This window comes from Oryzias latipes, chromosome 7 (assembly GCF_053564925.1).
Source record: "Oryzias latipes strain Hd-rR chromosome 7, Olatipes_Hd-rR_3.1".
NCBI classification, from domain to species: Eukaryota; Metazoa; Chordata; class Actinopteri; order Beloniformes; family Adrianichthyidae; genus Oryzias; species Oryzias latipes.
In genome coordinates this window covers 36,217,501-36,342,500 of record NC_136243.1, presented here as the reverse complement: position 1 = coordinate 36,342,500, position 125,000 = coordinate 36,217,501, and the positions used below count along the sequence as shown (strand labels likewise).

Here is a 125,000-nt window from a genome sequence, read left to right as displayed (position 1 = left end):
GAGAGAGGAACGGGCGGACTCTGGCAATGTTTTTAAGATGATAAAATCCTGTCTTAACGACATTTTTAATGTGTGGGATAAAATCTAGCTCAGAGTCAAAAAGTACGCCCAGGTTTCTCACACATTGAGAAGGTTTAAAATTATGAAGATGTGGTAAAATCATCTCTCTCTTGTCTTCAGGACCGATGATTAAAACTTCAGTTTTGTCCTGGTTGAGCTTTAAGAAATTTTCTGCCATCCACAGCTTTATATCTAAAATGCAGTTTAAAAGAGTGTTAACCGGTTCAAGGTCATCAGGAGACACGGCGATGTAAAGCTGTGTATCATGAGCATAGCTGTGAAAGTCAACGCCGTGTCTCCTGATGACCTCCCCAAGAGGCAACATATATAAATTAAAAAGTATTGGCCCTAAAATCGACCCCTGGGGAACCCCACAACTTATTTCGTGGATTCTTGAAGAGCACGTATCCATACTTACATAAAAGTGTCGATCTGTCAGGTAAGAGTAAAACCACTTAAGAACATTTCCAGAGAGGCCCACTAGACTCCTAAGTCTGTCTAATAAAATCTGGTGATCTACTGTATCAAAAGCAGCACTGAGATCCAGCAGCACCAGAACAGAAAGTTTCTGTGAGTCGTAGTTTAATCTAAGATCATTAACGATCTTTAAAAGAGCCGTCTCTGTACTGTGGCTTTTCCTAAAACCAGACTGATATTTTTCTAAAATTTTTTGGGCATTTAAAAACTCATGCAGTTGAGTAGCGACACTTTTTTCTATTATTTTACTTAAAAATGGTAAGTTGGATACGGGTCTATAGTTATCCAGATTTTTTGGATCTAATTGACTCTTCTTCAGAAGGGGCCTCACCACCGCCGTCTTACAGGCAGAGGGGAAGACCCCCGTCTGAAGAGAGCAGTTTATAATATTTAAAAGCTCTGACTCAAAGAATCCATAAAATGTTTTAAAAAGTGAAGTGGGAATGGGATCTAAAAGGCAGGTTGTAGTGTTTACTTGGAATAAAACTCGACCAAGCATCTCCGCATCAACCAGGACAAAACTCCCCAGTGTTTCTTCTGGTAAAATCAATGCTGGTGGTCTGTTAAGATCAGTGTTTTGCATAGATGACATGTTTGATCTTATAGCATTGATTTGACCCATGAAGTGGTCTGCAAAGTCCTCACATGCAGCATTAGATGATGGCATGGATGACTTGTTGAAATCTTTGTTTATTAAAATATCAATTGTTTTAAAAAGAAATTTGGGGTTGTTTTTATTTTCTGAAATGATTTTTGAAAAATAAGAGGTTCTGGCCCGTTTAACTGAGTTATTGTAGATTTTGAGTTGTTGTTTTAAAATGTCTTTATGAATTATTAAATTCGTCTTCCGGTATTTCCTCTCTGCTCTCCTGCAGTTCTGCTTCAGACCCTTAATGTCGTCAGGGATGCGTGGATGGATGGATGCATGGATGGATGGATGGATGGATGGATGGATGCGTGGATGGATGGATGGATGGATGGATGGATGGATGCGTGGATGGATGGATGCGTGGATGGATGGATGCATGGATGGATGGATGCGTGGATGGATGGATGCATGGATGGATGGATGGATAGATGGATGGATGGATGGATGCGTGGATGGATGGATGCGTGGATGGATGGATGCATGGATGATGGATGGATGGATGGATGGATGCGTGGATGGATGGATGCGTGGATGGATGGATGGATAGATGGATGGATGGATGGATGCGTGGATGGATGGATGCATGGATGATGGATGGATGGATGGATGGATGCGTGGATGGATGGATGCGTGGATGGATGGATGCATGGATGGATGGATGCGTGGATGGATGGATGCATGGATGGATGGATGGATGCATGGATGCATGGATGGATGGATGGATGGATGGATGCGTGGATGGATGGATGGATGCATGGATGGATGGATGCATGGATGGATGGATGCATGGATGGATGCATGGATGGATGGATGGATGGATGCGTGGATGCGTGGATGGATGGATGCATGGATGGATGGATGGATGGATGGATGCATGGATGGATGGATGCATGGATGGATGGATGGATGCATGGATGCATGGATGGATGGATGGATGGATGGATGGATGCGTGGATGGATGGATGCATGGATGATGGATGGATGGATGGATGGATGCGTGGATGGATGGATGCATGGATGATGGATGGATGGATGGATGGATGCGTGGATGGATGGATGCGTGGATGGATGGATGCATGGATGGATGGATGCGTGGATGGATGGATGCATGGATGGATGGATGGATGCATGGATGCATGGATGGATGGATGGATGGATGGATGCGTGGATGGATGGATGGATGCATGGATGGATGGATGCATGGATGGATGCATGGATGGATGGATGCATGGATGGATGCATGGATGGATGGATGGATGGATGCGTGGATGCGTGGATGGATGGATGCATGGATGGATGGATGGATGGATGGATGCATGGATGGATGGATGCATGGATGGATGCATGGATGGATGGATGCATGGATGGATGGATGCATGGATGGATGGATGCATGGATGGATGGATGCATGGATGGATGGATGCGTGGATGGATGGATGCATAGATGGATGTTTAACAGACAGGCTGAGTTCATTTTCATTGGGCCGCGCCCCCCTCCCAGCCATGCTAGGACCGTGCTCTTTAACCCAAATGAGGCCTGTTTACATTGTCACCTTAAAAAGCGAGGGGGGGGGGGTGATGAGCCTCTGTAAGTGATTTGATTGGTGGGGGCGTTGGAAGACTTGAAAGAGTTTCTGGTTTTACCTCATCTGACCCTTCCTGCTCCTGCATTTAGTAGAACGAAAGGACAGTGTGTGTGTGTGTGTGTGTCTGGGGGGGGGGGGGGGGGGGGGGGGGGGGGGGGGGGGGGCTGTCATTTCTGAGATTCTTTTTTTCGTGTTTGTCTTTAGTTTTTAGAGAAGCCTTCTCCGACTGTCCTCCAGCCTTTGAGGCTGTGGTGGAGCAATAATAAAGGTTCTGGACTCGGACCTTCATCGGGTCATCACACTCTTCCTCGTGCCGTGCGTCACGCTGTCACTGGTTCGACTCGCAGGTACAGAAACCACGTCGTTAGTCTGGCTGCCGCCTCGGATGCTGCACTTTTCTATCTAAAGAGAAAAAGCATGCCAGCGCATGCCGCCCCCGCCCCCCTCGCCCTCCACTGAGCTGCAGTGAGCGGTTGACTTCAGCTTCTGGGTTACAGCTGAGGCTTCTCCTCTCTGCTCCAATTATGTGTCTGTCCGTGGCGGCGGTTCCCGCTCCGCTGTGACACAAATACACGTCTGCTCAGTTTCTGAGAGAATCCTTCACAGCAGATGTTCTGAAGATGCTGAGCTTCATCCTGCAGCAAACATGAGGCTTCAAGGAAAAGGAGAAAAGCAGACAATGAAACTCACCGACCGTCCTGACGGAAGCCTTGTCCACAGACTGCAGGCCGGCGCTTCAAAGAGACCCTTGAAGACAGAGCGGTGGGCCGCTGGACCAGAAGCTCGTCTGCGTTTCCACCTGAAACGACCGATCCCAGCAGCTTCTATGTGAAACATTCACCTGGAGGAGAAGGGCTGCAATCGTATGGGGTCCAAACGGGTCAACCCCCTAAATGGCTGCACGTGACAACAATGTCCATAATTCTCCCACTTAGTGTATTAATTCCACATGCATGGATGCAGGTTTCTGAGTTTTGCAGGTTTTCTTCCCCATCATCAGTTCATTGAAACAAGCAGGAGCTGTGAGATCTGTGTCTCCGTCTGAATGTGGCGTCTAAATATCCATCTGTATCCTCCAGACGACAGAATCTGTCCTTCACTGTCAGAGCTGGAAAACACTTCTGTCAGGAACAGATCTGAACAGCAAAGTGCCTGCAGAATACTTCCACATGTGCAAATACACACAGAACCGAAATGTCACGTGACACAAAGCCATAGAACAATCCGACTGATGGGAATGGCTTCTCGTCACAGGAACAGCCAAGTCTCTGGGATCTGTGGTTGGTGGCATAACGGTGGGCCGACACCTGCACAGGTATCTGTGCAGTCAGGTGTTGGTGTCTGCACATAGATCAGACATCAGGACTTTAAAGAACCCCCCAGGCACTTTTTGTTTTCCTCCGACACTTCCTGTACACTGTACAATGACAAGAAAGCCTTATCTCATCTTATCTTATCTTATCTTATCTTATCTTATCTTATCTTATCTTATCTTATCTTATCTTATCTTATCTTATCTTATCTTATCTTATCTTATCTTATCTTATCTTATCTTATCTTATCTTATCTTATCTTATCTTATCTTGCTGCTGCTGGTTCTGCCCTCGCCTCTCTTCATTACTCCTTCACTTTCTGCATCCTCTCTGGCTCTGGCTCCACCATCAGGACCTTGAAGTCTCTTCATCTCTGGTTTGATGGTATCCCACCGTGTCTGACGCCATCGGCTCAGAGGATAACCGCTAAAGATTCATGAGCGTTTTTGTTTCTGCACATCCTTTTCCTGCAGCTCAGGGCACCAAAGTGCATCGGATTTAACAGATCTAGTGCTTTTAGCTCTGTAGATGACTTCTGCAAAAGCTTTGGGAGCATCATCAACTAGAGCTAGTCATTGCAGCTATGAACGGTGACCACGACAGAACCACAGGAGAAACCGGGGGGGTCTACTTCCCCCAAGAGTTCACTGGTCCTGAAGGGGCTGAGGCTGAAGGATGCAGGTCTCTGGAGAAATGAATTCCTGAAGATCACACAAACAGGATCAGCATCGGAGCTGAAAGAAGAGCAGCCGTCTGACAGGAAGCAGAGCAGAAAGCAAACTTCCCAGCGGTTTTCTCAGCATGAAGCTGCTGGAAGACGCCTCCGAAGGCGGAGACGCCACCAACACAAGTGGCTGTTTTGCCTCCGCCCTCCTGAGCTCCTCTCTTCAGTTGGTGGAAAAGAGGCAGACTGGTGAGTTATCAGCTGGCAGAGATGTGATTTCTTCCCCTTCCTTCATTCCTGCTCACCCACACACTCTGAACGCCCCCGCAGCCCAAACGCCGCCGTCAGAGTCGCCCTTTCTGCTGGAACTCCTTCAATTTATGACAACAAGGCTGTTCGAATCAAGACGGACATTTTCCTCCACATAAAACAGGACGCCCCAGTCTCATCCACACTGCACTGATGGGGGGGTCAGAACACCCCCTTTCTACAGAGAAGCATGGAGGAACTGGACGGGGACTCCTTTAGTTTGGAGGAACGGGGTTGAAAATCATGTGGGGGGGGGGGGGGTCTGCTGGATGAACAGCAAAGGAATGAAATCACACATGAAAACACACACCCAGCAACAAAATGAACACACAAATGTTGTTATAGGTCGGTTGTGTTGGATTTTTGGAACGTCAGAGGACATGAAGCATAAAAACTCTTTTTGGTTCCGAGGATGAAGCAGTGTTATTGTGCTGACGTCAGCTGAACTTCATGAGAGCCCCCAGCGCTGCATGCATCCACCAGACCGTTTTTGAAGCTGGACGCCACCATCAGGGTCCACCGCTGCAGCACAGCATCAGTGAAACGTTGAGAAATGGCTTCACGGTCTGCCAGGAGTTTTACGGATGCTGGTTTCTTTCTAAAGACATAAAGAGGAAGTCAGCACCCCCAACACTCTTCCTCCTTCATGTTTTTCATTGTGACGTTGATCTGATGTTCATCTGGAGCATTTTGTCTGCATGTGTTGTCTCTTGGAATCATGTCTGCCTGTTTGTTGAACCAACGTTTGCCAGGCGGGGAAGGATGGGGGCTGCTGGCGTTGAGGCTCGGTGACTCGGTTCCCGTCTTCGGCTCCTGGGGCCTTTAGGTTTAACGGTGGGGTTGGGGACAGGGGGGAGGTCTGGCTGGTTGTTCATTTGGATGATTGGTGCCTGAGTTGGTGTTGAATCAGTTGTTCTCCTCGGATGGTTTTGAACCCTCAACCAGCTGCTGGAGTTTTTATTTATTTATTTATTTGAATTAGGACAATGCATATTAAACAATGTTTCAGCAGCTGCTTTAACATAAATATGCCAGAGTTAGCACAGGAGCTAAATTTCATCTGTTGTCCTAGGACAGGATAAAAATATCAACACTTACATTTACAACACAATGAAATAGCACAATATTAGAGGTAAAAATATTTACAAAGGTTATTACAATAAAAAGCAAGTCTAAAAATTCCAAGACAGTCACAGAAAAACAACAATAACTAATGTTTGCAGGACTGGTTTGTTTTTAGCCATCGTTTAAGAGCTGTTTGGAAGGTAGGGTTTATTTTCATCTCCTTCATCCTCCGTCTCCTCCTTTGCTTCTTGGCGTTCTTAGTGTTGCACGCCGAGCTGTGGGAGGAGTTACGCTCCGTAACTTTAGGAAACAGTGATTGTTGAGACGGTTTCCACCTGAAGGACCTGGTGACCTGACTTGTTTGAGTCCGGATTTCATTTGGGTTCAGGCTTTCCTAGGAAGTGGTTCTCTTCTGGTTTCAGTTATCTTTTACTTCTCTTCTTTGGTTTTCTGGTTGCATTCAGTCTGTGTTTTGCAGTGCGCTGTCATTTGTGTTCTCATATTTAAACGTTTACAAGGATTCTGCAGAAACTAAAGGTTTTCCTCTAAAATACATTGATGAAAAAACATGAAATTATATTCATGGAGCTTTCTTTTTGAACATAAATTCACTTTAATCTCACGGAGGGTCAAAGCTAAAGGTGTTGGTGTAAAACCACACGGATGATATTTGATGGATGCAGCTGCAGGGACAGATGTTGGGTTTCCACACGTGGAGGTCACTTTACTTTCATTATGGTCCTGAGTGATTTGAATCTAACCTGAAAGGACATCCGTCAAAGCTGCAAACGGCTTCAGAGGTGAAATGAAATGAGTTTCCAGGGACGTCTTCTTTCGATCAGAAGTTGCAGAAAATCATGGATGACTGGCTCATTGTTTGTCATAATCCTGACGTTTCCGTCTTGAGCAGAGGAGTTCTCTGGTCATAATGTCCACGGGGTCCAATGGGAGGCGGCCTTTCATATACATCATATTCTAATGAACCTTCATGTAACCTACAGCTGAGTGACAAATGCTCATTTGCTGCTAAATAGACTGTCGGGTCTCATTCTGACTCTGGAGACTCTCAGATCCTGGTCTCATGCTCTGTTTGAGCAGCTGACGGGCCGCCATCACTGATGGGCGGTGCCACAGAGGGGGACCTGGTTGCAGGCCCAGGCATCATGAAGTAGTGAGCGACCTTGGGAGCATTTCGGGCAGGCAACTCAGGCAGGCTTTTACTTAGGCCACTCCCCTAGGGTGGGTCAGTTAATCAACTCACCTGTGCAGCATCCTATTTAAGTCCAGGTGTGTAAGTTGTTCATCCTTCTTTACTGCAGCACTGCGTTCTTTGCCCCACCCTCCTCCCCGGCTTCCACCTGTGAGCTCCGTTAGGGGTAGTTATTACCCAAAAGTTTATGGAAATTTGTCTCTTGGAATTGCACGGAGTTTTATGCCAAACTAAAGCAAAGTGAAGTGCAAGTAAAAGGAAAGTGAATGCTAACTTGAAGGAATGTGAATGTCAAAGAATGTGAAAGCAACAAAGTATGTGAAAGAAAACTAAAAGATGTGAAAAATAAATATTATTACTACTGCATGATTTGTCTGACTGAAATGATAAAGTCCCATTATCTATTTGTGTGAATTTTCCCTCCCACATTTGACCCCTCCCAGACTGGCAGAGGGGCATCGCCCTGCTTTAAGAACACGTTGGACACTATTGCGTGTTGCTGGAAACTCAGGCATGATTACATTCGTGAAATAGACGTTTCTGTGGAACTCCAACATACACCATCCTCAAATGTCGACAGCAGTCTGTCCAAAACTCACGGGTGTCCTTTTTACGGTGTGTTTTGGCGAGAACATGTTGAGGGTTTCGTGTCACTTGTGCCCTGATCATGATGAACTAATGACTGTGACCAAAATCAAAATAATGAGAATGAAAGGAAAAGACAGACACGATGATGGCGTTTCATGAATGCTGCATTGTGGGAGAAATTCCCCTGCAAAGAAAAGTGAAAGAGATTCATTGTTCATGCAACGTTTTCAATATTTATTGGATCAAAAGCAGGTGAGACAAAACTAAAGGATTAGACGATAGTTGAACAGCCTGTTTGCTTCAGAGATTCTCTCAATCTTGCATTTAATAGAATGTCGGATTTTAAATTCTTATTTTTGCCTCGGTTTAACCACACAGCTGTCCTGTGTGAGTTACAAAAGCCTCGTGTGCATAAAAGGTTTAATATTTTATTACAACAGAAGAGAATGTAGACTTTTAGAGATGCAGGCATATGATAAATGAATACATGGAGCTGAATGTATTTTCATTAAAGCAGTCAATTAAATAAGACCAGCCCCTCTGAGACCATGGCCAGTCAAAGTGGAGCCATGGTTAAAGCTGCAGCTGGACGTCCTTGAAGCCCTTCTAGCGTTTGGTCAAACCTGAGCATCAGGAAGCGATAAGGAGATGTGGAATATGCTGATAGGACGGAAACAAGCTTCCAAGGTTATTCCAGAGCTTTAAGTGAAAGAGAATGAAAAGAGGATGTTCTTCAGAAGAACCAAAGATTATCGCAGCCAATCCCCACGCAGGGACGCAAATACAATTCCTCATTATCAAAGAGCAGAGCAGAGGAAGCAGCAGACACTGTTGATGAGGGAACTTCATTTGCTCCATAGATGCTGTGACACAGATATGAACGTGTGATTTTCACAAAGAATTAATTACTACTTGTAGCTGACAAAGCTGTGCAAAGAGAAAGGATTGTTTTGGTTGGAGGGTGTGATGGCGTCTGAAGGACGTGGTTAGAATGAAAGCAACATCACATCTGCTCTGAAGGAAGACGTTCATGACGACCATCAAACAGTAGAAAACACCTGAGAACCTCTCACTGTCACCATGGCGACAGGTGAAGAACAGCTCATGAGCTGCTGCCGTCTGCCTGCAGACCATACGGGGCCTGGAGAGCGAGGACATGTGGAGAGCAAGGACACGTGCAGAACGAGACCTTAGCTTCACTCGAGGGTCTGACTCTGAGCTGCTGCTGGACGTCGTTTCCACACACTTGACATCAAATGTAAGATGCAAACATTTTGAGGCGTTCAGAGCTAAGAACTGTTGCACCTCAAAGTCCCAGTTGACTGTGAAGATGATGGGTTGAGTGTTGATGCCTTTGTAGACTTCAGTTTTACATGGTGGGAGTTCAGTGAAGGTCTCTGCTGCCTCGGGGATTTTCTTGGACTTCTCTTTTACCGATCCAATGAGGTTCATTGTGTCTATAAATTATACTGCGTACTTAAGTGATTTTTTATCAGACACTGGTTTGTTTGTTTTTTATAAAACGTACCGACATGTTTCGGTGGAACACCTTCCGCCTTCGTCAGGGTCGTCATCAGGTGGTTGCGTGTGACATCTTTAAAAACAGATGATTGTGACTGAGGCGGAGTCACCTGTCAAACTTTGACAAGTGACTCCGCCCCTTGATGTCCGTTTTTTGCTGGAGGATGATGCTCCAGGTGTGAGAGAGCAGGAAGGCCCCTCATCCCTGTTCATGGAGGTGTGGGCTGGCTTTCGTATCTCCACCGCCTCCAGGATCCATCTGCGGTGTCTGTTGTCTTCAGAGGACTTTGGCCTTTTCCCAGTCCATGATGTGGTTTTCTTGTCTGCAGTGGTTAGTGGTCTGTTATGGCTGATTTCATATTTTCTTGTACTGCCTGTTGTCGTCTGGCTCTTGTTAGTATTTTATTGTTTCCTTTTCGCATTCTTTTTGATGTTCTGTTTTTCTTGTGATGAAGGTGCGTCCTGTTTCTCTTTTACTCTTTTGCTCAGACTGCTGTGACCAAAACGTTCTCCGAGTCCTCCAGACTCCTGACCATCAGGACCTCGTCCAGCTCTGGTGGTCTGTGGAGTTTGATGAATGCTCTTCTTCTGTTTCTTCAGTTTTCTGTAGCATCCGCCCAGGACTGGAAATGAAAACAGTTGCTCTGTAAAAGCCTTGTATGACGTAACGTCTTTGGATTGTCCGGCTCTCGTTCAGTCCAGTTAAACCCCTTTTTCCAGGAGTCTGGGCTCTCGAAGCATCTGAGACGAACTCTCCATCTTTCTTCCACTCATTCGGGGTTTGGTGCTGATGATGTGGCTTGCTTCCATCCTGCTCCCTCCAGCAAGCGTGACTTGTTTGGTTAAGTCCAAAGACGAGGATATGCAAGCCAACCTGGCTGACTCACTGAGTAGAACAGTTTCCAAGCAGGGGTGGGTGTGAGGAGGTGGACCTGATTGTGTGCTTTGTGTTTAATCTCTGGCTGCTATTGAACATCAATGTATTCATATTCAGATATACGCATCCAACCTCTGGGGTGTTTTAAAGCTCTTTTCCCTCTATAGGTGGCTTGATCTGGAAGAAGGAGGCAATTATATCTGATTGGACACAGATAAGAGGCTTTGCTAAATGGGAATTTGCCAGGTCTGCTCCACACAGAGCTTCTTCTGCAGAGAACGTCAGATTAAAACAGCAGTGGGACTGTAGATACCAGCTCTGTTATATGGGAGACAATGACATGAGTGCCTTCAGCACGAGTGTGATGGCTTTGATGCAGCCACAACGCCACCCGTACGATGACCAGGCCTAGCAGGTCAGAAGCTCCACCCGTGCCTCCATCAGCCGCTAAACATAAAACAAAGTCACTTTTTAAAAGAACTTTTCATTTTTCCACCAGTCTCACAGCTCTAATCTTTACGTTTGTGCTTCTCTTTAAAGGATCCTCCAACTCCTCCACGTTTTTTTACAGTGACAATAAAATGAAGAAATGATTGAATGTGTGGCTGGAAAGCTGCAAATGAAAGGCGCCTGGGGAAACACAGCTCTGCTTGCATAAACACAAGGCTGGTTATGGGATCTGCAACAGAAAATGGATCTGAAGAGGAACCGCATGAATCCAGAACCCAAAGAGGATCTGGCAGCTCTTCCTGTTTCCCTCCACAGCTTCCAGGCTGACAGGTAAAGATTGTTGTTCTTTCACTGCGGCGATTCTGTTTAACTGGTATTCAGATTTCATGACCCCCCCCTATTGCTTTCTGTACTGTAAGGTTGCACTGTAACCCTTGTGCTATCCTATGACCCCCCCCCCCCCCCCCTTCCATTGAGGTGTTCTCCCTACCATGACAAAGGTGGATAAAGGTGGAAAGATTTCATGTAATCCATGGACACCAGTGAAGATCACAAACCATTGAAGAAAAAAGGTTCAGAGCTCTGTCTAGTGGGTCTAGATGACCCAACTCCCAATGTTAAAGTGACTAGGATAGAACAAGGGTAAAATCTAGAACTATTTCACTTTTATGGATGTTACAAAGTCTGGAAAAAAAAACAACTTCTACAACCGATCCACAAACAAGCTGAGAACCTTCTCCAGAACCGAGCAGGTCATCACAGACGGAAGAAAGCAGCTCCACAAAGCAGAACATTTTGGTTTTTTTAATTCAAATCGTTTTGTTTTGTGCATTTGTATTCATGAGTTATGGTTGCTGTGGTTTGTGTTGTTTCTGTTTGTTTAAAAGGAAAAAGATAACAATTTATAAAGATAAAAGTTGAATTTAAACAGCTGTTTTTTCTATTTTTACCATTTATTTTTACATAAAAACACATTTGTTGTTTTGTGCATAATTTTATATAGTTGTTGATAATTAACTAATTTAAGCAACAAATCAACCAGAAAAGCTTGGGAGCCGGAAGAACCGGTTCTCTAAGCCCCGCCCCCTCAAGTCAGAGGGCCTTTTTGCCTTTGAGGAGGCGGAGCAAACTGCTTAGACAAAAAGAATGGAAAGTCAGTGAAATGACCATGGAGGCATTTCCTGCAGAACAACAGTCTGAACTGAACATGTATGTTAATAACAACACACTAATATAATAATATATAAACACTACGTAGTGCAAAATAAAAACAAAAGCTACTACGATGTAGCAAAAAACAGCTCCATTAAAACAAGGGCAGTAAAATAACAAAGTCACAAAACGAATAAACTACAGCAACACTGTAATAAAGTGAAGTTAAATCCCAACAGAGGTCACACACGTGTTGTCCACATGGGGGGCTGAGCTGCGAATATGTGGCTCTCTGATGACTCTGTCCACGAAGCAGCGAGGGGGGGGGGGGGTGGCAGATGTGAGTAACAGCGATTGGGCAGTTTTTCCGCCATCTAGAACCAGGTTTATACTTTGCAAAAAATATTTGCTTCAAAAATAAAGTTGAATGAAGGACAAGAGGAGCTTGTTTGTGGGTGGAACAAAAGTAAGTGAATTACTTTAAGAAATAGGGAATGATCAGCTATTTCATTAAACTTTCATACCTTTTGATCATGCGTTTCCTTGAATTTTTAAATATTGTGTGCGTTGTAGTAACAACTGTTCTGAGTGCTGAGCTCAGCACAAAGCTGTCTGTGTTTATTGTCTGAGGTCTTTCTGGAACAGAGGCGTCTGGAGTTTGCGGTCCAGAGATGCGGACGCCACCGTCCTTGACTGGCGGGAAACATCTGCTGCTTGCACACAGACACAAACTCTCTAATGACGTATTTACATGTTGCTGTGTTGGATAATAAAAAAGTTGCCTGCTGAGAGAGCAGAGGACAGCGAAGCTTTTGACTTGGTGGTTTGAATCTCTCCCTTTGCAAAGGTTGGAACCTTTACACAGACTTGACTCTTGTCTGATTTCTTTCTTTTCCATCTGCACGTTAGATCTTTGGTGTCCTGAACCATCTGAGCCTATGAAGGCGCGTTGCTGAGCCGGCACCGACCTCGACTGCAGTGGCAAAGGGAAGTGATATCTATGCCGATGATGAGGATGTGTTAAATAAAAGTTCACCTCTAACTGCTTGTTTTTGTCCAGAAGATGAAGATGAAGTTTGTTTTAAAGAAGCCTGAGCAGTGAGACAGAACATTTAAGCTCCATGACTGGAACTACTTTTTTAGGTGTGTGGTAATCACTGTTGGTTTTCACTAATCCACACCCAGCAGCCAATCAGAATCAAGTATTCACCCGGACCCGCCTATTGTTGGGGTTTTCTGTGTGTTGATTAGTCTGGCAGGATGTGACTTCTCCTGGATGCCGTCTCCTCCTCTGGTCTCCTCTGGGAGTCGCAGCTGCCATCTATTTCTCATCAGCCCCCCCACCCCCCTTCTTGTGTTTAGTGTTTGAGCGTCTTTGAACCTTCCCTGATTTTGGTTCGGTTCATTCTGGTTATAAAAACCTTTGCTAATTCGAGGATCTGTGTCCATCACACGACCATGGAATCCCGTTTTTATCATTTTAACTGAAGGAAACAGAAAGATGAGCTTCAGCTTTCCATCACTGTGATCATAAACATGGACATTAGCAAAGCCAGAAGAAAGAAAACTGTGTAAGACAATGCTAAAGCAAATATTGAAAAAAGAATCCTGACAATGTCAGATCTGTCTTATTAACTCTGATGACTTGATTGTTTCCAGTAAACATCCAAACCATCAGACTGGTTTCAGTTAAAAAGGTGCCAAGTGTTTCCTTTGGTTAGTAAATGATCAGTTCAGACGGGTTTTGTGAGCAGTCTGGTGGATCATGTGTGAGCGTGTATTTATGTAGCAGCTGTCTCCTCACGTCTGACCGGTGTTGTAGTCCAACAGCAGAAAGGCCTGTAGATGCCCCAGGAGGGAGCAACAGAACCCCTCGTCTTTTAACCTCTCACTGGGCCGTAGCACAGAAAGTGAACCGCACAGACGGACGCTTGGCACCTGCGACCACCGACCCTGTTGAGCGTCACACCTGTTTACTCAACAACATTTGTGTTTTTGTCAGCCTGGGCTGTGCGCATGTGGATGTCTGTCCGTCCTTTTTTCTGTGCAGAGTCAGATACTTCCACTAAAAAAAGTAATTTCACACCAATTAAAAGCTGCAACAACCGAATATGCTGCGGATCTGCAGACCCGCTTGTAACGCCTGCAGCTCTGACAACATGATACAACGAGGTCAGCCATAAGCTGCACATGATCACAGTGACTGTTATCCTGCTGCTGCTGCTTCACAGAGGAAAGTTTGACAGCAGAAAGTCACACGGAGAAAACCCACAATCAATCTACACTGGGGGAGGGGCGGTGTCAGAACAAGAACGAGCCATTCAATACATCCATCCATCCATCCATCCATCCATCCACCATCCATCCCTCTGTCCGTCCATTCATCCATCCATCCATCCATCCATCCATCCATCCATCCATCCATCCATCCATCCATCCATCCATCCATCCATCCATCCATCCATCCATCCATCCATCCATAACCCACAACACAAATGTGTGCACAGAAATAATGGTTTATTGTTGTAATCCTTTGATGTTCTCCACCGTTGATGACAGGGAACCTGTGGGGGGCATCCTCTTATGTTCTTGTGCCAAAGGGATGGCTTCTCTTATCAGCCGTAGTGGGAGATCTTTTTCAGTGGGAATCATATCATTAATGGTTTTCTCATTTGAATAATTTTGCAATAAGAAGAAAATGATTTTTTGTGTCCCTGGCTGGTCCCATTTGTGAATCTGAAAACTGCCCGAGTATTTAATTGGCTCGGATCTGGTTGTGGCTGCCGCACTTCAAACAGACAGCAAAAACTGTTTGAATATTGGTAGATTTTGCATGAGACGGTGTCATGGCTTGCTAAGCGAGACAGACCCAGACACAGGAACACGGAAGGAAACCACAGGTGGGTTATGAGGTAAGTAATAAAGTTCATTTTTTTCTGGTGAGGCCTGGAGTTGTGGCAAAGTGGGAGGCGGGATAATGGCTCGTAGCGAGACTGGAGGTTAATCAGTGGCTCGTGGTGTGACTGGATGGATCCGTGAGGAACTGCTTTTCAGGAAGGCTGGAGACTCAGGTGACCACTCGTGGTAATGATGTCCTGAGAACGAGGCATAGAACGGAGTTAACGGTGTCAACCAAGCTTAGCCAGTATAGCTTAGTCAGTTTGTTAGTTCATTTTAGTATTTTCCTATTGAACTCTTTGTATACGTGATCCTTTTGAGTTCATGTTTTACTTCGAAGCCCATCGAGACGACTGTTGTTGCGATTTTGGGCTATACAAATAAAATTGAATTGAATTGAATTGAACCTCTGGGAGTTACCGCGCCAGCAACTTGCGACCACAGCTCCGAACAGCGGCAAAGACAGTAGAGTAAGTAAGTAAGTCGCTCAAGAATGCAGGTCACGTCACACCAATCTGTGCACAGCCTGGATTAATTACAAGAAAACCTATGACTCAATGCCACACATGGATCACTGAATGCTTGGAGCTGTACAACATCAACAGGGCTCTAAGAGCCTTCATAGGAAACTCAATGAGTTTAGGGAAAGCACCCAAGCAATGGGAACATCAGGAAGAAGGAACATGAGAAACTAGAGAAATACCAGGGACTCAGAGAAGAACTGGAGAAAGTCAAAGTCAAAAAGTCAAAGTCAACTTTATTGTCAATTCTTCACATGTGCATCACATACAATGAATCGAAAATCCGTTTCTTCCTCTCTCGTGTCTGTTCAGGGGAAGAAAAATAAAATCAAAGTATACGTTTAAAATAAAATAAATAAGTAAAAAGAAAGAAAAAGATACAATTTACAATATACAACATAGGCAATTTGCTATAATTTTCCTGGTGTGTGAAACTGTTTCTGAGTCTAGTGGTCCGCGAGCGGAGGCTCCTGTACCCCCTCCCTGAGGGCAGAAGGCTGAACAGGTTGTGTGCAGGGTGGTGTGCATCCTTGATTATGGTTAGTGTTTTGCGGGTGAGGCGAGTGATGTATAAGTCCTGCAGGGAGAGGAGTGGTGTTCCAATGATTCTCCTGGCTGTGTTGACTATGCGCTGCAGGGCTTTCCTGTTGCTGTGTGTACAGCTGCCCCCCCACACAGTGATGCAGCTGGAGAGGATGCTCTCGATGGTTCCTCTGTAGAATGTGGTCATGATGGCTGGTGGCTGGTGGATATATATATATATATATATATATATATATATATATATATATATATATATATATATATATATATATCAACCAGGTATTAGCACAGGGAGGGTGGGGGGGACCCTTGCCTTGGTCTGGACCATGGTGTTCACTGTAAATAGTAGATGTTTTTCTCTTGTCATCAATTGAAGCGAACAATTGTTGGTAATTATCTAAAGACAGAATAAAGACCTCAGAAAATCGACTGTCTCTGTGTGATCTGATGTTCTGACAGAACAAGCAGCCAAGAAGAAACTGACGGAGGAAATCTGTGAGGATTTTCTTCCAATACATGAAAACAGTCAGAAATGAGTCAGCTTTAGTCGCATTAGTGGATTTAGTCAGTCATATGGTGTCAAACTGAGGGTAAATATAGAAACTGCTGAAGAAATGATGTCTCTTTTACTTCACTTTCAAATTCCTTTCCAGTTTTCCTTGAACTTACATAAACTAGGAGGGCTTTGTTTGGGTCTGTGCTCAACAAACCGTCATCTTACGTCCCGCCTACAGTGCAGAGCAGCCGGGAATGCTCCATCGGGGTCGGTGAGAGGCTTTCCAATGACATTTGTCAGCCACGATTTGTCACGAAGCAGACTGTCCTCTTGGCATGCTGTCCTCTAAATGCTGGGAAGTTTGTCTTAAATGTGTAAAGGTCTTCCCACGGTCACATGTCCAAACCAGACACTTAAAAGGACTAAAGAATAATAAAGTTGTAGCTTGTTGATGCAAAGACGAGTCCTAATCAAAGGTTTTCAAGGCTTTGGGGATTCTTCTCTGGACTTTTCTCTTTAAACACAGAATGTTTGTTTAAACAGCAAGAAAAGCTGATGAGAGAACAAAGCGTTCTGAAATCAACAGATGTTAATTTCATAATTGATTCAAAGCTACAAACAACACATTTGAGTATAACCAAAGGTATTTACGATGAAGAACTCTGTGGGATTCTTTATCCTTTTGTGCTGGTTTGTTTGTTGCTGGTGCAACCTGCATGTCATATTTCTGTAACTAAATCACAATGATTTGAACCTAGTTATTGTGAATAACATGCCAACATCAGACGTGACGTGAGTGCAGAGGTTAAGGACACAGATCCATGTAGCATCCAGACTGACGGAGTGAAGCCAGAAGGTCTTCATCTTCTCTGTTGGCCCAGAAAAATCTCAACCTCTTTTGTGAGGCTTTGGTTCAAGCAGTGAGAAATTAATGCTTCGCGTTGACCAGGCTTAGGTGGTGGGCGTTTATTTCTGATAATGCACACTTGGAAGGCTATTAACCTTATGTAACAAAGCAGATGTTCAATGATGACACCCAGAAAAGTAACTTTCTTCATGGCGTCAATCTTAATACCGTCTATTTCAAGTGAAATATTCGGGTTTGTGCATCTATTGTTAAATGTCATGAAGGATGTTTTTTTCTGCAGTAAGTGATTATTTATTTATATCCAACTATTGTTTTATTCATTTATGTTCAGGTTGAACAGCTTTGCTCCTAGGACAGACCCTAGTGGCACTCCACACGTTACATAGCAGAGATTTGATTGATTCTGTTAACCAGAACTGTTAACCATTCAAGAGCTTTTGCTCTGAGGCCATACTTATTGAGTTTGTTGAGTAAAACATTGTGGTTCATTGTGTGCAATGCTTTTTGGAAGGCCAGTGAAGATGCTGATGCAGTGTTTTTATTGTGGATGGTGGTGGATGCTGCACTCTCTTTCAACTCAGGCTGTTGAGTCACTAAAACCCACAAACGTCTGTCTTGATGTGATTCCTGCTCAACTTTAAAGGTAAGGTTTTCATATTGTCAGGCCTGGACTTTTGGCTTTTCTTGACACTTCCTGAACTTTCTGGAGTCGTTCCATCTGCTTTAACTCTTGTTCTATCTTAGATGACCCCCCCCCATACTTTGACGTGTTCTCCCTACCATGACAAAGGTGGATAAAGGTGGAAAGATTTCATGTAATCCATGGACACCAGTGAAGATCACAAATCATTGAAGAAAAAAGGTTCAGAGCTCTGTCTAGTGGGTCTAGATGACCCCACTGTCTAGTGGGTCTAGATGACCCAACTCCCAATGTTAAAGTGCCTAGGATAGACCAAGGGTTACAACATGCTGTGGATAAACGTCTTCCTAAAAAAAGTCACCCTCTGGTTTGTCTTATTTCAGACTTTTCCCATTTGACTTTTTTTTCTAAGCTATTAGAAAATGTTCTTTAATCAGTTACAGTCTTTTAAGATTTGTTTTTTTTTGAGAAGTTGGTTTTTAGATGTCGGCATGAGTCTGCTAAAGGTTCAGAATAACATTGGCGTGTCCGTTGATGTCAAACAGCCTGTTGTTTTGGTGATGCTGCCTTTAAAACTGTACTGGGTACAAAATGGGTGCATTGCTTTTGGTGACCCCCCCACACTTGATTCTGCTGCTGTTGCCAGAAATCTTGGAGTTATCTTTGATAGTTGTCTGAAATTCAACAAACAGTTTCTGTCCCTTTGGGCTGTAAGCTGACACAAGTGGACTTCTGTAACATCTGAAAGAGAATATGACAAAGGAAGAAAAGAATGATTAAGTGAATGATTGAATGAACGAATGAACAAATAAATGAATAAATAAATGAATGAATGAATGAATGAGAGAATAAATGATTGAATGCATGGCCTTTATTGTGATTACAATAGTATAAGTACAAGATTACTCACAATAAAATATCCATTCCATCAAGTCCATAGTCAGAGGCAGTGGGCCACACGTTCTCTGTTTCTGGAGGCCTGAATGCGATAAGTCATTTTTTCCCAGACATTCAATTAAAGAAGCTTTGGCTGAACAAAAGCAAACGTCACTTCCAACACAATGTGTGCAATAATAGAAGAGACCTCAGCCTTCATCCCCACTTCCAGCAGTTTACAGAGCTGAATGACCGAAGTACAGAAACACTTCACACTGAGTCCAGACTGTGTTGGAACGACAGGGGCAACAACATGGTAGGCAGTTGAGGAGATATTCCGGTTGTTCTCTTTTGTTTGATCATCTGCTGGAACGACCAGAAGGAGAGTGTTTTTGACGTAAAGCTGCTTTTCAAATCAAATCAATCTTTATTTGTATGGCACTTTACTTACAGTGTAAAACTAGAAACAGACTGTTACCCCCCCCAAAAGCTCAAAAACCCTTTTAAACCCACCCTTCCTGTTAACCTGGGAAAGTGCTGATTGAAGCTCACGCTAACTATCTGAGCCAATTAGAAGTGAGTCTGAAGTGACGCTGAACCGCCACCCAAATGTTCCATAGGACTGGAATTGGAGGGCTTTACAAATCAGTGCCCCCCGCCCTACTAAAGCCTTCGTTCTGCTGCTGCAGCCGGAGATCCGACTTCCAGCCCTGAAGTGTTGGGACGAGGAGGAATCTTTTCAAAAATAAAATGTACTTAAATACTGGAGTACTGTCAAAGGGAATGTGAGTGAAATCCACAGTCAATAACTGGGACTCTTATTCTTCTAATCTTCATCTCTTCAACTCTTCATCTCTGCTTTCTTGTCACTACCGTGTCTTTTCTGTATTCTAGTCCTTGAACTCTTCCATTCACCCACACAGTCTCAGTTGACGGCTTTTCCTCGCCGTTTCCTTATCCTGTCAGATCCCATTTCAACTCTACCTCAGTTTAATCTTCCTGGACCGGCTTTGAGGAGCCGTTTAGCAAACCACTGTTCTGCATTTCAGCAGCTGAAGCTAAATGAAAAGTGAGGCCTGAGGTGCAGCCTTGAGAAATGCTCCCCAATCTCTCCTCTTGAATAAAATAGAACATTCTGGAGAAGATTGGATCTGTTTCTCTGTCTGTTACATATTGGATGGTCAGTAGGCAGCCAAGGAAAAAGGCAGAAGTCAGAGGATGAAGGACGGACGAGCGTGAGCGAGACGTTAACCTTCAAATATTTGGAATGGGACATTTTCAATGATCAACCTCTGAACTGTTGCATGGATTTGGTGTTTTTGTCATTTTAATTGACCAAAAACGTAGTTTACTGCTGCACTAATGGAGGTAAATGACTATGCTTTGGTATCTAAAGGGTTCAGGAGAATCCCTTGCCAGTCACCAGGAAGAAAACCCAAATTCATTTCCTGTTCCTGTTCTGATTGCTGATTTCTGCTGAGATGAAGGCTTCATCAGGGCCGGCAGCCGACACTGACCGCGGGAACAGATTGAGAAATTCCCGGGCCCTTGAGCAAAGATTTACCCCCACTACATGCTCCAAAACTCACCGACATTTGCTCACACCGCGGAAAAGCATTCTGGGTAAAGTAACCCCCCCCCCATTAAAATGTTATCATGGAGAATTTGGACAGGGAAATTATTATGGGATGGCCACTTGATCTACAGCTTGGTGGCCATTTTGCGGCAAAACATGAGATTTGGCGATTCTCCCACATTATGGGTGAAGGAAAGTTTTTTCACACACATGCCGGCAGCTCGAGTACAGCCACCAGAGAGTTTGACCTTTTACCAAAACGACGTGACGTACGATATGACTCTATTAGGAATGGAGGCGTGGGAAACAAAAATTGCAGACTTTTTCCTTGTAACCCTTGTGCTATCTTAGACACTTTACCATTGGGAGTAGGGTCATCTAGACCCACTAGACAGTGCTCTGAACCTTTTTTCTTCAATGATTTGTGATCTTCACTGGTGTCCATGGATTACATGAAATCTTTCCCCCTTTGTCGTGAACATGGACACCCTTCTCATCTCTGGCTGGTTATGACATCACTAACAGTCTGTTTTACAGTTGCTCCACTGAAAACGCCTCCGTCACTCATTCTGCCTGAAATCAGGGAAGTAAAAACTAACAGTCGCCAAGCTGAGAGCGTCTACAGGAAAAGCAGTCTCACCATCCACAAAGAAAAGCATGAAGCCCGTCATGTTTGAAATACATTCCTACAACATCATCAGTTCCAACAAAGGCCACTCCAAAACCCTGTTCTTCTGTTCGTCCTCCCCCCGACTCCACAGCCCCTCACTCAACAGTCACATGCAATGTCCTCATCTTTGACTTCAACCAGGAATTTGACATGTCCTCTGTTCTATCGATCCTCCTCCCTCCATCCCTAATCACCTTCCCAACTCTTCACCCCTCTTGACTGTATCATAGAACTGGACGACAGAATCTGCTGGATTTACGTTAATCGCATAAACGGTTGAAGGTTAACGGCAGTCGAAAAGATGGGAACATTGAAGTTAAGTCTGGTGTTAAAGGGTCATAGCAGAAGACCATTATCGCTGAGTCGGCTAAAGAGTGTGGCCTCAGTCCAGAGTCACCCTGTTGAGTTACATCGGCTTCACGGAGGCCTCTGGCCGTGCCTTAAAAGGCTGAAGCTGGCAGAGTCTTCCTCTGAAATGCTTTGATTTGTTGAGGAGGTCTTTCTGGTTCAGGGATGACATGGTAAGCCTTTCTTTCTCCTAATGAGGGAGCCTCACACATTGTTCTCCTGTGAATGTTGCTGTCAGGCTGTTTGACCTGTGCAGCATCATGTTTAGGTGCACGGCGAGTCGAATTGAACAAATTTAATCCCAGCTTTGGCCTCTCATGAAGGATGTGATGGAATGTAAAAATGAGCCGGAGCCCTGCAGGAGACATGAATGCTTTTGTTTCATTCCAGCTGAAATGAGAGAGATTGAATGTATTAAGTTGGAGATGTTGAGGCCTGGACCCCCAGGATGCAGGTTTTCCAGAAGGTTTTGGATCCTATGATGGGGAGAATGAAGACCAATGGACTGTCACAAATGTCACCTCTCATCACAGCAGCATGAGACGAAGGACATATTCTTGGTTTGGCAGAGTTTCATTCAAGCTGGTCATTGGACGTCCCGCCTGCAGGTGGTCACCTCCTCAAGAGGAGCAGAGGAGACGGAGCACAAGCAGGAGTGGCAGCTCAGCATCCTATGGTGTCTGTCAGAGCGACGCTGCTTCATGAGCAAAGGACTAAAACCAGGAAATGGTGTCAAGCGTTTGCATCAAAAGCGACTATGTAGTCCTGAAGTTGAGATGTTTGGGACCCTTCAACTGTTTGTGATTCAGTTCTCAGAGGATCCGTTTTCTGGAGGTCAGAACAGGGCCCAATCCAGGCAGCGCTTGCAGCTCTCCACATGCGACAGTCCACCTGGCAGCCTGAGCCCCCTCGCCCTCCCCTCTCCTTCTCACACACGCGTGTGACAGGAGACAGGAGCAGCTGAAGGGACAACAGTTCACAAACTCTGTCATAGAACAGACAATAGGAAACCAATAGTGGAGCAGATTTTTTTCCAAGCACTGAGCCGCTGTGACCGCAGCCCCCCTTTTACGCCCCGGGCAATTGCCAGTATTACCTGTGCCGGAAAAACCGCTACTACTGCGCGACCCCCCTGGCATCGCATCGCGTGCCCCACTATTTGAGAAGCACTGGGTCAGGGTCAGGGGTCAGGTGAATATTTAAATAGAGCCTTTTTTAAGCTGTGGGGTCAGATCAAATCAGATCAACCTTTATTTATATAGCACTTTCCAACACATGTCACTCAAAGTGCTTTGCATAGAACATAATCAAATTTAAAAACAAAATGACAAGACAAACATCAAATAAATTCCTAAAATTCAACTAAAAGCTAAATTAAAAAGGTAGGTCTTAAGCCTTCCTTTAAAATCATGAACAGTCTCTGTGCCTGAGGCATGCTGGGAGTTTGTTCCACAGGTGAGGTCCGTCAAAACTGCATCTTTTAGTTCTAACTTTTGGGATAACCAACAGGCCGGTATCAGAGGACCTCAGGGTCCGCGAGGGCTCATACTTTAAAATCATATCAGATAAATATAAAGGCCCAAGACCATAAAAACATTTATAAAGCAATAAAAGAACTTTAAAATCAATTTTGAATTGCACAGGGAGCCAATGCAGCCATTTTAAAATCATCTGTTCCCACCCCCTGGTCCTCGTCAGAACGCATGCTGCTGAATTTTGCAGTAGAGAAAACTTGCACTGAGAAGTTTTGTAATTCTTTATTTTAGATAAAACAATCTCTCTCTTGTCTTCGGAACCGATCCTAAAACCTCTGTTTTGTCCCCAGTGTAACCCTTGTGCTATCTCAGATGACCCCCCCTTCCATTGACGTGTTCTCCCTCCCATGACAAAGGTGGATAAAGGTGGAAAGATTTCATGTCATCCATGGACACCAGTGAAGATCATTGAAGAAAAAAGGTTCAGAGCACTGTCTAGTGGGTCTAGATTGTAGCATTGCCACACAAATATAGGATTGTCTTTTGACTGTTGCCTCCAAATTAGCCACCAATATTGATGGTCCAGTATTTCATTGTTATGTTTCCAGGAAAGCACATTATAATAGTTGGATTTGTATGTGTTTGGTTTAGACTACGTTTACATTGTAAATAATGTAGTTGTGGACTACAAATATGGCGACCAAGAGACTTCCTGCCAGTGACTTCAGGTTACTCAGGTGTCTGTCTGATTACAGCTAATGACAGCACAAAGAGGGGGAGGGGGAGCGAAGCGAGGAGGGGGGGAGAAACAAACTTTCTGTGTGACGCATCACTGCCGGTGGAGGAATGGATTAAAAAACAACGGATGTTTCTCTGGATACAAGTTGATGGATATACCAGAACTTTCTGCCACTCTTCAAAAGGTCTTTGTTTTTCTTGGAAAGTGTTAGGATATCCAATCAACTAATCTGGTTAGAAGCCGTTGTCCATCTCCCAGACGGAGCGTCACAGACCCTACAAAATGTTTGAGACTGCTTTGTCCTGAGAGACTGAAGACGCCAAACAAACTTTAAAGAACTGTGTATAAATAATTGAAAGACTGGGTGTATTTGGGGGGGGGTTGGTATATTTGTATATTTCAAAATAACTTAAAAGAAACATCATTGTGTCATATTGAAGTTGTTTGGTATAAATTGAGAAAAAGAAACAAACTCATATCTTTAAGACAGAAAGTAGAACCCTAATTAATTTAGTAAATACTCATTTAATGCTGAGTCTTACAAGATGACCTCACTCCCAATGTCAAAGCGCTTAGGACAGCACAAGGGTCAACTGTAGGAAGTTCTCTGCCATCCATGACTTACAGTTTTTCTCCATTGGTTTGGCTCATTTCTTGAAACAGAAATTACATTCTCAAAACAACATGGACAAAAACTCCAAACCACTTGGCCACTGTTCACAACAGAATGGCATTTCTCATTGGTTTCATCAAATTGCAAATGTCTTAGTACATGTCTCAATGTCTCGGTACATCTTTGCAAATGATTAAGTACAGGTAGCCTTCATTTAGCACAGATTCCAAGAGAATAGATCTTGTTGATCTAAACTGTTGTTGATTCTCAGTCTAATGGTTGTTCGCTCCAAAATGAGTCAGCATCATTTCATTGTGTAAGTCATTACACGCTCAATAGTCTGTTCAATTGTCAAAATTAGTCAAGAACATAATACCATGAATACGATGAATCACTTGGAACATTTGATGAATTTATTACAGGAATTGACCAACAGGTGAAACTAGAACTTGACTAATGAAGGAGGATGTCCCAGGCCAGCGAGGGGGCAATAGAACTATGTGTGCTGCCATATCTGAGAATGGTGTGGATGTTCAGTGTTCCTACCACCTCACTCTCCTTTCCCCAATCCTATTGAGGAGGTTTTCTCCGCTTGGAGGTGGAGAGTGTCTGAGCATCAGGCTCAACATCAGAGGTCCCTGCTCCATGCAGTGGATGCTGTGTGTGAGGATGTTACAGGAGGTCAGTGTAGGGGATGGTTGCCACATGCACACCGTTTCTGCCCTCGTTGCATTGAAAGGGAGAATATACGCTGTGATGTGGACGAGAATGTGTGGCCACAGCAGCAGTGGACAGCAGCGTGAGGACGATGGCCAGGAGAGGGAGGGTGAGGACAGCGACCAGTGAAGAACTATTGGTTGTTAAACTCAAGCATCAGGCTGCAGATTATTTTCATTGTTTTTTAATGTGTTTATATTATAAAGTATATTATGCTGTAAACATTTTCTTTTTATTCTGATGTATGAAAGTTACTTTATGTGTGTGAATGATAATGGTTACAATTTCCTTGGCAGTATGAGTGCAATGTGTGCTGTTAAACCTAAGAGGCTACTCTCACCCTAAAATCCTTTTCCTTTTTTCAGTTTTATACAAGATTGTATTCTGTTAGTTATACAAAACAGTACAGTAACCATTGTCAATAAATGACTGAGCTAAGACTGAAAGGTGGACATGAGGGATATTTCAATGGTCCTCTGCTATAGTGACAAAACATCTATCACAACTATGCCAAAGGAACGAAGTATTTTGGAGGCACTGACTGTTTAAATGAGAAGGAAATTTAGTTTTGACACATGAGTGAATAGTTTTGGGAGAGATATGAGCTTTTGCAGGTGAACCATGGTGTTGTGCCGAACCAGCCACAGTACTTTGACAAAAACAGTGTTGAGTGTTGAGAACGTCCGGTCTGATCAAGAAATGACCTTCTCAAAAGCTATTGAGAAGGATCTTTGCCATTTTGGTGGCACTGAGTCTTTACGTGGGAAAGGAATTTAGTTTTGAAGCATGAGTGAACAGTTTTGGGAGATACATTAGATTTTGCAAGTGAGCTATTGTGTTGTGGTAAACTGTTAGACTGTTCTGCCAAATGATCTTAGAATTTTGAGAATGTAATTTCTGTTTCGAGAAATGAGCCAAACCAATGGAGAAAAACTGTAATGACAAATACAATGTTTTTTGGAACACAACCTGCAATTCTGTATCATTTATGTGTCCTCCAGACGATATGTTCCAACCATCCAACCATCCAACCATCCAACCATCCATCCATCCATCCATCCATCCATCCATCCATCCATCCATCCATCCATTTCACCATCCATCCATCCAAACATGCATCCATCCATCCATCCATCCATCCATCCATCCATCCAACCATCCATTTCACGATCCATCCATCCATCCATGCATCCATTCATCCCTACATCCATTTATTCATCCATCCAACCATCCATTTATCCGTTCCTCTGTCTGTCCATTTAACCAACCATCCATTCATCCATTTAACCATCCATCCAACCATCTATCCATCCATCCATCTATCCGTCCATCCAACCAACCATCTATCCAAACATGCATCCATCCATCCAACCATCCATCCGTCCATCCATCCATTTATCCATCTATCCAACCATGGATCCAACCATCCATCCCTCCATCCATCCATCCATTTATCCATCCTTTTATCCATCCATTCGTCCATCCGTCCATTCAACCGTCCATTTATCTATCCGTCCATCCATCCATCTATCCAACCATCCATCCGTCCATCCATCCATTTATCCATCTATCCAACCATCTATCCATCCATCCATCCGTCCATCCAACCAACCATCTATCCAAACATGCATCCATCCATCCAACCATCCATCCGTCCATCCATCCATTTATCCATCTATCCAACCATCCATCCATTTATTCATCCATCCAACCATGGATCCAACCATCCATCCCTCCATCCATCCATCCATTTATCCATCCTTTTATCCATCCATTCGTCCATCCGTCCATTCAACCGTCCATTTATCTATCCGTCCATTCATCCATCTATCCAAGCATCTATCCGTCCATCCATACATCCATCCATTCATCAATAACTCCTCAGAAATGACCTTTCTTGAAATTACTTTTTTCTGTAATTTTCAGGCAAATTGATCACAATAATAAAAGCTGTTAAAGTCAGTTTTCCTTGTAAAATATTCTCCGAATATTCTCTTTAATAATGTTTATTCATTGTGATTCTCACATGAAAATTGAACTTGAAGCATAGATATAAGCACAGAGATGCACTTCTTACCACAGCTTTCACTCATCCAGCTCTTAACTGCATGATTCATGGCAGCTTTTTTTATTTATTCATTAGATGCTACTTAACATTTATCATTTTAAAAGCCTGCAGTGTGAAATAAGGAGATTGGAATGGGTCTCACCCCAGTTTGAAGGAGTGAGCTTGTGTTTGATGTGCTATGAAGAACTGTGAACATCATGAGTAGGGCCACAGTGGCTCAGGCGGTTGAGCGGGTCGTCCAATGATCGAAGGGTCGGCGGTTAGATCCCCGCTCCCACCAGCCAAAATGTCGATGTGTCCTTGGGCAAGACACTTCGCCCCCCTTGCCTCCAGTGTGGCTCCACTGGTGTGTGAATGTGTATGAATGATCCCGGTGATGGTCAGAGGGGCCGTAGGCGCCAACTGGCAGCCACGCCTCTGTCAGCCTGCCCCAGGGCAGCTGAGGCTACAACCGTAGCTACCGTCACCAAGTATGAATGAGGAGTGAATGAATAATGGACACAATGGAAGCGCTTTGAGCGTCTGGAAAAGCACAGATAAATTGAATCCATTATTATTATTATGAGTTCACCAACGAGCAGCTGTAGTGATGTTGTTGTACAGTGGACCTTCAGTCTGTCGTGGTCAGATGAACAGAGGTGATTGAAAACAAAAGATTTATTGAAGGAGAGCCGCTGGGAATCCAGGGGGGGGTCCAGGCAGGGTGGAGGCCGTAAGGAGTCCAGGAGGGGGAGGTCAGAATTGGCTTGATGGTTTTGGGTCAGAGCAGACCAAAGAAACAGAACGATCTAATGAGGATAGGAGGAAAACAAACTCGGATGTGGGCTCAGCACCACCTGAGGTAAGCAGACGGATCGGCAGGGAAAGACTGGAGGAACCGGTCTTCAATGCTGCTGGGCGATTGAGCCACAGGTGTGCCACTCTAAACCAGTTTTTTTCAACCAGTGTGCCGTGGGAAATTGCCCTCATTAACTGATCTAAACACATTTCCATCTCCAGGATTTCAGCTCTGTGTTCATCCAAACAGGCCCTGATAAAACACTGAGTAGTTAGGAATATAAAAGATCATAAAATACTTTTTCTTTGTGTTAATTTGATTCTATTAAATAAATTTTGTTAAGAATGACGGTACCACGATTTAGCCGTAGCGTCAGCTGTTTTCTGAAAAGTCCCGCCCCTTCAACCAACTCCACCAATCATTCATGGGGCGGCCGTGGTGCAGCGGTAGGGCGGTCGTCCCATGATCGTAAGGTTGCAGGTTCGATTCCCGCCTTGCACGCCCATGAGTCGAAGCGTCCTTGGGCAAGACACTGAACCCCACCTTGCCTCTGGTGGTAGGCGGGCGCCTGTGTTTGGCAGCGGAGCGACCACCAGTGTGTGAATGTGTGTGTGAATGTGTGTGTGACTGGGTGAATGGGTCCGTGACTGTAAAGCGCTTTGTCCTTGTAGGAAGAAAGGCGCTATATAAGTATACGCCATTTACCATTTTACCATTCTTGGAGTCTTAATCACATGTCATCAGTCTGACCAATCAGAAGTGGTTAAAGTCTTCACTTCCTTGTTCCGATTCTGCTCATAAAGTCTCTTAGTTCCAACAAAAATACCAGCTAAAGCTCGTCTTTAGCGGTGTAGCTTTCCACAGAATCCGGTGTCAGACCGTGGAACAAGTGAACAAAACCATGAAGCTCAGAGAAGAGAGTCTGTCTGACATCACTACATCTCCCATGATGCATTGGGTTAAAGTGACAGTGTCTCAGCGCACAATGAGTCTTCCTTTGACGTCTTGAAACCACAACGAACACACATCAAACAGTTTTTAAATATTTTCACTTAACTTTCATTACATCTTTTAAAAAAAACAGCTGCAGCTTCTTGCTTTTTCCGCCAAAACTATCACAGAAATGCCTGTGAGATCATGGAGGGACTGTAGATCAATACAGACCATAGAGTTTCTCCTTTTTTAAAATTTTTGGATGCTGGTGTGCCGCGGGATTTTTTCTAGGTTAGAGTGTGCCGTGGCTCAAAAAAGGTTGAAAAACACTGATCTAAACACCTGTGGAGGAAAGATAGGGAAAGGGCGAGCAACAGAGCCAAAAGGGAAGAAACACCAAGAAGCAACAGGAGAGGGCAGCTCCTGTCAGTTCCTGTCCCTTCGCTGACAAAGGGTCGATTGGATGAACAGCTTCCCTCAGGCAGACTGGTCTGGTTTGATCGTAGGAATACACATTGATTCATCAATTAAGTCGATGATAACACCTCTGGTTAACATGACAACGAATCCAGAAGGTAAAAATAAAAAATGTCCATAAAGCGGTAGAGAGAAGCCAGACCATGAGGCAGAAGTTACACGAGAGCAGCGGAGGGCGAGCGGAGGGCGAGCTGTCACCAAGCACTTATTTGACCTCAGATTGGTGCATTTCTAGTGTATTTTCACGTTCCTCTCTTCAGCCTAACCGTGAGCTTTTTTGCATGTCCTTTGAAAAATCTGACAGCCACTGACAGCCTTGGATTTGTGTTGGGAAACATCTCTATCTGAATGACGGTGTGTACTTAGTGTAGAGTCTGGCACAGATGCTGCCAGACTCTTAAAGCACTGAATAAATAAAGCTGGCATTGATGCAGAATGATCAATAGCAGTCAAGCTTTGTCAAGACTGAAACAGAATGGCAGAGAGTGTCTTGAACAATGTGGTCGATAAGTGAACCCAGGAGGGTGGATTAGAGGAGAGGTCTGCATTTTAATCAGGACTTCAGTGGAACCATGACAGATCTTCAACATGCACTTTGTCATATTTTAAGAGCCGACGGCCGTTTATTAGCAGCACTGCCTGTAAAAGCAGCTCGTTGATGGCAGCAGCCATTTCAAGTGTTCTGAACATGCTGTGCTGCTGCATGCTCTCTGAACATTAACAAGGATCTGACACACTGGTTTGCTCAAGGCCATTTCCATCTGGGAAACTGTGGGCTCAAACCAGCAACCTCCCAACAACAAGACCGCTCCATGCTGAGCCCCTGCAGGGCGTCACTTTTAACAGTCGCTTAGATCAGTGCTGCAGCTTTGATGAGAACGACTGTTTGCTGAGAAAACTGACAGCTAATGAAGCTGACGTTGTTCATGCGGGCGACAAAGACGCGTCTGACTGACAGAGACGGTTCTGGAAAGGCACGCCATGGTAGCACAGAAGCAAAAATCACAGCCGCCACTCCGCCATCTTGGAAGAAGAACATCTGCCAGTAAGAGGTGGAGTTTGTGTCTTTCACAGGTCAGTAGGGTTCCATTGCAGCCCCCCAGTAACATGCCTTCCACTGCCACAGACCACCTTACACCGGCCCCTTTTGAGCTCTCCTACGGGTGGTGGCTCCACGGGAGAGTGATCGCACGTCGTTCCTTCAGGACAAGGCCAGGTCGCCAGGTTCTCGCCTACAAGCCCCAACCCCTGGCCCGGCTCCAGAGTGGGACTCCAGCAATGCAAATCTGGCCAACGTACTTTCATTAATTGCACTACTGCATTGAAAAAAAATAAAAATAAAAAAACTTTTAGGGCCTGGGCGGACGAGTTTTGTGAATACGTTGTGCGTGTTCCCTAATGTGAACCCGAGGCAGGACAGAGACGAGGCGGGACGGAGATGAACCGGGACGGAGATGAACCGGGACGGAGATGAACCGGGACGGAGACGAGGCGGGACGGAGATGAACCGGGACGGAGATGAACCGGGACGGAGATGAACCGGGACAGAGATGAACCGGGACGGAGATGAACCGGGACGGAGACGAGGCGGGACAGAGACGAACCGGGACAGAGACGAGGCGGGACGGAGACGAGGCGGGACAGAGATGAACCGGGACAGAGACGAGGCGGGACGGAGACGAACCGGGACGGAGACGAGGCGGGACGGAGACGAGGCGGGACAGAGATGAACCGGGACGGAGATGAACCGGGACGGAGATGAACCGGGACGGAGACGAGGCGGGACGGAGACGAGGCGGGACAGAGATGAACCGGGACGGAGATGAACCGGGACGGAGACGAGGCGGGACGGAGATGAACCGGGACAGAGATGAACCGGGACGGAGATGAACCGGGACGGAGACGAGGCGGGACGGAGACGAGGCGGGACAGAGACGAACCGGGACAGAGACGAGGCAGGACGGAGATGAACCGGGACAGAGATGGACGTTTGCCGCTGAGATGTAGACACAGAAACCACAAAGTTTGTGAATACATGCAGTCGATTACGTCAACACGTTTGATTCCGTTCTCTGCTGTTGTGGAACCAGGTTGTCATGGACATACATGCACCCCCACCAAAAATCGAACTCCTAAAGACACACAGATCAGTTAGTCATAGAAGCTAAAGTCAAAATTCAGGGATACAAAAGTTTATGAAAAACGACATTTGAAAACAGAACTTGTTTGGCAGATTTTCATTAATACCCTATGATCATATTTTTTGCTGTGACTGATGAAGGACATGATAAGGCAGGAATTAAGTAGAAATAAACTATTTTGTTCTGAGAACATCAGGTCGACTCTGGCTGAACGGCTTCAGTCAGGGACAAAAGCTCCCCTAACCGCTGATGTGTGTTGCCATGGTTACAAGAGGACACTTTATAAATTCTTGCTATACATCCTTTATCAAGTCTCTGCCTCTGCAACAGCTTCTAGTCAGAGGAGGAATTCAGCAGCAGTTTCCTGATTCTTGTTAAAATCTTGCTCTTTCTCAGGTAGATGACATGAAATGTGTTTTTTTTTTTTAGGTTTTCTCTGTGATTTGGTGCCGTTCAGTCCTTCTGTTTTCCATGTGGGTTAACATATAGGATGTAGTTCAGTAAGTGGAGGTTATCAATGACCGTCATTGATCCTGCAAAACCTAACAACAAACATCTATTACGACAATAAAACGACATCAGCGTGTAGATTGTTATATAAGGCCATTTATCAGGAGGGTTTCCGCCCCACCTCCATCAGGTTTGAGCTGATGATTTTTACACGCCCCCTCAGCCTCTGAAGGTCCCTGGTTTCAGCTGCTCGCTGTGCGGTCTCGATCTTCTGTGCAGTTGAAAACAGTTTTTAGTCCAAAATAAAAAAATCACTGCATTACATGTTTAATAAACTGCAAGACTTTCACTGCATCAAATATAAAAAATGAATTTTTTGAAGATATTTTTGTAGGTAAATTGACTAAAATCCTTTCCTTTCAGCATTGTTCTTCTTCTGTGCTCCTTATTCCATTTTATTCTAACTTTTTTTTTTTTTTTTTTTTTTTTTTTTACTTCCCCCCCCCAGGAGAGGAGAGTCTGATGAACTAGCACTCATCATACGGTTTGTCAATCAAAATCCCAAACTAACTCTGTTCTGGGCCAATTTTATCTACTTGCTGCCACTGGGAATGCTGTTTCGGAAGCATAATGTCAACTTCCACCTTATGCCGATGACTGCCAAATATATGTCGCTGTATGTCAGGTAGGGTTGGGCGATGTCCCTTAAATTGCCAGTTGATGATGTTTCCAGTAAACCATCGGGATGGACGATGATATCGTCGGGGGTGGGGGGTAATTTTTCGTTATTATATAATTATTATTTGTTATTTTCCTTTATTTATTTTATTTCCCAACAAATGACTCATCTGTGATGATCCAGTATAAACTGAGGGAAGTGACTTTAACAAAAAAAAAAAACAATAGAAGAGAATTTGTCCGCTTAATTACTCAAGTGGACCGGTTGAGCGCGGACTTACAGCTTTGTGTTTGAGGGGAAGGGAGGATGCTTCGTTACGTGTGCGCTATGTGTGGGAGATTTAGGACTGCCATCCGTCCTGCAGCTGTAGGGGAACGAGCTACCGGACTCAGGAGAACCGGGTCTCCCGGTAAAAGTGTGTGTCCGGGCAGAGCTCGGACCGTCAGCTCACACAGCGGCTTTGGGGCGGTGTGTGAGCTGTTCAAAGCAGAAATGTGGCTCAGTTTTTAGAAACTGTTCAAACAATCACGTGGATTTGTGTTTCCAGTTGTGTCCCGACAAAATAAAGGCTGATGTTATTCCACATATTTATGTGCAGCCAAGATGCAGATTGCAGCATTTCTGCATGGATTTATGTCCATCAAAGGCTAAATGTTGTTAGCCCGTGTTAGCCTCTCCTAGCCCTGCCTTCTTCCAGCTCCGTTCTTCCACAGAAAAAGCACGGATTAAAATGAAAATGATGAGCGAACAGGCGCTTCATAATAACATTAATAAAAGCACGTTTAGAAGATCATCTCGTTTATTACGGAGCTGCCAGATATCTATGTATGTAGCCTCTCAGTGGAACTCGTTTCCTCTTCCAGTATTTCCAACACTACTGTGCATGTGTGAATGATTTATTCTGACCTAAAGTGGGACCATGTGCACGTTTGTTATAATCGGTAAAAGTTTTTCTGGGCCGATGAACACGGTTGGATTCTAATCCCACCATTGATCCCATCAAGATATTTTGCACATGTAACCACGGCTTATGGTGTCGACTCTCAGCGTGGTGGGGGCGTGGCCTCACCATGGTGTCGTCCATCGTGAGGCCAGTCAGCCATCACATCGTCCATCGGCACAACGCTAATGTGAGGGACCCGACCGCACGATTACCACAATAATCAACTGCCTTGCTGAAGTTAGGCTGTGGATGTCGCTAACTTTCTTGACCTAAATGAAAGCAAAACTGAGGTCATTGCGTTTACCCCTGGTGGCGGAAAAAGTTCATGGTCTTGATCTCCCTTGCCCCTTTTGAACAGTCTGTGGTCACAAAGCTGGGTGTGAAACTTGATGCAGCTCTGAAGCTCCAAATAAACGCTGTGACCAGGTCCTGCTCTTTTCAGATGCAACGTCTGGCTAGGTTCAAGTCCATCCATCCATCCATCTTCCTCCGCTTATCCGGGACCGGGTCGCGGGGGCAACAGTCTAAGCAGAGATGCCCAGACTTCCCTCGCCCCAGCCACTTCCTCCAGCCCCTCTGGGGGGACCCTGAGGCGTTCCCAGTGGGACATGCCCAGAACACCTCTCCAGGAGGCATCCGGACTAGATGCCCAAGCCACCTCAACTGGCTCCTTTCGACGAGGAGGAGAAGCGGTTCTACCCAGAGCTATCCGTGGGTGACCGAGCCCCTCCCCCGATCTCTGGGAGCCCCCAGCCCCCCTGCGGAGGAAGCTTATTTCAGCCGCTTGAACCAAACGTACTGTAGGTTTCGGTGCGTTTGCTGTGTTGGCTCCTTAAGTATGGAACCAGTTCCACCAGCGATTAGAGAGGTTTCGATTAGAGGTCACGAGTTTTTAAAAAGATTGTTCTCTTATTTCAGTGCTTTGGCATTAGCCTAGCCCTGTTATTATGCTGTTTGAATCTCTTTTAAATTGGTTTTATGCTTTTTATTCTTTGATGTTTTATGATTGTAACATGCTTTTTTCTCCATGTGTACAGAACTTTGGACCTTCTTGGCTGGTGGTGGAAGGTGCTTTATAAATAAAGAAATGATGGTGATGATGATGATGCTGATGCTGATGATTGTGATGATGATGATGAGCTGGCCATGTCTGGTCAGTCGGGGGCGCGAGTCAAGGCGGAGACAGGACCCACAGCCAGGTGTAGGAGCAGGAGCAGAGACGAGGTTCTCTTCATACTCCCCCTTTTATGGACACTCTGGCCCCTCCCAGAAAGAAAGACACTTCAACTAAAACATACAGACAAAAGAAAAGGTACAGATTCTTAAAAGCCAAACATTTAAAGTCCTAAAAGCAAAAAGAGAATCAACCCCCCCCCCCCCCCCCCCCCCCCCATGTCCTTTAAAAAAGAAGTAAAAGCCTTGGCCATCATTTTGTCATCTGGGCACCAGGAGGGAGAGGTGAGAAGCACTGCAGGTTGATCAATACATTATATATATTGAATAAATAAACCACTTCCTGTTTAATGTTACGTTTAGAAAAAAGCTTCATAACATGGATAAGACTGACCAACAGCAAAGTGTTTCCACCACTGACCCGTTTCATTGCTGACCGTCCCAAACAAAGGCCTGTTTGCCAGCGTCTGACACCTTTCCGGTTGTTTGGTTCCCATTTCCTGCAGAAACTGTCGGCAGCTGCCTTTAAATGGACGCAGCATCACGGGGGCTTGAAAAGTCATTTATCTGCTTGAGTCACTCAAAGCTTTTGTTGTCAGAGAAACATGGAGTGAGGAAAGTGAAGAAGAAGAGGGCTGTGAGAAGCCCCTCATCCTCTCCTGCTTTCTGTTTCTGCTCACCCCCCCCCCCCCCCCCCCCTCCCTGGCTCGCCGTCTCTGGATGTCTTTCTCATTCTCCCTTCACAATTATCTCTTATAGCCTGTGAGGTGATTAATGGGTTTCATTTGACATCCTCTCTTACCCTTCGCAGAGCACCAACAAATAAAAGCCAGGCCCAGCACAGAGTCGTCCCTCAGAAGAGCAGTAAAAGTGGGGAAAATACGGGGGCAGCAGAAACAATGAAGCAGAGAGATCTGGCCTTCGGAAAGAAAAACATTTGCAAAAGGAACGGCCTGGAACCATTTCCTCAGCAGCCGCTGTCCCCAGAGAAATCCCAACTGCTAATCTACAGTTATTGCTATTGCCAACGGCAGTCTCCAAATGAAGGGGGGGGACACTTAGACCTCATCATCTCTTTACTACTTGTTGTGGAAACACTTCTTGTCTTTGGCAGAGACCTCACCCGCAGCTAAACGTTGGACTGTGTTGAGCTCAGATTGGGAAGTTTTCAGGTAAAGACACGTTTGTCCGTCCTGCAGGTTTCCTCTAAAGCAGCAGGGATTTGACATGAAACAAAGAAAAGGAAATGTTCTCTTCAGAGCACTCAGTCCCATGTTGTGGATTCGTGTTGAGTTGTTCTGGACTCTGAACCAGAACCGGATCGGACTTTGCTTTAGCTGCAAGGCAAACCCTGGATGAGAACCGACACCCTGCTCTTTAGAGCCACGCCGGTCATCTTCTGATGGACTGTCAAAGAGTTCTTCGTGCTCTTTTCATTCTGGTGATGCCATTTTTAGCCAAATCAGCAAACCTGTGTCGTTTTCTAGGACATAGTTTCTGCAGAGCAGCAGGAGTGTTTTTATGTTACAAATTCACCTTTGAGTTGAAGCTGTTGGCACTGAAGTAAGCCTCCGCTTATTTCCCATGATCCCTTAGTTTACACTCTCTCCCCTAGTTTACAGCCCCCCACACCCCCAACCTAACATTACTGGTGCAGAAAAAAAGGCAGCAACATCAGATCCATCCCTCCGTCCAGTTCTGATCCAGATTCCAGCTCAGACCCGGAAAACAAAGACGTTCATGGATCTGTTGGTCTGACAGTGGATGATCAGAAAGGGGCGGAGCTTAGAGACTGTGGCTTGTACTTGTAGGTTCTATATCTGTGATGGGGGACCTTTAGATGTAGCCACCTGCACACACACACACACACACGCACCCCCACACACACACACGCACCCCCCCCCACACACACACGCACACACACACCCCCCACACACACACGCCCCCCCCCCCCACACACACACACCCCCACACACACACGCGGCTTTGTCCACGCATTTCTAACCTCTCACCTCTCTCACCTCATTTCAGACGCTGTGTCACGAGGCGGCCGCTCCTTGGGGGGGTCGTGTTGGGGGTGCACACTTAATGCACTTTACAGGGAGGTGTTCAGAACCGCGAGTTTCAAACAGAGGCGACGCCTAGTCAGCTGTGTTAAGACGCAACCGGGATCAGTGGGCGGAAATCACGTCATCAAACAAGTGTGGCAAAAACAAATTATTCAGACCGGGAACGGCGGGAACGGGAACGGCGGCCGGGTGCCGTGCTGGGTGGCTGGTCGCCGTGGCGGGGGCTGGGGGGGGGGCTTGGGGCTCTGGGGCCTGGGGTCGTCTGCCCGTGGCCGGTGTTTCGCCCGTGGCCGGTAGTTGGCGCGTGGCCTGGCCCCCCGGGGGTCGGCGCCGCAGTCACAGCAGGGGTTAATGGGTTCACTTGGGTGGGTTTATTTCATTATTATTATTATATTAATTATTATTATTATTATTATTATTATTATTATTATTATTATTATTAGTATTATTAGTATTATTAGTATTATTATTACTTATTTATTTTTTTTTGGGGGGGGGGGCCTGGGGGGGCGGTGTGCTAGTCCTTAGGGGGGCCAGGGTATGAATGGTGGGGCTGGACCCCCTGCCCCCCCGTTCTGGCACCGGGACCCTTCCTTGCTGGCTGTCTCTCGGCGCCGCGAGGCTCTGGCCTCCGACTGCGGCTGGCTTGGCGTTTCTGGCTGCCCGGCCGCTCTGGGAGGGGGGGCGCCTACCGCGGCCGGCTGGGGGGCCGGTCGCTCGGGGGAGCCTTCTCCCCCGGTTGTGCCCATCCGCCCGCTCCTCCCCGCTCTCACCCAAACAAATATTGCACACAGGCACATAGGGCCCCGGGATCTGGATGGGAGGGGTATGCTGGCGGGGCTCACTGGGGATGCCCCTCTCTGGGTTCTCGTTGGCACCCGCCCTCCTCCCCGCTTTTTACTTGCATATTAGACACTCTGATTCATCTAGGGCCTTGTGGAGAGGGTCTGGTGGAGGGGGGCACGGTGAAACATCCGTGCTCACCTTTCGCTGGCCCCCCCACAATTTTAACTTCCTCTGTAGACACACACACTGCATGCTAGCAGCACACACACAGCAAATACACACCACTCACAGAGGGACTCCGGAGTGGGGGGCTTTGCGGCTTGGCAGCGGTGGATCCCCCCACACTGGTGACGTCCTATTTTACCTGCAGCACACACACAGCACTCCCACACCTCCATACATGGGTGGGGTCGGGGGGGGGCGGCCGGTCTTCACCCGCCTGGTCCCCTCAGGGCGGCCGGGCTTATGGGTGTCCTGTCGGCTGCGGGAGGGGTCGGGCATGCGGCGCTGGGGGTCGGCCGGCTGGGGGGGGGGTTGCTGCTTGGCGGCGGGGGTAGGGAGGGTAACCAGATGATTGTGAGTATGTGTGTGTGAGTGCATGGGTAGGACCGACCTGGGGGCTGGCTCGCTGGGACCCTCTGGGGCTTTCCCTCCCCATCACAGAGAGGGGAGGGCACTGAGAGGGTTGGGGAGGGGGGGTCAGATATTATGGCGGGGGGGGTGGTAGTGCGTAGGGTTTTAGGGGGGTGGCTGTGGCTGTGGGTGCGTGGCGATCCCTGGGTTGCTAAGGTCGCGGGCCTGGGCTGGCTTGCGGGGACGGGGCGCCGGTCGGGTGGTGGCCGGCTCTTGGGTTCCGGGGGCCCTGGCTTCGTCCCTGGCCTTTGTCTCGGTGTCCGGCGCCCGGTGGCCCCCATGGCTGCCGCCTGGTACGGCTAAGCGCTCCTGTCTTGTGGCCTGGGGACCGGACACTGGGTTCGCTTGTGCCTCTGGGCATTGGGGGGGCCCCTGTAGGGGGGCCCTCTCTGTGCCTGGCTGGTGGGGTGGGCGGTCCCCTCCTCCTCCCCTCCCGGGCTGCCTGGGTCCGGATGTTGGGGGGGCTTCTGGCCTGGGGGGCTCTCCTCCCCTCTCCTGGTCTGGCTGGTCTGGCTGGGTAGGATCTGGCTCCCTTTATGAACACACGGTTCACGTCGGCAGCATGCATGTATCTCCACCCCCACGTGCACGTGCACACTCCACACTGCTCCCTGTCTGCTTCATCCCTCCTCCTTACCTACAGTGTATTGATGGACAGTTTTTTTTTTCTCGCTCATCTTAGTGTCAGATTTTCACCTTTGATGTAACATTCGTCTTTCCAGCAGATCTGGTATAATTGTTACAGCTTAAATTAATAACTTAGTCAAATCAGTGCTTGTATCCCCCACCTTTTCACCTTTCTTCCTTTTACTCTCTTCCACCCTCCCCTCACATTCTTCCCCTCTCCCTCCCCACACACACTAAATGTAACAAATAAATAAAAAATAATACGACAAAAAGGGGTTTATACAAATCTACACTCTAGTTTCTTGAAGCTATATAACCTCTTTTTGTGATAGTAAAACCTGTCCAACACAAAAAGCCTTCAGCTCTAATCTGTTTGCTCAGCTGTTGGTCAGAACAAGTAAAAAAAAAAAAAAAAAAAAAAAAAAAATTATTCATGTAAATATTTTTTACTGTTGTCTGTAGGATTTTGGGATGTAGGGATTCATTCCTAAGTGGTGTGGAATTATTTTGTTTTTTTCCCCTCTTTTCTTTTCTTTGTATATGGTTGGCATGAATGGCCAGAATGAGAAGGAAATATATTGGGACGATTGAGAATTCAGCCTAATGGGAGGGGCTTAGACTTCATAACAGGGAGAGGTTAGTTGTGCTTCCCTCCAATGTATTCTGCTGCGTCTATGTTTAGGAAACTCATGGAGGATTATTTTTTGGGTGGAATTTTGGAGAAAATAAACTAGTTGCAATTGGAACACCCATCCTCGTCACATCACATCTTTTAAACGACACTTTTCGTCTGCTCCTGATTCACCGCGATTTGAATAAAATATTCTCAGAAGTGCAGTTTGAATCTTGATCTCCCCAGGGCAAAGCGTTTGGGGCGAGGGTTGGGTTTGCCCCTATAGACTATTGTCTCCTCTTTCTTTCTGTGGATGGGGGTGTCGGGGCTGTGGAGTCGGTTTTATGACATTGTGGTACCAAATATGAGGAAGTCAAAGATGAAAAATGCTGAATGCAGCTTTAAAGTCAGTAAATGGATGAAAAATGAATGAGTGTCAAAAGCATCCACTACAACAAAGGCGGGGGAGGTAAACGTTTGATCAGCGTCATCTGGGAGCTTTCTATTGTTCTTATGATTAAAAAAGAAGAAACGCAGCCGTTTGACCACAAAATGCTTCATCCGCCGTCAAACAAACGATTAAAGAAATCCTTCCTGTTCTCTGATAAAACGGTCAAAATGCCGTATAATTATTATTCCTTTAAGGCCAGTACCCCATGAGCACACACTCTGCTGCCCCCCTGGCATCAACCCATAACCACCAGGAGCAACGTGGGGTTCAGCGTCTTGCTCAAGGACACTGGGACACTGTTGAAGTTAAGTAGTATCTTATTGAATTCTATGCATTTATGATCCTTTTTTAATTGTATTTCTACCTTACAATTACCAGTACGAAGTCCATTGAGACGACGGTTGTTGTGAATTTGGGCTATACAAATAAAATACAATTGAATTGAACTGGGACACATGAAAGGCAGAGCGGGATTTTTCAATTTGTGTCTTCTGTTTTGATTTTACGGCGTATTGTGTTCTGCTTCCTGATTGGCTGCAGTCCATCAATCTTATGAATCTTGTCCATGTTGTGCCTCCTGAACAGAATACAGGTGTCAAGACTTGCTAGACTAGACAGACCCAGACGCTGGAACCCGGAAGGAAGACACAGGTAAGTTATGAGGTAAGTAATGGAGTTTATTATCTCCAGTGTGGTTTGGGGTTGTGGCGGAGCTTGATGATGGAGGCTGAAGGATCCGCTATAGCGTAGCTGGAGGTTCGGCGAAGCTTCGTGGCGTGGTAGGTTGACTCCGTGATGTAATACTGCTCGGGTAGTCTGGAGATTCAAGCGTCCACTCGTGGTTTGGTAATCCTGACGACAAGGCAAAAGGCAAACATGACGAGAGCAAAAACACATGAACTAGAATTACTAGACGACCAGACTATATGCACCATTTGGGGCAACGAACTGGCGATGAATACTGGTTCTGGATCTCCTTATGTAGGTCTGGAGGTATGATGAGTTGAGTGGACACAGCTGAGTTGAATCAGGAACCAAGCAGAGAGGGGAGGGGGAGGAGAGCTGCCAGAGGCACCATGACAACAGGATCACTGCTTTTCCAAAAATATTATAAAAGTTGTTTGTTTACAAACAACTTTTATAATATTTTTGGATTTGGTTTTAGTTCTATTTATCATTTTAATTTATTTTCAAAGTTTTAATTGTTTGGGGTGAGAGAAGTGGCCCTTAACTGGTTAACCAGTTATTTACATAAAAGGCAACGACATGAACAGTTTACAGGTCATATCTCAAAATGTATGAATATTGAATGTGGAATCCCACAAGGGTCAATGTTGGTTCTATTCCTTTTCTTTTATGTAGGAATGACTTCTGGGAAGTCTCTTTTGCTGATGACATAAATATTTTTCTTCAGGATTAAAAAAAAAACATTGAATAGAAGATATTGAAACTGAAATAGTTCAACTTAAATATTGTTTAATAATAATAAGATTGCATGGTGGTGCAGTGGTTAGCGGTCTTTCCTCACAGCAAGAAGGCTCCTGGTTCAAGTCCCAGCTGGGGGACTCCGCTTCCTCCCAACGTCCAAAAACATGCTTCATAGCTTCATTGGTTACTTTAAATTAAGTCAGGAATTAAGATGGCTCCCCTAACACCTGTGAGCCTCACACCACACAGGAGCTCTCCTACCCCTCCAGCGCCCCCTCCTTATCCTTCATCCAAACCCCCTCCAACACGCCCCCTCCGTCGTTCACCCAAATCCCGTCCAGCTCCCGCTCCTCCCGGTCCATCACCCAAACTACCCTCAACTCGACCTCCCCTGCGTGCCTCTAGACGTGCTATCCCCGGAGCTAGGATGAAACGGGCCCCCAGTGTCCTAGGAAAGGTTATGTCAAACTGGGGCCCTGTGATGAACAGCTTCCTTCTGGTGCTATACCTGTAGTTGCACTACGTAGAATGCAAAAAAGGGCAGTTAGACTGTCCAATCAAAGGAATCTAGTTGATATCCCTTGCAAGAAGGTTTTGACCAGTCCCAATGAAACTAATCTCAAACTTGCTGCACTCAATGTCAGATCTTTATGCAACAAATCATTTTTAATCAATAATCTTATCTCTTCTTTTAATCTTGATTTTATGTTTTTAACTGAAACATGGCTTGACAAAAACACAGGAAACATAGTTCTAGTCGAATCAACTCCCCCCAACTACAAACATGTATCGGAAATACGAGAAAATAAAAAGAGTGGAGGCGTTTCTGCACTGTTTAGAGATAATATTGCAACCCGCAGACTATCATTTGGTGTGTTTTCATCATTTGAGTATGTGTCCTTTAAGATTGAGTTAAAACAAACTCCTCCCTTACTCTGCATAGTCATGTACAAACCTCCTCAGCACAGCCAAAGTTTCATTGATGATTTCACTGAAATGCTCTCAGTTGTGTGCACAGACTTTGATGGTCTAGTCATTACAGGTGATTTTAATGTTCATGTTGATAATGTCAATGACAGAAATGCAAAAGAGCTCAATGCTGTCCTTGAAACCTTTGATCTAATTCAGCATGTAAGTTGCCCCACCCACAGCAGAGGGCACACTCTGGACCTGCTCATCACAAGGGGGGTTACTATTTACAATGTCAGTGTGGTTGATGTCGCCCTCTCTGATCATTTCTGTGTATTCTTTGACCTGTCTGTTGCTCCCAAACCACCGCCTGGCCCTGCAGTTGTCCAAAGGAGACAAATAAATGAGAGCACTAGGGCACAGTTTGTAGAAATGATAAACCCTGAAAATGCCTCTGGTGCCAATGTTGATGAAATGCTGAATTCTGTTACTTCTAGCATCTTGAATGTTCTGGATGCCATTGCCCCTATGAAGGTTAAATTGAGAAAACATAGACAGAAAGCTCCCTGGAGGAACGATGATCTAGTCAGGGCACAGAAACAACAGTGCCGCAGAGCCGAGCGAAAGTGGCGCAAGTCAAAACTCCAGGTTCATTATGGAATATATAAGGCGGAGTTGTACGCTTACAACCAGATCTTATGCAGAACAAGGGAAAGGTACTTCTCTGAAATCATTGGAAGTTGCAGCAGCAACTCTCGTATCCTGTTCACAACAGTTAACAGATTAACTAACCCTCCAACCCAGCTACCAATAGAACTGGTTTGTACACCCAAATGTAATGAGTTTGCTGTATTTTTCAATGACAAGGTTCAGGGCATTAAAAAAGCCATCAACTCCACAACACATATAACTATCGAACGGCCACCTACTCACTCTAAGCTGACTCACTTTGTACCTGTCACTGACCAAATTGTCCAAGAGACCATCACCTGTCTGAGCTCATCTACATGCTGCCTTGATGTGTTACCCACTAGATTTCTAAAGTCTGTCTTGAACAGTGTGTTGCCATCAATTACTCAAATAGTTAACATGTCTCTTCAATCTGGAATATTTCCAGAGGCCTTAAAAACTGCAGTCATTAAACCCCTCCTGAAAAAGAGCGGTCTTGATCCCACTGTACTGAATAATTACAGACCTATCTCTATTCTGCCATTTTTAGGAAAAGTCCTTGAAAAAGTTGTCTACCAACAGCTCACTGACTTTCTCTTATTAAACAATTCATTTGATGTTTTCCAGTCAGGTTTTAGACCCCATCATAGCACAGAAACTGCTCTTATCAAGGTAACCAATGACATCCGCCTGAACACTGATGATGGCAAAGTCTCTGTCTTAATCCTGCTAGACCTGAGCGCTGCCTTTGATACTGTTGATCATGGGATCCTTTTGCACAGACTCCAAGACTGGGTTGGCATCTCTGGATCTGCCCTAAGTTGGCTCAAGTCTTATCTGGAAGACAGGAAATATTTTGTTGAAATTGGGAGTTGTGTCTCAGACTACATGGCCTTGAATTGTGGTGTGCCCCAGGGATCGATCCTGGGACCCCTTCTGTTCAACCTCTACATGCTGCCACTAGGGCAGTTAATACGCAGTAATAACATATCTTATCACAACTATGCAGATGATACTCAGATCTATGTGTCACTGACAACAGGTGAATATGGGCCGGTGGATTCTCTCAACCACTGCCTCCAACAGATCAGTGCGTGGATGCAGAACAACTTTCTCCAGCTAAACTCAGACAAGACCGAAGTTATTATTTTTGGCCCACAGAAACAGAGAGAAAGTGTCAGCAGCTACCTTCATTCTCTGTCTCTCAAACCCTCAAATCAAGTCAGAAATCTAGGGGTAATCATGGACTCTGACCTGAACTTTAACAGCCATATCAAGTCAGTAACATCAGCGGCATTTTACCATCTGAAAAACATTGCCAAAATCAAAAACATAATCTCAAAGCGAGACCTGGAGATACTTATCCATGCATTTGTCTCCAGTAGGTTAGACTACTGTAACGGCCTGCTCACCGGCCTCTCCAAACGAGCTGTAAAACAGCTTCAGTACATCCAGAATGCTGCTGCTGGAGTCCTGACCAGAACCAGGAAGTATGATCACATTAGTCCTGTGCTCAGGTCTCTGCACTGGCTCCCTGTACCTCAAAGAATAGACTTCAAAGCAGCTCTGCTTGTGTACAAGTCTCTCCATGGCCGAGCACCAAAGTACATCTCTGACATGTTAGTGCCATATGAACCATCTCGTACTCTGAGGACCTCAGGGGCCGGCCTCCTGTTGATTCCCAGAGTCAGAACTAAACAAGGGGAATCAGCGTTTCAATATTCTGCAGCTAAAATCTGAAACAGCCTCCCTGAAGGCGTAAGACAGGCCTCTTCTGTGTTCATGTTCAAATCTAGACTTAAAACATTTCTGTTTAGCCGTGTATATGACTGAAAGGTCCTATCTGTACCTTTCTTTCCTTCATTTCTTTTTAAATCTTTTTTTTTCTTTTCTTTTAAAGTAAATTTTATGTTGATTATTTCTATGATGTATTGTGATTTTAATGCATTTTTCTGTTTTGTGAAGCACCTTGAATTACTTTGTGTACGAATTGTGCTACACAAATAAACTTGCCTTGCCTTGCCTAAATTCTCCCTAGGTGTGCATGTGAGAGTGCATGTGTGTGTGTGGTTGTGGCCCTGCAGATTTCCCCTTACTTCGCCCACAAGTGACCAGGATAGGCTCCAGCAGCCCGGTGACCCTGAAAACGGTCAAGAAGATGAATTAAAAATGAATAAATAAGCTTTCATTATTACTTAGTTTATGGTTTTTGATCAATAAAAACAGGAGGAAGTAAAAGTTCAAACAGTTTATTTTTGGGTCTCATATTTCAAATGTTAAAAGTAAAGTGTCTAAAACTCTATTTGAGTTGAATAATGTGAAGTATTATTTCTGCTATAATGTATAAGTGTGTGTGGGGAAGCACAGATAAAACCAAGTTATTGCCGCTACATTTACAGCAGAAGAAAGTTAGTTGAGAAATTCCTAGAGGTGGATATAGTGAACATAACAAGGCACTCATTTTTAGTCAAAATTGTTGAAATTTGAGGATGTAACAGCAAAGTTTATCAGAGATGCTTTCAGTTAAAAACAGAGAGATTCTGGAGAGCTTAGAGCTCCAGAAGTTCTTTGTTTTTAGCTCAGAAGATGCAGATCACAGGAGCAAATATGTTGTTAAGCTTCACGCTGCTTCAAAGCAGACATGCACTGCTAGTGTGTCAGAAGATCCAGAACTTCCTGTTCAGTGGAATCTGTCCAGCTCCTGTCTGTCTGCTCAGCTGTTGGACATGTTAGAAACACAAACATCCAAAAGAGCAATAGAGTAAAACATTCTTCATTTGGCATCATTAGGGTCTTTGCAGTTTCTCTAGAAAACTAAAGTCTCCTTTGTCTGTACGCCGCCTGGAACTGAGGAGGTCCTGCGCACCCCTGGTCTCAGCCGCAGAAGAAGTTCCTAAAATGCTGTCAGGAAATGACTCACACTCAAATTCTGATGATTCCTGCAAGACGCATCACCTTGAAAACAGAGTGAAGCAGCAGACGACCCGTCTGCAAGACGGCAAAAACGACTCTGACTGCAGAAATCAGGCGTGTGCCCCGGGGATGGAACAACTAGTCTTTTGTTTGGACTGCAGAATCCTTTGAATTGCAGATGAAAGCGAGTAAAAGCTATTAACTGCTTTCTAAAATGCTGGTGGCACACCAGCTCTTATCAAAACACACAATTATTCAGCTTCTGGCAGACAATAGGAGCGGGACGGGGAGTCTGACTGTGTTACAAGGATGATTGCTGCTTTTGCTTGGAGGGTCCTGCTCTCTCCAAATGTCATGTTTTGTTTGTTTGAGAGCAGAAACCACAAGTTCATATCTGGAGTGTCTCTAATCCACTGGCTGACATTTTTTTATTGCTCAGCAGTAAAGTGATTTATGCTCCGCCTCTAGTGCAGCTGGAGGACGGACAGAACCAACTCTGGAGCGGCACATCCTGAGACTGCAGCAGAAACTTCAGGACTTAGTCAAATCTGGGAAGTGGAAGAAAAACCGTAACCACGGTGACAACAACACATCAACTGACGTGCTTTACTAAAGGACCTATTTCATGCTAAATCAACTTTTTGAGCTTTGAAGTGTTTTATAATGTTAGTATTTTCTCCATTCATGTATTTCTGAGGATTCCTCTAAAAAACCTGCTCTCTGAGATCCAGCCCCTCCCAACCCACAAAATTGAGCGGGTCCTTACACTGTGACATCACAAAGTGAGGAAGAGCCCCTTCCAGGAAGAGTCTGTGCTGACAGCTCCGCCCCCAGGCTAACACACACGCCCACTTTCTCAATGGAGCTAGCGGTGATAAACACTTTCATTTATATGAACAAAATGAACGTCCATCTTTGCAAAAGTTTGGATGCTGTTCGTTTTCGTGGGACTAACGCAGACACGCTGCTGAGGCCGACTCTAGGATGAAATGGGCGGCACCAGGAGAGAAAGGCGGAGCCTAAGAGATGGAGTCATCTTACTTCCGGGTAGGAAAATGAGCTGAAAAATTAACTCATATTTCATTTAGAAAAATCCTTCTTTAGTGTGCCAAAGGTCATACATGACCACAAACGTGGACATAGTTTCCTCTGAAAGGTTTAGAATGGCAGGATATAGACCCTTAAAAAAACAACAGGATAATTTCATCTTTTGATGTTCTAAACATTTATTTACAGTTGATTTAAAACAACGACCTTTAGGAGAAATTCACCTGCCCAGGAACAACGGTTACCTGCAGTAGATCACTTCAGTAGTATTTACCTGTTTACTTCTCCAAACCCGCTCAGTACTTTTCAGCATAGTAGGGTTGCTGGAGCCTATCACAGTTACAGTTGTCTGAAAACCTCAAGGTTCTCTGTTGGTACAAAGAAATCCAACATGCTGACCTCTTGACTCTCCATGAAGAACCTAGTGGATGTTTTTCCAGTGGATAAATCTGGTAGATGTTTCCGGTAGATGTTTCCGGTGGAGATTTCCGGTAGATGTTTCCGGTGGATGTTTCCGGTGGATATTTCCGTTAGATGTTTCCGGTGGATGTTTCCGGTGGATGTTTCCGGTAGATGTTTCCGGTAGATGTTTCCGGTGGATGTTTCCGGTAGACGTTTCCGGTGGATGTTTCCGGTGGATGTTTCCGGTGGATGTTTCCGGTGGATGTTTCCGGTGGATGTTTCCGGTAGATGTTTCCGGTAGATGTTTCCGGTGGATGTTTCAGGTGGATGTTTCCGGTGGATGTTTCCGGTAGATGTTTCCGGTGGATGTTTCCGGTGGATATTTCCGGTAGATATTTCCGGTGGATATTTCCGGTAGATGTTTCCGGTGGATGTTTCCGGTGGATGTTTCCGGTAGACGTTTCCGGTGGATGTTTCCGGTGGATGTTTCCGGTGGATGTTTCCGGTAGATGTTTCCGGTGGATGTTTCCGGTGGATATTTCCGTTAGATGTTTCCGGTGGATGTTTCCGGTGGATGTTTCCGGTAGATGTTTCCGGTAGATGTTTCCGGTGGATGTTTCCGGTAGACGTTTCCGGTGGATGTTTCCGGTGGATGTTTCCGGTGGATGTTTCCGGTAGATGTTTCCGGTGGATATTTCCGGTAGATGTTTCCGGTGGATGTTTCCGGTGGATATTTCCGGTAGATGTTTCCGGTGGATGTTTCCGGTGGATGTTTCCGGTAGATGTTTCCAGTAGATGTTTCCGGTGGATGTTTCAGGTGGATGTTTCCGGTGGATGTTTCCGGTAGATGTTTCCGGTGGATGTTTCCGGTGGATATTTCCGGTAGATGTTTCCGGTGGATGTTTCCGGTGGATGTTTCCGGTAGATGTTTCCGGTAGATGTTTCCGGTGGATGTTTCAGGTGGATATTTCCGGTAGATGTTTCCGGTAGTTGTTTCCGGTGGATGTTTCCGGTGGATGTTTCCGGTAGATGTTTCCGGTGGATGTTTCCGGTGGATGTTTCCGGTGGATGTTTCCGGTGGATGTTTCCGGTGGATGTTTCCGGTAGATGTTTCCAGCGGATGTTTCCGGTGGATGTTTCCGATGGATGTTTCCAGCGGATGTTTCCGGTGGATGTTTCCGGTGGATGTTTCCGGTAGTTGTTTCCGGTAGATGTTTCCGGTAGATATTTCCGGTGGATGTTTCCGGTGGATGTTTGCGGTAGATGTTTCCGGTGGATGTTTCCGGTGGATGTTTCCAGCGGATGTTTCCGGTGCATGTTTCTGTGGCCCTGGAAGAGGTTTTGTGTTGCCGGTGAGAAGAAATGATGTAAAATTAATCAAGAACCTCTCTTATTCCGTCCATCCGTCAGGAAAGTTGGAGCAGATGTAGAAGTGTGTTACCGTCTGACCGGGTTTTTCCCGCTAGATTCTGCAGAAAGTCTTGTTTTATTTAATGTTCTGTGATGTAATTCCATTAGTCCACTAAGAGGCCATCTGTCTTTTCGTGTCCCTGAATATTCAGACTCTGCATTAAAATGTTTTGCTCCTAATCTGGACTTTTATGCGATGCCTTCTGGTTCTGCCAGCATTTGAAGTTCTGACTCTTCACTCAGGAATGGATGAACTTCCCTAATGGAGCCGACTCTTTTTTCAGTAAGTGCAGCTCATCAATCAGTCACTGCTGTTCCAGATCAGTCTTTTTTTCCCAGTGTGATGTAACCGCCTAACTTGTGCTCTGCGTTTCTCTTTTCTGACAGTGCTTGTTTCCATAGCGATGACTCTGCTGCTCCCACACTTCCAGGTAGGCACGGCTGCAGTGACAGAGCTTCTCTGAGGGATTTTTCTTCATTACAGCTTCAATAAAGAGAAATATTCTAGCTGTGAGTCAATTGTCCTTGAGTGGGCTCCAATAAATTCATATTGATATGTCGTTGGAGGCCTCAGTCATCCACAGTCAGCACACCAGAGAGCCCCCCCAACCGTAAGCATTACAAACATGTTTGTTCCTCCTCCAGACAAATTAGGATCTCAACGTTTCACATCAGAGCAAAGAAATGCTTCCTTTAGCCACGTGCCGCCAAACGCTCATGACCCAGGACCAACGCCCTGCGGTCCTGCAGTCGATGCCGCTCAGCCAGAACTCAGACAGAAAAATGAACGTTTGATGGACATCAACATCCATACAACCCCCCTGCCCCCAGAACAGAATATTCACAGACACTGAAACTTCTCCAACCACAGCAGGAACTGCTGCTATTCTGTCTCACTGATGGAGGAGGGCTTCTTCAGCGCCTCCTTCTCATCTTCTTCTCATCTGCGAACAGAAAGAGTTTCCAGGCAAAATGCTGAAGGATAAAGGCCTCAGAGCCAGTCAATTAACAAATCGCGCTTGATTTAATGTTCCCTCCACCATCTAATCATGCAATACACTTGAGCACCGCGGTGATTCATCATGTGCCAATCTTTTCCACGAGCAAACGCGACTGCACAGACGGGGAAATGAATCTTCCCTTTATTTCTGCACTTGCATATGTGTCTGTGGTTATTACTGGAGTTAAAATGAAGCCGCCCAACTTCATTTCCCCAAAAATAAACCACATGAAAGAAGGCGTCCATGTAGAATAAGTCTGCACGGCTTTTTCCTCCTTGATCTTTCTCATAAATAACAAGACAGCAGAATTTTTAAAAGTAAAGAAGTTGATGAGGAAAGCAGCATTTCTGCAGGTGTTTGGGAGAACTTTCATTTCCAGCTGCTGTTCTCCAATCAACCAGTGTGCGTCTTTGTGCGTCTTTGTGTGTCTTCCCTTGTTGTTTTTGCCTGTATGTGAGTTTTACTCGTTTGTTTTTCCTTGTTTGTGTTTAAACCTTTGTCTGTTTGCTGTTTTCACCGTTTTGGTCTCATGTGTGTGAGTTTCTGCTGTTGTGTGTTTGCTTTTTTACCTGCCTGTCACTTTTTATGGTTTCTCATCTTCAGGCCGCGTTTGTGAAGTCAAACTTTCTGATATTTATTTATTTATTTGTTTCAAAGCAAAAATCAGTTGTGGAATATTTCTGCATCCAGCTGTGAACCTTCTGGAGGGGGGGGGTGGGCACAGAGCAGTTCAGTTGAAATGATGGAGATGTTGGCGTTTGATACACAACACACACTGGTGCCTCACAATCATCTGGAAATGAGCTGGAGGGATCCAGCAGTGTTGGTTTTGTGGTTTGATTGTGTGAATGTGTTGTGTAACTTGTGTTGAGCTGTTATGGCTTCTCATTTCAGATGGTTGCTCCATCCTCCCACTCTTTGTGCTGGGATTGACTCCATGGTGACCTTCAGAAGTCTCGTGACGCTTTTACATAATTTCCGTTGAAAACAGCCCCTCTTCCTCTCATCCAACCTCCATGCAGACATGAAAACAGCTCTTCCTCACTTTGACCGTTTGATGAAGCAGAAGCCTTTCCCTCTGACCTCAGGACACTTTACGGATGATGGACGGACTTTAACGGGACTTGAACATCCTTTCTGGTTGGAGGGTTGGAGTGTGATTGGAGGGAAATTCAACCATTTAGAGCAGAAAATGCCTGAGTGTTTCCCCAAAACCCATCAAAAACTCTTCCAACAAACCCCCCCCACGGCCGTGCCCTCATGTCTCCACCTCCATGGTTAAACGTCAGAACAGTGTAACAGCTCTAGTACAGAACTATAGAGCTAAAGGCTCAACTCTCAACTTTGACTAAATTGATTGATAGATTTTTATCGTCTATACAATCAAAAATCACACAGATTCATCAAACTTATGACAGAAATGATGAAATGCATAGATTAAAAAAAACACCCCAAAAAAGTCACTTAAATCTCATTTGTTTAATTGTAGTGATCATTAACTAAAGTCAAATAGAGTTTGAGTTATTGCTTAAAAGGAGCAGGAAGAAGTGAGTTTATACCCCCCCCCCCCCCCCCCCCCACTGAGTACTTCATTTGAGAGTTTTACAGTTTTTGTGATCCGGTTCTGATCCGATAGATTCTTTTCCAGTTACTAAATCCAGTGGTTATTGATGATTGATTCTCTTCAGGAAACATTCATTCATGATTTCAGTAAACAGTAGCCGTTATGTAATAATCATTGATTATTAGAACACATGATCACATTAAACCAGTAATTATTGCTACACATTGCAGATCAATAAAGAAAATCAATAGTTATTGATTGTAATTCAGACATTTCAGTAATCATTATTACACATTACAGTGTAATACTTATTGATTGTAATTAAAAGAGCTTTGATTATTTCACCACCATCAAGTTCACACGTGGATTTGGAATCATTCAATCACCTGTTGGTCCTTAACTCCTCTTATCTTTATATCGTTAAATCAGAGTTTCTTTCTACATTTTCTTGAATATCTGAACATTGTTTGAGCTCATTACTGAACCCGTTCCAGAGTTTAGTGTCACACACCGACACACAGAAACTTTTCTCTGTGGTTCTTATCAGTTTGATCCTGAAGTTCCTACATCCCCTCAGTTTGTTCCTCCTTCATTTTCTAACAACTGTTTCTGGATATTCAATGGTAACGATTTCCCAATGACTCTGTATAGAAGCTGGTGGTGTAAAAACCAACAAGGTCATCCAGCTTTAAAAGTCTAGATTATTAAAATAAATAGTTTGTGTGATCAAGACATCTGGCTTTTTGAAGTAAAAAGAGAGGATGTAGTGAGCTCTTATAATTATTCCCCCAAATTTCTATACAGTAGGTGAAACATGGTAATATTAAGGAACAGTACAATAAATATCTACTGTTATATTCTGATATATGTTTATTATTATGGCCCGCAGCAGCATCACTGACTGCAAGGACCACATTGATTTTGCAGTTGGAACGATTTCGCCGCCTTTCAGAGGAAATGTGACCCCCCCGCCACATGCACCAAAAGTGTGCACACACCTGGGATCAATTGAAAATGAGTTTTCCACAAGATGAACGTCACCCCCCCGAACACGATGACATCATGGTGAGCGATCCCGTAAAAAACACCAAATGGGCCGACAATCACGTATGGCCCCGAAATTTTTAAAATACAGTTATGGAACCAAAACACACGTTTTGGGGATCTCCCAAGAAAGTTTTAAAATCATTATGGGACGGCCACACGACCTACAGCTTGGCGGCCGTTTTGTGGCGAACTCTGAGAATTGGCGATTTTTGTGGTTTTCCACAACACGGGAAAACGACACTTTTGTTTGAGCAATTTTCACGAAATTGCACACACTTGCCGCCAGCTCCAGTCTACAAACACCACAGAAGTGTCATTGACCTTTGACCTTGGGAAAAGGACGCCATCTTGAATTTGAAAAAGAAAAGCCCCTTTAGCGGAAGTTACTAACATAAACCCGTCCTAGGGATTTTTAGCGATCGTCTCGTAACTTCTCAGGCAAGGTGCTGTGGACAAAATGTTGGAATTAGAAGTTGTAGATTTTGAACGGCGTGTCCGTGGCGAATTCGCAACCATTGCGATCTTAGCTAGCGCGCACATTTTTTATCGGAATGTCGTGAAAATGACAAATGCGATCCCCTGTCCCGCACTGAACAAAACGATGTAACATACGACAAAATTGATAAAGGAATGTGGGCGTGGTAAGAATTAAAACATCGCAAAAAATGTGCTGACTTGGCCAAAAAAAAAAATTCTTATTTTTTTCGGCTAACGAAACCCATATAACCTCTCGGGGATATCTAAACAAAGTTTTGAAATTATTAAGAGATGGCGATATGACCTACGGTTTGGCAGACATTTTTTTGACAAAATGTGCGATTTTTGCGTTTTTACACAGTATGGAAAAATTAACTTTTTTTCGAGCGAGTTTCCACGAAATTTCACACACATGTTGCCAACCTAAGTCTACAACCATCTCTGAAGTTTCGCCGAACTTTGACTTCGGGAAAAGGCAGCCATCTTGGGGGTTTCATAGAAAGCACCTTTATTACCGAATACAAATGTAAACTTGTTGTTGGGATTTTTATCAATCGTTTCAAAACTTCTTGGGCATCAATGGGAAGCTACCGTGGAAAAAATTTTGGAATTAGAAGTTGTAGATTTTGAACAGCGTGCACGTGGTGAGCTAGCAAATGTGGCGCACTGTTATTACTCCCAAGTCTTTCAATGAAATTCTGTGAAAAATGAAAGCCTGCATCCATGGCTGGAACTGAACATTATGAAAAACACTGGACACGGACCATTTTTAATGATGTTATTTAATATTTCCCAAAATCGCTTCACGTTGTTTTTATTTTCATTCAGTAGATTATTGAAGTACACTTTTTTACTGTGCCGTGTTATTTCAGTTAGTTTGTTTTTGTATGACATGTTTTTGTTCACTTTCTCTTGTCCTTTCATTTAAGAATTTCTTCTAGAGGTTCTTTTTCTTTTTACAAGCATGTTCTAGACCGGTGGTTAACCAAGAATATTTGGTAAATTTCTTATTGAATTTATGAATTGGACAGTTCTTATAGTAAAGTGAGGTAAAGATTTCTAAAAAAAAGTCAGTCAAAACCTTAACCACCATCACGTAGGGACGGGTACCGAAACCTGGAATACCTTGAAAAACATCTTAGGCACATTCAAGCTCTCTCCTTCACCCTGTCGCACTGATTCATCACACTTATGTGTTTTTGGAAAATATTTTGGTAAAAATTTCCTATGGATACGACTCAGAAATGGAGCGACCATCAGTCACCTCCTCTACCTGGAGGACATCCACTTGCTCCAAAAAATTGAAAAATTTATTTAGGATTTTTCCTAATGTAACATAATTTTGGACATATTTTAACTTTTGATTCTTGATCACATTTTGCTCTGAAGATTTTTGAAACAGTGTTTTGTCTATTTCACTGCTATAGTCTTATTTTTTAATCATATACATGACTTTTATTAGTAACAATCTGCATATATTTTAGATATTTGCATTTACCATGTTGATTTCTAAAATAGTTATTTTTTACATAATAATTTGAGTAATTCATCCTTTTCATGTCATTTATTGATACCTAAGGATTCTTAATTCTGTCTGATAAAAGCTAGGAACCGGGTAATGATAGATCATGTAATAAAATGGTTACGGTAGAACAGGGATGGATTATATGGCAGAGCATTCAGAAGGAGAAAACCAGCATCTGGTGATGTCCATGAGTTCAAGACTTCAGGCTGTCATTGCCAACAAAGGCTTTTCTACCAAATATGAGGAATGACCATTTGGTTTTCAGTTATTTCATTTGTCCAATTACTGATGAGCCCATGAAATGAAGGGATTGTGTTTAAAAAATGCTTTAGTTTTTCACTTTTTTATGTAATCTTTTTGTTCAACCCATGGAATAAAAGCTGAAGGTCTGCCCTTCAATGGCATCTGAGTTGTTTTTTTCAAATTCACTGTGGTAATGTACAGAAACTAAATTAGTAAGAATGTGTCTCTGTTCGCTTCCTTCCACTCCCTTTCAAGCAATTTTTAATTTTATGCCTAATTATCCTAAGTTTGACTCGTCATTGTATGAATGTATAACTGATGATTCTATTGTTTTTGTGTTTTATTCTTATTTGATTGCTTGAAATAAACCATTTCAAATCAAATTTAAAAAAATCCAGCTATATGCTAAGAGCGAGCGTGACATTGACTCCCTGATCCACACCACCAGGATCTACAGTACTGACATTGGGATGTCATTCGGGCTCTAGAAATGCAGCCGGATGGTGACAAAGAAAGCCAAGGTAGTCCACACAGGAGGGCTCTCACTCCCAGAAGGAACAATAGCAGACATGGAGGACAGTTACAAGTACCTTGGAATTCCACAGGCAAATGGCAACCTGGAGCAGGCAACAAGGAAAGCTGCAACAGCTAAATACCTCCAACGAGTAAGGCAAGTCCTGAGAAGCCAGCTCAATGGCAAAAATAAGACCCGGGCAATAAACAGCTACGCACTGCTAGTAATCAGATACCCTGCAGGAATAATAAGATGGCCAAAGGAAGAGATACAGACCACGGATGTTAAAACACGAAAGCTCCTCACCATGCATGGAGGGTTCCATCCCAAATCAAGCACCCTGAGACTGTATGCTAGCCGCAAGGAAGGAGGCCGAGGACTAGTGAGCGTAGAAGCCACTATCCAGGATGAAACATCCAAGATGCATGAGTACATCAAGCTCAAGGCCCCAAATGACAGTGTGCTCAGTGAATGTCTCAGGCAATGGAGAGCAGAGGATACAGTGCTGGAGGACAGATCCTCATGGGAGGAGAAACCCCTGTATGGGATGTACCACCGGACCATAACTGAAGTGGCTGATATCAAGAAGTCCTACCAATGGCTATAAAGGGCTGGCCTACAGGACAGCACTGAAGCACTCATCCTGGCAGCCCAGGAACAAGCCCTGAGCACCAGAGCCATAGAGGCTCAGATCTACCACACCAGACAAGACCCAAGGTGTAGATCTACCACACCAGACAAGACCCACGGTGTAGATCTACCACACCAGACAAGACCCAAGGTGTAGATCTACCACACCAGACAAGACCCACGGTGTAGATGTACCACACCAGACAAGACCCACGGTGTAGATGTACCACACCAGACAAGACCCAAGGTGTAGATCTACCACACCAGACAAGACCCACGGTGTAGATGTACCACACCAGACAAGACCCAAGGTGTAGATGTACCACACCAGACAAGACCCACGGTGTAGATCTACCACACCAGACAAGACCCAAGGTGTAGATCTACCACACCAGACAAGACCCACGGTGTAGATCTACCACACCAGACAAGACCCACGGTGTAGATGTACCACACCAGACAAGACCCAAGGTGTAGATCTACCACACCAGACAAGACCCAAGGTGTAGATCTACCACACCAGACAAGACCCACGGTGTAGATGTACCACACCAGACAAGACCCAAGTTGTAGATCTACCACACCAGACAAGACCCACTGTGTAGATCTACCACACCAGACAAGACCCAAGGTGTAGATCTACCACACCAGACAAGACCCAAGGTGTAGATCTACCACACCAGACAAGACCCAAGGTGTAGATCTACCACACCAGACAAGACCCACGGTGTAGATCTACCACACCAGACAAGATCCAAGGTGTAGATCTACCACACCAGACAAGACCCAAGGTGTAGATCTACCACACCAGACAAGATCCAAGGTGTAGATCTACCACACCAGACAAGACCCAAAGTGTAGATCTCCCACACCAGACAAGACCCAAGGTGTAGATCTACCACACCAGACAAGACCCACGGTGTAGATCTACCACACCAGACAAGACCCAAAGTCTAGATCTCCCACACCAGACAAGACCCAAGGTGTAGATCTACCACACCAGACAAGACCCAAGGTGTAGATCTACCACACCAGACAAGACCCAAGGTGTAGATCTACCACACCAGACAAGACCCAAGGTGTAGATGTACCACACCAGACAAGACCCAAGATGTAGATCTACCACACCAGACAAGACCCACGGTGTAGATCTACCACACCAGACAAGACCCAAGGTGTAGATCTACCACACCAGACAAGACCCACGGTGTAGATGTACCACACCAGACAAGACCCACGGTGTAGATGTACCACACCAGACAAGACCCAAGGTGTAGATCTACCACACCAGACAAGACCCAAGGTGTAGATCTACCACACCAGACAAGACCCACGGTGTAGATGTACCACACCAGACAAGACCCAAGTTGTAGATCTACCACACCAGACAAGACCCACTGTGTAGATCTACCACACCAGACAAGACCCAAGGTGTAGATCTACCACACCAGACAAGACCCAAGGTGTAGATCTACCACACCAGACAAGACCCACGGTGTAGATCTACCACACCAGACAAGACCCACGGTGTAGATGTACCACACCAGACAAGACCCAAGGTGTAGATCTACCACACCAGACAAGACCCAAGGTGTAGATCTACCACACCAGACAAGACCCACGGTGTAGATGTACCACACCAGACAAGACCCAAGTTGTAGATCTACCACACCAGACAAGACCCACTGTGTAGATCTACCACACCAGACAAGACCCAAGGTGTAGATCTACCACACCAGACAAGACCCAAGGTGTAGATCTACCACACCAGACAAGACCCAAGGTGTAGATCTACCACACCAGACAAGACCCACGGTGTAGATCTACCACACCAGACAAGATCCAAGGTGTAGATCTACCACACCAGACAAGACCCAAGGTGTAGATCTACCACACCAGACAAGATCCAAGGTGTAGATCTACCACACCAGACAAGACCCAAAGTGTAGATCTCCCACACCAGACAAGACCCAAGGTGTAGATCTACCACACCAGACAAGACCCACGGTGTAGATCTACCACACCAGACAAGACCCAAAGTCTAGATCTCCCACACCAGACAAGACCCAAGGTGTAGATCTACCACACCAGACAAGACCCAAGGTGTAGATCTACCACACCAGACAAGACCCAAGGTGTAGATCTACCACACCAGACAAGACCCAAGGTGTAGATGTACCACACCAGACAAGACCCAAGATGTAGATCTACCACACCAGACAAGACCCACGGTGTAGATCTACCACACCAGACAAGACCCAAGGTGTAGATCTACCACACCAGACAAGACCCACGGTGTAGATGTACCACACCAGACAAGACCCACGGTGTAGATCTACCACACCAGACAAGACCCAAGGTGTAGATCTACCACACCAGACAAGACCCACGGTGTAGATCTACCACACCAGACAAGACCCAAGGTGTAGATCTACCACACCAGACAAGACCCACGGTGTAGATCTACCACACCAGACAAGATCCAAGGTGTAGATCTACCACACCAGACAAGATCCAAGGTGTAGATCTACCACACCAGACAAGACCCACGGTGTAGATCTACCACACCAGACAAGACCCACGGTGTAGATCTACCACACCAGACAAGATCCAAGGTGTAGATCTACCACACCAGACAAGACCCAAGGTGTAGATCTACCACACCAGACAAGACCCAAGGTGTAGATCTACCACACCAGACAAGACCCACGGTGTAGATCTACCACACCAGAAAAGATCCAAGGTGTAGATCTACCACACCAGACAAGACCCAAGGTGTAGATCTACCACACCAGACAAGACCCAAGGTGTAGATCTACCACACCAGACAAGACCCAAAGTGTAGATCTCCCACACCAGACAAGACCCAAGGTGTAGATCTACCACACCAGACAAGACCCACGGTGTAGATCTACCACACCAGACAAGACCCAAAGTCTAGATCTCCCACACCAGACAAGACCCAAGGTGTAGATCTACCACACCAGACAAGACCCAAGGTGTAGATCTACCACACCAGACAAGACACAAGGTGTAGATCTACCACACCAGACAAGACCCAAGGTGTAGATGTACCACACCAAACAAGACCCAAGGTGTAGATCTACCACACCAGACAAGACCCAAGGTGTAGATGTACCACACCAGACAAGACCCAAGGTGTAGATGTACCACACCAGACAAGACCCAAGATGTAGATCTACCACACCAGACAAGACCCACGGTGTAGATCTACCACACCAGACAAGACCCAAGGTGTAGATCTACCACAGCAGACAAGACCCACGGTGTAGATGTACCACACCAGACAAGACCCACGGTGTAGATCTACGACACCAGACAAGACCCACGGTGTAGATCTACCACACCAGACAAGACCCACGGTGTAGATCTACCACACCAGACAAGACCCAAGGTGTAGATCTACCACACCAGACAAGACCCACGGTGTAGATCTACCACACCAGACAAGATCCAAGGTGTAGATCTACCACACCAGACAAGATCCAAGGTGTAGATCTACCACACCAGACAAGACCCACGGTGTAGATCTACCACACCAGACAAGACCCACGGTGTAGATCTACCACACCAGACAAGATCCAAGGTGTAGATCTACCACACCAGACAAGACCCAAGGTGTAGATCTACCACACCAGACAAGATCCAAGGTGTAGATCTACCACACCAGACAAGACCCAAGTTGTAGATCTACCACACCAGACAAGACCCAAAGTGTAGATCTCCCACACCAGACAAGACCCAAGGTGTAGATCTACCACACCAGACAAGACCCACGGTGTAGATCTACCACACCAGACAAGATCCAAGGTGTAGATCTACCACACCAGACAAGACCCAAGGTGTAGATCTACCACACCAGACAAGATCCAAGGTGTAGATCTCCCACACCAGACAAGACCCAAGGTGTAGATCTACCACACCAGACAAGACCCAAGGTGTAGATCTACCACACCAGACAAGACCCAAGGTGTAGATCTACCACACCAGACAAGATCCAAGGTGTAGATCTACCACACCAGACAAGATCCAAGGTGTAGATCTACCACACCAGACAAGACCCACGGTGTAGATCTACCACACCAGACAAGACCCACGGTGTAGATCTACCACACCAGACAAGATCCAAGGTGTAGATCTACCACACCAGACAAGACCCAAGGTGTAGATCTACCACACCAGACAAGATCCAAGGTGTAGATCTACCACACCAGACAAGACCCAAGTTGTAGATCTACCACACCAGACAAGACCCAAAGTGTAGATCTCCCACACCAGACAAGACCCAAGGTGTAGATCTACCACACCAGACAAGACCCACGGTGTAGATCTACCACACCAGACAAGACCCAAAGTCTAGATCTCCCACACCAGACAAGACCCAAGGTGTAGATCTACCACACCAGACAAGACCCAAGGTGTAGATCTACCACACCAGACAAGACCCAAGGTGTAGATCTACCACACCAGACAAGACCCAAGGTGTAGATGTACCACACCAAACAAGACCCAAGGTGTAGATCTACCACACCAGACAAGACCCAAGGTGTAGATGTACCACACCAGACAAGACCCAAGATGTAGATCTACCACACCAGACAAGACCCACGGTGTAGATCTACCACACCAGACAAGATCCAAGGTGTAGATCTACCACACCAGACAAGACCCACGGTGTAGATGTACCACACCAGACAAGACCCACGGTGTAGATCTACGACACCAGACAAGACCCACGGTGTAGATCTACCACACCAGACAAGACCCACGGTGTAGATCTACCACACCAGACAAGACCCAAGGTGTAGATCTACCACACCAGACAAGACCCACGGTGTAGATCTACCACACCAGACAAGATCCAAGGTGTAGATCTACCACACCAGACAAGATCCAAGGTGTAGATCTACCACACCAGACAAGACCCACGGTGTAGATCTACCACACCAGACAAGACCCACGGTGTAGATCTACCACACCAGACAAGATCCAAGGTGTAGATCTACCACACCAGACAAGACCCAAGGTGTAGATCTACCACACCAGACAAGACCCACGGTGTAGATCTACCACACCAGACAAGACCCACGGTGTAGATCTACCACACCAGACAAGATCCAAGGTGTAGATCTACCACACCAGACAAGACCCAAGTTGTAGATCTACCACACCAGACAAGACCCAAAGTGTAGATCTCCCACACCAGACAAGACCCAAGGTGTAGATCTACCACACCAGACAAGACCCACGGTGTAGATCTACCACACCAGACAAGACCCAAAGTCTAGATCTCCCACACCAGACAAGACCCAAGGTGTAGATCTACCACACCAGACAAGACCCAAGGTGTAGATCTACCACACCAGACAAGACCCAAGGTGTAGATCTACCACACCAGACAAGACCCAAGGTGTAGATGTACCACACCAAACAAGACCCAAGGTGTAGATCTACCACACCAGACAAGACCCAAGGTGTAGATGTACCACACCAGACAAGACCCAAGGTGTAGATCTACCACACCAGACAAGACCCAAGGTGTAGATCTACCACACCAGACAAGACCCAAGGTGTAGATGTACCACACCAGACAAGACCCAAGATGTAGATCTACCACACCAGACAAGACCCACGGTGTAGATCTACCACACCAGACAAGACCCAAGGTGTAGATCTACCACACCAGACAAGACCCACGGTGTAGATCTACCACACCAGAGAAGACCCACGGTGTAGATCTACCACACCAGACAAGATCCAAGGTGTAGATCTACACCAGACAAGACCCAAGGTGTAGATCTACCACACCAGACAGGACCCACGGTGTAGATGTACCACACCAGACAAGACCCACGGTGTAGATGTACCACACCAGACAAGACCCACGGTGTAGATGTACCACACCAGACAAGACCCACGGTGTAGATGTACCACACCAGACAAGACCCACGGTGTAGATGTACCACACCAGACAAGACCCACGGTGTAGATCTACCACACCAGACAAGACCCACGGTGTAGATCTACCACACCAGACAAGATCCAAGGTGTAGATCTACACCAGACAAGACCCAAGGTGTAGATCTACCACACCAGACAAGACCCACGGTGTAGATCTACCACACCAGACAAGATCCAAGGTGTAGATCTACACCAGACAAGACCCAATGTGTAGATCTACCACACCAGACAAGACCCAAGGTGTAGATCTACCACACCAGACAAGACCCACGGTGTAGATCTACCACACCAGACAAGACCCACGGTGTAGATGTACCACACCAGACAAGACCCACGGTGTAGATCTACGACACCAGACAAGACCCACGGTGTAGATCTACCACACCAGACAAGACCCACGGTGTAGATCTACCACACCAGACAAGACCCAAGGTGTAGATCTACCACACCAGACAAGACCCACGGTGTAGATCTACCACACCAGACAAGATCCAAGGTGTAGATCTACCACACCAGACAAGATCCAAGGTGTAGATCTACCACACCAGACAAGACCCACGGTGTAGATCTACCACACCAGACAAGACCCACGGTGTAGATCTACCACACCAGACAAGATCCAAGGTGTAGATCTACCACACCAGACAAGACCCAAGGTGTAGATCTACCACACCAGACAAGACCCAAGGTGTAGATCTACCACACCAGACAAGACCCACGGTGTAGATCTACCACACCAGACAAGATCCAAGGTGTAGATCTACCACACCAGACAAGACCCAAGGTGTAGATCCACCACACCAGACAAGACCCAAGGTGTAGATCCACCACACCAGACAAGACCCAAGGTGTAGATCTACCACACCAGACAAGACCCAAGGTGTAGATCTACCACACCAGACAAGATCCAAGGTGTAGATCTACCACACCAGACAAGATCCAAGGTGTAGATCTACCACACCAGACAAGACCCAAGTTGTAGATCTACCACACCAGACAAGACCCAAGGTGTAGATCTACCACACCAAACAAGACCCAAGGTGTAGATCTACCACACCAGACAAGACCCACGGTGTAGATCTACCACACCAGACAAGATCCAAGGTGTAGATCTACCACACCAGACAAGACCCAAGGTGTAGATCTACCACACCAGACAAGATCCAAGGTGTAGATCTACCACACCAGACAAGACCCAAGGTGTAGATCTACCACACCAGACAAGACCCAAGGTGTAGATCTACCACACCAGACAAGACCCACGGTGTAGATCTACCACACCAGACAAGATCCAAGGTGTAGATCTACCACACCAGACAAGACCCAAGGTGTAGATCTACCACACCAGACAAGACCCAAGGTGTAGATCCACCACACCAGAAAAGACCCACGGTGTAGATCTACCACACCAGACAAGATCCAAGGTGTAGATCTACCACACCAGACAAGACCCAAGGTGTAGATCTACCACACCAGACAAGACCCACGGTGTAGATCCACCACACCAGACAAGACCCAAGGTGTATATCTACCACACCAGACAAGATCCAAGGTGTAGATCTACCACACCAGACAAGACCCAAGGTGTAGATCTACCACACCAGACAAGACCCACGGTGTAGATCTACCACACCAGACAAGACCCAAGGTGTAGATCTACCACACCAGACAAGACCCACGGTGTAAATCTACCACACCAGACAAGACCCAATGTGTAGATCTACCACACCAGACAAGACCCACGGTGTAGATCTACCACACCAGACAAGACCCACGGTGTAGATCTACCACACCAGACAAGATCCAAGGTGTAGATCTACCACACCAGACAAGACCCAAGGTGTAGATCTACCACACCAGACAAGACCCAAGGTGTAGATCTACCACACCAGACAAGACCCACGGTGTAGATCTACCACACCAGACAAGATCCAAGGTGTAGATCTACCACACCAGACAAGACCCAAGGTGTAGATCTACCACACCAGACAAGACCCAAGGTGTAGATGTACCACACCAGACAAGACCCACGGTGTAGATCTACCACACCAGACAAGATCCAAGGTGTAGATCTACCACACCAGACAAGACCCAAGGTGTAGATCTACCACACCAGACAAGACCCACGGTGTAGATCTACCACACCAGACAAGACCCACGGTGTAGATCTACCACACCAGACAAGATCCAAGGTGTAGATCTACCACACCAGACAAGACCCAAGGTGTAGATCTACCACACCAGACAAGATCCAAGGTGTAGATCTACCACACCAGACAAGACCCAAGGTGTAGATCTACCACACCAGACAAGACCCACGGTGTAGATCTACCACACCAGACAAGATCCAAGGTGTAGATCTACCACACCAGACAAGACCCAAGGTGTAGATCTACCACACCAGACAAGACCCAAGGTGTAGATCCACCACACCAGACAAGACCCAAGGTGTAGATCTACCACACCAGACAAGACCCACGGTGTAGATCTACCACACCAGACAAGATCCAAGGTGTAGATCTACCACACCAGACAAGACCCAAGGTGTAGATCTACCACACCAGACAAGACCCAAGGTGTAGATCCACCACACCAGACAAGACCCACGGTGTAGATCTACCACACCAGACAAGATCCAAGGTGTAGGCTGTGCAAAGAGGCGCCTGAAACAATCCAGCACATAACTGCAGGATTTAAGATGCTGGCAGGTAAAGCATACATGGAGCGCCACAATCAAGTGGCTGGAATAATATACAGGAACATGTGTGCAGAATATGAACTGGAAACCCCAAGGTCAAAATGGGAAACACCTCCGAAGGTGGTAGAGAATGAGAGGGCAAAGATCCTGTGGGACTTCCAGATCCAGACTGATAGGATGGTAATGGAGAACCAACCAGACACACAACAACACATCCAGACAGTATACAACTACATTTGCGGTTTGATACCTTTTTGTTCTGCTAACAGTTTTATTTACAGGGTTTCTGCGAGATGCCACACACTTCAGATTCATACCATCTAATAATATTTGTATCCAACAAATGTGAACCTATTGGATGAAAGGCTTTACTGCTTCATGAAGCTTCATCCAGCCATCATTACCTCAACCTGGGAAAGAGTCTGGAAACTAAAAGTGGGAATGAACAAACTGGTGTGTACCGATTCTTGCAAAATGTTTTTCCAAAGATCTGATGGAACGTCATCTTTGGAAGAAGCAGGAGGAGGTCAGCAACTACAACCACCATCCTCCTCACCTCAAAGTGTTTCTGAAGAGCTGCGCCCGGACCTCTTCTCCTGTAACACCTTCATCCGTTTAGATCCATGCGGCTGCAGCAGTCGGCCGTATGAGGCAAACACGACGGCGTGCAGGTCTTTTTACGAACACGTGTGACATCGACACGCTAAGCAGTCAAATCTAGAAATAGGAGAGGAGGAGAAGGAGAGCTGCTGGGGGCTTCATCAAACGGAGACATCCACTTGGATCAGGATGTATGTACACACCGTAATAAAGTAATGACGGCATTTCACACAAGTGTTTTATGGCAACAATTAGTGGAGGAGGGAGGCTGCCTCCTCGTGTGCAGAGCAGTCGCTTTTATAAACAGCTGTAATTCATCTGCTGGCAGCAGAGTGCCCCCCCCGGCAGCAGAGTGGCTGTTCAGAAATGTGCAGCCAGCGGGGGGGGGGGGGGGGGGGGGGGGGGGTAAAATAAATACACTAAATAGAACAGTCCATGCTATTTTGCAGCAGCAGCTGCTGCACAGAAATACGCAGGTGTGACTCCTGACCCTGAGGTGGCAGACCCCCCCCCCCCCCCCCCCCCCCCATGCTGCAGATCAGACGATTCCTCCTTGATTCTAACGGAAAGGGATCTGTGCACCGCTGCTGTCTTCAGGTGTGGAGACAGCCTGCAGGTGAGACGTTCACCTCAAACGGGGAGACGGCGGATGACAGCAGTGTCCAGGCGGCTGAAGCTCTCAGAGCAACGAGATTCTTCCTCCAGACGTTCATACGTTACCCACAGGAAAGTACACACAAATACACAAAAAGTACTAGGAGCAAATCTAGTAAGCAATATGCAATAAGTTAAAATGCAATAAAGAATAAAAGCTGAAATGTAATGAAGTAAACAGTAATCTGGTATGTGTTGTCTGATGTGCAATAAGAACCATGAGTGAGGGAGGCAAACAGAACCACAGCAGAACGTCCTGCTGTGAAGTGACAGCGTGATGTCCTGTCAGCTGTTCAGGAGTCTGATTCCCACGGTCCTGATGTTCTGTCTGGAGAACGTTCCCTCGATTCTGTTTGAAAAACATTCTGATGTTCTGTTTGGAGATTGTTCCATAGTTGTGTTTGGAGAATGTCTTAATATTCTGTGTGGAGAACGTTCCACCTTTCTATTTGGAGAACATCCTGATGTTCTGTTTGGAAAAGGTTCCCTCGATTCTGTTTGGAGAACGTCCTGATGTTCCTATCGGCTATTGATCTTGAGGAGCGGTGATCACGTGATGCTGACCTGGTGCCAGCAGCATTCTGTCACTACAGATGCACTATTATGGGATGATGGACGTGTTTCCATGGAGACGAGTCAGCTGTGAGGCAGTGATACGGGTGTGCTTTGGTCGACCGTCCCTCCAAAGGTCACGCGCTGCAGGTGAGCACAGGTGATGTCCCGGGTATGACAGGCTGGCGTTTAGTGACGTCACGACAGCTGGTTCGTCAGTCAGAAAGGCGGGGAGCTGCGGGAGGAGAGCGGCCGTCCTCCCCCCACCCCCTCCCCACCCTCATCCCTTTTTTCAGGAGCCTTTTTTTCTCTCTCAACTTTCTCCATCCGCGCGCGCCGCGAACACATCCAGCCGCGTGAGTGGATAACGAGGACCCCCCGCCTGTGGAGACTGGCTTCCCACGCGCGGGTGCTGGTGTTTCTGGATGTCCACGGTTGGAGATGCGCTGTCATTCACCGGTGAGCGTCATGCCGGCTCCCGCCGCTTCCTCCGTCCTTTCTGCCGGTTCGGTGGGACCGTTTCACGTGCGGGGAGGTAAAGTTTGAGAGCAGCTCCTCCGGTTCCGGCTCACCTGGCCGCCCGCTCCGCGGACAGAAGAACTCCCACTGTCAGAACTGCTGAACTGCTGCTCCGCTATTCAGACGGATTTCTTTGTGCGCAATGTTGACGGGGACGGCGTGAGGGATGTTCGCGCGGACGGTTGGAGCGAGCCCGGAACTGGACGGTTCCGTCCGCCTCTGTTAAGCCGAATTTCGTGGACTTTGGTGGAAACTCTGAATCCAGATGGGAGGATTCCCGGAGGACTGAGGCGGATCCGACAGGCAAGAAAAATGTGGATAAAACGGAGTGTTACGCGCAGGTAAGACGCGTGCACGTTCATGTATCAGAAACATGTGTTGCTGAATATTGTTAATATAATAATGTTCAGACGTCTGCAGAAAGCGCGGGGGGTGGGGGGTGACTGACAGCTGCTAAACTACAGTCAGTTTTTGAAGCTGCGCCACAACAACTTGCCGTCTGCGTTCAGGCTCAGCGCATCCATCCACGGGTGGAGCTGTGGATGGATGTTCCACGTCACGCGCACATCCGTGTTTGTTCCAACAACAACAGTTGCAGCTAAAAAGAAAGCCTCTCCCAGTGTTTTTGTCCAAAAGGGATGGGATGATTCGCAATCCGGCCACGAGGAGGCGCCAGCAGAACAGCGCCAACTGCGCACATACGCGCACGTGCGCACAAACTAGTGCACACAGCCTCAGGTGAGCTCTGTCAGCCTCGTGCACACACCTGTCAGACCGAACCCCACCTCCAAACACGCAGATCATTAGAAGGTGGTATGTTGTAAAAAAACAAAAGTAAATTTGGCTTCCGGCAGCTTCTCTTCGCGCCATTTCCAGCCTGCTCCGTAGTTATGTTAGGTTGAAGCTGGGGGGTCCAGGAGATCAGAGTCCAAATGGGGTCTGTATGGGGTGTGGATCTAGGTCTTTATAAAGGTCTAGATGGGGGTCTGGAGGGGGTCTAAATGGGGGTCTGGATGGGGGTCTAAATGGAGGTCTAGATGGGGGTCTAAATGGGGGTCTGGATGGGGGTCTAAATGGGGGGTCTGGACGGAGGTCTAAATGGGGGTCTGGATGGAGGTCTAAATGGGGGTCTGGATGGGGGTCTAAATGGGGGCCTGAATGGAGGTCTAGATGGGGGTCTAAATGGGGGTCTGGATGGGGGTCTAAATGGGGGTCTGGATGGGGGTCTAAATGGGGGTCTGGATGGGTTCTAAATGGGGGTCTGGATGGGGGTCTAAATGGGGGGTCTGGATGGAGTCTAAATGGAGTCTAAATGGGGGTCTGGATGGGTTCTAAATGGGGGTCTGGATGGGGGTCTAAATGGGGGCCTGAATGGAGGTCTAAATGGAGTCTAAATGGGGGTCTGGATGGAGTCTAAATGGGGGTCTGGATGGGGGTCTGGATGGGGGTCTAAATGGGGGCCTGAATGGAGGTCTAAATGGAGTCTAAATGGGGGTCTGGATGGAGTCTAAATGGAGTCTAAATGGGGGTCTTGATGTAGGTCTGGATGGGGGTCTGGATGGGGGTCTAAATGGGGGTCTGGATGGGGGTCTAAATGGAGTCTAAATGGGGGTCTGGATGGCGGTCTAATAGGGGTCTGGATTGGGTCTAAATGTCCTCAGGAGTGTTTGGTTTTCATCGGAGCGGCTCGTCTCCAGAAAGGATCAGGTTTGCAGCCTCTGCTGAGAGAAATCCTGAAGACATGAGGAGCAGCGTCAGCCAGAAACCCCAAAAACCTGGAGGTTAGACGGGAAACCATCATTTGAGACCACAGGAGAGCGGAGGTGGAGCCCTGCGGCCGGACGGATCAGTTCACGCGGCGCTGCACCTGAAGCCAGGAACGGGAAATGCTCCGCCGCAGGCCGCTGCCGTTCCTCCACACGTATGATGAGGTTCTCGTGAAAGCGCGTGGAGATGAAAGCTTTTGAATCTCCAGGATCTTCTGCCCTCTTTTTCCCCGAGCTGCTCGTAAAATTCATAAAACCCACCGAATTGCAGTTCTGGAAAACACTGGAGGGCAAACATGGCGATGGCGAGGCGGGGGCGATGTGGGGGCGAGGCGGGGCGACAGACTGTCCTGTGATTTAGGTGCCATCCTACTGGCCTCTATGAGGGTTATTATCCGAGCCTCTCTGGAGCCTGATTAACCTCATTTGCAGTGAAATAGACTGTTGCTGCTGTGGAGGAGGGGGGGGGTCTTGCTGTGTGTGTCATTGTTTGTGTGTTTGTGTGTCTGTGTGTGATGTCTTAATTGACCAGTGACTCTGACCCGGAGCGGCAAAGAAGGTCATGTGCCAAAACAGCTGCAGATGACGGATCAGCTGATGAATTGAAGAGCGGCCCGTCATAAAGGGTTACGTGGGGCGACAGCGGGCGTCAGCGGGCGTCAGCGGGCGTCAGTGGGCATCAGCGGGCGTCAGCGGGCGTCAGCGGGCTTCAGCGGGCTTCAGCGGGCATCAGCGGGCGTCAGTGGGCGACAGCGGGCGTCAGCGGGCGTCAGTGGGCGTCAGCGGGCATCAGCGGGCGTCAGCGGGCGTCAGCGGGCGTCAGCGGGCGTCAGCGGGCCTCAGCGGGCATCAGCGGGCTTCAGCGGGCTTCAGCGGGCATCAGCGGGCGTCAGTGGGCGTCAGTGGGCGTCAGCGGGCGTCAGCGGGCATCAGCGGGCTTCAGCGGGCTTCAGCGGGCATCAGCGGGCGTCAGTGGGCGTCAGTGGGCGTCAGCGGGCGTCAGCGGGCATCAGCGGGCTTCAGCGGGCTTCAGCGGGCATCAGCGGGCGTCAGTGGGCGACAGCGGGCGTCAGCGGGCGTCAGTGGGCGTCAGTGGGCGTCAGCGGGCGTCAGCGGGCGTCAGCGGGCGTCAGCGGGCTTCAGCGGGCTTCAGCGGGCATCAGCGGGCATCAGCGGGCGTCAGTGGGCGTCAGTGGGCGTCAGCGGGCGTCAGCGGGCGTCAGCGGGCATCAGCGGGCTTCAGCGGGCGTCAGCGGGCGTCAGCGGGCGTCAGCGGGCGACAGCCGGCGTCAGCGACGTCAGCGGGCGACAGCGGGCGTCAGCGGGCGACAGCGGGCATCAGCGGGCGACAGCGGGCGACAGCGGGCGACAGCGGGCGTCAGCGGGCGACAGCGGGCATCAGCGGGCGACAGCGGGCGACAGCGGGCGTCAGCGGGCGACAGCCGGCGTCAGCGACGTCAGCGGGCGACAGCGGGCGTCAGCGGGCGTCAGTGGGCGACAGTGGGCGACCGGCCTCCTGCAGCCGCTGATCCACAGGAGCGGCTTCAGGCGCTCTAATCAGAACAGCCTCTGCTTCCACTAGCTGAATCAGGTCCTCTTTGGTCACATGGATCCAAAATACTTTTAGCTCGTCTTTACGGTGAAGCCGAGTCCACTTGAACAGACCGGGAGGATGACCTCACCTCTGAATAAATAGCCGTCACTTCCTGCCACAAAGGTGAGGGGCGTGGCTTCAGCAGCAGCTGACAGCTGTGAGCAGATGTTTCCTGCATGCAGTTGTTCTTCAGGCTTGAAGTCTCTCCTGCAGAGATTGGTTAAAGTTTGGAGCTGCAGGGAGGACGTGGTCGTTTGGACCTGTGCGGCCGCTCCTCAATGAGCCTCTGTGGATCCGGACAACCCAAACAGACACGGGTCACCCCGCCCCCATCTGGGGCAAACCCTCATATGGGTGTATGTGAGAAAGGATTGACGTGTGGCAGTTAAAGGGAATTGTTACAGGGTCATGTTCCCTGGTGGGGCTCACATGACCCTGGTGGGGGTCACATGACCCTGGTGGGGCTCACATGACCCTGGTGGGGCTCACATGACCCTGGTGGGGGTCACATGACCCTGGTGGGGCTCACATGACCCTGGTGGGGGTCACATGACCCTGGTGTCAGAGTGACCGTCCGTTCACAGGTTTTCTGACGCATCTCAAGCTGTGAGCTGAAGCTCAGCTGGAATTCTCCAAGGTTGGCGGTTATTTCAGGCTCAGACCACAAGTTTGCCGTCGCCGTGGGTTGGTGGGTGTCGGTCCACGGTTTCTCAGCTCTGGAGCCCCCCCGGAGTCACGCTTAGGCTAAAGAGATGCTCACAGATGATTTCCACAGGATGTGACTTCTGCACCTGCAGGCTGCTTTCTGCTTCTCTCTCATCCATCACGTGTGAGGAAGACGAAGCGTGTTGGCGTTTTCCTGCGTGATGCTAAAGATCCTCAGCAGTGATGCAGTGTGAGACTGCAGAGAGGGATGCTGGGAGCACGAGGGGGGGGCTTGGGCTGTTGGGCTTTGTTTGGCTGTTTGCTGGCGTTGTGACAGTTAGCCATCAGAAAAGCAGCCTGAGGAACCGGACTTTGGTCTTTCATTACCGGATGTACAAACGACTGCTTTCAAACCTGCAGCTTTAGGTGAAGCCGTGCGTCGCCACATGTTGGCGGCGCTGCAGACGGCGAGCGTCATCTTACTGCTATTCCTGCAGCTGGTTGTCTTTGGGATTGGGTTCTGGCCAGCACACCTCTGCATCCTTTCACGTCCTGCCTGGCTGCGGCTGCAGCTGCGCAGACGTCTGCATCAGCAACACGTGTTGCTGATGTGGAATGAATTCTGCCATCCTATTGGACGGCTTGTTAAGTCCCACATGGAGCCCTGTGGACGTCCTTGGACGTGTTTGTGTCGGCGCTTTCAGGCCGTTCGTGCTTTTGCACTTCCTGATGAAAACTCTTTGGCGCCTTTGTGGCGTGTTTTCATGGCGGCGTTGACCGCGGCAGCCTGTTGTCGTCTAATCAAGCCACACGGGGACTGTTTTCCTGCAGTTCTTATACTAAAGGTGAAAATGAAAATAGTGCTGACATTTTCGTGTAGAGCGGTCGACCTCTGCTTGGAAGTACACAGGTTCAATTCCCGCTCTACATGCTTATATGTTATAGTGTGCTTGAGCAAGACGCTGAACCCCACATTGCTCCTGGTTTTTGTGTCACAGATGATGTCAGGGTCATGTGACCACCTTGATTTCTATAAAAGGACAGGCAGACTTTTCAGATTCATGGGCGGCGCCATCAGGGACCAACTCCTGGAACCAGAGTTTAACAGCAAACCAGAACCGCTTTTGGTTCGGGTTTGGACTCATTTCGGTGTCAGTAGCCGATACCGTGGACATTTTACCCATCTGTGCTTGAAAGTCTCATCCATGCGATCTGTGTGTCCGGTTTGTCTGTTCCAAACCAAAACAGGATTGGTAACACGGTGAAAACAGCTGTGAAGGTCATACACGTGAAATTCCATCTTTGCAGCAATGAATGAGTGCTCTGTGACACGTCTGGGTCATAAAATCCTCAGTGATCCATCTCAGATTCTGCTTTCTGACTTTGGATTGTTACCATCCGCTTCAGAGCAGCCGAACATGAAACCAACAGATAGAAGGCGCTGGTTCCATCAGCCATGAGACGGCTGAACAAACGTAACGGTCCAGAGCAGCGGCCTCTGGCTGTTGTGTTTGTGGGTGTCGTCTTATTGTGTGTGTTTATTCTGTTGTGTTCTTTATCTTGTAGCGGTGGGCTCCTCAGCCCAGGACAAATGTCCCTCACGGGACAATGAAGTATTGATTGATTGATTGGAAGAGGTGTCTCACCTGCTTGCAGACGTTTAGTGGCTCCAGTTCAGAACATTTTTGCTGCTGCAAAGCTAAACATGATCCGGACTCAGAACCAGCGCGCTGTGGCTCCTGGTCTGTCTATTGGACGCTGCGCTCCACAACATGCGGCGTTCTCCGTTAGGACTCTGGGCTTCCACAAAGAGGTGGACTGTGAGGCTGCAGGAATAATGATTACATTTATGGGATCCTCTGGAGGAGAGTGATGTATGCGGCATAGGGCCGCGTGAAAACTGATATCCAGGGACCCGTGTGAGCAGAGCTCTGTCCTCCTTTCCATTTTTCACTCTAATTCTTTCCAGACCAGAGTATTGCTCTGAACATGTGGGTCAGGCACACTGTACCGCAGGACATTGTGCAGCGGGAGTAATTAATGGGATGATGCAACAGCCTTGGCTGCATCTTGGACCCCCTCTAACCACACAGATATATACACTCCACCCGACCATTTGCTTTGTTTTCCTCCGTAAATCTGTAGTTTCAGCTTCACACAGCAGCCTCAGAGCTCAGAGGAAGAGTTTGTCCTGCAGAAGAAACCCCTTCAGAGATGGGGAACATGTGGAGCAGAGAAACGTTCCTAAAGAAGTGCATGGGAAGGAGCTGAGAGGAAAAGGTCACATCACAGGCCCGTGTATTTACAGAGATGATGGCCAATCCCAATATCTCCATCCTAACATTGCTGACCTTTCCTGCCTTCGTTTCTTTGCACAGTCTGCTTCTGAGGATTATGTTCTTGGAGGAGAGCACGTCTCCAAATGACCCGCGTCACGTTCTGCCTGCAGGCGATGTTTGCTGAACTAAAATGAGATAATGTTCTGCAGCTTCTAGAGAACGAACGAGCTGTGAAGGTGGAGATTTTCCTCTGTCCTTCACAATCTGAGGCCTGATTCCGTTTCTCTGAGCTCCTTTAAATGACTTTCTTTTCCTTTGATGCTTTTCATCATGTGCAGCCGTTCTGTCCTGAGTTTTTGCTCATGGATGTGCAAATGTTCACGAGCTGGAAAACACAAACCTTTTGTTTGTTTATTTCCTCAGAAAAGTCCGATTGTCAATGAAAAGTATGCTGCTGCTTATCACACACGTGTATCTCACCTGCTGACTGCAGGTAAATCCCACCTGACTGTTAAAACCCCAGAAGCCCACGACATCACAGAACTGACTAAATGACATGGTTTTTAAATCAAATGTTTTTGAAACCATTTGATCCTACAATGACATATAGATAGTATAGATTAGAATCTGTTGGTTGATTTGTTCAGTTTTGCTCCCAAACACATTTGTTTAAGATGTAAAAATATCTCAGGAAATATCTGATCTATCAGGAAAAAGCTCTTTATTTACATGCTGGAGCTGGATTATAAAGAATTCATCATCAACTGATTTAGCATTACAGCGAGTAGTCGTTTGAAAAATGAATAGTAAGAGTTATTCCCTCCATCCAGTGGGTTGTTCAGCAGAGTTCAGGTCCCGCTCTCAGAAATGTGTGGTTCAAATCCTTTTATGGGGCTAAAGTGATCAGATGACAGAAACGGAAAAAACGATTTCATGGTTAATCAGCTTCATTTTTAGATTTCAAAAACACAGAATAGTTTGGAAGTTTTAGGTGGAGCTTCAACAGGAAGTGAGTCAGAAGTTGCGGTTTGGAGCTTGGGTGAGGGTTAGAGCGCGTTTCTGGTCTGAGACTGTTTCACACAAACCACAGTCCACTGGGGGGGGGGTCTGCAGATCCAACCTCTGCGCTTCAGAGCAGAAATGTTTTTAAATCCTGATCTTCAAAGTGAACTCTTATTTATTTCAGCCATGATTATGTGAAATGAACACAGACTTTAAATATTCAAATGTTACTTTGAGATCCTCTTTGGAGTCGTCTCGTGTTTTGCTCATAAGCTTTAGGAAGTGATGGACTTTCCGGGGTATTTCTGTCATGCTGTTAGAATCCTAGCTGACGGGGGCTCTAACAGCGGGACGGAGTCCTGCGTTGTGTTCCTGGTTAACGGACCAGTCCTTTCTTAGGTTCTTGCGGTCTGACGAAGCATCTTGCCGTTCTGCCGTGTTTCATCTGCGGAGCTCTGGAGGACTTGGAGAACAGTTGGATAGTTTTCCTTCAGGGGGGGTTTACCTTGAGGGGTGAGAAGATGGAAGACGTGAAGGAAGCTCAGACTGGAGAAAAGGCGACATTCCAGTGGAAATGAAGGCATTTGTGAGGATGCCGCCGAGCATTGTGGGGGTTGATGCGGCTCAGGTGAGGAGCTTGGGTGACTTTGCGTTTCTCTGGCTGCCAGCTGGCACCTGCAGACTCTTCTCCTTCTGCCCCACTTTGAGGCAGCAGCAGAGGGTCTGGAAGGCTCCGCCTTCACCTCCTAAAAACAGCGTCTGCTGCGTCTCTTTTGGTTTGTGGGTCCAGACTTCTCTGTTCTGATGTCTGCTGGAAGGAACTCGTTTTCTAAAGTTTGTGATTCATATTTGTGGTGTTTTTTCTGAGTGGATGAATCCATTTTTAGTCCCTTCAAAACAACAAACGGGTTCTGGAACTTTGAAAAAGTTAGCCAGTTGAGTTCTGCTGCAGCCCGGTTCAGGGTCCGAATTGTTTTTTTGGATTCTTCTCTTTGGTTTGATGCTGTCTCTCAGTCTTTATTTGTAGCTGTTACTGCCATAACATGATGTGAACAGAGGCGGCTGACGGCTGTCATTCAAAGTTTGGTAACGAATAAACGTGAGCAAACACTTTATTGTCTAATATTTTATAAAAAATCTGAATCTCTTATTGTCATTATGCACAACAGAATTACTTTCCAGCAGCTCTTTTCAATAAGTACCTTCACAAGAAAGAAAGACTTCCCAGTAAAATAGAAATGGTTATTGCACAGAAATGGAAAGTGCAGCCAAAGCATGTCACAGTGTATTGACACGGGTCAGAGGGTTATGTATGTGTGTGTGTGTGTGTGTTTGTGTGGGGCGGGGGTTCACAGCTCTGGGGAAGAAAATGTTTCTCAGTCTGTTCATGAGGGTTCTGATGCTCCAGCCAGAGGGAAGAGGTACAAACAGTTGGTGTCTTGGGTGGGCGGGGTCTGCAGCTATACGACCAGCCTTCCGGGTGGGCGGGGTCTGCAGCTGTACGACCAGCTTTCCGGGTGGGCGGGGTCTGCAGCTGTACGACCAGCCTTCCAGGTGGGCGGGGTCTGCAGCTATACGACCAGCTTTCCGGGTGGGCGGGGTCTGCAGCTATACGACCAGCCTTCCGGGTGGGCGGGGTCTGCAGCTGTACGACCAGCCTTCCGGGTGGGCGGGGTCTGCAGCTATACGACCAGCCTTCCAGGTGGGCGGGGTCTGCAGCTGTACGACCAGCCTTCCAGGTGGGCGGGGTCTGCAGCTGTACGACCAGCCTTCCGGGTGGGCGGGGTCTGCAGCTGTACGACCAGCCTTCCAGGTGGGCGGGGTCTGCAGCTGTACGACCAGCCTTCCAGGTGGGCGGGGTCTGCAGCTGTACGACCAGCCTTCCAGGTGGGCGGGGTCTGCAGCTGTACGACCAGCCTTCCGGGTGGGCGGGGTCTGCAGCTATACGACCAGCCTTCCGGGTGGGCGGGGTCTGCAGCTGTACGACCAGCCTTCCAGGTAGGCGGGGTCTGCAGCTGTACGACCAGCCTTCCAGGTGGGGGGGTCTGCCCCGGGCCAAGTCCTTCCTGTCTTGAGTGGTGCAGGTCCCGTACCACATCGTAGCACTCAGACAGAGGATGCTCTCTAATAAAGTACTCTATCTATTTATCTATGGTGGCTCTGCTACTGGGAGGGTCAAAGTGTGCAAAAAAGGTGTTTAAGGTGGTTTTGGTTGTCCAAGTCCTTAGAGGGTCGTAGAGGAGAGGCTGCTTCTTAACGGGAAGGACGTGTGTCTGTAGGAACTACAGGTTCGGACGGCCACCTCAAGGGACGCTTGAAAATGGAATGTACCATTGGGGTGCGTGTGGTAAGAGTATCATGAAGTATTTGTAAGGCCGATGGAATCGGTATTGATGGGACCGTCGTACGGCGTCCTCTACTCGTCAGTGAGGTGTGAGTTCTGGCTCCTTACTGACTGCATAAGTGCTGCACACAGAAGCGCCTGCAGGACGTCCACTCAAAGTACACTCTGATTAGGTCATTTTCTCATTTGTAACAGTCGGGCTGCAGCCAGGAGCGTGCACGTTTCACGTGAACAGCTCTAACGGCTCCTTGTTCAGTCTGCAGGATGTGGGGGGATTGAGAAAATGACAAATCTGTAGGACACGCCTGCGTCTCACCCTCTTCCCCCTTACTACTATGTGTTGTATAAATGTTCACTACGACCTGCGCAGCAAAATGTGCATGAACACTTTCTGTCTGTGGGGGAGCGGTCTAACACCTGATGTTTGGTGCGGGTCAGCTGTGCTGAGGTTTGGTCTTTTGCTGAGACTCTCCTGGGCCCCAGAGTCATTAATCATTTCTTCCTTTGAAACGTTTCGCTGCTCATCCCATCATGCAGTTGTTCTGACCAAATATCAAGGCTACGCCTGGATGAGCAAGAACCTTCAGCGACCCGGCTGTGGTCCTCGGCTCAGAGCCAGTGGCTCTCCACCATCTCCAGGTTGGCCACAGTGGATGAGACTGGTTCTGATCGACCCGCTCATGCCATGTCTGACCTGATCTGTGCTGCAGAGCCACTCTTCCTGTTGGCAGATGTGGCTGCAGTCAGTTTGGCTTTTTCTTGTGACGCCGTTTTTTTGTCAAGCTGCACTTTGTTATTCACCTCATTTCTGCTTCAACGTTTGTTTAATAGAAACAGTCCTTTAATTCTATTCATTTTTACAGTTCAATTCAATTCAATTCAATTTTATTTCTATAGCCCAAATTCACAACAACAGTCGTCTCAATGGGCTTCGTATCTGTAATTGAAAAAGTAAAACATGAACTCAAAAGGATCATGAAAACATAGAATTCAATAGGAAAATACTAAACTGACTAAACTAAACCGGACATCCCTGCCCTTAGACCCCCCTTCTCTGTAAGGAAAAACTCCTAAAAAAATTTCCGGAAAAAACGAAGAAACCTCAGGGGTGATGAAGGAGGGATCCTCCCCCAGGACGGACAGGCGATTTACCAGAACTCTTAGAGAAGAATTAATTTATCTAAATCTACAACTACATATTTAAAGTCCAGCAGACGAGCTTCATCCAGCTGGAGTTGGGGGGGGGGGGGGGGGGGGGGGGACAGTCAAAGGCGCGAGTCGAGCCGGAGACAGGATCCACAGCCAGGTGTAGGAGCAGGAGCAGAGACGAGGTACTCGGTCAGGAACAGGAGCACGGATGAAACAACTGGAGTCTGGAAGCACTCCCACTCCCCAGGAGGGGAAAGAGGGAAAGAGGGACAATACATGAATCACTGCAGCAAACAGAGACATAGAGAACTAAATGATAAATTATGATCAAGAATAGAGGAGAGGAAGGGTAGAAGTAAAAAAGGAAAGAGGACAGAACCCCAGTGCACCATAGTTACCCCAGCTTCAACTTCTAGCAGCCTTTTAAAAGAAATAGTTATTCTTAAGTTTAATTTAAACACATCAACATTAAGTTAAATAATCTCTGAATACTAACTAGTCTGACAATAAGCCTGTCCAAAGAGGAATGTTTTCAGTTTAGCTTTGAATGTAGAAACTGAGTCGGCCTCTCTTCCATGAGCTGGGAGTTTATTCCATAAGACAGGGGCTTGGTGGCTAAACGCTCTACCTCCAACCGTACTTTTACTAATTCTAGGAACCACAAGCAGTCCTGCATTTAGTGAGTGAAGTGTTCTGATTGGTTGGTAAGGGACTATGAGGTCCTTAATATAGGACGGGGCCATTCCATGTAAGGCCTTATAGGTTAACAGGAGGATCTTGAACTTGATTCTAGGATCAACTGGGATCCAGTGAAGTGAAACTAACACAGGAGTGATGTGATCTCTTCTGCTGGTTCCAGCTAACAATCTAGCTGCTGCGTTCTGAACAAGCTGGAGACTTCTTAAGGAACTCTTAGGACACGCTGCTAACAAGGAGTTACAGTAATCCAGCCTCGACGTAACAAATGCATGGATGAGTTTTTCAGCATCAATCTTAGAAAGTATATTTCTGATCTTAGCAATATTCCGCAGGTGAAAAAAGGCAGTTCTGCACGCCTGAGATATGTGAGCCTTAAATGATAAATCCTGGTCAAGTAAAACCCCAAGGTTTCTAACTGTGGAATTGGGGGCTATACTTACACCATCCAGGGAGACTATCTGAGCAGACAGAGCATCTCTGAGGTTTTTAGGACCAAGTATAATGACCTCAGTTTTTTCTGGGTTCAAGAGGAGGTCATTAATTGTCATCCAGGTCTTGATGTCACTGATGCAGGCGTTCAGTTTCTCTATCTGGTCATTCTGGTCAGGCTTCATGGATAAATACAACTGCGTATCGTCGGCATAACAATGAAAATTAATGCTGTGTTTCCTGATTATGTTTCCTAGGGGTAGCATATAAAGCGTAAACAGGATCGGTCCCAAGACTGAGCCCTGTGGGACTCCATAGTTGACTCGAGTGCACTGAGAGGAATGGCCATTTACATTAACGAACTGATACCTATGGGACAGATAGGATTTAAACCACTGGAGAGCAGATCCCTATGTCCTGCTCTAATCTATGGAGTAAAATACCGTGGTCGATAGTGTCAAAGGCTGCACTGAGGTCCAACAGGACCAGAATAGAAAGTAGACCCTTTTCTGAGGCCAATAACAAGTCATTAGAGACTCTAACTAGTGCAGTTTCCGTACTGTGGTGAGGTCTAAACCCCGACTGAAAGTCTTCAAAGTGGCTGTTGTCCTGTAGGTGGCAGTAAAGCTGCTTAACTACAACTCTTTCTAGGATTTTAGAAATAAAGGGCAGGTTTGATATCGGTTGAAACCTGCTTTTCACCAGGGGTCCTGAGCTGTGAAGGTATCTGGTCTTGGTGTCATGCAGACTTGGACCTGCAGACTTGGACCTGCAGACTTGGACCTGCAAAATCTGACCTGCAGACTCAGACCTTTACTTTGATGGAACAAATGCTGAAATGTCCAGCTCCTTGCTGGATCCAGGAGGGACTTGGTTCTCCGTGGAGGCCATGTTTCTCCTCCTGCGGGACGTTTCTCTGCTCTGCGCTGCATTTCCTCCCTTTTCATTAGAAGCTCCTGTATGATTGAGCTCAGGGTTTCCCTCAGGGAGGGGGCACCACCTCCATCTCTGGTTTATAATTATCTGCTGCGGTGATGAGAATCCCTTTTGTTTGCCTGCTGACCTTTTTCTTTTGCTTCATCGATACTTGTCCATGGAGTTTAGTGACCCGTCACATTTTTTAGGAGCCACTCGGTTGTTCAAAAGCTGCTTTCTAAAATAAAGCCTTTTTTCAGGCTGGAACACTCCATCAAAGCTCAGTTTCTTCACAGAAATATTGATTTCCTTTCATTCTGGGTTTCTTCTCTGGAACCTCCTGGGTTCCACCTGCCTGTGGCGCCGATCCGCCCCACAGCTTTTAGTGATTAATGACTCGCAGCCAAACTTCATAAAATACAATAACAGCAGAATTATTCACGCGTACAAAACTCTGCTTTGGGAAGTGGAAACGCTCGACTTCATCTCTAAATCCAATCAGGATTTTTTCATCCAGTCGTGTTGGATCCACGTTTGATAGGAAGTTAAACGTTCTTCTCATAACAAGGTGATGATCAGAACATTTAGGAATCATTACGGCTCCTGAAGCTCACGGGTTTGATGCCTCCACTCAGTCGGTTTGGAGACACAAAGGCTGGAGCTTGTGCTGCTTAAGGCAGTGGAGCTGCTGGTGAATCTGGCTTTTCTCTGGGTCGGCCTCTTTCAAAGCTACAAACTGGAATTAATGAGAGCTCTTCCCGCTTTTCTTTGTGTGCTGCAGCAAAGACGGAGCGGTTTGATCTTCCTTTAGCCGCAGCGGCCCACCAGTTTGTGGAAACAGGAGTTCATCTTTAGTCAGAATGAGAGACCAAAAGAGGAAAAAGGCCGATGAGATGTTTTAATAAACCGCTAGAAGTAGAAGTTTGGACTTTAGATTCAAATATTTTTCTCTCAGAAAAAGTTCAGGTTGTCAAACAGAAAATGATCAGCATCAAATCACACGGTTTGAATGACAGAAGATGTTTTCTGGAAACAGTATCCTCTTCTCCAAGAAGTCCTTTCTTCATACCTCCATCGACGTGCAGACAGTGTCTTCATGCAGATCTGCACTCTTTACATTTTTGTTTTAGATAAATATCTGAAACATGTGCCCTGAAAGTTTCCATCATTTCAGACGGAAAAGGTTTTTATGAAGGACGTTGTGCTGCGAGTCTGCAGGTGTGATTTTAAAGAAATCCTGCAGACGTTTCCCTCCTTCAGGCTCAGGCGTCTGAGTAACTGATGGTCCTTTTGTTTCATATTTACACGCTTAGAATGTGTGGCAAACGTTTCCTGCATCCGTCTCTGGACAGAGATGCTGATGAAGCAGTGGAATGCAGCTCATCCTGCTCTGCTGCTCACCAACGTCCTTCTTCTGCAGCATGGACGCCCCCCTCCTCCCCCCGGGGAGGGGGCTAAAGCAGCTCACAGCTCTGGCTGTTCTCTTTTCTTTATCATCTCTGCCACTCTCTCAGGGTCAGGCAAACGTCCTTCTCTATTTTAGGAAGCGTCTCCCTCCCCAGCGTTTGCACGCCGCTTTTGAGGCAGGAATGCTCACACAGACTCGGCCAGCTCGGCATTTCCCAGAGTGCATTTCAGATCTATGCTTGTAGAAAGTCCTCTGTCTGCCGCCGCTGCAGGATGCCAAGGTTGGCCCCAGATTCTGCTTTGTGATTTGAAAGATGTCGTCTGTCCAGAAGTCCCAGGAAGATTCCGACGACGCCGTGCCTTTGAGAAAACAGAAGTCAAATGATCTTCTGCCAGTGAGGTTTGACCAAACTGACCGCGTGGGAGACGCCTCATAGCGAACCAAACCTGAGAGACCCGAGTTCTTATGCATTCTGAAGGACGCGTGTGTGAACATGAGTCGCATTGTGTGCATGTTGACACGTCTGCATGTGAACATTTTTGGAGCCAACAGGTATGTTTGTAACATAGTGATTATAAACATCCAGCAACTTGTTTTATGCTGCTTCGTGGTTTTACCCCCCCCCCCCCAAACCCCCCCGCCCCTCTTCTTCCCTCCTTTTCTTTTCCGTCCGGTTCAACACAAGAGGCTTTCAGCTCTCATCCGTCTGCTCAGCTGTTGGAAGTTAAAAAGAAAAGATTCCTGCACTAGCAGGACGACTCACTGAGACACCCTGAAAGAGAGTCGGACTAAATCCTGGAGCTAAGAAGACAATATTGACCTGGAGAGATCAGAAGATTCATGCAGGAAGCCAATTTATGTAGTGATGAAATGTGACTTAACAACCCCAGCTTCTATTTTGACAAATGTTCTCTCATTATAGTACAAAATCTCCTCAATGAACCTGAATCTGTACAGAAAACTATTCTGAGTAGTAAATTGACTCATTTTTTTACCCCATAGAGGAAACCAAACCGTTTTTATGTTTAGTTTATTTTCCCGCCGTCATCTTCATCCGCTGCAGACCTGTAGTTGTGTCGTGGTCGTCATCATATGGCGGTCAGATCATTTTGTGAGGATTATCTGATTATTATTGCATGAATGCAGCTTTGTTTGGGTAGAACATTAACTGGTGAATCAAAAATGAGCAGAAACAGAAGCAGATTGGAATCAGTCCTGTTAGCAACAGATACAAAAAGCTGCTGGAGGAGCTGCAGCGTGCTCTGGCTAAGTCTCATTTTAACCTTTTGCTGTCCCGCGGTGGAGCCACAGAGGAAGCCGCCCACCGCCGCCTGAAACTCTGTGACCTGTAGCTGCTGCAGCGTCTCCCTGGTGAATCCTGCTTTGCTGTTTTTAGAAGGGAGTGGGAGAGACGCCGATCTCAGAGTTCAGCCTCCATCCACGGCTTCTGCCAATCGGAATAAACGGCCACGTTTGGCTGCCAGTTTGTTAGCAGAGTGACAGGAACCGAAAACCCACCTCTGAGTGGGAGCACAGGCTGCTGGCAGACTGCAGCCATCAGCCTTCACTCAAAACACAGCTCAGCATTTGTTTTGGCTTCAAGATGAGGAGTGCTAAGTGGGGGGGGGGCATGTTTTTCTTACCTCCTCAGGTGGGGAAGCCATCTGCCCAGACCTCCCCTCTGCAAAGTCAACACGAGTTGTAATTAACATCTGCTTTACACAGGAGATGGTAGAGACGGACGGGAAGTAGGTCAGGCATGCGGTGGAGGGACCATGATGAGGGAAAACTCTGATGACAGTCGTGGAGCAGGAGGATGAGACCAGACTCAGACAGGACCCTGCAGCTCGCTTAGGTTCTTCTTCTACTGTGCTTCGTCAGGATTTCACATCTGGACACAATGAACTTCATCAAACCGAACTCCAAACCTTCCATCAATGTGAGCTTCTAAACCACGTCCATAACACGTGTGATGATGTGGAGCAGCATCTCCAGCAGGTTCCTTCATCGTTCAGATGAACCGTGAGAATGAGAGGTTCCATTCCCGCTGCAGCTCAGGACTGTAGGGTTGTTATGATGGCGGCAGCATGGCGGACCGGCGTAACCTCGTCCTCCCTGTTGGGTCACTGATGCAGAACCAGGTTCTTAATTCATCCTATGTTTAAGAAGAGTGTGGTTCTGTTCAGGAAAACTGGACCAGATCAGAACTGTTACTGATTAGATGTGGTCCGGGAATTCCTGTTTGCGTTTGGCTTCATTTGGACAGTGAGCAACGTCCGACAGACGATGAAGCTGATCAAAATGTTCAGGCCTGATCCGTACAAACATGACACGGTCCGGTTTTTACTGCTGTGGCGCGGACCCATAACATCCCCACGGAGTCACTGTTCAGCACACTTCTTGCAGAAACCCCAGTCTTGCAGGACTAACAGTGTTTTACAACAATCCGCGTCTGCAGGACACAAACAGCCAGGATTGTTGGTGGGAATGCACGCTCCGCCAGGAAGAGCTGCCACTTCACAGCCAACAGACGGCTTCAGTTACTGTGACGACCAGATGAGCGCTTTTATTGTGAAAAAGGAGGGATGGTGTATTTGACAGAAAAAGTGTCGGCCTGAAGGCAGCTTCACAGAACTCCATGTTTGATTATTTCAATGTTTTTCCACTGAAATGAACATTTTTTAGCTTTTTGCAGAAACAGATTGAGGTTTAACAGACAGACCAACAGTTCAAATAAATAAAATTCAATAATAAACATATTCATATTAATAATAATTTCCAACATAATTGATCTGTACTTTGACCTTCTACGGGAAATGACCCCCAGACGGCGTTCTTTTGAGGCCTGATGGGTAAGTCAAGGAGTTACAGACTTCTTCAGATCAAATCTGCCGTTGCCTGACTCCGCCCCCTGTGTGCATTGGCCTTGTTTTGAAAGCCAAAGGTGGGTCATGTGACGGGACTTCTCCGATCGTGTGCTTCCAGTCTCCCTGCGTCAGGACGAGACCTAAAGTCAGAACTCCCCAAACTTTGATTCACTGTCCAGAGGCTTTTTCTGCTGGATGTAGTGAAACGACTTCTGACACTCGCTGGTGGTTGAAACCTTCCTGAGGGACATTTGAGTTGATTGAGAAAAGCCCCCCCATGACACCAGGAAATAGAAGGTCTTCATCTGGCATATTGGCGAGTCCAGCTGAAGCCCCTCAGCAATCCTCTATTTGAGCCCAGGAGCAAAGTGAATCCCTTGTGCTATCCTAGGCACTTTAACATTGGGAGTTGGGTCATCTAGACCCACTAGACAGAGCTCTGAACCTTTTTTCTTCAATGATTTGTGATCTTCACTGGTGTCCATGGATTACATGAAATCTTTCCACCTTTATCCACCTTTGTCATGGTAGGAGAACACCTCAATGGAAGGGGGGGTCATAGGATAACACAAGGGTTAAACACACTGCTGTGAAACGCCACAAGTCAAATGTTCCATCCAGGCACCGTGAACGTGATGAGAAGCTGTAGAGGCAGCTGGAAGCTGCTGGGACTCCTCAGTGGAAGGACGAATGACGGCTGTGAGCAGCTGATCCACACATTTACACCCGAACTGGTGGGAAACCAGCAGCTGACCTTCAGACTCTGACCTTTGAGGCGCCATAGAGGCTCATCATCTATGAGTCCCAACAAGTGAGGTGTCATAATTCATTATTAGTTCTTTCATCTTTCTATTTTTACTGTTTTAACATTATTCACAAGAGCGCACTGTTGATGCCTTTAGTGTGACGTGTTGTCATGGTAACCTTTACCGACCTGGCTCTGCTGCAGCTCCTGAATGAGGACTGATCAGTGGAGGAAAGCGGTTTATCTGCTAAACGTTCAGCGATCCAAAGCGTCAGTTCAGAGGAGTGTTCTCCTCTTCCCGCCTGTTTTTGTCCAGATGATGAAGATAAAGTTTGTTTCAAAGAAAGAAAGTCCATCAGTCATTTCCTACATCGCTTTGATGGAAGAAAAATCCACCATGAACTCTGATCCATAAATGTGGATCAACAAACCATTTCTTTCGTTAATCAATAATAAAAATGTTTTCACTGTAAATCAGATAAAGACAGATGGACAGACATTCTTCCAGGTCTCTGTTGTCCCGGTTAGCCGCAGCGTTTTGGCCGCCAGCGCAGTGATAGAACATTCAGGCTATGTAATCAGAACTTCTTTAACGGTCGTCCATGATCGCTTTTTAACGGACACCCTGCAGCCAATCAGAATGCATGTTGTTCGAATGGCCCAGTCAGAGGAGAGCAGTTCTGCATGGTTCTGCTGCGTCTTATGAAAGGATTTCCTTCCATATTGTCAGAGCTTACTTTGGGTTTGACGTTAGCGGTGACAGAATGATGGAGCATGTGCTCCTAAAGCGCTGCAGCAGCACACAGTCCCACCATGAATGCTGCACCTCTCCTGCCATCTGTGCTCTTCCAGCTACATTTCTTCATCTGCCACGTCAAAGCCCACTCCTTCCTCCCAAATTCTGGACTTTCATCCTTCCAACGTGCTGTTTCATCTGCAGCCTGTGCTGTTGTGAAATGTGTGTCATTCCATGAGCAGCGTTTCTTAGTTTGGATCGATGTCGACCCACCCCAACCAGGAGCTGATTGGCTCTGCTTTGATGGGAGACTGCAGTTAAGGTCCCACTCCACAAATGGCGCCATGCATTGTGAACCCGTGAACCCAAAAGTCCTATCCTAATCAGATTTTCATCTAAACCGTCTAAACAGAACAATGTGATGTCCCTCCTCAGAGGATGGTCAGATATGTCCCTAACCTCAAACCAGATCAAATGCAGATTTCTTCCAGAATCACTGGGATTTCTTAGATTGAAACCTCTGTTTTCCATTTGCGTCCATGTGAGCTGTGGCAGTGGGAGTTAGTGGCTGTTCATCGTGCCTTTAGGAGGTTTAATGACTTTAAACCTCACTCAGGGAATTTCTCACAGTTTAATCAAACCAAACTGGTGTTTTCCATCAGGGTCAGGTGATGCAGTTCACCTGTGTCACATGAACCAAAAAGCCTTTGCATAGAGAACACCACAAACAGAACCCCTCAAGACAAACAATCATTTACAGCGGTCGGAGCACACTGACCTCGCCATGTTATTCTGTCAGTGGCGTTCCCTAAAGCGCAGCCCATCTAAACCATTAGTTTGCTTCCCCTCAGCTGATGAAAGGTAGAGGAGGCTGCTCTTCCTGGTCGCTGTGTCTGCACATCTGTTTGTAGGGATTGATGCTCTGTCTGTCTGATCTACTCCATAGTACAGAATCTGTTTTGGTCCAAACGTTTTCTGGGGTAACAGTCAGTCTGAACTTCCATCTGTGCTCATGACAGGCAGGAGAAGCTGCAGGAAGATGATTGTTTTCTTATGATGATTATGGAGACGTCATCATCACCTCTGTGACGCGTCCAGAATAACAGCCCCTCGCCAAGGACAGTCCAGATCAGAGATATGTCCATAATGAGCTTTTCCCTCTAGGAATCAATTTGCAGCCGTGTCTAGAGGGTGGGGAGGGGGCACTGAAGGTTGTTCAGAGAAACTGTCTGATTCCGGATCGTTCGCCTGAACACAGAGCTGCTTGAACGTCTGCAGATCTCTAAACGTCTGCAGCTTCCTGAACGTCTGCAGCTTCCTGAACGTCTGCAGCTTCCTGGGCGTCTGCATATCTCTAAACGTCTGCAGCTACCTGAGCGTCTGCAGATCTCTAAACGTCTGCAGCGTCCTGAACGTCTGCAGATCTTTAAACGTCTGCAGATATCTAATCGTCTGCAGCTACCTGAGCGTCTGCAGATCTCTAAACGTCTGCAGATCTCTAAACGTCTGCATCTCTCAGCACGGATCTGCTAGTACCGTCTTGTCAGGAAGCACATCTCTGGGAGCTCTTGTAGAATGCGATGAGGAAGCAGCCCAGCAGCCTGTGTTGTTTTAATCGTCTCAGAGTTGATATGATTGTGCAATAAAAATGAGAAGTTCTTGCAAATGTGTAAGTTATTGTTACTGTGAGTTTCTGTTCAAGCTGAGAGGATTTGTGCCAAAGGAAAAGTCAAAGTTGAACTGAGTTTCTGTTAAATTTTTCAAAAGAACCAGATCCTGCCCACTGACATTCAACCTCATCTCTTTTCTCCCTGCAGTCAGACCGCCCTGAGGCCAGGCGGCTGTGTGGGGCGCCGGGTGTGGATCCTGCTGGCCATGACTCACTTCACCCTGGACTTCTCCGCCTGCAGCCCCCTCAGTCAGGGGGGCAAGCTCACATCCAAAGCAGCGCCCCGCTCTCGCCCTCGCCTGCAGCCCCTTTGGGATATGCCTAATAAGCTTCAATGGAGAACAGTGAGCCCTTTGGCCCGTCGGTTCCTCCACCCTGTTCCTCCACCCCAGGACAACAGGTTGGGGGCGGCACAGAAGGTCAAGAATCAGAGGTTCCATAAGGCGGCACATAAAGGACCGACGGTGTGTAAGGAGTGCCCTTTGGGAGACTCTCGGATGGAGACGGCTGATCCTCTGACTGGAAGGGAGGAGGTTCCTGCAGCTCCACCCAGGAGGAGGTTCTTCATCAGAGCTCGGCGGCAGCTCAAGTGGGACAGCTACGACCGTTCTCAGGAGGGCCGGACCACCACGGTGCCAGGATTTATTGACTGGGGGCCAACAGGGACAGACAGCGTAGACGACGATGGCAAAAGGGGGCCCAATGTAACGCTGTCCACCAGAGCCTCGTCTGTCACCACGGCAACAACCGCTGGCACCACCCCCAGGCTCTCACAAAGGACGTTAACTGTGGTGACCACACCAGAGTCCAGGAGCACCACCAAATCCCCCCACAGCCACTCAGAGACTGCCACACCACCAAGACATGGGGACCCCCCAGGTAAGACCCACGGCAGATCAAACACTTTTAACAACTGGGGGGTCTCTGACTTTGTTGCTGTTGTCAGGTTATCAGCCTCACCTTCTTGCATAGATGCAAAGATGGAAACATGTTGGAGCTTCGCTATTGTGAAACAAACACACAAATTAGATTTACAACGACGCAACACATTGTATTTATGTGGATCCGTACGGACAGATCCAAATGGATCTTTGTGGATCCTTATGGATCCATGTGGATCCGTACGGACAGATCCACATGGATCTTTCTGTATGGATCTGCGGAGCTTAAAACACTTTTTGCATAAATGCAGAGCTTCTAAAAGAAATATTCTTGTTTGCTAAATTAATTAACTAATTAATTAATTAATTTGCACTTTGCATATAAATTTCAGCTTAACAAAAGAAAGAGGAAAGAAGTCTGCAGAATAAATGTATAAATGCAAAGTTACAGCTGAATTAGGAGATCTGATTGGTTCTTGACTCCAGTTAGGATGAACGTTCCCTTTGGTTTTCCAGTTTTGTGGTTTTCTTCCTGCATGTTCAGGTTCCTCCAGGTTCAGGATGATGATCATCCACAACTGGCCCTGTAAAGTTTCTGGTTTTCAGGTCTTCCTTGTCAGGTCATCTACTTTGTCACCCTTTGGTTTGTTGTTATTTCCTGGTTTGGTCACATCAGGTTAATTTATTTAGGTTTGTGCCTGTGGTTTGTTCTTCTGGGTTGTGGGTTCTACATCCAGCAGTTCCTGGTACGGTGACTGCGAGGCTCTCCTCCTCTGGGAGCTCGTCACTGTCAGCATCAGGCTCCATTAATGAGGAACATTAATGGAGAAGCTTCACATCCTCTGAGGACGACCTGAGGTGATGCAGACGTTTCCTTTGGTGCAGGGACAGACCCCCCTGCCCCCCCCCTGCCCTCCCCTGCATGACTGTAAATGTGTGCAGGCTTTGATCTGAGCTCCTGGATGAACCATGGGAGGCTGTCAGACATGTGACGGTGCTGCATGTGGCAAATGCAAAGAGGGTCATTATGGGATACGAGACTTTCTTCTGATTCTGGGGGGGGGTCGGCCTGAAGTTCTGCTGTGTGAACATTTTACATTGAGGGAGATGTGTCAGTCTCTGAATTTGGTGCACATTGGGCTCTCTGGTGGTTGAAAATTTTACCCCAAAAGATGGTGTTTCTTAACTTTGCATCAGATGAAAGACTATTTTAACCTCTGAGGAAATATGTTTTCCCACTTTAGACATGAATTATTAGGATTCAGGATTCTTTATTGTGTCACTTTGTGTCTGTGGTCCCGGTCCAGCTGTTTACATCTGACCTGCAGCAAAGTGGACCTAATCAAGTGGCCAGTCAGTGTAAATCTCTACCCTTCAGGCCCATCTGTCATTCAGGTCCAACTGATGACGGCTTGTGTGGGAGGAGCTTCAGTACAAGTTATGTGTCCGAAGCCCTGCTGCCTGTAGGGAAGCAGGAAGCTTTGAGGGAGCGGTTCTGTTTCTGTGGTTCTGTTCCAACAGACTGGACAGAAAATGTTCCATCCAAGGATGAAATTCTGACACTGATAGCTTTTCTACATGAACACGGGTCGTACCGGAACACATCTGTCCATCACTACACTGGGGGTTAGGAGGGGGGAGGAAGCAGACAGGGAGCAGGGTGACAGTGAGCACGTGGGGGCAGAGGTACATGCACGCTGCCGGGGTGTACCATGAGCTCATTAGGGGGACCAGATCCTCCCCAGCCCGACCATCCGGAACAGGCTCAGTCCGTTTAGGTGAGTGCAGCCATTCCCGTTTGAATTCTCTGACATCCTGTTCTTTAGGATTTCATTTTTCTTATCCAATTACCGTTAAGAAGCCCATTGAGACGACTGTTGTTGTGACAGTGGGCTATAGAAATGAACTAGAATTGATCTGACATGAGGTTTCTGTGCTGATTGATGCTAAGACTGTTTTTGGATTTCCAGTTCAGGATAGTTTTCTTTGCGATACATAAAGCGGTGAGAACCTTGTTGGTTTGTGTCATTTAGGTCACCTAGAGTTTGGGACCTAATATTGACACCATATTGATTAATCCTCACAGAACACCAGAATGTTTGGACAGGTGAACAGAACCACAGGCCGTGCATGTAGCAGACCAACAGAGACCCATTGTACAGAACCGTTGTCCACTGTAGTGAGTTCTGTGGAGAATCTTGTCTAAGTTTTGGTCATATTAAAGACATTCAATACCAGTTTGTAAAGTTCTGAAGTGACCTTTGGGTTCTAAAGGTCCATGAATTGTGTTACTGTAGGAGGGAGTTTGTAGAACTTATATCTAGGTTCTGTTTGAGCGGTTCTGTTCTGTTTCAGTGGTTCTGTTTGAATGGTTCTATTCTGTTTGAGTGGTTCTGATTGAGCAGTTCAGTTTGAACGGTTCTGTTCTGTTTGAGTGGTTCTGATTGAGCGGTTCTGTTCTGTTTGAGTGGTTCTGATTGAGCGGTTCTGTTCTGTTTGAGCGGTTCTGTTTGAACAGTTCTGTTCTGTTGGAGCGGTTCTGATTGAGCGGTTCAGTTTGAGCGGTTCTGTTCTGTTTGAGTGGTTCTGATTGAGCAGTTCTGTTTGAACGGTTCTGTTCTGTTTGAGTGGTTCTGATTGAGCGGTTCTGTTCTGTTTGAGTTGTTCTGATTGAGCGGTTCTGTTCTGTTTGAGTGGTTCTGTTTGAATGGTTCTATTCTGTTTGAGTGGTTCTGATTGAGCAGTTCAGTTTGAACGGTTCTGTTCTGTTTGAGTGGTTCTGATTGAGCGGTTCTGTTCTGTTTGAGTGGTTCTGATTGAGCGGTTCTGTTCTGTTTGAGCCGTTCTGTTTGAACAGTTCTGTTCTGTTGGAGCGGTTCTGATTGAGCAGTTCAGTTTGAGCGGTTCTGTTCTGTTTGAGTGGTTCTGATTGAGCAGTTCTGTTTGAACGGTTCTGTTCTTTTTGAGTGGTTCTGATTGAGCAGTTCAGTTTGAACGGTTCTGTTCTGTTTGAGTGGTTCTGATTGAGCGGTTCTGTTCTGTTTGAGTGGTTCTGATTGAGCGGTTCTGTTCTGTTTGAGCGGTTCTGTTTGAACAGTTCTGTTCTGTTGGAGCGGTTCTGATTGAGCAGTTCAGTTTGAGCGGTTCTGTTCTGTTTGAGTGGTTCTGATTGAGCAGTTCTGTTTGAACGGTTCTGTTCTGTTTGAGTGGTTCTGATTGAGCGGTTCTGTTCTGTTTGAGTTGTTCTGATTGAGCGGTTCTGTTCTGTTTGAGTGGTTCTGATTGAGCGGTTCTGTTCTGTTTGAGCGGTTCTGTTTGAACAGTTCTGTTCTGTTGGAGCGGTTCTGATTGAGCGGTTCTGTTCTGTTTGAGTGGTTCTGTTTGAACGGTTCTGTTCTGTTTGAGTGGTTCTGATTGAGCGGTTCTGTTCTGTTTGAGTGGTTCTGATTGAGCGGTTCTGTTCTGTTTGAGCCGTTCTGTTTGAACAGTTCTGTTCTGTTGGAGCGGTTCTGATTGAGCAGTTCAGTTTGAGCGGTTCTGTTCTGTTTGAGTGGTTCTGATTGAGCAGTTCTGTTTGAACGGTTCTGTTCTTTTTGAGTGGTTCTGATTGAGCAGTTCAGTTTGAACGGTTCTGTTCTGTTTGAGTGGTTCTGATTGAGCGGTTCTGTTCTGTTTGAGTGGTTCTGATTGAGCGGTTCTGTTCTGTTTGAGCGGTTCTGTTTGAACAGTTCTGTTCTGTTGGAGCGGTTCTGATTGAGCAGTTCAGTTTGAGCGGTTCTGTTCTGTTTGAGTGGTTCTGATTGAGCAGTTCTGTTTGAACGGTTCTGTTCTGTTTGAGTGGTTCTGATTGAGCAGTTCAGTTTGAACGGTTCTGTTCTGTTTGAGTGGTTCTGATTGAGCGGTTCTGTTCTGTTTGAGTGGTTCTGATTGAGCGGTTCTGTTCTGTTTGAGCGGTTCTGTTTGAACAGTTCTGTTCTGTTGGAGCGGTTCTGATTGAGCGGTTCTGTTCTGTTTGAGTGGTTCTGTTTGAATGGTTCTATTCTGTTTGAGTGGTTCTGATTGAGCGGTTCTGTTCTGTTTGAGTGGTTCTGATTGAGCGGTTCTGTTCTGTTTGAGTGGTTCTGATTGAGCAGTTCTGTTTGAACGGTTCTGTTCTGTTTGAGTGGTTCTGATTGAGCAGTTCAGTTTGAACGGTTCTGTTCTGTTTGAGTGGTTCTGATTGAGCGGTTCTGTTTGAACAGTTCTGTTCTGTTGGAGCGGTTCAGTTTGAGCGGTTCTGTTCTGTTTGAGTGGTTCTGATTGAGCGGTTCTGTTCTGTTTGAGTGGTTCTGATTGAGCGGTTCTGTTCCATTGGACCGGTACCGTTGGAGCCGTCCTTTTCGTGGGCTGCTGTTGGTTTGATGATGCGCTGCCGGAGGCGGAGCCACAGTCCCCGCCGTCGGTCACGAGACGCCATGCGGTCCAAAGCTGCTGGTCTTGGTGGGGGGGGTGTCTCCTCGGCGCAGGTACCGCCTGTTGCCCCGTTGTTGCTCCGCTGCTCTTACAGGTGGTGGGGATGGGGGGGGGCTCCAGATGCTCCAGGTTTGTTCCTGGTGTTTGTGCTGCTCGTATACCCCCCCCCCCCCCCCCCGCTCCACACACACAGATGGAGGTGTCAGCTTCATTATGGAGATGAAATCATTCAGCAGGTCGCAGCTGATAGCTGGTGGGGGCTGTTCTGTCAGGGGGGGTGGAGGCTGGAACATCCGCACATGTTCCGAGACACACGCGTGTTGGTCAGGCGTCACATGTGGAGGAGCAGCAGAAATGCACGTTTGACTTTATGACACATTACTGTGAAAAGCGGGGGGGGGGGGGGGGGGCAGAAAAGACAGAAACTACCCTCCCCAACAGTTACCATGGCGATGCAGTGAGGCTGCCTGGGCCGTGTGTACTGACTGTGAATAAAGCCGTTAACACAATGACAGGTTGGCGCCGCTCAACCGGCAGCAGATCAGCAGGTCCTCCTTCTTCTCGTCCTTCTGCCGTTTCTTCCTCGGAGACGAAGAGCGCCCGGCTGAACGGCGTTCAGTCCTACGGTGGGGGGGTGAAGCACAGCTCCAGATGTCCTTGTTTTTCCTCGCCGCGCTCTGCCGGGTCCCAAACAGCCTGCAGAAACTTCTGCGGTCCCGGTGAAGACCCGTTCAGGCGGCCTTCTGAAGCTGCTCTGCACTTGCTGTTGAACAACCCCCCCTTTTCCATTTGTGCTTTGTAAGATGAGCCCCCCCCCCCCCCCCCCCCCCCCCCCCCCCCCCGCCGCTCGACCATAACCGATGAGCGCGTTCGCCTTTAGAAGTGATAAACCCTAAAAGCTCCTCTCTGCTCACTTCAGCATTTGCCACACAGAATTATTCAGTCATGCCTTTGACAGTGGGGGGAGAGCATCCAGACCCCCCCCCCCCCGCCTCTCCTGCAATAACTCTCCTAAATTGCTGGTTTCTCAGTGGAAATCAGCCCAGATTGACACTTTGACACCAATAGCAATTGGCAATTCCATGCCATCAGCAGGTAACCTTCGATGGAAGTGTTCTCCCAGGGCGTCCCGCTCAGGTGCTGTCGTGAGAGAGGCAGTCTTGTGGTGGGGGGGTCATACTGTTTATCGGCACATATTGAGTGGGGCTGTGCAAATGTCCTCAGTGGGAGTGAAGAGGCTCTGTTACAAATGTGGAGCTCTCACATTTTTCTGCCGCTCTTAAGTGAGCTATGAGTAGGTGTTCAATCCATTATCTCCACATAGCTGTTTCCACAGGACGAGGGATGCTGCTGCATTACTGACAGTCCTCACATGCACAGAAAAACATGCATGTTGATGAGGAAATGGTTTGTCCTGCCTTTGTTCCAGCATTCTTAGTCTGTCATAGAATTCCAACATAAACTTGCAGAATGGGGCTCTAAACATATGTGCCCAACGTGTGTCATCTTCCATGAATCATCGGTGATCCTGTGTGACCCACACATAACAACACTCCCTCACTCACAGCAGGACCTTTCTAAATGAACTTCTGATCACATGATCATATTCAACTTCCACTGAGTCTTTACTCTTTCTTCATGAATATGCCAGCACCAAGAAAACTAACCATACGAGATGTGAGCAGACACACAGAGATGTGCGCAGACACACAAAGATGTGCGCAGACACAAAAAGATTGTGCGCAGACATAGAGAGATTTGCGCAGACACACAAAGATGTGCGCAGAAACACAACGATATGTGCAGACATACAGAGATGTGCGCAGACACACAGAGATGTGCGCAGACATACAGAGATGTGCGCAGACACACAGACATGTGTGAGACACACAGACATGTGCTCAGACACACAGAGATGTGCGCAGACACACAGACATGTGCGCAGACACACAAAGATGTGTGCAGACACACAGACATGTGCGCAGACACACAACGATGTGTGAAGACATACAGAGATGTGCGCAGACACACAGACATGTGCGCAGACACACAGAGATGTGCGCAGACATACAGAGATGTGCGCAGACACACAGACATGTGTGAGACACACAGACATGTGCGCAGACACACAGAGATGTGCGCAGACACACAGACATGTGCGCAGACACACAAAGATGTGTGCAGACACACAGACGTGCGCAGACCCACAACGATGTGTGAAGACATACAGAGATGTGCGCAGACACACAGACATGTGTGAGACACACAGAGATGTGCGCATACACTAAGACATGTATGCAGACACTAAGAGATGTGCGCAGACACACAACATTGTGTGAAGACATACAGAGATGTGCGCAGACACACAGACATGTGTGAGACACACAGAGATGTGCGCATACACTAAGACATGTATGCAGACACTAAGAGATGTGCGCAGACACACAAAGATGTGCGCAGACACTAAGAGATGTGTGCAGACACTAAGTGATGTGCGCAGACACACAAAGATTGTGCTCAGACATACAGAGATGTGCGCAGACACACAGAGATGTGCGCAGACACTCAAAGATGTGCGCAGACACACAAAGATGTGTGCAGACACACAGACATGTGTGAGACACACAGAGATGTGCGCATACACTAAGAGATGTGTGCAGACACTAAGTGATGTGCGCAGACACACAAAGATTGTGCTCAGACATACAGAGATGTGCGCAGACACACAGAGATGTGCGCAAACACTCAAAGATGTGCACAGACACACAAAGATGTGTGCAGACATACAGAGATGTGCGCAGACACACAAAGATGTGCGCAGACACACAACGATGTGTGAAGACATACAGAGATGTGCGCAGACACACAGATATGTGTGAGACACACAGAGATGTGCGCATACACTAAGAGATGTATGCAGACACTAAGAGATGTGCGCAGACACACAAAGATGTGCGCAGACACACAAAGATTGTGCGCAGACACACCGAGATGTGCGCAGACACACAGATGTGCGCAGACACTAAGAAATGTGCGCATACACACAAAGATGTGCGCAGACACACAAAGATAAGATAATAAAAAATAGGACTTTAATGATCCCCCGGGGGAAATTCGGTTGTCACAGCAGCCTAAAACAAGAAATATAGCAGTTGGAGAAGTACGACAAACAAAGTAGCAATGAGTAAGAATAAAATTTTAATAAAACAAAGTGGAAGTAAAAGTACACGTCATAAATAATGAGTTAAATAAGGCAATAAATAACAGCACAATGGGCGCAGACATACAGAGATGTGCGCAGACACACAAAGATGTGCGCAGACACACATATATGCGCAGACACACAGACATGTGCGCAGACACACAAAGATGTGTGCAGACACAAAGGTGTGCGCAGACACACAGAGATGTGCGCAGACACACAGAGATGTGCTTAGGCATAGAAATTCCGACACAGAGATGTGCGCAGACACACAAAGATGTGCGCAGACACACAGATGTGCGCAGACACACAGAGATGTGCGCAGACACACAACGATATGCGCAGACATACAGAGATGTGCGCAGACACACCGAGATATGCGCAGACACACAGATGTGCGCAGACATACAGAGATGTGTGCAGACACACAGACATGTGCGCAGACACACAAAGATGTGTGCAGACACAAAGGTGTGCGCAGACACACAGAGATGTGCGCAGACACACAGAGATGTGCTTAGGCATAGAAATTCCGACACAGAGATGTGCGCAGACACACAAAGATGTGCGCAGACACACAGATGTGCGCAGACACACAGAGATGTGCGCAGACACACAACGATATGCGCAGACATACAGAGATGTGCGCAGACACACCGAGATATGCGCAGACACACAAAGATGTGCGCAGACACACAGATGTGCGCAGACACACAGAGATATGCGCAGACACACAGATGTGCGCAGAAACACAAAGATGTGCGCAGACACGTAGAGATGTGCGCAGACACACAAATGTGCGAGATGCAGACTCAGGGAGGATATGTGGGAAATGCTGATGACTTGCTGGTTCAGTTCATGTCCCTTTGACACGACAGGAGTCTTTTATTGCTCTGGGAGGTGAAGGTTTCCCACAGCGAGCTGAAGAGATCATTAATTCTTGCCTGACCCGGCTCGCCTCTCGGATGGCAGAGCCAACCCAAGTTTATTATCCAGAGGTGGCTGACTGCGCAGAGCGAGGCAGAGGAAAGGCGGCATTGTTTTCCAAAGTGATCCAGCAGCACTTCCATTTGAGTGCATCAAAGAGATAAATTGGCTGGGATCAGCATCTAGTCAGCTGAGTGATGGGAAGGTGGGATGAAAAAGGCCCAGATGGCCGTTTGCATCATGACAGCTTTTATTTTTATTTAGTTCTTGTCCTGCAGCATGTTACCTGATGTCCTTCTCATCCTGAGCTTCATCATTCAGTTTTGCATCAGTTCTCTCTGTAATAGTGAAAATGTAATTGATGGATTTCTTTCTCTGTCTTTCTATTTCGAGATTTTTCAGAGAACCAAACCAAAAAGTTGAGCCGTTGACAAATAGAGTTCATTTTTTCAAGAACATAGTTTGTTTTAGCTTTGGAACAGTCCTGAACTAACCATAAAGCCACACTGTGGCTTTTCTTTCAGATCAAGCAAATGTCAATAGAGCCTTTTTCCTGTTGGCACATCTGTTTTCTTCTTTTCTACCTGCTTTTCTACTCCGCCACGAGGAAGCACCATCAGTGCTTTCAGCTAGATGCAGAGGTTTGTGTCAGGAAGGACGTCCAACCTGACCCGAAAGCCAAACTAATCACGTAAATCACAAACAGAACCTTCAGCCCAGGTCGGTTGTAGCTGGTTCAACAACACCCGGTGCTGATGGCCCGTAAGGTTCTGGTGAAAACTAGACAACTGTTTGTGGAAGAAGGAGATGAGGAGGAAGGGGAGGAAGAAGGTGTGTTCTGTGGGTTATCAGTGCTTTTCAACCAAAGTGTCGCGGTGCGCTGGTGGGCTGCGGGAAATTGATCAATTTGACTTTGACTTTGTTGGTCTGAAAACATTTAGCATCACCAGATCATCATCCAAACAGAACTGGGTTTAGGTAGGAATATGAAAGGCTCTGGTCTTTGTGTTTATTTGATTCTTACTCAAGACGCTTTGATGAAAATGGTTGTGGAGTCTTTACGCAGAAGACAGAGTTTGTTCTAGTGTTGGTTGGTGGTGAGCATTGTGGTTTTTGTCTAGGATAAAGTATCTCAAGGAAGGTTTTAAAACCCTGAGAAAGACACCGGAGGCAAAGTTGGAGGAGCTTTAACCCTTCTTAAACCCGGTTTGAACCCAAGCTTTATGGTTTGCTGGACCTGCAGCATGACCACATGGGAAAGCGTCCTGCATCTCTGTGTGGAAGCTGCCGTTCAATCAAGTTTTATTCACTTTGCGTGTAAACCGGTACACCGGTTACACCGGTAAAGACTTCATATGTCTTTCTGTGGCATCCACACAGGTGATGTTCAGAGATCCGACTGATGAAATGATCTCCCTGTTTGAAGTACTCAGATTACCTTTTTGGAGAACAGATTAGAGTCCTTTCAATCATTTGAGACAAGGAACGGGGAAAGGGGAAAAGAATGAACCTCTTTTTGATATAAGTTCCATCTTTGTTATAAAATACCTAAACTGGACTTAAGTGATTTGCTAAAGTCTTGAATCAAATGTTTTGTTGCAGCAAAGCAGATGTCCTTCTTGCTTTTCTTGTCTCCTCCTGCAGGTTTGGCAGTTCATCAGATAATCACCATCACTGTGTCTCTTATCATGGTCATTGCAGCCTTGATAACTACACTTGTCCTTAAAAACTGGTAGGAAAGATTCCTTTATGTTTCGTTTTTGCCTCAGTCTCTCACTCTGCAGCTTTTGGCAAAAAGACGAGGTATGATTTTATGTTTGCTTCATGTCTTTGGTGCGTGTCTGTGCAGCTGTTCGCAGTCTGCAAACGGGCGCCACAATAGCCATCAGCGGAAGATCCACCAGCAAGAGGAAAGCTGCCAGAACCTGACGGACTTCACCCCGGCCCGGGTGCCCAGCAAGGTGGACATCTTCACTGCCTACAACGACAGCCTGCAGTGCTCGCACGAGTGCGTCCGGACGGCCGTGCCCATCTACACGGACGAGATGATCCAGCAGACGCCCGTCTACAAGACTGCCTACAACGGGAACAGGTACGCGGGCGGAGGGAGGGGGCGGCATCTCCGCGGCGGCCGTGGTCATGAATGCAGAGCCCATCCAGCATGGTTCCAGCAGAACTGTCATGGTTCTGTGTCACATTTATCAGTGCGAGGAGACGGAAAACCACAGAAACGTTCCTCCAGATTCACCAAAGTCAGTGATGTCGAGGGATTGAAGGCCGTTTTCTTTTATCCTGTGTTTCATCTCCTCCCTCCACATTTCTGCAGCCTCAGCAGATTTCCGGTGGGATCTGGGGGGCCGCTTCCAGAAACAGACATGGGGGGGGGGCAGTGAGATGTCAGAGCGCCGGCAGCTTGTAGTGCCAGCAGCAGCCCTCTGAGGCTCAGAGCTGCCAGAGGTGATCAGATCCAAACCTCCAACAGGTTTATCAGGACTCCAGCAGCATTGGGGGGCAGGGGGAGTCACTGATGTCAATCAGTAACCGGATTGTTGTTAAGGAGTAAGAAACGTACGTAAAACTTCAGAATAAACCCAGCTGTTATTGGTAAATGAATCCACATCAATGTTGTGGTTTCGCTGTTTCTGAGGTGTAGAAACTAATTAAGAAGGTTTGAAGAGGCTGCAGCAGCTCCGGGAGGCAGAAATGTACGGAGAAACTACCTAAAACATTTATATGGAAATATGGATATACACAAATAGACTGTATGAATATATGTGTATATACATGTATACAATATGAAATTGTTTTAAATTATTTTGTTTGCTAAATAAATAAATAAATGTGTTTAAAAATAAATGGTCAACTAGACATTAAACATAAACATAGATAAATAATAAAAGGAAAAACTTCAACCCAAACTTCCAGCAGTGAGACTCAGACAGAAATTCCTGCTACTGAACAGTTTTCCAGATTCTTGGATTTCTTCCAGATCATCAAGTTAAATGAAATCTGTGTCCAAACCAACAAGTAAACTAGAATGAATGTCAAATCCATTCACATGTTAGTTTCCTAAAGTTCACCACTGTTGTTTTTCCACATCCAAAGAATCCAAAGGGAACATTCTTAGAACATTCTAGACCCTGGATGGTCACATGACTTTATTCACAGTCTGTCCACACATTGGACTGGAATGATGGACTGATCCGTGTTCATGACATCACACGTGTGTTGTTGCTGTGATTGGTCGGTTTTACATTAGAGTGAAGTGAGCGACTTTGGGAGCTTTTCAGGCGGATAACTCTAGCAGTGCGTTTACTTTGGCCACTCCCCTAAGGCGGTTCAGTTAATCAACTCACCAGTTCAGCGTCCTATTCAAGTCCAGGTGTGCAGTTGTTCATTCTCTTCCTTTACTGCAAGCGCTGCGTTCGTCGCCCCACCCGCCTCCCCAGCTTCCTCCTGTGGGGGGTATTTTATTAAAGGTTATGGAGATCTTGTCTTATGTATTGAACGGAGCTTATGCCAAACTAAAAGAATGTGGAAATAAATATCTTACTGCATGAGTTGTTTGACTAGAATAAACCTACAGTCACAATCCAGATGGTATTTTCTAATATTAGTTATAATCAATTACTTTCATTGTGAAACGGTTTTATGATGGTTCAGGTTGACTTGATTCGATTCTGCCTCAGACAGATCGATCTGTTTGGATCTTAGTAACAGAAATCAGTTCACTCCTGCTGTCTGTCGGCTTTTTTACTTCCTTGGTTACAAAAATCCCCATTGGACGTAATCTGCTGGTCCTTGATATTGGCTGTTATTTTAAAGTGACGGTGGTTTGGATTATCGGAAAGATCTGTAAGGAAATGGATTCTAACCATCAAAATGGAAAAAGATCTGGATGGGATCAAATAAGATAAGATAAGATAAGATAAGATAAGATAAGATAAGATAAGATAAGATAAGATAAGATAAGATAAAGATACTTTATTGATCCCAGCTTGGGAAATTGGGTTGTTGCAGCGTCGGCGTTAGGCTCAAGGTACAAACTTACACACAATAGACGACAGAGAACCAGAACAATCAATCAGAAAGGGACATCAGTGAATTAGAACAGTTGTATTGCGTGCCACACCAGGAGAGAATAACAGACGGACCATAAATGACTTTATCTATTGCACATGGATGACGAGTTCTAGAGTCCAATGGAGTGAGGTATGAAAGATCTCCTGAAGCGGTTTGTGTGACAGTGAAGCTGCCTTAGCCTGTTGGAGAAGGAGCTCCGCTGACCATCCAGTACAGGATGGAGAGGATGCTCAGGATTATCCATGATGGATACCAGCTTATTTAAACTCCTCCTCTACATCACAGATTCAAATGTGTCCATTTTACAACCGATTACGGAGCCAGCTCTTCGGATCAGTTTGTTCAGTCTATTACTGTCCTGAGCAGATATGCTGCCCCCCCAGCAGACCACTGAGAAGAACAGAGTGCTGAACACAACAGTCTGGTAGAATATTTCAAGCATCTTGCTGCACACGTTGAAGGACCTCAGCCTCCTCAGGAAATGGAGGCTGCTGCTGGCCTTCTTATACACAGCAGTGCTGTTGCTCTTCCAGCTCAGTCTGTTGTCAATGGTTACTCCCAAGTACTTGTACTCAGGATCGGGATCAGCGTAGATTTTCAATTAAAAAGTACACATTGGAAACTTGACATAGAAAAAACTGTTGCCCAATGATAAGTCATGGCTCTTTGTAACTGCTGCTGTTTTGATTTTTGCTTTTGTCTCATTTTACAGTTTCCATGCAGAATTTTACTAATAAGTCTAATTATTTTTATTATTATTTTTTTTTAACTTGTCCTGTCCAACAGCTGGGCAGACAGATGAGAGCTGAGGGCCTCTTGGGTTGGACATATTTTATTTTAACAAGAGGGGTTATTAATCTTCTGACAAACCCAAGGTATGTCTGAATAAACCCCTTTTGTAATTGAGGCCAAACTTTATTAATTTCAATCATGTTTGAAAATCTTTGGTGTTGGACCGGACGGAAAAGGAAAGAGGGGAAGAAGAGAGAGGGACGCTAGAGAGAGGGGGGGGGGGGGGTAGGAGGGTGATAATAGGAGGGGAAGGGGGGTAAGACCATGAAGCAGCATAAAGCAGACAGGTTTACTGGTTGTTAATCATTACGGTAAGGTTCAAATGTAGTACAAAAAGGGCGGGGCCTGTCCACACACACACTCAAATGTTATAAACACACCTGCTAGCTGCAAAAATGTCCACATGTCGACATGTACACAAAACAGATAGTGTTCACACACGCATACTTATGCCTTAAAACCAACTAGTGTGAAATATTTCAGTCACTAATAAGTCTAATTTAAAATGGGGGCGGGGCTCTTCCCATGGAGGGAAAGAGGTTCTGAGTATTTCAGCTCCAGAACGGTGAAAACAGTCTGAATGGAAACTGAGACTGAAAGGAAAGAAGAAGCGATAAAACAAAGGATGAACGTAGAAAACAGCAGCTGTTCCAACAACAAACCTGATTTCCATTCAGCTTTGGGTGGTGTCCCGGGGGTGGGGTCAGAGGACTGCGGCATGTCCACACCTCAGCTGGATGTCCTCAGAACAGCTCCTCCAGTGTCCTTCAGGTGACATGAAGGTCGCGAGCTCAGCCCCCCCCTCATTCAGAGGATTATGGACAGAGTGGTTTAAGGACACATGAACATTTACTGGCTGTCAGAGACTCAGCAGCTGATTCAGTCCAGTCATCCTCTTCTCCCAGTTTTCGTGGTAAAAAGACGTTTGTGGTTCAGATGGAGGGCGGGGCGGAGCAGTAATCTGGATGAAGCAGAGGGAAAGTCATGTGATCTTTGTTTTATTGACTTTTTACAACCTTCTAAAGCGTTTTTCAGATTCTGTTCATGCTCATGAAACTGAGACAGCAGTTCATTTCTGGAAGTCATCCTTGACGTCAGAGTTAGCTGGAAACGACTTAAAGATGCATCTCATTCTCAGTTTCCTAAAGTATTTCAACCTACAGGAAGTGAAGTCATTTCCTGTTGGTGCTGTTCTGCAGTTAGTTTCAGAACCGCTGAGCGCCTTTTGTTCACCGTTGCTCCGTTTCGTGTCCAGCAACCCGTGACCCCAAAAGGAACTGAGCCGATAAATAAATGTTCTTTGTTACTCATAACTACTTATAAAATGGGACCAATGGTCCAGGATGGGGGCAGTCTGTGAGGTTTGAACCCCTGTGTGCTCAGATCAATGAGAGCTCCGTGCTGACAGTGATGTTGGTCAGTCAGTCAATGACCTTCCTCTGAATCCACGGTTTTCACGGTTCATCTGGCACACGCTAAAACCAAACGCTGCGTTTTTGTCATCAGCTCAGTTCTTTTAGTTTGAGCCCTCTATGCCCCCCCCCCCCCCCCCCCCCCCCCCCCCCCCGTTCCAGCCGCTGAACCACAGCCTGGTTGTCTGTTTTTGGCGGATGACTCCCCGTTGTGTGTGCATCAAACCTTTGCCGTTCCAAAAATACACACGTTTAGCCTCGACAAGAGAGCAAAAACATAGGAGAATTTGTTTTTGTTGGTGGAAATAAACTCAGGGGTCAAAGGTTAGAAAAGGCCTTTTGTCTTCCTGCAAAGCTTGACTCCATAAAGGTTGTTTTGTTCGTCTTTTTCACCCAACAGGCCCTCTCCCACCGAAAGGCAACTGATTCCTGTGGCCTTTGTGTCGGAGAAATGGTTCGAGATCTCTTGTTGATGACCTGGAGGCCTTGATGATGTTCTGTTGGAATGAAAGACATCTACTGGGGTGAGTTCTGTTCCACTCTGCTCGGAGACTTTGCCACCTCAACTCCCACGGCGCTGCTGCCCCAGTTTGGGAACAGAGGGAACTTGGCACATGTTTATTATTTGTGGCATGATTACGCTTCTTCTCCTCCTCCACAGAAGTCAGAGCAGCGCCGTTCGTCTTTAGAGAGAAAAAACAGGTTTAGAGACGAGACTGTCAGAGAATTTTCTACTCCAAAAAGGCATCGTTATCTTTCATGATGGCTTTCTCATGTTTACCCTTTAATAGGGGAGAGGACGCCTGAATTACTCACCCTTAAAGTACCGTAACTCTTCAACCCTTTGAATTAAAGTAGATGGAGCGCATTTCTCTGCATCAGAAGCTGACTGTGTCAGCATTCTGCTGTGAAGCATTTCAGAGCAAAGCTGCTTTTCTCCACAGCACAATTACGTTCTTCACGGAATCGGTCGAGAAGATCGGATGTTCCAGAGAATGTAAACACTGGAGCTGAAGCAGAACTGTAACTATGACGCTTTAAGAAGCATGTGGTCCTTTAGCAGGGGGGGCTCCAGGATCCGGAGCTCCTCCCCCCTCCTGGTCTGGATGATCGGACTGGGGAGGACCTGGTCCCCATAATGAGCACAGCACCCCCCCAACCCCCAGTGTGGTGATGGACAGATGTGTTCCGGTACGACCCGTGTTCAGGTAGAAAAGCTATCAGTGTTAGAGGTAAGATCTTAAGCCCCAGCCCGAGTCAGAACCACTAAATGACAATCATTATGTTCGGGTCGGGTCGGGCCGGGCTTCTCTCTCTGGCTGACTTTTTTAATAAATATATTGTAATGGCTGCAAAGAAGCTCCTTAGGCGGGCGGTTGTCAAACAGCTCTTTATTGATCCTGCATGTTAGAACGGTTACCGCACGAACCGAAAGGCACAGCCAGCTTCTTACTCAGAGGGAGAACGTTCAGCGAACACACACACACGCGTAGACCCCGCCCCCTTTATCCCACCAGTCACCAGCCCACCGTTGATTGACAGACACTGTGGTCCAGCAACTGGCAGAAAGAGGGGGGCGCCGGCCACCCGCAGCTCTGTGCACGTGTCGTGAATGTAATCTTCCCTCCTCAAGTCTGCATCTATTTTGTTTAGGTATCACCGATATGGAGCAGCAGGAAGTCAAGGAAAAACTTAAGACAGGGGAACTGAAAAGGCAAACACGCACCGCCGCGGCTGCAGTATTTCACCGCATTGAGCGAGTGCGCATCAAGATCGCTCTTTCACTCTTTGTCTGGCCTCTTATTCTGTGTTCCAGCGTTATTTCATTGTGCAAATGCATTTATCATAATCATAAAAATATGTAGATTATTTTAACCTTAAATCTGGCGTTTCTTTCTGTCAAAAATACTATGGGACACAGTAAATTGAAATTTCGGGTTTGCTTCGGGCTCCGGCCTGCAAATCAAGTTAATTGGTCGGGTTCTGGCCGGGTTGGGCTCTAATGCCCGCGGGCCTGGGTCTGGTCGGGCTGGATTTTTTAGGACCCGATCTTACCTCCAATCAGTGTCAGAATTTCATCCTTGGATGGAACATTTCTGTCCAGCAGATCTAGCAGAAATGTCGTGAAGCTTAAAATCATAAACTACTCAAATTTGCAGCTTTGCACTCGTATCCCCCTACTTACCCCCCCCTCTTTCTTTTTTCTTCAACGCCCCCCCCCCCTTTTACTACACTTTACCTCTCTCTCTTCCCTCTGTAAAAAAAATTCATCTTCTTCTTAACCGTTTATTCCCTTTCGGGGTCACGGGGTTGCCGGAGCCTATCCCGGCCACTTGGGCGTTGGCAAGGGATACCCTGGAATGGTCGCCAGTCTGTCACAGGGTGGGATATCCTCAATCACACACACATTCGCTCTCACACCTATGGACAATTTAGAGTTTCCAATCAACCTATGTAGCATGTTTTTGGACGGCGGGAGGAAGCCGGAGATCCCGGAGAAAAACCCACGCATGCACGGGGAGAACATGCAAACTCCACACAGAAAGGTCCCCCATTGATGTAGTTTTTCATGTCCCCCAGCCGGGACTTGAACCGGGGGCCTTCTTGCTGTGAGGCAAGAGCGCTAACCACTGCGCCACCGTGCAGTGTTGCAAAAAAAATACAACATATATTTAAAGTATAAAATGCAATGAATAAATAAAAAATAAAAAAAAAGCTTTTTATACAAATATACCCCTGGCTGTCAGAAGATTCACCCCCCCCGTCGTAAAAGTAGAATCTGTCCAACACAAAAGGCCTTCAACTATTTTAAGTTAAGTTAAAAAAAAGTTAAGAAAAAAGAAGAAGCGTGTGTTTAATACATGCAGACGGCGGTGAGTTTGACTGATAAACACATGCTGTGGCCCCCACTGGCAGTGAGAGGCTGGTGCGGGGGGGGGGGGGGGCGTCATGTTTGCCACTGACCCAGATATCCATGGAAGGCATTGCCTGCAGGTAAATGAGTCTGGATGTACATTAGCTCAGTTTTCATGCCCCCCCACCCCCTGAATCAGCATCTTTTTGGCTAAATGTTTTTTCCCGATCTCCTCTGGAAAACGTGAAGCAGCGACCGGCCCTGAGCCTGGACCGTCTGAAGACCATCTGCAGACCGGCTGCAGACTGTCTGCGGACCGTCTGCAGATCATCTGCAGACCGGCTGCAGACCGTCTTCGGACCATCTGCAGACCGTCTGCGGACCATCTTCGGACCGTCTGCGGACCGTCTGCAGACCGGCTGCGGACCGTCATCGGACCGTCTGCAGACCGTCTGCGGACCGGCTGCGGACCGTCTGCGGACCATCTGCGGACCGTCTGCAGACCGGCTGCAGACCGTCTGCGGACCGGCTGCGGACCGTCTTCGGACCATCTGCAGACCGTCTGCGGACCATCTTCGGACCGTCTGCAGACCGGCTGCGGACCGTCTGCAGACCCTCGAAGATCTGGTTCCTGTCTCCAGTGTTTCTGCGATGAAGAGGAGAACCTGCTTCCATGCTGGTTCATGCCTTCATCACTTCTCACACCACTGTCTGAACACCACGTCAAAAAGGGGTCTCCTCTTTTGCCCCAGCTCCAGTGCACTGACCTTCCAGGTATGGAATGCAGACCCACCCCCCCAATTTACTCAGAATCTAAACAAAGGACAAAGTGCAGACGAACCACACAGACAAGAAGACGGCATGGAAGCACATCTGGAGGATCCACAACCCAGACTGAAACCAGGACAGGAACCATCATGGAGGGGGGGGGGGGGGGTGCATAATTGATGGATGTAAAAGCTACAGCCCCCTCCATTTACTCCTACCAAGAAACGATCTGCAAGAAGCGTGGATGGAAGTTTTTGGGGATTCTTTCTTTCTTTTGAGCCAATCAAACCTCAGTCCTGCCAGCTGTCAGTCAGGACCGGGTCTGTTCTGTCTGCTGCAGGTTCTGTTTGTCTGGAGAAACCGGGGCGGCTGTCATGTCACGGCACCGCCTGGTGACATCGCAGCACGTCAGACCTGCACGTGGATCACAAGCATTCATCTCACGAACGGCCACCCCACAAGCAAACTGGGGGCTTGTCCGTGACTCCAGGGGGACGCTGGTCACTGAGACAACTCGTTTAGTTCATGGTAAACTTCACAACGAAAGCCAATCCATCTGTGGGCGTGGTTAACAGCTGACAGCCACGACAGGAAGGAAGCTGGAGGTCAATGCCACTGAGGGGGGGTTGAGTAAACTGAACGTCGCCACAGAACTTCAGCATTTTCATTAGCATGTCATCAACCAGAGGCAAAGCCAGAACATATACATGACATAAAACTGAGCTTTCTGTTCTTAAAGATTCTTTAAGTCAAACTCCAAATAAATGATCAATTTTTCAAGTTCTCCTTTTTTGTGTCTCCACAGGATCTCCTGGGAAACAAGAAACCCACAAAGCGACTCTTTTTGTAAAATAGTGTGTGCACTTCTTGGAGGATGCTGAAGATTTTTATTTTTCTAGAGATTAGAGTTAAAGCAGCTCCAGCGCTGCCGCTCCGTCTCTCCAGGATCCTGCAGTCATGTAGATTTAGGTCATGTAAAGATAGAGGAGAAGGAGGCAGACTGTGGTCGTCACGGACGTCCGGGGAGAAGACAGGAGCCTGCAGAGCTGCTTTGGCTGGAAGATGAACTGTTTCCTGAACAATGTGCCAATAATGCCAATATGTGCCACGCCATGAAGAGAGTCGGACACGGAAGGACTGCGCTGGGAGGGATGTGGGAACGCCACATCGACTCCTGCTACGCCGTGGTGTTTTTATATGTTTTTTAAAGAAATGTGAAAGTTCAAAAGGCGAGAAATGTGTTTGAAAATATGTGAAATCATTTTAAGAAATGTGTTTCAAAAGAGTCTAAAAGATATTTATATGAATCATTATTCTGTCCGTGTGTTGTGGAGCGGTAAAGGCTTTATTAGAAAGTTGACTTAGACAATTATTTATATCGGCCACATTTGAAATCTTGAGAAATATAGTTATTATATTTATTTTTGTATACAGATGATTATGTCGGCCCAGCCCTCCGCTAAAACCGCTGGGCACCACATCATCTCGCTCTGAGCGGACTGTGTTCCCCCTCAGTTTACCGTCCAAACACCTGGAAGATGCTGCAGCAGCATTAACCGCTTTCACGCTGCTGCAACACAGGTAACTGTGCAAAGCATGCTGGGACTTTCCTGTGGTCTCAGGTGAGCGTGGGCCAGAGTTCAGATAAAACCTTCAAGTGGGAGATTCTAAAGCCAAATTCTAGGAAATGAAACATCATGAGAGTAGGTCCAGATCAAGGTAGACCAGGTCCAGTCCAGGTCCAGATCAAGGTAGACCAGGTCCAGTCCAAGGCTGGAGTAGGTCCAGTCCAGGTCCAGAACAAAGTAGTTCTAGTTCAGTTCAGGTCCAGTCGAGGTCTAGAATCCTGGCTGACTGTTTCCAGTACCGCAGGGGTTTTCTGCCCAAACGCTGAGGGGCGGGGCTACTTCACAGTCTGTCAAAATAGATCCATGACTCCCCCCCTCCCCCCAGAGCTTTGTACCGGGCATTCAGAAAAATCTCTCTGCATTCTCACCTGTCCGTCAAATCAAGTCCCGCCCCTGGCTGGTTGTGTGGGAGCCTCTGGTTGGTTCTGACCGTCAGGCTGACCTTCGCTGGCCCTGCGCTTCTGCTGGGTCACAGGTTTGAGTCCAAGCAGTTTTACTGGGTGGCAGACTGGAAGTCCAGGCAAAGCGCCCCCCCCCCCCTCGGTGGACCAGTCTGTGTGAGCGTATAAAAAACACTGTGGTGCAAATCTGCTGTTTTGGCCCCCATCACCCCGCCATGAGCGGCCCGCCCCAGCCTGGCGTGGGCGGGTCACATCCTTAACGTTTTTTTGATGGAGAGCGTCCAGAGCGTCGTGGCCGCTGCTGTATATTACACAGGTGTACATGTATTTTCTATATATTTGCTTGTCTTTGTGCACAGGTTTGTTCTGTTTTTGCTGACCTCTTTCTGTTTGGAAAAGGTTCTGGTTCTGGCCCGGTTGGGGACAGTGTCCTTGTTTACATGTGTCTCTGCGGTATTTTCTTTGGAAATGTGCCACTTTCCAGCAGGACTTGTATTATAACTTCAGCCAAGCGAATCAAACTCCAGTGAACGCAGTAGTGGATTAAAGAAGGGGGGGCTGTTGGGATCGGGTTCGGGGTTCTGCTTTTGTCCCGGTCCGCTGGAAAATAAGCCCTTATTGGCTTCTTTCAAAGGGGGTGGGGGTTTTAACAGAATCCAGAACAGGAAGTGCAGCGGCAGATCCAGGAGAGGAGCTGAGGTCGATCTGGAGGCGTGGCGTCCGTGTGAACGTGAAGCTCCGCACTGACTGGAATCAAACCTCCGTCCTCTGAGGTTAGTGCTGAACACTGACATGGCCTCCAAGAAAACACAGAATAAGTGCGTCGGTCTGGACTGAGATGGAGCAAAGTCCTGTTTCCGGGCGTGTCAGGACCCTCACCCCGGTCCCACCTGCAGGGAGACCTTCTGAAGCCTCGGCTTCGGTTCTGCTTCGGTCACCATGGAGCTTCTGGAAAATGAATCACCTCTCACCTTTCTCTGTTCCACTTTGCTGCTGAGAATTTTTGACAATCTGCATGACAGCATCTTTGTCCTTTTTGTTTCTTTGCTAAAGAGAAAACCTCTGCAGACTCTCCTCACCCTGATCCCTAGATGTGAACGTTAGCTCAGATGTTTGGGTCTGGTTTATGTTGGCGAGCAGCTGCAGGCGGGAAGAAGCCTTACGTTCAGGAGACCACGGCCGCGAGGCGAGAACAGCCGAGGATGTCGGCCCTAAAACGCTGATGAAGCTGAGGAAACGACCCCACACCTCTGAAAGCATGAATGTGCTTTCCTGCTGAACGGCAACCAATGAAAAGGTGGTAATACTGGACTGAGGAAGCTGCAGAGGGCGGGGCTTTCCCGTTTGTGCCTCTTTGTTGACCCGCAAAACGCCACTCTCCTTTCAGCACCAAGCAGTTATCCGTCAGGGAGGCTCCGGCTGCCAACATGAAGGATGTCCGGCGTTTCTGCGAGCCGTGACTGCTGTTTGCGTGTCAGACGTACGTCCGTGTTCTCGGTCGACGGTGATTGAATATTTCCAAAATCTGATCCCCACTTCCTGCCGGCCTGAGGAGAGGCGGAGCGGCTCATGACGTGGTTTAATTAAAGCGTGCGGCCGTCCGCTTTGTCCAGGAGACCATCAATCTTTCTGAACCCATTTCATCGCTTACCTTCCTTTTCTTTTCCCTCATGAGTCCAGCAGGATCACACACTGTGCGCTTACGGGGGGGGGGGGCAACGCGGCTCGGTACCGCTCCACCATTTCCACTTCTTAAGTGTCGGTGCTTCTCCACGCTGTCGGACACGGAACAGACCACTCCTGTGGCGATCAGAAACGCCTCCATCCACATATGCTTAGACAGCAGCACACGCAGAAGACCCCCAACACACTCCAGAGGTCAGAGGTGATCGGGTTTAGATGTTTCATGTTGTTCAGGGTAGAGATGTCCACCGTCAATCACAAACCATTCTGACCATAAACAACCTAAAGTTGTGTTGTTGCCATAAAACTGAAGAGTTTGTACTTTGTGACTCTTTAACCTTTTATAATTGTGTTTAATATATCAATGAGTACCTCTGTTAACTTTTGTATAAGATCTATAATCTATAATCTCACGTCCACCGGAGAGCAGCTCCAGCCCGCCGCTGTGACGCCTTCCTGTTGTAGAATTTCATTTTCAGTCGTCTGAACCCCATTTTTCTTTTGGTAGTTTCTGGTAAACATTCAGACTTTCAGGTGACTTTGATTTGTAGTACTAAGCTCTGTATTTGCAAGCACTGTAAATGCGATTCTCATTGGATTTGTCTTCTGTACATTTAGTACTCTGATGTTACTCTTAATAAAAGGTTGAAAATACTGGATGGGGATTTTGCTTGAGGAAAGGAGAAAGCTCTGCATTCAGGGTCAGGGTTATCATACAAGCGTGTGATACATAACACATACAATCCACGACACACTGAATCCATTTAATGTGAAGTTTGTCAACAAGAGTTGAATGAATGGCTTGAATAAAGAATAATGGCCTTCGAAGTCTGCATTATCAGAAATGAACACACGCCGTGGAAGTCTGAACAAGAAGTGTGTTCATTTCTGATCAAGGACACTTCGAAGGCCTTTAACCCGCTTAAACCGTGGTCACTAACAGAAGAAATAACTATTCCATTTATGATACTTAGTTTTTAGGGCTTAGATCACTTTTTTTCACAGTAAGCGGACTATTATTTATGTGGTGCAGGGCGTTGTCATGGTAACATGACTGTGCTGGCACTAACCTCGACTGAGCTGCAAAGGAAAGAGATCTCTATGCCGATGATCCTGACGTGTCAAATAAAGCATCAGATCAGAGAGACAGTTCACCTCTGACCGCTCGTTTCTGTCCAGATGATGAAGATAAACTTTGTTTCAGAGAAGCCAGAGCAGTGATACAGAACATTTAATCTATGTGACCGGAACTACTTTTTTAGGTGTGCGGTTATCACTGTGCATTATCACTTTGTAATGCACACCCAGCAGCCAATCAGAATCAAGGATTCACCCAGACAACATATAAAACATGGTATAATACGGTCTTGCTGTTAGAAAGGCCTGAACCACGTCTGTTCTAGGTCACAGCTCACAATTACACCAAGACAATAAGATGCTAAAGTTTTAACATTATAATACATTTAAATATATTCATAATAAAATTGTTTTCAAGGACCTTCAAACGTACGTTAGAAAGAAAAAAAGAAAAACCTTTAGATTTCAGATGTGACATTAAACATAGTAGAAATGCACTTTTTAAAAACGTATTCAACCAAAAAACACAACAGAGTTTGTGCATGTCTCAATACCAGTGACCAGAAACGCGAACTCAGAAACTTAAAGATCAATCAAAAAGAGGAAAACACTGAAATGGAGACCGTTTTCAGCAGCTGTGGAATCAGGAGAGGGATCAGCGTCTCTCAGGTCCTGAATCCTCTCTCCACCGTCTGGTTGGAGTCGCTCAGACAGACCCATCATTCTGTTTTCTTTCATTCTACTAACGTTTGTGCCAATTCATCAGCCCGTGTTTGCCCAGCTGTTCTGCAGAGGGGCTGGACCTCAAAGGTCGGTCTGAAGACGTTTGTCTGACCCTCAGAGGACGTTCTCAGGTTCTTGCTGCTTCAGAGATGTGGCAGAAGCAGAACATGATCTTTGTCTGCTGCACATTCACAGCCCAGAGGGCAGAAGCTGCAGCCTTTAGAGCACACTGATCCTCAGATCATCATCCATGAAATATCAAGCTGTGAAGCTGCGTGTAGATGAGACACCTGGAAATGTGCAGAGGTAGATGGGATTAGAGACTTTCAGAAGCTCTTCTATCAAATAGCTGTTAAAGAGAATCGATCATGAGGCAGTTTGTTTCAGGGTATTGGTACTAGAGTCCGAGAGTTATGGTCATTTTATTCAGGTCAGACGCTTTTAGGACATTACAATAACAAGTGTCTGTAGATAAACAAGGATTTAGGGATGAAGGTGTCACTAATGCAGCAAATGTTCATCTGATGAGGGCGTTCTAACGCAGCAGCCATTAATCATGGGATTGATTAACGCTTAGTGAGCCCTGTTGGACTCACACTGTTCTCCAGGACGGCTGAGCTTCAAATAACTGGGGGAGGCCATATGAAAAAGCTGCATTCTTCCAGAAGAACCTCTTGTTTTGTCTCTGCTCCATTGGCAAACATCTGATCTGCAGCTTCCACCGCATGTTCCTTCTTTGCATGTTCCTTCCAGAGTTCAGAAAGTTCTCAGATGTTCTCTTCTTGCATGTCAGAGGTTCTGAACTGCATTCCCCACGCCTTCCAGCACCCATGGGTGCATTTCCAACCTTCCTCCTTTGACTCTGGATCAAATGAGACCAAATGGAGCCGGGTTCGTTCATGTGGGGTGGTAGCCCTGCAGGGGCTCATTGAAATTAAAATGAGGAAAAGTTTCTATGACAAGGGTGTCCTACAGACACTTCTGGATCACGTGCACACCACGTGTGTGCGTGCATTTGTATGCGGTCAGTGTGGTGTAAGGGCGCCGTACCACAGCATCACCCGTACACCGTAAGAGGGTCTAACTTCCATTATCCGTAGGAATACTTCACGATACTCTTACCACACGCACGACAATCTGTGTCAGGCACTTCAGGATGTTGTAACATTGCAATCACACAAATTCCTGCAAATTACAGATAAACGGACATTTTTGTAACTGCAAGAAAAACAACAGAGTAGCAGGACTTTATTTAAAGGCTGTAGCATTATAAACTATGTTAAAAACCTAAAGACTGGACCTTTTTCATGACAAATCTGGCTGTGTTCTTGGGACTCACAGCAGCATTAGCCAAATATGGCGTCGCCATCTTGTTTTTTCCAAACTGTTGATTCAATCAATACAGCAATTGTATTTTTTGTATTTTTTTACCAGGACAGTAACTTTGTTCAATCACTGCCATTTTGAAGCAGTTCCAGCATGAAACTGTCCCTGCAGGTCAAGTGTACAGTGGGGATCAAAGGTTTGGGCCCTCCAGGTAAAGAGTTCGATCACTGTGCATAAAGAAGCCAAGGAAATCTTCAAAGGGCATCAGATTAGAGATGAAACATTCTTGTCATATTTAAAAGAACGTTAGGCTTTATCTCCATCATGTACTATTTCAAAATAACAGAAAACAAAATGACGGCGTGTACAAAAGTTTGGACCCCCTGCAGAATGTAAAGCATAGCCTGCCGCCTCTGGAAAAGCTGAGACGTGTCAGTCTCATGGATTGTTCCCAATCATTGTTTGCAAAGACCATGTGATTTCAATTATCTGAGTCATGTGACCTGTACCCCAACAATCAGCATCATGGGTTCTTCCAAGCAGTTGTCTAGAACCAGGAAACTGAAAACAGTTGATGCTGGGAACGCTGGAAGAGGCTGTAAAAGACAGAAAACCCTTTTTTCAGACGCCAATATCCAATGTTTGGAATGGAATCAAAAATTGAAATCAACAGGAAGAGTTGAAGTTAATGTGAAGGACCAAGACGGACCTCCGACAGAGCAGCTCGCAGGACTGAGATGAAGCAAGTCCCTGCAGACTCTGAAGTTACACACTTCTACTGTAAAGAGACACTTGTACAAATGTGGTCTGCATGGAGAGTCATCAGAAGAAAACCTCCTCTCCATTCTCACCGATAAATTCAACGTTGGAAGTTCATAAAAAACTTAAAAACAAGCCTGATGCATTTTGGAAAGAAGTTCAGTGAGGCGACGAGGTTCTAATGGAACGAGCAAAGATACTTTTGGAGAAGAAAGAGTTCAATGAAAAGAGCCTCTGTCCAAGAGTTACGCATGGGGGTGGAGCCTTCCCCAACGGCCTTCCCAATCAGCTGACCTCTACATCATTGAAAATCTAGGATAGACCTCTTTAGAGCAGAGTGGAGCAGACATCCCAGAAGTCTCAGAGAACTGGAGGACTTTTGGAGGGAGGAACGCATGAAGATACCTTAAGAAAACCCTGAGAGACTCTTGGCTGGCTACAAAAAGCCTTTACAAGCTGAGACACTGGGGGCAGCACAACGTACCAACCCTGCATGGTGGCCAAACTTTGGACTCCCACTGCAGTGACTTAAACATGTAAAAATGCGACAAGCTTGATGTCCTCATGTCATATTGATCATCTTATGCTGACATGGGTGGGAATGTCTCTGTTCCTGACAAGAATTCCTGCAGAAGTTTCTGCTCAACACTGAAGAGATTCCAGTGGAAGAAATGTGGAACAATCCAAGTTTGAGAACCGTGAACAGTTTTTGAAACAGAACCAGACACACGAGACAAACAGAAGAGGCAACAAAATGAATCCTGAAGAGATTGTTAGGAGACAGAGAAACACAAAAAGACTGGAACATCTGCTAGCAGAGACAGACAAGGCAGTGATGGCAACAATGGCTCAGACTTTGGTGGGTGAGACCGAGCAGACACAGGAGAAAAACTCTCATTTATTCATATCTCACGTTTTAGGCTTGGCCCTGAAAGACTATTGTCTTCGTCTCCCTCTCTCTGTTTTCTCATGTACTATGTAGATGGTTCCAACCCCCTCCAGAAGCATTTTTCCCCTTCGACAAATCAGCACTAGCAGAATGAGTCCGCCCCCTCTTGCCCTGAGGCCAGAATCTGCCCCCGGGGAGGTCTGCCGGGCTGCATTAGCATAAGGCTGGTTGGGTCAGTCCACACATCTCCTGACGGGACTGGAGACCTGCTGCTCCTCACATCGGGTTCAATCTTGCAGCCTTTTCTGCACGGTTGGACCTGACCAACAGTGTGGACAGGTCCGGCCGACAGCTGCCAAAGAGAGCTAACGCCGGCTGCAATGAATCCCTGCTGCGAAGCGACAGTCATCAGAGAGCTGCCACCGTGCCAAGACGGCGCCGTCAGAGCCGATCGGTAGCTTCAGCCGAATGGAGGGTGGATCTGGAAGAAAGCATCGGCCACCTCTTCCACTGCTGGTACTGACAGCACACAGAGGCCGGTCTGAGTCTCATTTCTCCTGATGGGGAGCTCGTGGTTTCCTGTAAGCAGCAGAGCTGACAGTGAAGATGCTTTCAGGACAGTTAAACTCTGTCATAACATGCATCATAAAGCCCTTGCTGATGGCCTTCAAATCGGTTCTTGCTGCTCTGCATCTATTAGAACAGCATGGAAAAGGTCCTCCAAACAGCCCTTGATCAGTCTGAAGTGTGCAAATAGCACACATTATGAGCAGCACACTGTGCCCTTCAAAGTGAAGTGTTGTACACTCACAAATGTCAAGAAAGGAAACATCCTCTCACAGCTGAGAGAGACGCTCCTTTTGCACGGAGAAAAGGCCGCCGTCGCTGTTGTTATGGTAACAGTCTTTTAACACAGACTCTGCCAGATGTAGTTATCACACTCGGAGAGAAAGAGTGTTCTTTCAGAAATCCTCCTTCTTCTTTTCAGCCAGTGGATGTCACTTTCTAATCCTTTTGGGTGGAAAAACAAACACATATTGCCTGCTTGAAGCCACATTCTGAGCTGAGAGCATCAGTGTGACTCACCGTAAACGCAGAAGCAGCACCGGCAGCGCCGCCCCGTCCTCACGTCCGGAAGGTCCAGTTTGCTGGGATTTTGGCTGAAAATGTCACAATGAGAATTATTCTTCACATCTATGGTTATTTTAGGGGTCCAAGATTTCCTTTTAACAACAATTCATAGTTTGTGGTTGCTGATCCAATTCATAGTCGATATCGGTTCCTTTGGAATGATCCGATTGGATCTGATCCTCTGCCCTAAAGTGGATCCAGATCCTCTTGATCCAAACTTCCAGCAGTGAGACTCAGACAGAAATTCCTGCTACTGAACAGTTTTCCAGATTCTTGGATTTCTTCCAGATCATCAAGTTAATGAAATCTGTGTCCAAACCAACCAGTAAACTAGCATGAATGTCAAATCCACTCACATGTTAGTTTCTAAAGTTCTCCACTGTTGTTTTTCCACATCCAAAGAATCCAAAGGGAACATTCTTAGAACATTCTAGACCCTGGATGGTCACATGACTTTATTCAAAGTCTGTCCACACATTGGACTGGAATGATGGACTGATCCGTGTTCATGACATCACACGTGTGTTGTTGCTGTGATTGGTCGGTTTTACATTAGAGTGACATAAACCTCCTGTACCTCAATCCAGATGGTATTTTCTAAGGTCGGGTTTTGGACGTTTTATTCATCGTGTACGACAGCTGAGAGACGCCGACGGGAGACAAACTGCAAGTTCTAAATCCTTACAAACCTGAAAATAGGGAGTGAAGACCGACAGCGACAGCTTCACAAAGAAGGAAGAAACACAGACAGCCCTTGCCACTGGTGATTGGTGGTGATGTCATGGGGCTAAAATAGCTCCTCATTAGCGGCTTTGTAGCAGGTCACATGATTAATGATCAGCAAAGATTTACAATCCAATTAGAGCGTCTGGGTGTGGAAGAAATGATTCACCTTTGAGGGGGAGACATCAGTGAAGACACCCAAGTAGTTCCTCTGGCAGGTTCTGTGCCTCCGGCTGATTGATGCTGAGGACCGCAGAACGCTGGATGCGTGTCCAGACCCTCCACCATCCGTCACGAACCTGTTTGATTCTTGACATAAACCCTTTTATGGACTGTTTCTCTGCTTTGTGCTGCCAGAGAAGCAGCATGAAGCAGACCTGTCTCCATCGACCTGCATGTCTCTGGGAAAGACGTGTAACAGCGGGACGCTCCACAGGAGCGGCACGCTCCACGCTCTCCGGCCGGCAGCTTTATTCTCCACCTGATGAAGATCAACCAGCGTTTGGTTTCTGCTCAGAGGAGCTGCTCAAAGTCTGACTGAATTCACAGCAAACAAACGTCTCAGTTTCTTTGCTGACTTCAGAAAGACGCTCAGAGCTGAGAAACTGCTGAGTCAGCGTCTTCACCGCACAAACAAACACACACCCACACAGACTGTTGTCCCACAATGTTAGAAATACTAACTGACACTGAGACACAAACACGCTGACATACAGACTCGGTCCTTCCATCCTCCTTCTCCCGTGGTGGCTGACGGGTCTTCTGGAGCCCATGCAGCTGCTGAAGGGCACGGGGGGGTACACCCGGACAGATTCCCAGACCGTTAGGGTTAGAACACGGAGACAAACCACCAAACACTCACATCTAGAGTGAATCATGACCCCATGAATCATGTTTCTGGATTGGAGCAGGAAGTCGGAGAACCTGGAGAACAACGATGGGCTTGATATGAAGCCCATCGAGATGACTGTTGTTGTCAATTTGGGCTATTCAAATGAAATTGAGCTTCACACAGAAAGGACCAAGTGGGACTTGAACCTGGGTCTTCTTGCTGTGAGACTAGAGGCCTACCCACTGCACCACTGCACCACCATGCAGTTTGCACTGAGACTTGCATCCATCCATCAATTTCCCAAACTTCTTTTATCCTTTCTGGGGAATGATAGGGATGCTGGAGCCTATCCCAGCCACTGTCGGGTAAAGGCGGAGTTCACCTTGGACAGCTTGCCACTTCACTGCAGGGCCACTAAGAGATACACAAACACACACAGTCACACGATGACGGACAATTTAGAGTTCCAAATTGAGCTGTGGTGGATACGTTTAGACAGTGGGAGGAAATGGCCGAGGAGAAGACAGCGACTCCACGCATCCTAACTGGGATTTGAACCAAGACCTTCTCTGTGAGTTAAGGGTGCCACCTTTTCCTCCACGTCTGAAGCTGCTGAATCTTTACAGACATGAAGAAAGCATCCTTGAATCATGTGATCGGCCCAGATCCAAATCCACAACAGCTGAAGCCTTCTGAATGGGTTTTAGGTGGAAGAACTCTGAACTGCAGTAAACTCTGAAGACTGATGTCCGTTGATGATGTCACATCAGATCAGAGCGAGCAGCAGAGGAGGCAGATCAAAGGCCTCGTTCAATCTTCATCATTCAGCCCCTCAGCTTCCTCTGCCGTCCATTCAGTTAGATTGAGTTCAGGAGATCCGCCTTTTCTCATCAACGCCGTCTCTGTGACCAGCCCCTCCCTCTCTCACGCAGCATTGTCCCTTTGGAGGCTCTGATGAAGGTGTCCCTGAGCCTCCGCCCTGATGGGGGGGGGGGGGGGGGGTCATCGGGGAGAGCTTTCATGGTCTCAGAGAAAGGACCGTTTTCTGTTTCAGTGACAAAGAACACATCCAGAGGTGCAAAGTGGTGAAGCTCTGTTCATCTGGTTAGGGCTGTAGAGGTCACACAAGGTCACCCTGAAACCAGGATTTCAACAGAGCTGAAGACGTCAAAGGGGTCAAAGTACGGAGCCCAAGACCTGACACCGGTAAAAACATCATAATGATTTGTTCCCACGAAGTAATAATTTGTGTGATAAATCCTTCAAAAACACGGATGTGATCAATACTTGAAATGGTTCATTCACATCCCGGTGCGCTCGCCGTCCCGCCGCTATAGCCCCTTTGTGCCGCAACATCCGTGTCTCTGTGAGCCACATTCATTCAAGAGGAGAAAAATGAAATCAAGGATCCAACTAGAGGATCTATTGGGATCTATTTATTATTATGTCCATGAAAATAAGAAAAATATCAAAGATTTAGGACGCCCCAGCTGGCTGATTCCCCGCAGGGCAGTGGCTCTACATCTGCCGACACGGGAAACTAAAAGGCGCTCTTGAGTCCGTGGTGTCGGCATCCAGGCAGCCGGCTGGCTGGCAGACGGACAGCCGCTGCGGTGCGGGTTGTTGTAGTTCAGGGTCAAACAGGAATGATAATATTCAGGATGTGCTGAGGTCACTTATCATTTATTAACACATTCGTTAGCAGTCACTTCAAATCCGAAGGCTCCTTACTACGTATCCCATCATGCAACCCACCTATTCCATAGTGCATCTTGACCAAACAACATGTCCCTGTAACTGTGGTGCATTCAAATACAACAGGATAAATGTATATCAGAGTATTATTGGTGGGAATGTTTTTTTACCCATGTCAGGCATCAATGAGTGAAGAAGTGGAAGAAATCTTTTTCTGTTCTTCTAACCAGGAGCCCTTCTTCAGAGACTCGGCTCATGCACTTTAACACCATAAATGTTAAAGACTTTTTGTGTCCGTGCACTTTGGAGGGATGGAGGGAAATCTTTGGATTGTGCAGCAAACCGGAAGCAGAAAACAAGGCGGGCGGGGGGTGAAATGAAATGTTCCCACATGTCTTAATCTCCAATGACTGTGCTTTGCTCAGAAGTGTCTGTAAGTTGATGCTCATTGGCTTCACACCTCAGCGCGTTTATGGCTCTCAGAATGTTCCCACCTTTCCAGGTCAGCTGTTCTGGCCCCTCTCAGCTGCCGTCATCCTGCTCTGCTTACAGCCTCACTCTGGCTTCATTTCTGCTCCTCCTCATGAGAAAAGTGTCAGTCTGCAGTCTGGGTTTGAGTTTGGACGCCTGTTCAGCAGCACATCGCCTTCCTGCTGCTCTCACTCCAGCTCTGACGCCTCATCAGCATCTGTGCGCCACTGATTCTCAAATACTTTTCTGTAAAATGGACAGATGAGTTTCTTCTTTTGTAAAACATCCTTTCAAACAGCTTCAGGGTTCCTGAGTCTGTCTCAGACAGTTGATTGATATCCGACGAGGCCAAATCTAGGAAGTCCTGCTAACTGCGGCCCTCATGAACCACTCATCACTGTGTGGAACCAACGGCCAGAGCAGCACATTTATCAGCACATCATCCACGGGCTTGGACATAAATATGTAGTTGTAGATTTAGATAAGTTAATTCTTCTCTAAGAGTTCTGGTACATCTGGTCCGTCCTGGGGGAGGATCCCTCCTTCACCCCTGAGGTTTCTTCTTTTTTCCGAAATCCGTTTTTTTAGGAGTTTTTCCTCACAGAGAAGGGGGGTCTAAGGGCAGGGATGACCAGTTTAGTTTAGTCTGTTTAGTATTTTCCTATTGAATTCTATGTTTTCATGATCCTTTTGATTCTATTTTTCACTTTTACAATTACCGATACGAAGCCCATCGAGACGACTGTTGTTGTGAATTTGGGCTAAACAAATAAAATAAAATAAAATTGAATTGAATTGAATAAACCAAAGCTTTCTGTGAATTCAGAAGAAATCGGGAAAATGACAGACGTGACTGTTTTGATCAACTTGGGACGTATTCTTGGTCTCCCTTTGACTCTGTTTATGTCCGGATGTGTGCTGCTCTGGATTTAAACCTTACCAAAGTCAATCACACACAACGACACACACAACTACACACACAACCACATCAGCTGATGAAGTGGAGCCCTTTCTGAAGTTGCTAGCAGATAGCTTCTACCCTGACATATAATTTGAACCTTTGTTTAACCACAAATGTCGTCATTTCTTGCTCCACGACTTGAAGGTGATCCTGTCAGTTTCTTCTGTTTTCTAAATGACCTGTTTTTGACCAAAGACTGGAATCTTCTGCGAGTTTCAGGACATCTGCAGATCTTCAGGTTGTTCAGTGATTGAATGTAGAGACAAAAACCAGCATCAGATGTGTGATCAGATTACTAATCTGGAAAGTCAGGGCAGCCTCCTCTCAGCTGTGGCCTTTTCCTCCTTTCTTTGTCCAGATTAGGCTTATTTTTGCTCCATCTGACATATTTCCTTTCGGGCGCTAACTGCCTGCTGGGAACAGATGAGGCGGCGTGCTGTGAATGCAATCAGAGAGAAGTTTTAGCATTTTCATATTTTGCAGACAGAGTCCCGCCAGCGTGACCTTTGAGTTGTTTCTATGGGACTTCCCTGCATCTGATCAATACCCCTGCTGCCCCGCTGAGGGCCGGGCCACTGTGCTCACGTCTCTATTTCCTCCTGCTGTCATTACAGAACCGCCTCTGCAGGGATCAGAGAATGAGCCAACACACCATTCAATTAGAGAAAAACGTCCGTCCCCAAACACACAAAACGCCAGCTTCAACCGCACTTTCAGGCACCTCACAGTCATCAACTCTGATTCTTTTAGGGATAAAGTGGCTTTAGTTACACAAACCAAAGACTTGCCTTTCAGGATCACTTTCAACACTCAGCAGGTGGTGGCTTCTTATTTTCTGTTACTCCTTTTGATAAACTTGCATCTGTTTCTTATGGAGTTTATAGGCTGTTGTAATTTTATGCTGTTATTCTTTCCCTAATCTGCCTAATTTTAAAATGTTCTTCTTATTGTGAAGCACTTTGGAACTGTGTGGTGTTGTTAAGTGGCTTCTAATTAAAGTTTTCATTCATGTATTCATCTTGTAAACCCTATTTATCCTTTCGGGGCCACAGGGCTGCTGGAGCCTATCCCTGCCACTCGTGGGTGAAGGTACGGGACATCCTGGTTGGTCTGCAGTCTGTCACAGGACCATTTAAGATGCATTCATTCATTCAAAGATGGCCACGCCCACAGAGCTCAGCGTCAGCGTGAAGGTTTGCTCTGCAGAATAAGCCAAACTAAGTCAAAGTTTCTGCCATGATGACCGAACCATCGATTGATGACCGATCCATTTCCATTTATGACATGTGACAGTGATGTCATAACTTCACCCCCCAATGACGACCAGTCCAGGAAAAGTCACAGAAAAAGGGTGGAAGTGTCTGCCAGAGACACTGGAGCTCAGCTGGAACATCCGGACGTTGATGAGCTCTATGAGCTTCTGATGGAGTCACTCCTCCACTCTTCATGGTAACCCTTGTTCTATCCTAGGCACTTTAACATTAGGAGTAGGGTCATCTAGACCCACTAGACAGTGCTCTGAACCTTTGTTCTTCAATGATTTGTGATCTTCACTGGTGTCCATGGATTACATGAAATCTTTCCACCTTTATCCACCTTTGTCATGGTAGGGGGAACACCTCAATGGAAGCGGGGGGGGGCATCTAAGATAGCACAAGGGTTAAAGGTGAAGCTCACGTTTCTAATTCATTCACCTCTTTTCTGTTCACTGAGAGGGGGGGGGGTTCTCCTTTTAGAAGAGGAGAAAATAATGAAAGCAGGTCAGATCCTGCATAGGAGCAGCAGCTTTGGGGGGGGGGTTGGAAAGTTTTCAGGAGAGTCCCATCAGTGGCAGCTGGGAGGACAATAATCGCCCATCAACAGTTTGGAGCTGTTATGACCATCCCATCTACTTACTGTCACCCCCCGCCCCCCCGCCTCACGCTGATTCAATGTTGTTTCATTACCAGCCGACTGTGGAGACTCAATGATCTATTTAATAACTTATGGATTTGCCGCTTTAGCCGGGACCTCTGCTGTTCAGCCAGGCAGCTCTGTGTGCATCTTACCCACATCAGTGCTGGTGGAGCTCCGCCCACCTGGTGCTGGTGGAGCTCCGCCCACCTGGTGCTGGTGGAGCTCCGCCCACCTGGTGCTGGTGGAGCTCCGCCCACCTGGTGCTGGTGGAGCTCCGCCCACCTCGTGCTGGTGTAGCTCCGCCCACCTGGTGCTGGTGGAGCTCCGCCCACCTGGTGCTGGTGGAGCTCCGCCCACCTGGTGCTGGTGGAGCTCCGCCCACCTGGTGCTGGTGGAGCTCCGCCCACCTGGTGCTGATGTTCTCCCAACACTAAATCCCAGATCATAAACGCTCTCCAGGATACTTTTAAAGAGCTTTTTCATGCTGTATTTATTCCTCTAATGACTCCAAACCCTGTGACACCCCCCCTTAACAGCTTTGACACACACACACACACACGATCTGCTGTATCACCAAACTTAACAGGACCTGGACAAGCTTGGTGGGAGTTCCTGCCATGTCCACACGTGTGCAGAATCCGACGGCGTGTCGCGTTGTCGTCGTCTCCTGACGGTTTGAGTGGAAAGTTTTGGATAATTAACAGCCGTTAAAAGGTAGCTGAGTTTCCCGCCACCGGGGGACGTGGAGCCAGGCTTTACGGTGGCCGGAAGCAGCTTTCATCCTTCCAAGACTGTGAGTCCTCATCAGCCCGGAGAGCTGGCGCTGCGTGGTACACGGCCGCCGCCCCGCCTGCACGCATCACCGCCAACAGTCAGTCAAGCAAATCTCCCATGAATCATTCACACTTCCCTTTGATCTTCCAGGGACTGAAGGGGAATGCTCGACATGCAAATGGATTACAGGCCTACACCAGTCCCTTCCAGCCAATTAAACACACACTGCATAATATCCTTACATCACACTGTTTTCCAAACGCAGTTTGCTAAAACAGCTCACTTCTGGCCAAAATTTCATCAATATTGCATGCATCTGCCCCAATTCTGCAGCTTTTTCCTGCTGAGAGGAAGACGCTTCAACCACATTTCCACCAGTCTGTGACTGTTCCTGGATGTCCAGCTGTCTGAGACGTCCCTCCATCAGCGGTTCCTGCATCTGCACACCGGCTGACACTGCAGGACCTCAGAGGAGGCAGTTTGAGGATCAATATGGACTTCTGAAGGCAAACACTGACGCCGCCCAGCGAGGAGGGGTTGGGTTGACCTGCGGCTGCTGGAGGAGGGAACTAAAAGCTACCGAAGCTTCAGATAAAGACAAGAGATGCTGTTTCACAGAAAAAAGGATCAGCTGGGGAGTTTTACTAAAGTTTATGTGCACACAGAAAGAGAGCTTTGAGCAGAAAATAACCCTCCCATGACGATGAGCATGCTGACAGTCACAAAGCAAAAACAAAAAAACATCCCTTTGCCGCTTTTGAGGCTTTGGATTCATTGCAATTTTTGTGAGGATTTCAGCCTTTTTACGTTTTTATTTTTGGTGAATGAAGTGTTAGAAATACATCAGCTTCTGTTTTTTATCTACACCTTTCAACAATAATATACAGTTATAGAGAAAATATATTTAAAAAAAACTTGTGAGTAAAAGCCCCCAGTGGTGACTTGCTGAACTGATCTGGCTCCAGCCACTTTAGTTTTCAAATGTGCTTCAATCTTGAAGTCCAGTGGTTTCTGTTGGGGGTTCCTTCTCATTTGGCTCAGATCGTTGACAGATCTTTGGTCAGTCATTGATTGTGCAGGTTGGTCCACTGAAAAATCAGAGTTTGGTCTGAAATGTTCATCAGAACTTCAGCTAGAGACAGAAAGAAAACACGGGAAATCACGGTGTTTGATTTATAAATAATTTATGTGTATAACACAGCAGAAAAATAAGAATTCAGTCAATGTGACCCTGGTTTTAGTGAAAGAGGTCTTCAGCAGGTTTGGTCCATTCTCCCATACAGATCTTCTCTAGAGCTGGGATGTTTTGCTGGAAAACACAGACTTGCTTTTCACTCCACAGGTTCTACACTGATTTACTGATCAACGCTGAGGCCCTCTAGTGGTGGACAGATGTTAATGTTACAAAAGGGGTTACGTAGCTTCAGACACACAAGGAGTATGTTCATGTAAACCCCTTTTGGGTTTGAGGCTAAACTTTACATTTACTGTCATTTCTATTTGGGCTGAATAGAAGGCAGAGGGAGAGTGGGTAGTAGAGGTGGGGGCAGTAGGCCACATGGGGGTAAACGAGTTAAAGGATGGTTAAGGAAACACATCAGAGGGGGTAGTGATGTCCAAGCGGCCCCTCCCACCAAAGGGCCATATATGTCTAATGTGTGATTAAAGCTAACAAGGGAGGGGCTCTACGGCAGCAAAGAAGGGAGGAGCAACTGTCAAGTAGCCCAACCCCAAGGTTCATCCAAGAAATGCCCCCCCTTCCCTAAGAATTTCATGTGAGGAGGGGAGGACGGATCACAGATAATCCCTGTTATCTGTTTTATCACCAACATGTTCTTGAACATCCCAACATTTTTGTTCAGCTTTTGGGATTTTCAGAGGGCAGAAAAATGGATGACCTTTCACCT

General features: G+C 46.8%; 1 protein-coding gene and 2 long non-coding RNA genes across 3 annotated transcripts; all 3 read left to right on the top strand.

Annotated features, from left to right (window-relative positions):
* The first annotated feature begins 10,453 nt into the window (after positions 1-10,453).
* LOC144993948 (uncharacterized) lies at positions 10,454-14,272 on the top strand. The gene is made up of 3 exons (XR_013657263.1): positions 10,454-10,734; positions 10,860-11,099; positions 12,831-14,272. It is a non-coding gene; the product is annotated as an uncharacterized LOC144993948 (long non-coding RNA).
* A 33,616-nt stretch (positions 14,273-47,888) lies between these two features.
* LOC144993947 (uncharacterized) lies at positions 47,889-52,638 on the top strand. Its single transcript, XR_013657262.1, has 3 exons — positions 47,889-48,783; positions 48,888-48,931; positions 50,396-52,638. It is a non-coding gene; the product is annotated as an uncharacterized LOC144993947 (long non-coding RNA).
* A 13,656-nt stretch (positions 52,639-66,294) lies between these two features.
* ajap1 (adherens junctions associated protein 1) lies at positions 66,295-110,490 on the top strand. Its single transcript, XM_023956269.2, has 6 exons — positions 66,295-66,847; positions 86,902-87,632; positions 97,860-97,947; positions 98,065-98,307; positions 102,903-103,026; positions 106,930-110,490. The coding sequence occupies exons 1-5, from the start codon at positions 66,819-66,821 to the stop codon at positions 102,973-102,975; spliced, it is 1,164 nt and encodes a 387-aa protein (XP_023812037.1). The 5' UTR covers positions 66,295-66,818; the 3' UTR covers positions 102,976-103,026; positions 106,930-110,490.
* The last annotated feature ends 14,510 nt before the right edge of the window (positions 110,491-125,000 follow it).

What these genes read in the sequence shown, in the direction of transcription:
- ajap1 (XM_023956269.2), top strand. Translation starts at nt 66,819, where the DNA reads ATGTGGATAAAACGGAGTGTTACGCGCAG. An exon ending in AAGACATGGGGACCCCCCAG is followed by an intron (nt 87,633 to 97,859) that starts GTAAGACCCACG and finishes CTCCTCCTGCAG; the next exon opens with GTTTGGCAGTTCATCAGATA. An exon ending in ACTGCCTACAACGGGAACAG is followed by an intron (nt 98,308 to 102,902) that starts GTACGCGGGCGG and finishes TTCACCCAACAG; the next exon opens with GCCCTCTCCCACCGAAAGGC.